Below are 144179 nucleotides of genomic sequence, written 5' to 3' on the forward strand. Positions count from 1 at the left end.
AGGAATATATTTAATAAACAGTTACAATCCTTAATTGTAAAATGACATTAATAATTACCCATATTGAAGATAAAATTATTATATTTTAATGTAAGATTAAAATAATTTAAAGAAATAAGATAAATTATAACCTTTAAATACATAAAAAAAATAAAAAAATAATTGGAAACAAATTGATGTCAAAATTATTAAAATACAATATTAAAATAATAATAAAGTAAATTTACGCTTTTAAATATTTTACCAATTTATTTGTATGTATTATAAATGTCTAATAATTAGAAACAAAAAAAAATAACTAAACACAATAAATACTTAAAAATAGATCACAAATTGGTGTCAAAGATATTAAAATAATAATAAATGTCATATTTATAAAAATTTTAAGTGATTTTTAAAAATATTTTTTAAATATACTTTTGAACAATAATTTGAGATTTTTGTATGAAAATAATTGTCAAAATTGTCTAAAATAATTTAAAGAAAGAAGAGAAAAACAAAAAACAACATTGAAATAAAATAAAAAGAAATTTATGCAAATTTGTCAAAATTATAATGTTTCAATATTAAAATTTGTAAAAATAAATTAATTTTACTTTTATTTTTATTTAAAATATTTATTTATGAAAAGAAATAGTTTTTATGTTTTGAAAAATAGATAATTTTATTTTAAAAAACAGTGCATAACTATTTTATTTTCCAAGTAATTTTGAACGTATACTGAAAAATAATAAAAAACACTCTAAGGATGTTTTATCACAAAAATAATCTAAATAATTGTTGAAAATAATTTTAAAAAATAACGGAACACACAAAAACTTTACAATATACAATAAAAATAAAATAAAATGAATAACCCATTTTATGTAAATTTTTTTTAATATCGTAATATAATTATTAGAAAAAGAAAGAAAATTAAATTTTTTTCAAATATTTGAAATAATTATTCTTTGTTGTATAGTTTCTAACACACCATATTCAATAAACATATTAATGTACAATTATTTAGTATAATATTTTCAAATTTAAATTTAGTATATAAAGATGAATTTTTTAAAGAACAGATAATTTTATTTTAACAACAAGATTTTTATTTATTTATTATAATATAATTAATATATAATAATTGAATAATTGTATATAATTTTCCTCAAAGAGAAATTTTTAACATATTTAAGACTTATTTTGAAATATAATTTTATAAAATATTTAACAATATTTTTATATAGTTTCAAATTATGTTCATATATTGCTTATTTAAGTTTTTTGTTATTAAACAATACAATTCGAATAATTTTAAGTGCAATAAAAATATAAGGTTGCAAAAATTTGTAATAACAATATTTTTATATAGTTTCAAATTATGTTCATATATTGTTTATTTAAGATTTATGTTATTAAACAATACAATTCGAATAATTTTAAGTGCAATAAAAATATAAGGTTTCAAAAATTGCTCAGTTATTATTAGTAAATTTATTATAAATTGTAAGTTCATTTATCATTTTTTAAAGAATGCATCATTTATGTATTTTTTAAAGAATGTATATTTAAATTCAACATTTGGTAATATTTAAAATATGTAATTCTTAAGTTATATTAAGGAACATAAATATTAGCACAACCTTTTAACAGACTTCTAAATATTTTAAAGTTTTCAAAAGTAACATAATTCCCGAGTTAATATTTAATATTGAAATAATAATAATTATAGAAACTCTAATAGATTCAAATACTCATGTGAAATTATTTCACGTGGCATCTTTTTAAAATGGTATAAGTTTGGTATGGCATTAGAGAAACCATCTTTTAAGACAGTATTTATTTTAGATAAGGCCCGAATTTCAAAAGGCGGGTTCGGCAACAAACAATTTACCTATCAATAAACCGATTATTGTTTCCGTGTAGTTTTTTCTAGTCTGTATTTTAAATTTCCAAATATTTGAATAATAAAATTGGGTAAAGGTACGACCTCACGCAATTCAACCCTTTCGTTGGCAGTAAATTTTATTACAGGTGCCATATTCAGTTACCGAAAACGAGACTGGTTATGAATGATGGACGGAATTCAGCAGACCACAAAAAACATCGTAAAAATATTGAAGAACGCTGAAAAATATTGCCCAGTGGCTGTATTTTATATGCGTACTTTTTAACCAGATTGTAAATAAAAATAAAAAACATACAATACGTTTTAACAGGATTGTCCTCAGAGGTAATGGTGCTAATAAAATCCACTTTGTTTTAAGTAATTTATTTATTTTTTATTAAAATATTTTAATAATACATTTAATATATATTGTTTAAAAAAACCTAGCAACGTAAATTTTATCATCCACCCCTTCTCATATGTAACCATTTTATATATATTTTGTTTTATCTAGACTTATATAATCATTTTATTTTATTATTCTTCCTGTAGTAATTTGGTGAAAGCTATTTCTACTTGCAATTAATGTAAAATTATTTTTTTCATTTTATAACTTATCAATTAATTAATTTCTAATAGGATAAAATAAAATATCAATTAGTATTTGTAATATTTTTAATTTACAATTAAACTAGGCCCATAACTTGATCTTAAATGCTTTTTATTGTTGTGTGTAAAAAAATTAAACATGCGCCATTTATAGTTTAGTGGTTAAACGGTGTAAGAAGCCACTTTGAAACAGCAGCAGCCCAAGCAATTCGGATTGTTACGCTGGACTTGTGTACCGTACCAATTATCACATAATACGTAAAGGCTGGCTATGCAATTGCCTTCTCCACGTTTTAAACCGTCTTGTGTGTACTTTTCACATTACACAAAAAATTTGGTGAACTGTAAACCGGTTACTATGTTGATTTTGTAATTTTTTGGTCCAACTTATTAGATTGGTTTTAACTCGGTTCAGATCCGTTATGCTTTACGTCTAATATTTGTCTTTGTGTCTTACGCCCACGTCGGTTATAATAATTTTTTTTGCTGGACAACGAAGGCTTTGTTTCGTAGGATAATTTTTGCAAAAAATTGTTATTTGCCTGTGGGCGACCATAGTACTAAACTAAAACAGCAAAACGTTGTTTGTTCATAAAATGGACAAAGAAACAATTTATGGTGAACGGTGTAACTTAATTTAATTAAAAATGTTTTTGTCTATACATATGTTATTGACTGGTACTAATCTAGACACATTAAGGACTTGAATAAATAAGTTTTTCTATTTAGGATTTTAATATCTCTGCTTTAGACAAAATTAATGGTGTAGTACCTTCGATAAATGTTAAATGTACCACCAATATTGTCCAATTAAAAGCAGATTCCGCAATAAAGTACCATCACTCAGTTTATTATGTTTGATAAATGAACATTTTAATTCGTGGTGGTAAAACATGTCATTAAATCGAATTTATTTAATCGTAAAAGGCACCTAAACTCCCGGGAATGGTACCATTGCCTCGCAACGCAGCAAACTATAAAATATATGTCCAGAAAAGATCAAAAACCCGCCGCCAACACTGTCAATATACCGTCGGTGTTCAAAGGGGTAATAAAGACATTAAAACAAGTGCTTCTGATGTACCTGCCTTTCTTAACAGCGGAGGATTCTTACCGTGCTATAAAAACCATCGCCGACCATTACTAGTATAGGTTATTAATTGTGGTTTTATTTCCATGGTTGTATGCAATTCTTTTCTTTATTTTTTTTAATTTATCTTCATTGTCGTTCCGTGAAATCATGATTTTTAATGCTGACGACAATAAGAAGTATATGAGCTATAAAGCAAAAATGTTCAGAAGCAAATAACTAAATTGTTTCTTAATGCGATTTAATATTATTCAATAAATGACTAAAGCAATGACCTTATACTTCAGTAAATTATTCTAATAAGGTAAATAATAAATTAAAATAATCACATTTTTTTGCCAGTGTTCTGCAAGATCCTTCCTTCAGAATTAAATCATTTAGTAGACAAGGAATTGCCACATGGAGAACTATTTATAAGGACTATATGGTGTAATTTCACCATTTAATATTCTAAAGCTTCCTTTATATATTTGCTGAGACATTTGATCTTGCCTAGTCATGAAAAAACAGCACATCAATTCTACTAACTAAAGAAGTCTTTGAATCATTTTTTATGAATTTTGCCAATTTGGGGACAGTAGAAAGTTAATTGGCCATTTGGCCTCTTGATATAAAATCAATATTTAATATTTGGCAATAAGAGGATGAGCTATAAAGTAAAAATGTTCAAAAGCAAATAACTAAATTGTTTTTTAATGCGATTTAATATTATTCCATAAATAACTAAAACATCCATCAATATAATATTTATTCTATCGATACAAGGTATTTGGTACTTTTAAAACAACATAACTGTTTTTAAAATAATCACAATTTTTTGCCAATGTTCTACAAGCAGTTTATTCCATGACAAAAAATGTTGATCCCTTCTTCAGAATTAAATTGTTTATTAAATAATGAATTGCCACATGAAGAACTATTTGGGTTATACGGTGTAACTTCATCATTTAATATTCTAAAGCTTCCTTTAAATATTTACTGAGACATTTGATTTGCCTAGTCATGAAGAAACAGCATATAACTTCTATTGACTAAAGAAGTCTCTCAGTCATTTTTATGAATTTCGTTAATTAGGTTCAGTAGAAAGTTAATTAATCATTTGACCTCTTGATATATAATTAATATTTAAAATTCGCACTTTTTCTTAATTAAATTTTTATTAGATAAGGAATTATTATATGAAGAACTATTGACCATATGTTGTAACTTCATCATTTAACATCCTAAAGCTTCCTTTAAATATACTAACTGTAAAAAGAACGCAACACCCAGAACGCATTCAGATATTTTCATAAATTTTAGTATACAAGTAGGTACTGAAATAAGAAATAATTAAAATTTGAAGTCAATCGGAATACGAGTGGTCGGTTTTTTGTTCTTTTTTCTTAATATCTTTAAGGTATTTCAAACAAGCGTGTACTTAATTTTTGTCACAATTTATTTTATTTATTAATTTATACTAAATATTTAACATGCCCAGAGTACGAAGAAGAAATAATTTTAGTCAATTGACTAAAATTATTTCGCTTAATTAAACGAGTTTGATAGAGATACGATATTGGCAGTCATGGAGTGAGGTAGAGCAGGAGGTTTCTGGAAGAAACAGACAAAGTCAGAAGACCATCGTCTTAAATTATTGGCCCTAAGGGACAGGATGAGATCAACGCGGACGATTGCTGATGTATTTTTCTACGTCTACGGATTTACCTCCCTTTTTTGGACTTACTCCTACCAGCAAACCATAGCTGCCAACGTAGTGACTGGCGAAGGTTGTAGGACATTGTATGTGTGATGAATCATTCCTTTGCTTGGGCACTATGATCATGTGCTAGTAAGACGGTGATATGGAGAAAGACGTGACCCTCGTGGAGAGACATATTCATAACATTATGGGTTTAATGGTATAGGGTGCTATTGCTTAGTTGCAATATGACGTCCCAGCGATATGTGGATGACGTTTTTGGAGCCTTATTTTCATCCTTACATAAGAAGAGACATTGGAGTAAATTTTCAGCATGATAATGTTCAGAAACAAATAACTAAATTGTTTTTAATGTGATTTTATATTATTTCATAAATGTTTAAAGCATGACTTTATAATTCAATATAATATTATTGATACAATACTATTGAGACAAGATCTTAGATCTTTGAAACAACATAACTGCCTTTAAAATAATTACTAATGATCTACAAGCAAATTTATACCACAAGAAAAAAATTTAACCCCTTCTTCAGAATTAACTCGTTTTTTATGTAAGGAAAATGAAGAACTATTTGGACTACATGGTGTAATTTCACCATTTAACATTCTAAAGCTTCCTTTAAATATTTACCGAGACATTTGATCTTGCCCAGTTGTGAAGAAGGATCACATCTGTTACTATTAACTGAAAAAGTTGTTGTTGAGTAATTTTTGACGAATTTGATCAATTTGGGAGTAGTGCATAGTCAATATTTAAAATTCCACTAGTCTACCATACAGTGATCAAAACCTTTCGAGAGTAAATACCTTTATTTAAATAAAACTAGCTTCAATCCATTGTCCACATCAGCAAGTATTGTCTTTTTCAATTCATTTTTCTTCACAAATTAAAAAACTCATTTGCCTTGTGCGTAACGAGAGTATTGACATCTGCCAAGCATCTAATTTTGTTATTCTCATTAAAATTGCATGAAGCCTCATTCTAATAATTGATTTATCCAACTATAATGATTTGTCCAAACATATTGTATAAAGATTTTGAATGAGATATTGCTTGAGTTTAACGTTCATCTTCTTAGCCACTTTTGTGACTTCATCATTAATAAATACATCACTTTTAATTCAAAATAATTTTAAATACAATTTAAAAACAAAATAAATAGCACAGATCATAAAGAAAGCTTCCATATAACAATAAGTTATAGTCTCTCTTTCAGAAATTAATATACATAATTGTATATGTTTGATAAATTATTAATTGGTAGTGAAATAACTACGTACAAGGAATATAAGTAGTAGTATGAATTTAATTTAAATCACCCCTCGTATAACTTGTAGAATATACAAAAAATTTTTGCACAATAAAAAACAAATGTAACTTATGTTGATTTATCCAGTTCTTGTCAAGTTGTTTATAAAATTGTTAAACTGATAATTATACACAATAATCATCATGTTTTCCATTGTGCCTGATAAACTGTTGGATACAATGACTTGTTCAAAATGTTCAAAATACTTGTCCGTGATGCCAGTGAAAGTTTACGAAGACAAATCAACGTTGTGCGGCAGATGCAGCAAACCCGATGACGATGGAGTCAAATCTATGGTTGGTCCTTTGGCGGAATTTCTTCTTTTTAAATGCATAAATCGGTACGACGGCTGCACACGAATTCTACGATCCTTCGATGTCAAACAGCACGAAAATAGTTGCCTTTCTGTCAACAAATACGACTGTCCTTTGTGCTTTAAAACACTACCATCAGCTTATCTATTTCAGGCGCACTTTACCAATTTGCATGTTAAAAATATCATAAAAGACGCTGTTTTTTCTATAAACCTGAAGACTAATTTGGACAGCTACTACATGTATGTGTGTGGAAATTTAGTTTTTATAATCTATTGCTTCGTGGATGCCATTGAGTTTGACCTAAAACTCGAATGTCAATTCATTGGAACCGAACAGATTGCGAATACCATTGAGGTGAAATTTCACCTTTACTACGGAGAATCAATAAACTATTCCTCTCAGTGGTTGCCTTGTGGTACAAATTTTAATCCAAAAAAGAGATTTATGTTCAAATTCGGTGAATCAAGCAGCGAAACCATGTGCGAAATTATGTTCAATTTGGATAGAGTGAAGCATTTACAGAACATGGTCTTAAAACCCGTCACCAACAAGTTAAATTTATTACCAACCGATATGAAATTACCACAATCACCCGAAAGGTCGCCTGTAACTACACCTGTGTCTACGCCAGTTAAATCGTCCAAATTACCCGTGTGTTCCAAAAGCTCAAGTAAATGTTTGGTATTAAACAGAAATCGAAAAGTTTTAAATCAGACAGTACGGTGTCCCGTGATAAATTGTGAACATGGTGAGTCCGTCAACACGCAAGATTTATTTAAACATTTTAATTTTCTACATCCAGACATGCAATTGATAATAATGGAGGAAGGTAGCATCAAATTTTATAAAGAATTAAGAAAGGATCATATTTACGTATATTTGAAAGAAGTCTTTGTTGTTATGTTTGTGCAAATGATAGATGATACAAAACTATGCCATATAAGTAGTGTTTTTAGTCCGGATAATCGTAGGAGAACAGTTACGGTACGGGTAAATCTAAAGAGGAAAGAAGAAAATCCATTTGAACTTACAAGAAATGATAGCTTTATGTTAGTTGTCGATCCACCATATGAATAATTTTTATTGTACAAAATTTATGGTCTTATGTTTTATAACTCGTTTTTTATTATATTTTGTCGCGTTATGTAATGAGCCTGTTTGTATTATACCTTAAAAATGTTTGTTTCTATTACTGAATAAATAAAATTATAATTGAATGCTACTTTTATTATTTTTGCATGTGAGAACGATTTAAACTAAAAAGATAACCGTAAATAAATATATGCAAATTAACTAAAACGGGAAAATATGAAGTTAATTATAATAAGGGCTGTAAAAAGAAAGTAAATAATAATAATAAGTTACTATACAGTAGGAAAAGCGTTTGACCCGCCTGAATTTAGAGAGCATCATGCATGACAGACACAGTAGTCGTCCCATAGTGGGATACTTCCTGTCTCTATTGCACATGATGTCTCTTTCAGGATTCAGATGGATCAAACTCTTTTTTTACTGTATAAGTTATAGATATTTATTAAATGATAAGGTCAGATAGCACAAGCTACAACTGCAATAAAAGCTTTTTCATATAATTAAGATCATCAAAATAAAACAAGGAATAAATTTACCACTTAATCTTTATTTAAATTTAGCAAATGAATCAGTAGGATATATTATAGATAAAGTTTAATTTAATAAATTATTTTTTCAATTCAAATAAATATAAAAAGTGTATAAAGAATCTATTATTTGTTTGGCCAAAATGGATTCAGAAAACTTAGAGGGTCAATATTTACTTCTTTCACTTCAGCTTCTTGTGAAAGTTTTTCATTCTCTATGACGTCCTTTAAACGTAAGAAAGTAACTAAAATTTATTCTTAAGTAAACTACCTTGCAGAACCAGTTCAAATGTTTTCTGTCACGTAAAATATACTTTTGACAATATGAAAGCTTCATCCGTTAATTGCGACAAATAGGAAATTGATGTAAGATTGTTATTTACAACCAAAACTGTTCCGGTCGATAGTGGAACTAATTCACTTCTTTTGAATCCGGACGAACAATTCACAACTGGATGCATTAACTTCCATTGCTGCTGGTGTAAGCTTATCATTTCTCTGTTGTAGATGAAGAATGGTTCTGCTCTGAAGTGAGAAATAAATTAAAAAAACTCGAGATATAATTAAAAATTATAACTTGTCAACTGCATAGGTTCACATAAAAGTTGTTGGTAGGAATGAAGACCGAAACACATGATACGCCAATATCCCGAAATCATTAACATTCTACGACTTATTGCTTTCATTCAAACCTTTTCCTCCATAACGTGTTGTGGATAATCTGCCTCTGAGGGTTAATATTGGCAAGTGCCGTTCTCATTCAGTGGTACTTCCGAACAGAAAGAGATTCTGGGTGCTGCTCATGACAGCTTCCTTCCGATCATCTGGACCAACATCTTAACACCCTTGGCCCAATAGAGTCTACACGATGGGATATATCCCTCAGTAGTACTGTAGCCTCTCTCTTACCAATAATGCCACCTTTCTCAATTCACTTAATTGATGAAAATACCCACACTAACCAAATTCTTGGCATTTGTAACATGTTGTCAACATCAAACAGTGTTGCATCTTATATTAAAATCAGTAAAGAAATGAGTCAGTCCAATTAAATTTTTATATCAGGCTTTGTAAGGTTATCACCATGTGTGACAAGTCAAATTAACGCTTTTCCTTTTGCCAATGTATATCACTTCCAATCTAAATGAACAGCCAACGTCATTATTGGTTAACTGGTTTTTCGTTTGATTCACCTCATTATCATTTAATTAAGAGAGTCTGTTTGTGTTATAACTTAAAAATGTTTATTTCTATTACCGAATAAATAAAATTATAATTGAATCCTAATTTTATTAAAAGATTTAAATTAAAAAATAACCATAAATATATGAAATTAACTAAATGAGGAAAATTATAAAGTTAATCATAAACAAATAAAGGCTATAAAGAAAATAAATATTAAATTACTTATGGGTTTATGATACGACACAGTTAGATCAGTTAGATAGCAAGGTACATCTACAATAAAGCTTATACACGACTTATATGCAAGCTTTAAATTTTACAAGGAACAAAATAAAACAAGAAATAAATTTGCCATTTAATCTTTATTTGAGATTAACAAATGAATCAGTAGAATAAAATATAGATAAAGTTAAATTTAATAAAATATTTTTACAATTCAAATAAATACAGAGTAACAATATGCTGTATGTATATCTAAAGACAAATATATTATTAAGATCATAATACTTATATGTGTATAAGAAATTTATTTTTTGCTTGCCCAAAAAGGATCCAAAGAACTAAGTGGATCAACATTTACTTCTTTGACTTCAGCTGACGGTGCAACTTCTGAATTTTCATTCACTACGACGTCCTTTAATTTGCTCTTTAACTTATCTGTAATTGAATAATTATGTAAGAAAGTAATTAAGATTGTTTTTAAATAAACAGGTACCTTGCATAACAAGTTGTTTCATGTAACACAAGAACGCCTCATATGCAAATTTCAGATGTTCTCTATCGCGTAAGATATTCTTTTGGCAATTTGAAAGCTTCATCGTTAGTTGAGACAAATCGGGAATGGATGTTGGATTGTTAGTTACGTCCAATATTGCTGCTGTTAATAGTGGAATTAGTCCAGTTCTTCCAATTCCTGATGAACAATGCACAACAACTGGATGCATTAAGTTCCGTTGCTGCTGGTACAAGCTTATCATTTCCTTGTTGTAGGCGACGAATGGTTCAGCAGAAGTGGGGAATAAACTAAACAATCATGACATTAATAAAATATATTGTAAAACGTTCTAATAATTACCTTCCGGGCCATGAGGTGAATTGCAAATGCATCACAACCCACGATTCACGTTTCTCTGGTATAGATATAGAAATCAGTCTTTCAGTCCAATTAGCTTTCGGTATCACGCTTTGTAAAGATATCACCATATTTGACACACTCAAATTCACGCCCTTTTCCTTCGGCCAATATATATCACTTCCAATCTAAAATATCAATCAACGTCATTATTGCTTAATTGGTTACTTGTTTATGACTTACCTCACTATCATTTAAAAGGCAAAATATCAACTCTACTTGTTGCTCACGAATCATTGTCCAAAAATCGACGAAAGTCGAATTCATCGGTGCTTGGGTGGCAATAAACAAAGGAGCATATGGAGAAATGTCCTAAATTCACAAAAATGTTAATTATTTAATTTATTTTAGATGCCTATACTGAAACCAACCTTAATAAAAGAGGCGTTAATATAGTCATCTTTGGAGTCCACCAGTTCAACTCTACAAGCATCGTAAGGAAGAATATCGGGAAACCTGTTCTTCATGGGATAGCATCTGGCAACCGATATGATTTTCCTTTGCCCATCGGTATCTTGTTTATCTTGTATTTCTTTCCACTTCAAGTCTAAATTAGTGGGGCCACTCAACGTCTTGTTCGGCAACACGTCGACGAACTTTTCGAATTTTTCAACCTCTTGACTGAACAGCTTCTTGACCTCTTCGTTGTTCAACGGTTTGCTGGGCAATATTTTAACTTGGGGAGTTTTCGGTTTCTGAACCTCGGGTGTTGATTTTTCTACAACTGTTGTTGTTTTCACGGGAACATCTTGCTTTGGTGGTTCTGGTTGAACGCTGCTGGACGTTGAGACCGAGTTTTGTGGAACAAGTGGGGTCTGATTGATGCTGAAGTCCAAGCCGGTGAGGAGGTCAATATTTGAATCTACCTTGGTAGGGGCTGGAGCCGGAGAAGGTTGTGGGGTTTGTACTGGTTGAGGGGTTTGTGGTGTTGGGGTGGTTTGCCCATAGCCTTGCTGAGTGTTATAATTTTGGGTCTGGTAATAGCTATATGCCGAGTAATTTGGATTCGCCATGTATGCTCCAGGAGTTTGAGTTTGTTCTGAAGTTTGATTGGCATATGGGTACTGTTGATAATTCTGGGGGTAATTGTATTGTTGAACAGTTTCATTGGTTGATGAATTGGAGCTTGACGTCGCCACAGTTGGTGACGAATAAGTGGAACTGTTTACAGCAGAACAGTTTGGTTGAACAGATGTTGCATATTGTTGTGTATGGTAGTTTTGAGTCGAGTAATCCGATGCAGATCCTGTTTGATTAGTATAACCAGGTGCATACCCAGGGGGATAGTATGTATTATACTGATTATACGCACTTGAAGGGTATTGATATGTTTGGGTGGAACTGACAGGAGTTTGGTAATTTGGAGTGTTAGTACTTTGATGTGTACTGCTAACAGGTGGATTTACAGTAGTGGAATAATTGGTGGGATTTTGATAAGAACCCATTGCAGAATTGTTTAAGTTTTGATAACTGTTGTTTGCACTTGATGCGTCAGTACCGTACTGACTTGCATAACCACTTGTACTAGTTGGCAAATAAGAAGCAGAACCACTTGAAGCTGTGTAACTATTAGATGTTGGATAATATGTACTAGCTACACCAGGTGTGTGACTCGAGATAGGTTGATATGAATTGGTGGTTGAAGTGTATGCTTTAGTTGGATCATATTCGTAAGATTGTTGTTGCTGAGAGGGAGTAGTCGTATTTGAAGAATTACTTTGGAAACTGTATGAAGGCGAATAGTTTTGGGGAGTATAACTGCTGTAAGAATATTGTTGAGGGTTATAAGGTGTGTTTGCTGTCGATTGCGAAGAACCTAAGAGCTTCTTCATACGATTTGACAAATCATAGTCGACACTTGCATCTGGGGTGCTGTATCCTGCAGCAGCAGCAGTTAGATCAGTAGGTATCTGAGGGGCTGTAATTCTTTGTTCTTGAGTGTTGTAACCTTGATTCTGAATGCTACTGTCTGTTGTGTTATAACTTGCGGCTTGTGCAGAACTGTATGGTATTTGTCTAGAGTCTGCGGGATTGTAAGCCGTTTGGGAACTATACATGTTAGACGCTGGATAACTGTAACTTGCTGTGGGAGCTTGATTGTAATACTGAGCCGTATTTGAATAATTATAAGCTTCTTGTGTATTAGCGGATGGAAGTGGATCATTAACTTCCGATCCCAGAGGAGCTGGCCTCACTCCTGGTGACCATGTTGGAGCATCAACTGGATAATTAGCTGTAGGGTATTGAGGCATAGCAGAATCGTATGCACTAATAGTATTCTTTTTTCTAGCTTCCAAATAATCTTTCAGTTTGGGAGTTGTTGAAGCAGGAACAGCAGGCGGTATATATTCGCCTTTCGGAGGCTCCGTCTTTGACAACATTTGTTCCCTTTCTTCCTGTTGGACTTTACAAGCTCCCCGTATTCTTTGCAATAGTTTTGTGACGTTCGTTTCAAGTTTGGTGTAAAATTCGATACCCTTGTTTGCTTTAGCAAGAAGATCGTCGTATGCGTCGTAAGATGTGACCAAAGATGTAATAGTGTTTTGTCTCTTCTGGATAATGTCTTGCACGAATCGTCTTGTATTTAAAGAATTAGCATAAGCTTCAACTAGAGCTTTTTTGATATTTTCTTGGGCTGTGGAATTTTGTTTAATTAAGTCCGCCTGTAATTAAATAAAAAGACATCACAAAACCAATTTTAAACCTCTTTGTTCACTTTTGGATGCAACTGTAGGTATTATACTTTACACGTTGTTTACTGTGATTTTTTACAAAAATTTAACCTCTAAATGATCTAATAATGAAATGTAATAACTAAACCTAAATAACTGATAACTTAACCTAATGAAAATATGAAAATAAACGAAATGTCTTCAATCAACTAATAATCACCTACCAGTTTTTGATGTTTCTCTAAATGTTGTTGGAAAAGGTGCTCCAAACTCTCGTCAGGTTGTTTGGTTACCAAAATACTAGTAATGTCATCATTGTGCAGCGCTTCACGATATTCGGCCCAAAGCAAAGACCTTTGAGTTCTCATTTCTTCAACCTTGCTCACCAAACTTTCCAATTCCACTAACACACTTTGATTTATACTTGCTATAAATTACAAATAATAAATATCCTCTAAGTCAACGTATAAATTAATGTACTTACGATCTTTTAAGTCAATGCTTGGTAACTGTTGTTGAAGTTCCTTCAAAGGTTGCGACAGAATTTTCAAATTGGCCACATGAGCAGTCATTGCTCTGTGCAAAGTTTGGTTGGAATCGTTCGCCTTGGCGTGTGCTTCTCTATATTTGGCCGCTTCTCGAGCCAGATCGGTAGCAATTATGCTGGGAGGTCGCTTCCCCATCAATGTTTGATATTCTTTTTCGCTGTTCTCTTCTTCTTTCAAAAGTGCGTCAATCTCATTCAACATTGACTCAACTTCATGGAAAATGTTGGATAGTTTCCCCATGGCGTCAATAAGATCCTGAGTGGCATTTGGTTTGGCGTTGATAGCTGCCGCTCGATCCACGATTTCTTGTGGTATTCCTGATGCAGTGTGTACCTAAATAAAAGTATAATAATTATATTAAATACCATTAATGTTGTTTAATTTACTTTATTCAAAAAATCCAATTGCATAGACGACATAAACTCAGCAACTGCTTGGTCTTTACTTTCTACCAATTCGCCAAGTTGTCTAATAAGTTGGGCTTTCTTTTCACTGTACAAAGAAGCTGCCTCGTGAGCCTCCATTGGTACAAGACGTGCAAATATATCATTGCCAGACACCTGTTAAAATAATTATTTAAATAGATACAACTTTACTGAACAAAATCACTTACATCAGGATCATTAACACTGAATGGAATACCTTTTACCAAAGAGGCGCCTTTAACTTCTTGCAAGGCTTCCTTGGCGGGCACCTGTTCATGGTAAATGAATTCGTTTTCGTTTTTGGCCGCTTTTCTTTTTCCTTCCACAATATCCAACGTGAAACTTAAGGCCTCCGCAATATCCTGTTGGTTTTTGAAGAATGATGACATCTTTCTAGCGTCCTCCAATTGTTCACATGCAGCTTGATAGAAGGCCACCCTCTCACCCATTTTTTGCTGTTCTTCAGCCTGTTGCCCTTGGAAGAGCAGGGCAATGCATTTGTGGTAGGCTACTTTGAATGACAGGTAGTTTGTCCACTCCTTTATAGTTTTGGCAGTCAGTATAAAATGTAAACTGTTTTCTCCTTGGCCTTGTATTATAGTTAGAGCGGATCTATAATAATCACGCACTTGGACTGCCACTTTCGCTAAAGAAAGATTAGAAGTTATTGAATTTCTCCAGATTTCAAACATAAAATGGGAGATATTGTTCTGGGAACCAAAATAATGGTAGTTGCTGGCCGTATCTCTTATTAAATATGAATAGATAATGAAATATTGAAAATATTTACCAAGTGCATTTCTCTCTATAATTTTAACATTATTGGTTATCTGTTGACTGTTCATCTTGAAACCATTTACTACACTATTATCGAATTCTTTTTATAGTGTCTCTTAACACATAATACTTACAACAGCTCAATTTAGTATCTAAATCTAAATATTTACATATTTTTTAATATGAAAATGGCATATACCTTTATTCAAGGTGCTTCTAACTATTAACCTTTTGGTATTATTTAATCGTAAGATATTTCAATATTAATATTTGAAAAAAATTAAAATGAGTTTCAGACAGCAAATCAAATAATTTTGGTTAAGTATAATAAAGTCCTTTAGGGTATTTTTTTATTAATTTAATAAATATAATTTTCATTCACATTTCAAAGAGCTTCCCATTTGAATTAATGCATAGATTTACGAATTGAAGATACCAGTCAGTCTAGTTCTTGTTTTTTACTAAATTCAGTATATGTGTTTTCAAATTTTTCATGTAATTGTTCAATGTTATAAGTAGAACTTGATAGTTTCAAGAAATATTCACTGGCCTTAAAAATAATGCGAGAAAAAGGAGAATTCCTCAAAATCTCTGGTATTGTATCATTATAAAAAAAGTTTATAATATTAAGTTGTATGTATGAATTTTAGAACAACACTTACCAAATTTAAACCCAAGTGAACTAAAGGTTACGGATATATGAAAAAAAAAACAAATCTTTGAAATTTAAATTTGAGTATTTTCTTCATAAAAAATTCTACTTGATCCCAAATTTTGACCACCCCTTTTTGAAATATTTTAAGTATTCTATAATTTCAATTAGAATTTGATAAATGACACTTATCAATGTTATTTATTTTTATATACAGTGCTGGTCAGAGAAATAGCACAAAATTTAAAATACAATATTTTGAAGATATTTCATAAAAGGATATAATTCAAATTTTGTCCAGTCAGTATAAAAAATATATTCCAATATTCTATACCTTTTTCTGTTATTTCGTTACACTTCTTTTAAAGTCGATGTTACTCATAACATATATTAACCTGATTTTGTTGGCCAAAGAAACAGCATATTCAAATATATTTACTTTTTGTGACACTATTTAAAAGAACTCTTAATAATAAAAGTTTATTCTTAGTAGGATTTATGTTATATAATTGAATAAATTCACTTTCAGTGAGAAGGAAACGTTCCACCCAAAGAAGAGAGAAACGGAACTTGCAAGGATATATTTCAGTAAACAAACCATTAGTATCAAAAAAGAATATTTGAAGAAGACTAAAATCGTCCTCTTAATAAAAATATGTATCCCAGACAAAAACTTCTTATGAGTTCTATGGATGTATGGATGATGATATGAAGCATGCATCAAAAGTTAGTTAAAACAAAATAAAGTCTAGATTCTCGATTGGCTAGTATAAAGTCTGGATCCAAATACAATTGAAAACTTGTAAAATAGCATGTAGTCTCAATTAAAACATCAAAAAGCATCAAATATAGATAAATTGTTGTTACTAACTGAATGTCGAATTTAAATTTTAAACGACCATTGCCCATATTTCATTGTTTCACTGTTTAGTACTGTAAATTTAGTATAAATTATTTAGCAAATATACATTTTTCAAATGTGTCCTGTTTATGTAATTAGCTACATTTCACATTGCTTTTGTTTTAAGATTTAATTAAAGTAGAAATTATTTTATGTATAAAATGAATAATGGTAGAAAGAATATAGTATAATAAGCCTTTCTTAATTAATGTTAGTACAGTAATGTGTGCTATTTCTTTTGCATATTTATTGTCCTTAAATAGTATATTTATAGATATTATGTCTCCCCTCATTTGTTGTAAAACAGTATTAAAATTATGAGAATACCTACCAATACTTGTAGCCTTACGATTGTCGAGCATACTTTTCTCAAGAATGCATTCCTGTGCTTGAGCCAAACAAACTTGTTGATAAAATTGAATTACAATGAGAGAAGTAATATATCCCACCATTTGTCCATATGTTTCTTTAATAGTCTAAAACCAAAATTAAATCAGATTTATTAAAAAAATTAGTTAAATAACACCTACTTGAAAAGCCCATGCAGCACATTGAAAATGTGTGCAAGCCATTTTCATGCCCTCTGGAGATGATCTAAGATCAGTTGCACCCAACTGCGTGTGTAAAGCACCTATATTGAATAACACACACATAAGCTCAAATCTAATATCATTCATGGTACATTGTGTAGTTGAACAATTGTCCTTCCTAAAAAATGTGTTATTTATTTGTTTGATCAAAGGTGATGGTATGATTAAAGCAGATTTAGAATGCTTAATAAATTATATTATTTTTTGCTTGTGTTAAATTATTTATAATAACGCAAAATAAAGAGATATATAAATACTACATGAAAATAAATTTGCTAATATTAAAATAATATATTAATAAAGGTATATAAATAGTTAAAAATGTTCGTCTGTGAGCAGTGGGATAAGAATATTTATTTCATAAAAATTTATATTACCATGTGAATGAGACTGAAGCTGCTTGACCCTCTTCCATAGGGAATCGGGATTTAAGAAAGTGTAACTGACAGTAGTACTTTCTTAAAATTTCACATCCCGATACATCCGTAGTAGGTCTTACAGCTGCTGCCCTCAATCCTTCCAATGTGTGAATTTCAGTAGCATAACTCTCAGCATCTTCATTGTAAAATACTTGTATGTACTAAAACACAACATCCATGTAACATAAAAGAACACAAAGTTAGTGTATAACAGTACCTGTTTTAATGCTGATTCAAATGAGGTGGGTTCTGGGCTGACAAACAGGTTAAAACATATCATAGGAAGCCTTGGTGCAGCCTCCATGATTTTGATTTTGTATTGTTTACTTTAAACAAAGCTACACCATTAAATTTGTTGTTCTAGAATAGTTATTGACGTCAATTAATCAATAATATAAAAAGTAAAAAAAGTACGGTTATAAAGGTACCGTAAATCATTAGCCAATTAGTGCCCTTTTATTACCTTTTATTTTAACTATGTAAATTTCTTTAATTAGGCGTAAATCATCTTGGAAAAAATTAAAAACAAATAAGACACTGACGTTTCAAACAACTTGAGTCATCAGTTGTCAAATTAGTTGACAAGTATGTAGTGCGTTCCGCAAACAATTATGACATTATTTCATTTTAAGTAACGATTTATCAAGAGACTATGATTCACCGTAAATAAAATTAAACTAAATTTAGTAAATATTAACAGGTTAAATTAATAAACATAGACAATTTTAAAATTATTAAACAATTTTTTTTCTTTATGTTGGCACTATGAACATTTTCTGGTGTTCTGTGAACATTTTTCCATCAACAGGTCCGGATTCAGAAAATTGTGAGCCAACATGTCCACTTAAATTAATAAAATAAATATAATAAACTTTAGGTCAGACATTTTTATTAAAATTAAGTAATTGATATTATTTGTTACTATGTAACTTTGTTCATAAAATTCAATTTATTTAGGAAGAATTTACCTTCATTGTTGAATATTTTAATCTATTTTTTAAATTATAAATATTATCTTACTAAAAGATGTAATATAAAATAAATTTGCAACAGAAATATATTAATTAAAGATAAATTCTAAGAAACTGACACATTTCGAATTCAAAATATTTTTATAATAGTAACTTATTGTAAGTTCCGATGTTTGTATAATGATAAATGTTGTTATATTATTTTATATAACAATAAAGGCTGTAGAATGTAATACAAATAAAACAATGATCATTTCGTACTCAACTTATTTTTTTTTTCTTCATTTTGTTATAATAATTTTTTAAAAGTAAATGCTATTTTCAGCAATGTTGTTTTTTATTCTAGACGTATTATAAAATTATAAACTGATTTTTTTGGTTCTTATTTTTTTATTATCTGACAGTATATTACGTTAATTAACAGTTATTACGTCATTAATTTGTTCTTTAATCTGAATATTTTTATTCATCAATCTAAATATTTTTAAAATAATTTTCAACGACATTGTAGAATTAGAATATAATATATATATTTATGTATAATATAAATATATGTATTTATATTTTATATTATATATAATTATAAACTATTATTATTTTTTACATATTTTTTAAGACAGTTTATTAATATGTTTTTAAATAAATGTAAATTTTCGTATATTTTATTAGTTGAATACATGTAAATTTTGTATTTCCGACACATTCATTTAGTTTTTATTTTATTTCTTTATTATTTGATAATAAATTATATTTAATTAACCGGTTCTTCAAGAGTGCTTATTAAAATAAATCTTTAAATTTAAGATAATTTTCAATGACGTTATTGGTTTAATATACATAATTTTTTATTCCTAAAGTGTAATATAAAAAAGAATAAACAATGTTTTTTTGGTACTTAATTTTTAAGAGGGCTTATTAAAATAAATATAACTTTTAATTTATGTAATTATTTGGTTTTTATTTTATTTTTTATTTTCTGATATTATATTTTGTTTCATTAAGCTATTTGAAATTAATATTCAATATTAAGTAAATACTTTTTGATAAAATATTATGTTTAATTAACTGTAATTTAAGTGAGCTTTTTAAAAATATTTTTGTTAAATAAATGCTATTTTCAACAACGTTATTGGTTCTATTTCTATTCCTGTTCACTCTACTCAATTCAGTTCACAGTTGCATCTTAAAATTCGTCTTATGTAACCGAAAGTCGGTAAACCGGCGAACATAAAATTTAAACTTACAGCACTGCCGAGCATCAATTCGGCAATTTAAGAGCCGTACCGTGTCCTTAGACTGTGATCGACACCAACTTTCAACCCCACAGTTCGGTCACAATCCGGCGGCGGGTGATCGTGACTCCGGCGCGTCGCAGTGAAATCCCTCGTCGAAAATTCAACGTGCACGCATCAGAACCGCGCGCCATCTAACCACCCCCACTCCTACTACCCCCGTGACTTCCGCGAGGGTTGATAACGCCTGCATTTCTCGTGAGGGTGGTTCGTATCCCGGATGGCCTGGCCTACCGCTGCGCACCCTTCCGCATCAAACAAAAAACATCCATCGCGACCGCGATAAGGTGAATTCTGTCATGCGCCAATAAGGTGCAAGAACGGATGTCGGTGTACAAAACTACAGAACTAAAATTGATTGTTTTAGGCAGAGAAATGCAGCCGAACACTGGCATCGCGTTAATTTCGTTTTAAAATTAAAAATTAGGTAGTACCTTGTTAGTAAATGTTGTGATAATTGTGATATGTTAGGCTAGAATTATTATTTTGTCCGCGAGACAAGTCGCGAACTCTGTACCTGAATAAATTCTCTGTGTATTTTGAATATATGGAGGGCTAAATTGGAGGAAACTCGACGGATTTCTCTACGTTTTTGTCAGGTGAGTCTTTCAATAAATCATTACTGCATCCCCAACTAGTTCATTCATTCATAAAACCGCTCCACTTGGTTTTGTTTTATTTTATTTTAAAGTGCATGTCAACTATTTTCATGAATTCAAGATTTTTTTAATAATTTCATAAACATCTATTTAATATTTTATCATCGTAAAATCATAACGTACATTATGTATATTGTAAAATATCCAATAGGATTTCCCAACCCTCTAACAAAAGGGTTGCATTCTCACCCTACCTATTTCGCATCTCCGATGCGTGTGCTGAGCGCATATGCATGCGTATATATACCGAAGCTATTGATTGACTTCATTGACTACCGTGTAATTTAGATAGCAGCCAAATGAGCTAATCAACGCTCGCCCCCCAACTTCCCCCCTTGAAAAACCATCCCCCTGGCACAGATCTCCCGATGTGGTGATACGTTGCCCGTATCGATACGTGCGACAGCTACGTTGCATGCATGGGTTGTATGTGAAAGGGGTTAATGTGTAGAGAGCCGATAGCAGTTCTGTCTTTGTGCCACTTGATTATGCGAAAACTTGCTGATACGGTAAATTCGGAGTCTCGTTTTATTTTAAAACTGAGGTCTCCCTGACAGCGGTTTTGTGGGGGGATGAAATCTGAGCGTTTTGGACGTTTCAATTTTATCAGTTGCACCGTTTATTTGAGGGGACAGAATAAATCTGGGATTTTGTTGGAACAATATTCTTTGTCAGTATCTGCGAAATATTTTATTTTAATTTGAAAGGAATTATTATTGAGGCTAATTGTGGAATATTGATTTATATTTTGTAATATTGAAAAATTATTATCTAATTTAGATTACATATATTGTGTGTATATTTACTATTTTAAATTGTACCTAAAATAAAATAAAGTTAATATAAAATTTTGACCACTAAAATGTGTGTTTTTAAAATTATGGAACCTCTAAATTTAACAACAATATAACAAACTTATACTTCTGAAAAAATGGAAAATATATTTTTTTTTCATTTTACCAATGTATTTGTTTTAAATTTTCTATAACAAAAATAGAAATATTACAAAAATTTGACTACTAAAATGAATATATTTCATTTTTATATTCAACGACAATTTAATATATGTCTAATTCACTAAAAGAAATAAATAAATGATGAAACATTTTTTTTATTTTATATACATTTTTATTTTAAATTATACCAATATAATAAAATAATTATATTACAAAATTTTTACCACTAAATGGTATATTAATAAAATAATAGAACCCCAAAATTTAACCGCGAAATAATAAACGTATACTTCTGTAAAAAATAGAAAATAGTAAAATATGTATTTTTCCATTTTATTTTTCAGTCTATTTATTTATTTTTTTTTTTTCATTATCAAAATTATTTTAAATTATAAACATTTTACTGCTAAAATGAGAAGTATTTCAATTCTAAATATGACGAATCAAGGCATGTCTAATTTTTAAGAGAAATAAATGATGAAACAGTTTTTTATTTTCATTTTAAATTCTACCTCCGTAACATTACAAAATTTTAACCAGTAAAATATATATTATTACAATTTTAGAGAACCAAAATTTAACAACCATATAATAAATGTATTCTTCAGTAAAAATTAATAAAATGTTTTTATTTTAAATTGTACCTAATAAAAATGTTGAAAAAATAATAATAGTATAATAATGTAATTATTATCATATATAGTAAAAAACAATTTTATCTGGGTATGTATATAAAATTGTACAAAATAAAAATTAAGATATTACACATTATTTCAATTTTAGGACCCTTTAAATTATGTTGAGGTGTTTAAGTATTCTTCATTATCTACAATTAGTTTCATTTTCTTTTTAAATTATATTTTAGAATATAAATGGAAGAGCGAATGCGGAATAATTAAACCTAACCTACTGTTATATAATAAAACAGAGTATATAATTTTAATTAATATTGCTTTCGTATATAAACCTTATTACTGAATTGATGCTGTAATAAAATTTTATGAAATACAACTTTATAAAATTGTCAATAAACTATATAATGGATTTAAAAAAATACTAAATATATTGGAAAAGTTCTATCTAAAACATATAATGTCTTTCAAACTTTTCAGACATACATCTGCCTTACAAACTCACAAGCAATTTTACATATTTTACTTACTTTTGAAAATCATAAAATCTTAAGGTGTTCTAACGCAAATACAGCACAAATGTAGGTAGGCACATATTAATAATTAATTGGAGGAATATGGCGAGAATAACAGAAGCTTTCATTAAAAGCTTAGGGCACATTTACGTTAAAATTATAAAGTTTGAAGTTTGCCAGCTCCTCATCAAACGTAACTTCTCACAACACAAACACATTCTCTATTGACGAAATAGATTATGTTTATTCTATTATTTACCCACATTCCCGGTATTTGATCATCTAAATAATTACGTGTGTTATATGGATACTGTGTTCTGCAAGGGAATTGGTGGCTTTATCTAGAGCCAGAGGTGCATACATTTAGTCCCTAATTGATTTGCCTCAAAGGTACGTTTCGGCTTCACGAACTGAAAGCAAACATTAACCATCCACCATGCGCTAAATGGGCTGATTTAATTACGACGGATCGGGGCTACCGTTCAAAAAATATTTCCTTTGATTTCCGATTCCAGTTTCAGTAATTGTAAATGGATTTTATCGGTACTACCATTTTAATATTAATATGTATCAAGATTAAAAACTTCTGTTATTCTTTTAAATAATTTCTTACTTAATATTAAAAATAATAATAACAAAATAATTATTCCTCCTCAAAATAAAATTAATAAAATCGAGACATAAAAGCTAATAAATTATTTGCTTGTAATATATTTAAGAAGTGAATGAATTCCTAAAAGAAATCAATTAAAATATATATTTAATAAAATATTGTCAGTAGAATGATTGATATAAATAATAATATGAAATGGGAAATTATGCATTTGGAACAATTTGTAATAACTTGCAACATGTTGGAAAATTCTAGAAAACATTATTTAAGCTTTATCGTTTAGCTATGTCAAGATTAGTTATTAAAATTTTAAGTCTTTAAAGACTTTCATTGATTTATTGTTAGTATAATTTACTTTAGATTAATTAAAGTATGGCAAATCAGGAAAAATATGTTTTTTTAACACCTAACGTTTATTATTTAGTTATTTTAATTAAAAGTTACCTAGAACAGTACTTGTATAGAGATTTTTTTATACCCATTATTCTTTAGATACCTTTTAATAGTATTAGACCATGTTCACATTTTTAAAGACCTTCATTGATTTATTGACATTATGATTTATTTTCTATTAGAGTACGTATTCTGGAAAATAAATAAAAGTATATATTATTTAATATTTAAATATTTGAATTAAAGGTTACTTAGAACATACATAGGAGATACATATTTTTAACACTTAATATTTATTATTTGGTGGTAAAGACTACTTATGTTAGAACAGTATTTATACTTTTAAATATGTTCATTGATTTATTATCTATATTTTTTACTTCATATTAAAATAACGTATTCTGAAAATAAAAAAAAAAAATGTATATTTTTTAACATTTAACCGTTATTATTTAGCTAGAATAGTATTTGTATAAAGTTTCTTTCGTGTCCACTATTGTTTATATAGTATTAGAACATTTTCACGTCGTAAAGATCTTCATTGATTTATTGTTTATATGATTTAGTTCCTTTTAAAGTATTTTGTAAAATAAAAATATTTTTAATAATTAATATTTATTATTTAACCATTTCAACTAAAGCTTACTTAGAATAGTACTTGTAAAAAGTTTTTTTTTGTGTCCATTATTGTTCATACACGTTTTAACAATATTAGATAGTATCTACACGTTTAAAGACGTTCGTTGATTTATGTATTGTATTTTGGAAAAAAATAAACTAAAGTTTACTTAGAATAGCATTTTTTGTAAAAAGTTTCTTTTGAGACCATTATTTTTTAGATACGTTTTAATAGTATTAAAAAATTTTCACACCCTTAAAGACGTTTATTGATTTATTGTCAATTTGATTTACTTCCTATTAAATTAAAGTATTCCGGAAAATAAAACAATGTATATCTTTTGTCAACTAATCTTTATTATTTAGCTATTTCAACTAAAGGTTACCTTGAAGATTATTTGTATAAAGAGTCTTTTGTGTCCATTATTATTTCCACACATTTTAGCGATGTAAGAAAATTTGTACACTATTAAAGACGTTCATTGATCAATATGATTTACTTTCTATTTAATGAAAATATCATGGAAAATAACAAACATATACTTTTTATATATTTAAAATTTGTTATTTAAGAGTATCTATTGTTCCACATTTATTTACACGTTTTAATAATATGAAAGAAAATTTTCATCCCCTTAAATTCAATTATTGATTTATTGTCAATATGATTTACTTCCTATTAAATTGTCACATCGAGGGGTTGAATGAATCATAATTGCGTAATTTCTGTTGATATTTTTATGGCATTTCATTAACGTGGTAATTGTATCCACGACAGTTTCGAACCGTTCTTTATTCTGCAATACGTGTTTGGTAAAAATAAAACAAATTAATTAAAGCTCGCGTGATAGAATGAGTTTCCTACTTAATTTATTCCTCTTCAGGAACACTATAACTTTTCACGTCATGTTTTATACACACACTATGCGTTCGATGCCTTAAAATAGTTTTTTTTTTCTGGGGCGGCTAATGTTGATAAATTTCCTAATAAATTTTGCACACTTTTAGCCCCCTAACTGTGTCATGATTAAAGGCCAACTATTACTAGTTATTGCCTTAAAATTTCTTTAGTCCATCATTTTTTAACTTTAACCCTCGTAGATAAGAGCCCCTTTTTTAAAAATCACATTATAATTTGGTTATTCTTTTGGAATTATGAAACGTCGAGGGTGAACATCTTTATTTACTTATGTGCTTTTATCACATCCTTGACTTGAAATGCAATTATGTACAAAGAGAAATTGTCTTTGAAATTTAATACTGCAATTTTATTAATTTTATTGAAATTTTATGCTACACTTATTCATCAATTCTACTATAAGTTTAACAATGTTAATATAATAACGTATTTTTTCAATTTTTATCAAATACACAAAGTAAATTGGTAGATAATGGAAAGGAATAATTTTATGTTAATGAATATTGAACTGAATCTCGTTGAAAAATTAGCCAATTACCATATTTTCCCATCATGTCTTAACTTTTATAATTTCACTTAAACTCAAGTGCTTAATTGTAACACAAAAATGAGAAGCAACTTGTTGACTTAAGTTATTGATTCGTCCTTAACAATATAAAATAAGGTTTGCCACATTTTTCTCCACCTCAGTGTTAAACATCCCGATAATAAAGATATAGTTAAAGCCCCATCGAAACGTTCAAAGCTAAACAATAAAGAGAACATTATGAACGATGATTACTTCTCAAGGCAATATTGATTGATTTATTAAGCATATTAGCAATCGTTTTCCCTCTGCCTTGTTCCTTTGTGGTGTTAGAGAGTATTAATATTCGAACTCGGTCCGACGTCATGTACTTAAAAGGGAAAGTGTTTGTAATAATAGAGCACTGTATCAGTTTAAATTATTGATCCGCCTGTTTAAAGCACTGGCAGTCATGCCATTTTGCATGTCGTACACTATAAACGTTGCGAATTAATGCCGTTTCCTCTATATTCACCACGTGACCACAGCCAAAACATTGCCGATACGCATATCCAGTGACTCAGAAATTAATTAAACGGGGTGTGTGACCGAAAAAATCAAAATTGGATTAATAGACTGGAGGGAATTGTATGGGCAGCAACTCTAAATAATCGTGATGAATGTCTTCGGTTTCCTAAACCAATGAATTTGAAATACATGTAAATTTTTATTTCCATTATTTTTCAATGAAACCAAATATCACGTTTTGGCTACTTTTTTACTAAATATGATATTGTGACAAAGTCCCTTAACATTTATAATAATGAAGCCAGATTACTCTTCTAAATGAAGACGACTATAACTTCTATTCTATTCTTCTCTATTATATGTAATATAATTTTATAAAAATTATGATAACCTTCCTCTAGTCTTTTATATAATGAGAATCATATTCAATTTCCAAAAAAATGTGAACAATTTTTTTTTTAACTTTTTTTAATATGACATAAAACATTTTAAAATACTATTTTTAACAATAAATATCTTTAATTTTCTTATAATATTGATTTTCTTTACGTGATTAGTATCATAATATTCTGTTATATATAAAATAATTTAATATTATAATTTTTATTAAATTATATTTTCAATTAAAAAACCATTTATTATTTTATTAATATTATGGTTTCCTGTTACACTTCTTCATAATTCTATAAAAAATATATATTAATTAATATTTTTATGAAATTAGGTATTTATTCTCAATAATAATTATCGCAATCTATTATAATTTTTAAAATATTTTTTTAAAGAATAAGACTTATCTTAAAATGGTGATTTCTTCTTGATATTATCTATCACAACAATATTATATTGTTATCAACAGAGGAAGAAATAAAAATCACTAATATTGGTTTTTCCTATATACCATAGTTATTTATAATTCTGAACATAATTTTGTAAAATATAATCTTTTAGTACAAGTTGAGAAATCAAATATTTAAAATTACTTATTTTTTAGTTTAATGAAACATATTATTATTTCATTTTTCTTGTGAGTAATCATTTAGATTATTTCTAAAAATTCTGTTTTCTAAATTGAGAAGTCAAATATTTAAAAAACTCATTTTTTATTTTAATGAAATTTTATTAAATAATCATTTTAATTCTTCTCTGAATAATTATTATAACAGTCTTTTATAATTTCTAATATAATTTTTAAAAATATTTTCTTAAATTAAGAAATCAAATATTTAAAGATCATATATATTATCATATTAGTTTTCTTACTGAATGATGATTATTAAATTCTTTTACAATTTCTAAAGTAATTCTATAAAAAGTTTATTTTTTATTTTAGTGAATTTTTATTACATTTTTATTTTATTTCTGTCTTGAATAATGATTATTACACACATTTATACATTCTAAAATAATTATGAAAAAAAATTTCTTACATTGAGAAATAAAATATTTAATTTTTATTTTAATGACGATTTTCATAATCTTTTATAATTTGAACTATAATTGTATAAAAAGATTGAGTAATCAAATATTTAAAAGTGGTTGTTTATTATTTTAATAAATTATTTTATATTATTATATTATTTTTCTTTTTAACAGTGATCCACAATATTTTATAGTTTATAAAATAATTTTATAAAAAGCTTTTGTAAAATTTTCTGAATAATTATGATCATGATCTTTTATAATTTGAATAATAATTTTATAAAAAACTTTTGTTAAATTGAATAATCACATATTTAAATATATTTGTTTTTTATTTTAATAAAATTTTGTTAAAATAAAAAATTGAATATTTAAAAATACTTTCTGTATTAATAATTTTTTTATAATAATATTATATTAGAATTGATATTTTTAATTTCTAAAATAATTCTATAAAAATATTTTCTTGGGTTGAGGAATATTTAAAAATGCATAATTTTTATTTTAAAGAAATTATGTTATATTAAAATTTAAAAGTTGTTATTATTTTATTTTTCGTCTGAACAATCATTATCATAATCTTTAATAATTTCTAAGATAATTCGATAAAAAGTTTTCCATAAATTCAGAAATGAAATATTTAAAAATTTTTATTTATTTTATTCTAATGAAGTTTTATTATAAAAATATTTTATTTTTGCTACGAATAATGATAAATCAAATAATATATAATATATATTTTAAAATATATTGATATAAAGTTTTTATGATTACGTCATAATATTTTATAAATTCTAAAACAGTTTTGAAAAACATATTACTTTTTTAAACTTTTCTAAAGTAAAAAAATAAATTAGTGATTTAAAAATACATATTTTTTAATATAATGTTATAAGTTCAATTGTGTATCATATTCATAATAATAATTTCCGAAATAATTTTTCAAGATGTGAGATATAATTGATAGGAAACTAGATTTCATTTCTTAATAATGAAATTTTAAAACAAATTTATAAACTTTCATAGTTTTTAAAAAAAAATTATTTAAAACAACTTAAAATAATAATTTTAGAAGAATTTCAAGTGTTGAATATTTCAGTCATTCTTAAAAAGGCAAAAATATTCAATTGTTAATTACAACAATGACTAACATAAGTAAATCTTTTAAAATTCAATTAGGATACATTTATTATTATATTTATTGATTACTAGTAATTAATTGTCAGTAAAGAATCAGAAAACATTAGTAGTTGTTTTTTATCCTGTGTCAACTAACCGAAAAATTAATTTGAGACCACTCAAAACCAGCAGAAAATCCAACAGGGAAAAAACGGCATGTTAATGCCGCTTATACGGTAAACAAGACAGTTCAATTAGACTTAACGACTTGTAGCGATTCTTATCGTTTAATTTTCAATTTCCCCTTCAAACCTTGGTCTTTTTTAGTCGGCCAAATACAAAATACAAAAAAAAGCGAACGCAATCATGGAGACCTTTATTTACAACAAATATCGACAACTTTTCTAATTTTGTTTGCACTGTCGTTCCATTCATCATACTTATGTCATGGGTTTATATCCCAGAATCACTGTGTTCATTTTTAAAGGTTTATTAATATTTTTGCGGAAATATGTAGGTGAAATGGAGGGTAAAAATGAAACTTTCTATATAATATTATAGGTCACAGCGTAACACTGATGAAACGTGAATTGTAAGGATCACTTGAAGTTTTATTAGTAATAATGGAAGGATTTGGAAATTTCCATTTCAAAATTCACTTCACCCTCTTAGCTTTTAAAGGCTCTCTTATTAATTTATCAATAAAGTAAAGAGAATTTGTTTAAGAAGGCTTTAATAACATTTATAACTTTTTCATTAAATTAATTAAATAATTCTTATAAATGACAACCAAATCAATACATCCTTGGTGAGAGCATTTGAAAATCGGTAACGTAAAAGCTGCACCATCAATACAAATCAAACATCAGATGTGATAAAACGGCCTCCAGCAGGAAACTAAGAAAAATCCGGAGCGCCGGCAAAAGCGAGAGCATAAAACAAGGATATGGAGAGCGAAAGTGGTCTTCGAGAAAAGGGGTCAAACAGTCTATTTATATGTGCACAAGGACTTGTCCCGTTTTCTTTCCCCGTGTATGCACAATTTCCACCCGGTCTGATCCGCCAACCGTCGCCCAACCACCCCGTCACCCCCGAAACGGCAGCCCCCAGTCTGCACGGGTCTTCCATGTGAAAGTGTGCGATGGAAATAATTGAATATGGGGAAACAGAAAGTGAAAGCCTACTGCGATCGACCCTGAGATGTGGCACGCAGTGCGACGGAGGCGGCATTGGCGGCGGCTGCTGCGTTGCCACGTCGCCAACCCCTCCCCTCACTCTCGCTCTCCGTTCCCAGCTAATTAAATCGGGGTCGGGTTTCGTACGCCTGCACCTAAGTGCAGACCGAAATTGGATCGTTCGGGGCTTAAGTCTTACGTCAAACTGTATAATCTTTATTATTTCCAGTTGGAAGACCTCTAAGATGTATGTTTTATTTGCTACGTAGTGCTTCACGTAACGCTACACGATGATTTATTAAATTCATTTTTTTTTCCTTCTTGCGATATGCTTCTTTTGCTTCTAACAAATGATTGCTTCTATTAAGTAAAACTCTTATTACTTTAATAACGAATTATTACATTTTGTGACGCTTTCGACGTAATTCATTCTTTGATATTTTATTAAAAATCTTAGAATTTGAAAATGAGAACATCTTTAAGTAAACTTTTCAAACAAATCAAATTCAGGTCTCCTATTATTTCAAATTTACCCAATTGTATTTTTTTGTATTTAAACTATAGTAAAAAGGAATTATTAGAACATGTTCTTGTAGTTTCGGTCATATTTTTAAATTAAAAAAAATTGTACGATTTTACAAAAAAGCATAGATGATATTTTAATCAAAGAGTAAAATGGATCATTTATAAATTCTTAAAAAAATTAATATTTTTTATGTTGCATATCAAAACTGTATAAAACCCTCCAAAACTCATTTCTTATACTGTATGACTTTAGTACTATGGAAAAAATATTTTACAATCTTATCAACACTTCTCAGATTCTTCCTTTTTATCTTTATGATTCTGAAGTACAAAGATAAAGTTTTTTTGTAAAAGTTCACATAAATCAAAAGTTAAAAATATTAATATTGCAATTTTATTGAATTATAATATGTAATTTAACAACAAGAGGTAATAAAATTCTCAAATGAGTTTTTACCTTTTATGGGACACATAAAACTGTATGTAATTCCTTAAAATATTTATTATTTAGTAGATTTTATAATTTATAATTATTTTTGAACTTTTTTCAAGGTGGTAAATAAAAAATTACAATGAAACTTTTATATATGAATATAAATTTCTCTTCTAATTTACTTCTAAAAACATTCAAACTAGATCTCTTTATAAATTATAAAAAGATCATGACAAGCAAAGCAGGAAAATCAAAAATTAGTGAAGACTTACTTTTTTAAAACATTGAGACTCCTTTTATCTTTAATATACTGCTTCTAATTTTAAAATTAAAAAATTATAAGATTAACATCTTTTAGTAAGAGACAAAAGATATTAAATGTAGACTTTAAAACTTTAAATATATCCAGTTCAACAAGTTTGCATTCTTAGGTATCAAAATGTTTCTTGATGAAGGTAATTTCATTTTCAATTTTTCCTTTCAATAAATCTTCGTAGTTTTAAAATTTAAATAAAAAGTAAAATGATATTTTATTTTTATTGAATTATAACTGAAGTTCTAATTTATCAATATAAGAAGTCACAAAACACATTGACTATTTAGTAAATTTTATAATTTATAATGTTTTTCTTCCTCAAATTGGGTAGACCAAAGATTTACAATAAAACCCTTATTTATTTACAACATTAACCCCAGCTTTCTCTTCTCACTTACTTCTAAAAGCATTGAAACTGGATCTCCCTTCTTAATAACCTTTTGTAAACTTTGAAATAATTTTATAAAAACATTATTTTTGGAACTGCTGTTCAGAGAGAAAATCAAGAATATAGGAAGATTTAATTTTTTAAGCATTGAGACCATTTTTAATTCACAAATACAATCACCAGCAAAAAAAAAGATTAAACTTGTTTCAAATAAATCAAGTTCAACATGGTTGTTTTTTTGGATTTGGTGAAGACAATTTCTTTCTTAAGATGTCCTTTTCTTATCTTTATGGCAAAGAAGTGCAAATTAAGTAAGTTAAAAAAATAATATAACTTCTCAATAAAATATTGCAAAAATCGTTTTATTGAATTATAACCGAAGTTGTATTTTAAGAATGGAAGAGAGTTTAGAAAATTCTCATCCAATCTTTTATTTACTTACAACATTGAAATAATAAATTATTTTGACTCAAATTTAACCTTTACTTAATTATTCCTTTAGGATATATCATTGAAAATATATTTAATGGATGATTAATAAAGGATAATTCATAAACCATGTTTTAGGACATATTTTATAAATAATAATATCTAGAAGAAAGGAATTCTAAAAACAGTCGTTAATAAATTTGTCAATATTGTTAATACAAGATGTTTCCCTTCTTTACAGTAAGTATTACTCAAATTACAATTACCGTAATTTGAAAGGTCTTTTTATTCAATTTTGCCGTCAATCTTTCAGAGCTCACACATGAAAGTCAAGTAAATTCAATGTTCACATATAAATAGACAATTTGACCTATTTTCCCCAAGATCGCTTTCGCTCTTCATATCCTTGTTTTTCACTCTCGATTTCGCTATCGATCGACATTCGTAAGTCTGCAATTGAAGTTCGTCACAGTGTTCAGTAATTGTCGCCCTATGAACGTTTGCTCGTTTCTTCCTTTAATTGCCATTTAAATTAAAATGATAAAAGCGTATATTTTATGGCATTTAAAATAATTACAAGAAAATCAAATCGATACTTTTATAATTAATTATTTTGTTTTGAAACCCAGAACATCCATGTAATAAATCGTAAAGTTTTCGAAGTCGGACACGACCCCTGTACGTATTTGTTAACCACTCTGCCAGTCAGAAATTCTATTAATTGGCACAATAAACTGAAAAATGTAATTTTATGGCGTCTGTAAAGTTTTAATTAAAACAGGAACCGGTTGTTCCCGCACAATTTCCCAGTGATAATCTGTTTATTCTTGAAAGTATCCACGGCGAATAAAATTAGCGATTATGTGGAGGAACTTTAAATAGGGCGTGAAAAATTCGCTAGCACTTTTAAAGCAGAAAAGACCAAACAAAAAAAGGGAAACTCACGAAACGAGAATACTGAAACTGTTAATGTCGGCCTGTCCGAATGAAATTGTAAACGAATTATCCTTTTTTTTATTGCCGGTGTAATTTTAACAAACAATGCTGCTTTGTGATTCACTTTAAAATAGTGGGACTGAACGTTTTACTGCAGATGTTTGTTCCAGTTTGATTTATAATAGATTTGAAGTAATTTTCGTCAGGTTAATTAAAGGGATTATGGAGTGTAGACTGGTAATTTGCAATTTCGCTGCGGTTTATGTAAGTTTGATACATGATTGAATGGGGGCACCTTAGCAACAGCTAATTTACTGTAAGCTATATTATTCGGCCTCCCCTGAAAGTGTAGGTTTGATAACGTTTTTTAGAAACCTGCTCAAATCACATAAATTTGAATAAAATGTATTATCCTTTTTAAGGGCAAAAAATCGTTGTACATTTTTTATTAGCAAGACTAGACGAGATTTAAATGTACAGCTATATAATATGTATTTGGGGCAGACCCAGTTTTTGTCAATTAAACAGCGTCACTTATTTAAGGGTGCATTACTTAACTCCATTAAAATATATCTACGTTACAAAAACACTCAACAGATTCCATTATTCCCTGGCACTAACTACAATAAAAGTTAGAATATGTTTTTAATTTTTTCCTTGAATTTGACCTGTCGCATTCACTTACGTGCCGCCGGGTCGAGTTTAATTTAAACGTGTTTGTCTCGAATGTTCCCTACAAAATTTCGTCGCATTCCGCCTTTTAATTTCGCATCCGAAATTGCAGCGCAACGCTTCCAATGAAATTTTCCGTCTGCACAAAGGACGCTTATTGAATGTTGATTAATACGAAGTGGAAACAAAGGAGTTTTAGTTCAAAATCAGATGTCAATACGTAATATCCTGCAGCGGCAGGGTTCCAAATCGGCCGTGCGTTCGTTCGGCACACACGCACCGCCACCGCAGCGGCGGCAACGTCGCTTGCCGCCGCACAATGTGACAAAAGGACGACAATTCAGTAAAACACTAATTGGGTTATCCAATATATTCATATTTTTCTTTTTATATTATGTTATTTTCAATTTCTTTTAATGTGGTAATATTAACATATTTCTAATTTTTACCTGAAAAAGCAAATTTAGGAAGTCCATACAAAGTAAGAACAGATGTAAATGGTAAATTTATTCTAGAATATTTTTCTGCATATTGTTTAACAGTAGCACGAGGGCTTCCGTGACATTTGCCCCAAGTTAATAATGTAATAACATATTCAGAAGTTGTGTACATTATTTTAGTGGTATCTCCTTGTTACAAATACAATACAAACAAGATATACAAATACAAACATAAATACAATCTGGGGTTTATCATATCATATCTACTTGATTTTGAATTGTTCTTTGAACATTAAAACTGAAATATCTCAAAAACGGCTGTGATATTCAAAATTAATCAATCAAATCTTAATTTAAAAAAAAAAATTAAAGTTGGCAGTTATAGAGACTGCCGATAGAAGTGAAAACTTAGAACTTTTAGTATCAAAATTTGAAATTTCATAATTACTTAAATTTATCAACATCAATCTGGTTTTCACATCTATTGCCACTCCGAGCAACAATTTTATGCACGTTTATATGGTTTTTTATTATTTAAATAATAATAATAATAATTCACTAAATGCATTCAATACACAGCACTATACGTATAGCTACAGATATACTGGTATAAGCATGTCGGTGACGCGAACGCACGAGACTTTACCACTCAAAAAGTGTCTAAGGCGCACAGCACACTGCGCGTGCGCCTGTCATGAGCATGTCAATGACGCGAACACATAATATTTTCCTACCAAAAAGTGTCCAACGCGGCTAAAGAAGTTTTCACTTCTAAAAATACACTAAATCTATTATTATTTGTTAGGGAAGGCTAATTTTCAGTTTACACACTTTTGTTGACGGTAGAAAAAAAGAAATATGTTTCACTTTTGCTTAATAAACATCCCTCCTTCGATTTTAATTGGAACCAAAATATGTACAACCGGTCACTTTATTTCAATACTGATCTTGAACGATTATTTGGAACATTTACCTTCTAAACTTACCCCTCATGACATTTTTTGATCGATATATACCATATATCAGATCCATTACTTTTCGACGAAATTGAGCACGTTGGTAACAGATGGTAAGAGAATTGGGCGCTGATTTTTTCCTTAAAAATACATCAGAAATAAAGATGATCCTGAAAATTTTGAATATTTCTATACAGACATGCCCTTCAGATGGCATTCTCCTCTATGAACCCTCCACTTTAAAAATAGTAATAGATATTAGCTTCAAACTCATTTCCGGCTTAGCTGGAGGCATTTAACAAAACCACAGCATTAGTAAAATTTTACCTGATTTCAAAATGCTCTCAAATGTACAGCTGTAACTCACCCTCTAGTTCAGGGATTTTATTCTTAAGGTCTAGTTTTCGGGTATCTCTTGAAACACCGGCACATAGTTTGTTGGTCTAGTAACCTATTTTTTTCTTTTGTGTGAATTTAAAAGAAGGACGAGCATATCGGTGACGCGACTCCATAAGATTTTCCCCTACCAAAAAACGCCCAACGCGGCTAAAGAAGTTTTCACTTTTCATATTCACTGGCGTAAAAGATATGGCTGAAAAAAGTGGAGAATCTCTTAGAATCTACACTATTTATCGTATTATTATGGAAAAAGTTTATTATATTGAAATGTAGTTATATATTTTAAGATAATACATATCAAATTAAATACGATTGGACCAAAAGATACAATGAGAAAAATATGAGAAAAAAACAATTCTTGAAAGTTAAAGTGTATTTTCCTCAGGATTATTAAGATTTTCTTCATTATTGAACGTCCCAACTACCAACCAAATTTATATATTATATATTATATATTATATATTAATATAATAAAGTATTAATTTTTTACGAGATTAATAAATATAAATAATAATTAATAATATTTTCATTCACAATTCTAATTTCTGGCATATATTGCTATACTACATAAATTTCCTTTATTCAAACGAACATGTTCGAATTAATAAAAATGGTTTTATATACACTTGTATGAAACAAAATCTAAAAGATTTTGTCAAAACAAGATTTTTATATCCATAATCCATCCCATAAAGGATAGTAAATATCACTCTTAGATTTTTGTGTTAGAAGGAAACATTTTTATTGTGAAACACCTTGAAGTTTCTGACTCGAATAAATCCAGATGTAACCCTACGAAAATGAAAAATAGATGTGCTGTCAACATGTGTTTATAGAGACCTAAAATTTCCCGATTTAGAAATGAATTTTAAATCAAAACTCATTTTTTTTTTAATTACACAATGTGCATTTGTTCAGTTTGTGAATTTGAAGAAAAGTCTAATTAATATTGGTGTAATATACTTTAAAAAGTGAACGATAAATCTAATTATATATTATTAACTAAAATATTAGTGTTGTCCATAAACAATATTTACGGTTAGCAACCGAAAATTATGTTTTGGTTATGATTGTTAATATGTATAATAAATTACAGTTGTTATTAAATCACTAGATTAAAAATATCTTTGATAAAACTTTGTAATTCATCTAATACGAAAATGGTAATTTGAGATATATTTTTATAAAATTTATATATAAAATATTATTAAAATTTTACAAGAAGCTACTTGTATATAAAAAAATTATTTATAATTCAATATGTATAAATAAAACATTTAATTCATTTTTATTACATTTTTAGTAAAATTGTATTCATAATAACTTATTCAAATTTAAACAAATAGGTGGAATATAAAATAAACTAATTTGTTCAAATTCCCTTAAATTGAATATGTATAATCGAAAATATTTTTAAGGGCTTGTTTTATTTATTATTAACATAAACGTAATGTCTTTTTAACAAATTACTCGGTTAAATAATTAAATTTTCTTTATAATTAAAATATATTTCAAGTATGTTGAATTTTTAGTAAAATTTCTGCCTAAACACTTGCTTAAATATTCACAAAGAGAAAAATAAATAGATAAAATGTAAAATTTGAAATAAGGTTAAGTTTCAAGTATTTAATTTTCTTCTTATTCAGTATTATTATATTAAAATATTTTTTAAGTATTCTTTATTAAATTTTAAGTAAAATTTCTTAAAACTGATTTTTGTATTGACAAAGACTAAAACGACGAGGAAATGAAATGTCAAATTTGAAGTAAGATATTTTGTGATATATTTTAATGAATTTAACTTTCTTTTTTCTTTAAAATGCATAAAAAATATTTTAAAAGATATATAATACAATAGTTCTTTAACAAAATGTTTCTAACAATCTAGTCGTAAATCCAATAAATGTCAAGAAAACATATGGATAAAATGTTTTATAATATTTTTAATCTTTAATTTTCTTTATTTATATATAAAATACATATAATATTAAAATATTTTTAAAGACTTTTTGTAATAGTTTTAGTAACATTTTCTTACTAAATTGTTCATGTATTGATAAATATAAAATTAACAAATAGATGAAATATAAAATGTAAAATAAGAAATTTTGTCACAATATTACTTTACAAGTAATTTAAAGAAAATATATGGACACAAAAGGTTTTATAATATTTATAATTCAGTATGTATAATTCAGATATTTCTCATTATTTTATAAAATTTTTAGAATAATGGTTATTAAGAACAATAATTATATGAAATAGAATATTTTTAGAAAAAAATTTTAATTCTCTAATATATATACGGAATATAATAAAACACTTTTTTTAAAAATATTAATTAAAGTTTCAGTCTAACAACAAATAATAGACATACACACCAACAAAAAGTTTCTTGACAAATACATATACATATTAAAATAATATATATTGTTAAATAATGGAAATGTATAAAAATGTTAACAATAAAATGTGATGAATGTATATTTGTATGTTAATTTGAAATAATTAGATTTTTACTAGATAAACTAAGTTCCACAACGCCTGACATTCCAGGAACATACATTAAAACATTATTACTTTTATTTGAATGGCAGCGGTTTTTTTTTACATCCATGTAATATCTGTGGGAACACGATCCTCCCAGCATTATGAATGTTATATCACAGTCCGTGAAAATAAGGTCAGGCAAGCAGGTATATTAAAAACCAGGAGGCGCGAACGAGTGAAAACCGGGAAAACGGGCCCCGCGTGCGTCGGCGGCTGTGGCGGTGGCGGCGGCGGCGGCGGCGACGGCAGCGGAGACCGGAGACGGCATCGTTGTTAGGGACCGGAGAGCGCTGGCGGGCGCGCGGGCCGTGGGGGTGGCGTGCTGCAAAACAGAGTGCAAGGTGTCTGCGCGACGACTCGACGCCATGCCCCCTCGCCCCTGCCGTCCCCGGCATGTCTGCCCACGCTCCGAAAGGGCCAAGGTTGTTCGTTAACATCCAGAACCACCACCGCCGCCCCCCCAAAAACGCCTCCCGCCAGTCTCCCGCGGCCTTGGCCGCCGTACGCGCTCCGTCTCGCTCCCCCCAAATCCGAGGGCCGGCTCTCTCGTCCCGAAAACGAGCCGCGTTTCGGCGGGGAGAACCCCCAACAGGGCCCGGTAATGTCTGAGCTGTGTCACATGTCACCATGGCAGCATGTTACAACATATTTTCCGAAGCATTTGTTATTTAAAGCCGGCAGCCAATGGCGAGGCCCGTGGCCCGGAACTTTTGTTTTTCGAAAGCGAAAGTCGACCCCATTGGCCAAGGTTAATCGTGATCGACGTTTTCGCCCACTCCGTAATTGCACCACTTTCATTCACTCTTTCGTCCTTTTGCAGGCGTTATCGGGATGATTTCGACCGTTATTAATAATTGAAAATAATATTCAGTTTAGATCTTTATTAAAAAACTTATAAGGGTGTTACAGTTTTGCCATCCTTTATTTGGATAATCTTTAAAGGAAAAAGTCATTACTTTTCTTTGCTACAAATTCAACTGGTTACTTTATACGACAGTGATAAAAAATTTTCTTTTCAAGGTTAATTGAGATTGACGTTATCACCCCTTCTACTAATTACCACCACTTAGCATTCTTTATAGGTTAACTTCATTATTTTCGACAAAGAAAAATGTGTCAAAAATACCTACTTGGTCTTAAAATTGCGGATGTTGTAAACTTGTGTATGTATTTTATTTATTTGTTCAGTTTTTTATTGTACTAAGTAAGTAATACTAAATATAAAATTGCATAAAACGCAAATAGAGATTATTTGAAAAGGTCACATAGAACATTTACTTAAATTATTTATTAAAAACGGGATGAATGTCTAAATCAAATTAATTGTTGATTTTGCTTTAAATTTATAGAAATTCTTGACACTAATAATCTAATCTCTTAAATTAAACAAAGAAGGTGTTAGACGATGGTATTATAGATACAAAATTATATAAGTATGGTATTAATTTATTTCATATATTAAAAAATTAAACAATTTTTATTAATTTAAAACGACTTTACTATTATCAACAAATGTTGAAGTCTATGTTTACTGTGTCTTGAGTCTATTGGTTATAAAGTCAACTAGAATTTATTTCTAAGTGACATATATTAAAATTATATATTAAAAAGGCAATGAATCTTTTTTAAATCAAATAATTTAACGACTTTACTACTAAATTTTTTTATTATTCTCACGTTACCTATCTAACCTTATAAAATTAATCAGAAAAGGTGTTGATGGTGTTGTAGTTTTTTAAACTAGAATGCTGAATAATTTTTATTTATTTAAGTCAATCCTTTAACAAATAAAAAAGTATTCAAAATATGTATTTGAAAATTTCAAAGATGAGGTTATTGTGTACTTGAAAGCACTTTTTCTTTGTGTATCATATTTTAGTTAAAAACAAGTAGAATTCATTTCACATATTAAATTTATTAAAATTATGTATTAAAAATTCAATGAATGTCTAAATTAAAAGTATTATAACATTGCTTTAAATTTCTATAAATTCTTGATAAATGATTATTATCTATTTAATCTTTCAAAATTAGACACAAAAAGTATTAAATGATGGTATTATTATTATATTAAGTATTTTAAATACTAGAATGCTGGATAATTTTTATTTACTCAAATCTATTTTAATTCCTTCGAAAAAGAAATTCAAAAAATATATACTTAAAAATTTGAATATTCTGGATATTGATATAAATTGATAAATTTGATATTCTGAATACACTTGAGAGTAGAATTTATTTCTAGGAAAATTATTAAAATTATTTATTAAAAATCGATAAATGTGTAAATCAAATAAATTAATAAATTTCTATAAATACTTGACACATACTTGTATCTAATCTTTTAAAATTAGTGTAAAATTGTATAATAATAACATTGGACAATTTTTATTGTTTAATTTTAAAAATTTTAAAATTGTGGTTATTGTATACTGAATTTAAAAAATTCTAAATGTGAAATATAAATTTTTTTAAAATTATTCATTAAAAACATGATGAATACCAAAATCAAATAAACTAAGGATTTTGTTCTTGACTTTTCACAAACTTATTGTTTATATTTATATATCTTTTACATGTATTTAAAATATTTTAAAGAATGATATGCTTGGAAACCTTAAGATTGCGTTTTTTCATAAATATAAAATAGAGTAAATATGACAAAAAATATTATGTACTAAAAATGTAATGAATGACTAAATGAAATAATGAAGTTGATTTAAATTTCTACAAATTTCTCAGAGAGTTATCTGTAAGTATTTAATAGATATATTTTTTGATATTAAACAGTATAAAATGTTAATAAATTAACATTATCATTTTTAATAAATAAATTATTTAATAATAATAAATTGCGAAAAAACTTCTGAATATCCAGGAATTTTTTTAAGAAACAATTATAAGATTATTAAAAAGAATCTCAGTAAGAGATCAATATAATAATTACAAAATGAAATTTTTAATTTATTTAATGTTATTTTAAATTAATCTAAATTATAAAGAGTATATAAAAATAACAAATGAAATTTTAAATATATTTTGAAGTTGATTTATTATTTCTAACCTCTATCGTTTTTATTTATAGTAAATAAAGTGTAATTATTCGATATAATTATAATTGTTTGATTAACAGTTTAAAAACTAGATACTTATTTAAAAAGCTAATAAAGAAATATGTCAGAATATTTTCTATAACTAAATATATGCAACACTGCTCACAATAAATATATCAATAGCTTAAATAATTAAAAAGAATTTTATATTTTTTTATTTATTCGACTAATTAACCATCCTTAATCGTCACATCTGTTACTATTGATTTTGTTGCTACATGGGACAATATAATCTGGTAATTCATACATTACAAAAGAACCACCATATTGAAACTGACAGTTTAGAACAAAAACTAAGATACAATAAATAAAAAAAAACATCAAAAAAGTTATGAAAAGTTTAACCAAACAAATAAGGATGAATATATAAAAGACAACGAAATAATTTTATAGATATGGGGATAAATCCGCCAAGAGATACAACATTATATATGTTGTAGCCAGATCGTTAACCTTGTCTTGGAATGATATATTAAAGGACAAGTTTGGCATTAAAAAAGTTTTGAGCCGGTATTGGATAATAATTTCACTTTCAGTTAGCACACAAGTAGCAAGCAGTTGATTCGGGGGCTTTAATATTTGATGAGTTCCAGGAGAACTGGAACCCTTCATTACCACTAGCTCATCCATACTTTTTGTTCTAATAATTGCTTTGGGGTTTGACTGTGTTTATTTTTGGAATGCGCGTGTATTTGTACATCGACTTTCGATTGCTGGGCAATTATATGGAAATGTAGTTAGTACAAGGCTTTTTATGTTGACTTTTTCGGTCATAATTTATGACGGGAATGAAGTTCTGTATACCGGCGCATGCACCATTTTTACAACCAATACTAATACGATATTTATTCATTCATCTATGAATTAATAGTAATGATATAATAAAATTGCAACAAGTTTCTTTCTTTCTATAAAAAAGAAACATTTCATTTTAAATTGGTAATTATGATAAAAGCTTCCATATATTGTGTGTAGTATATTAAATTAAAAATTAGACTTTCATCCGAGCTTATTAACTTCCCCTCTTCGCAGCACACATTGCGCTGCCTACACGATCTTTCACTATTGAAGTATTGTTTCCCGGACAGCCAACCAGGTTTCGAGGACGCACCGTTGAAACTCGAAATACCCAAAGTTCCCTTGGCTAATTTGCCCTGTTCGCAGATAACTTGTTTAACTAGAGTTAGACGAACAACAGGCTGAGCTTTTTAATATTGTCAGACGAACAATGAGTGGTTGTTAGTAGATGGTTACCTACATGCATGATTACCGACATTAATAAAGCGAAGTATTGTGCTTGTATGTAATGGTGGAAAATCCCTTTAAAGCACAGAAAAAAATATTTTCTGTAGACTTTTTTGTGACAAATAATAAATTAATAAATTACATAATATTTTATTTATTTTAACTAAAATTGTCTCGTCAATCTATCTAAACTTTTTATTCGTTATCCAAACATTAAAAAAGTTAAAATGAAAATATATATTTAAAGTTTCTGCACGAAATTGATATATATATATATATATATATATATATATATATATATATCAAATCCTATTTAAATTTGAATTTGAATTATTTAATTATATTTTATTTTCAATAATATATAAAACACAATAATATAATAAATTTTAAATTTTATTTTATATAGGATATTCCTTAAAATTAACACTATACACTATACTATATTTATAATACATTACATATTAATAATTTTTGCAATATATATATATATATATATATATATATATATATATATATACAGAAATATTTATGTATGGTTTAAAAATGAAACCAAAAGGTAAACACAGCTTTATGAAAAGTTAATAAAAAAGTCATCATGAAGTTAAGTTACTGTTCAACAGTTTTGATTTCTCTTCTAAATCAGGTTTGAAAGAATATTATATATTAAAAAATTATCAATGTTTATAAAAATAAATAAAATAAAAAAAAAATAATTAAATATATTTTTATTCAGAATTAAGAGATAAATCCGGAATTTTTACGCAATGTTTTATTTAATTTTAATTATTTTAATTTCAAAATTTAAAAAGTTAAAAGTAAAATTTTAAAATATTTATTAATATTATTGTGTAATATTTATAGTAAAATATAATACGAAAAAATGTTATTTGATAAAAATATTTAAGAAATTATTAAATTAAAATTATAAAATAAATTTTAATTAGAATTAAAAATTTATTTTATGAAAATAAATATGAAAACAATATTCTATTTAAAACAATCGAATTTTCAATTCCATATGGGAAATGTCAAATGCAAAAATTTATTTTATAATGACTTTATTATTAAAATATTTATAGTAACTAAATAAATATAATATGATAAAGTCTTATTTGCTAAAAATAATAAAAATATTTATTTAGATTCAATTAAAAATATGACAAAATGATAAAATAATTTATTTATAATTCTAATTTTTTAAATAATACATTAGTAACTATTATTTTTTAAAGATATTAAATCTTATATATCTATATTATTAAACAAAATTCCCAAAAGTAAATAAAATTTAACTTTCTTAAAATCTAAAAAACTATAATTTATATCATCATTTATTAAATATGATATAAAAAAATGTTACTTATTAAAGATATTTAGAAACTATTGAATAAAATTTCCAAAAATAAATAAAATTGAGCTTTATTGTTCAAAATATCTAAAATTTTGTTCAATGGAATAAAATATGACAACCATTTTTATTTGTCTAAAATATTTTCAATTCAAAATTACAGAAGATAAATTTTATGTTAAGCAATTTATTAAAAATAAAATTAAAATGTAAAATATTTCTAATAATCTATTAGATATGATAATAAAAATATTATTTTTAAATAAATTTAAGAATTTTACCAGAAATAAACAAAATTTACTTTAATTTTTTATCTGAAAATAAGAAATAAATTAATTGATAAGTGGTAAAAATTAAAAATAATATTTAAAATAATTATGTTTTTTGTTATTACATTTAATTGAATAAATATAATATAATATGAAATAACATGTGTTAAAAATTTTTAGAAAATTATTATTATTTAAAAAAAAAATAAAATTTTAAATAAAATTTAACTTGTTTAAAACCTAAAAAATTAAATAAATTTATGTTTTATATTAATTTATCAAACGATTTAATAAATATTATTTATTAAGGAAATATAAAAAATGAAACATTCTTTGGTCATTATAAAAAATATAAAAGGCAAAGTAAAATTTTAAATCAGTATATTTATTAATATTATCTTTGTAAATATGAAAAATTATTTATGGCAGATATTAAATAAAATTTCATAAAATAAATAAGTATCTAAAATCTAAAAACACTGATTTTTACTCGGAAATAAAATTTTTAAACACATTTTAAAAACAAAACATATATTGTTAACTAATATATAATTTCAATTCAATTCTTATTATATGGTTAAAAGTTTTAACAAAGAATTTGTGAATTCATCAAAAATATTCTCTAGGAAATATATAAAATCACGGATAAATTTAAATGCTGGCACTTTCGTTTTGAATAAAAATGCAATACGTAAAAAACTATACGTAAACACTTCAAAATGTTTTTTTAATATAATATTCAAAAAAGCACGTGGCTAATGCCTAAATAAATTTATTTCCCTGGACAAGAAAATGTATTTGTAAATTTTTAATAATAGTCCATCTTACGCAGAACATCAAAAGCGAGGTGCTATAGTTTTTATTTTCGGCTTCAAGGAAAAAATACTGCGATAGGTGAAATGCAAATTTTTTTGGCACGGACCGCGATTTTTTTGCCAATTTTATATTTTTACTTCTTTGTTTATTTCTCGATGAAATAATGGGTCTACCTAATGTGCTCCTCGTAAAAATAGACGAGACATAATTTCGCTTGTCACACGGTTCCTGTTCGATTTTTATACATTGCGCACATATGTCTAACTTTTAAAATTAGCAAAAAAATTAATGATATATGAATGCAATAAAACTAAAATAGCGAGACGCACAATTTATATATAAAAATTTATATTTCACAGCCCATTATGTGGTTGAGGTAAACTTTCACGTATTAATCAGACCCATAAAAAGCACAAAAAGTTTGTAATCTAAAATCCATTGGTTCATTGACCATAATGATTAATTATAAAAATATAATCCCTAGCCAGCTGGAAAAACAAATCGATAGAGGTACGTATTTGCATACAATACGCCTAGAACAAAATCAGATGTAATAATATCATGAATATTAAAAAAAAAGTGCGTAACCACCTGCCCGTTCGAAAATTGCCTACGCAACCAGATCGCTACGGGGCATTTCGAAAAAAATCACGGTTTGGCTTTAATGGTTTTTGTTCGTTAGAGTGGATGCCATGTAACAATTAGCCCCGGAGTGAGATTAGCAGAGCATTAAAACAGTGGGCACGTATTCCCTCGGAAAAAAAGGATCAATCGATTTTCGGTTACGTCCGATTGGTCAGGTATTTTGCTGCATGCTAGAACTGACAAAGAGGGATCATCCCCATACGTCCGTCAAACCCGGGCGCTGATAAAAAATTAATATGTTGCAGGATAAATCGTATGCACGCCCATTGTTTGTCAATCGTCATTTTTGTCTGTTTCGAATCAATATGATTTTTGTAAATTAGATAGAAAACTCTTGTTGAAAATGTCAACTTGTATTTCCAGCAATTGAAATAAACATGTATAAAACAAACATGCGTTTGTAGAAACTAATAATTTGTTTATGTTATTTTATAAATTTATATTATACTACAAAATAAATTAAAAATATTATTTTTACGTATTTTTTAAAGTTCTCTATTAATTTACTCTAAAAAACATTAAACAATTTATTTAACTACTTTAAAATGTTTTCTAATAATAAAGAAATAGTTATAACCGAGGTACAAATCTCTTTTGCTAATTCATTTTGTTTTGTTTAATTGCAATTTAAATGTATTAAATAAATTTAAAAAACTACAAAATTAATACATGAGGATATCATCATTTGAACTTATTGATAAAATTAAAGGCCAGATTACATACACCAACACATTTATTTGTATAGAGAAATAAGTTATATTATTGACAATTTAATACTAGAGGAAAAGATGTTGTTAAAACTGCCAAAGTCAATATTTGAACAAAAGTTTTTATAAAAGTTTACGAATGTATAATGAATTACCAAATAACCTAAAGCATTGTGATGAGGGTTAAATAAGAAAATATATTTTATGCAATTTTAGTTTTTGTTTATTAATTTTGACCTTTTTTATGTATATACATTTTATATTTTATTAGAGTATAAACTCTTAAAACTTTTCTTTCATTAACTTGATAAATAATAAACCAAAATAAATAATTTTTTTTATCTTTTGCTCTTCATACTAGAACAAAATGAAAAACAAATATTAAAACTTGGTGCCAGTAGAAATAATTAAATGTGACTAACTGAAACCTTGACGTTTTATCTGTTATTTTAATATTTTCAAATTCGAAATATGTACTACATTTCTTAATTTTTAAAATATCACGCTTAGATTTAACTTAGTTTTTTATTATGAAAACATAATAAATAATTTCTGTCAGATACATTTTTTGACTTACTTTAATTTAACATTGAAACAAATTGCTTTTAAATTCTTGAATGTTTCCTGTAATTTTCAAAATGAAATAAACAAATACTATAATCTGTAAAATATTTTTTATTATGAAAAATAAATAATTTCAAAGTTCCACTGCCAATAATCAATTATAAACATTGTGTGAACATTTCAGAATTAATATTTTTTTTCTGAAATTTTAAACAGAAAATTTGATGTTTTGTGTGTTGTTTTAATATTTTTTTCTATAATAATTTGGTTATAAATTAAATTCTTATGAACAATGGACCAATTTTTTTAACTCTCATATTTTTCATGTAGTTTTCAGATGTATAACAAATACTTTTTGAAGTCCCAGTTGTTGTAAAATATTCTTTATTATGAAAATAATTTCTCCTAAACAATCATTTATTATTCAATTTAATAATTTTCTATTTCAAACTCATTCAATTTAATTAATTAAGATATGTTTCACTTTTTATATAATAATATATAAGAATTGTTTCTATTTTTTTTTTTCAGTTTCCAGTTTGAATTTTAAATGTTTTTTTTGATACCAAAATTTGATTTTAACTTGATTTGCTAATTACTACATATCTGATATTATATTATATACAACGAAGTTATTGAATAAAGTATTTATTTAATATGAATTTTTTTCCTAATTTTTATTTCCTGTAGTTTTCAAAATAACATATAAAGTCACACATATAGATGTTTTCTTTCAAATGCAACTAATATATGCTAATTTGAACCTTCTACATACATAGTGTGTATCGGCATCTTAATTGTAAAATGTAAAAGTTTGTGGTAAAATTTTATATATATTCTAAAAAAAATATTTTATTCTTAAAAAAATATTTAGCTTAAACTTTTATTAATATTTAAAGTTAAAATAATCAATGTTTTAGAAAAAAATAAACAGGACAAGTATTGCATATAAAATTACTTGAAAAACACAAACTGAACCATTAATTCAGATATCAATGCATTTTAAAATTATACATAAAATTTATTATACCAGACAATAGACGCATGTTTGTATAAAACGAATATAAAATATTATTACGGATATGTTTTAAAACTTGACGTTTGTTTGAAAAAAAGAAGATATAAAACACATAAAAAATATGAACCGCATAAAAATGTTCATGTAGAATACACTCAGTTTAATAAGATTATCAAACAGTTTTTTTAACACATTCTATTACTAAAAATATCTTATTTTATGGATAACTCACTTAAAAGAGTTTAATTGTCAAAAAATGAAGAACAGTAATAATTAATTAACAAATTATTTATTATAATTCCTAGTAAATATCATTTAACCTCAAGTACCTATTATATTTTTAATCATTTTGACCGATTATAAATCTTAGCTGTTTTTGGTTGATAACATTTTTTATGCCGTTAATGTTAGAATTGATATCACCAAAATTTTATCATTGTGGATTTATTGCGTTATCTATCAATGAAATTGTTGAATAACGTATGATATCATGCGTTTGCAACGGACAGAAAAATTGAAGGTCAGGCGATTTTTTCGAATATCAAAAATATTTACTTAACGATAACAATTATAATTATTAGCAGACGGCGCAACTATTTTATTTATAGCCGGATTTTACTACGTACAACTGATATTACTAAAATAGCACTTCATTACATTCAAAAACCAAAACAAAAATTAATTTATTAAAAAATTATTAAATAATTAATTAGCAGCAATGAATTTATTGCAGTAGTTTTACCCAAAACATGCGTTCTAAATTCAATATTTTCTTTCGTATTATTATAGGGAAAACCTGATTAATGATGCACGGTGATAAATCATTTAGCATAATTTCCGTTCGATATTATAGAAGACACAAACACATCATTGAGGTGATACATCACACTTTGCTATTCCCTGTGAAGACCCGTCATTCAAAACTTTTCATTCCTGAGTTCGTCAGTTGAAAAAATTACCAGGTTTTGCACGTTATAATTATCCCTGGAAATTAAATTACATACCTGCCGGTTCAATTCAAATCTTAACGTCTTAATGAATTTTACATACTATCTAATATACTTTTACTAATGTAACTAACGCACTATTGCCTCCGGCAATATTTGGTTTTGTGCGTGTGTTCCTAGAATCGCTTTTTTCTCATTTGTCATTTCTAAAATTTGGATGGCAATTAAAATTTTTTTTCACTATATCAGTATCACTTGTGCCTTATCATAAATCTGCTTTTTATGCGGACAATTTACATTTAACGGTGCATTAATAAGTCGATTCGTGATTTTTTAGGAGACGCATAACCAGTTTTCAAACATGCGTAGACGTTGACTCGAATTGATTAGCATGGGTTTAGTTAAATATCAAACAAACCACTTCTGCATAGTAAATTATTTAAATTAGCCAACTAAAATACATATCATTTTTATTACCAGGCATTAGTTTCAATTCGAAAAAAATATTCGTTAGAGACAAATCTGCTATAAAAATTTTATCTCTACTCAATTCCTTGAACTCATTATTAACTACTTCAGTTTCCTTTGTAGATAAATTTTGAAGTTCAATTCTATGGTTAATAGTTTCCTCATTTTAACAATAAAATTTTAATTGTAAGATAAAAGGTGGCAACAATATTTTCAAATACTAGTTTTAAATATAGGTGGTCTTCTAAGAGAATATGATATTTTCCAACTAAATAAAATATATATTTAAAATTGTAAATTTCTTTCATTATTATTATTAGATTTTGCTGGGTTTTAACATTGAATAGCTTTTTTACTTGCAAGAACATTTTTGATTTAGCGATATCTTTGTAATTAGTGTTTTTATATTTAAAGCCATAATAATTTATATACCTGAAACATTGGCACTCAATATTCTTTGTTTTTCTTTTAATTACGAATCATAAAAGTAAGTATTCAATTATCTTTCATTACTAATTACAATTTTGTATAATTTACATTTTGCAAAAGAGTGCAGTGAATTGTCACTTCATATTTCCTTTGAAATATTGGTGTCCAACTATTTTCTTAATAAAAATATTGTTAAATTTACACACAAACGCATGTCTAAAACTAATAGTACTCATACATAGGTGAATATCCCTCTAATGATAGAGTCACTTAACAAAATTTAATTAGTTAATATTTCTTAAACTATGAAATTACAATTTATTGACCTGAAATATTGGCGCCCTACTATCAGTTTAATAAACAATAGTATTAGTTTTTTATTGTACTATTAGAGACCGCCATTACTTCTGTAAAGTATTTTTACTTAGCTACCTTTGTAATTTGGTTAAATTTAAGTTATGAAATTATAATTTGTTTAGATAACTATTCAATGAGGAAGTTTCATAATCGATTGTAATATTATACATATTATGCTTTACAAATGAATGCAATAAGTATTATAAAAGTTCAATCTTACAAAATTGAAGTCGTTTAATCGATTATTTTATCCTTTCATATTATATTTCAATTGAAATATTGGCGCCCAACTATTTTCTTAATAAAAATATTGTTAAATTTTTTAAGTGTTTCTACCACTAGAAAAATTTTCACTTTTGTTTGAGTACTTTTAGCTTTAGACATACGTTTATAAACAATATCTCTTAAACAATAAAATTAAAATTTATTGACCTGAAATATTGGCGCCCAACTATCAGTTTAATAAACAATAGTATTTATTATTTTTTGTGGATTGTGTTATTAGAGGCCTGTTTAGCTTCAGTTCAGTACTATTACTTAGCTATATCTTTGTAATTTGGTTAAATTTCTCAAATTATATATTATAATATGTTTAAATAATTATTCAATGATGAACCTTTCATAATCGATTTATATATTATCTGTTACATATGTTTTACAAATGTATGCAATAAGTATTATAAAAATTCAATCTTACAAAATTCAAGAGTCGTTTCATCTATTATTTTATCCTTTAATATTATTTTACAAATGAAATATTGGCGTCCAACTATTTTCTTAATAAAAATATTGTTAAATTTACAGACAAACACTTGTTTAAAACTAAAAATACTCAAACATAGGTAAAAATCTCCCTAATGATAGAGTCTCTTGACAAAATTTAATTTGTTAATATTTTTTAAACCATGAAATTACAATTTATTGACCTGAAATATTTGCGCCCAACTATCAGTTTAATAAACAATATTATTAGATTTTTTGGAAGGTTCTTTTACTTCAACATACTACTTTTAGCTAACTGTTTGCTTGTAATTTATTTATATTTGTCAAGCTTTGAAATTATAATTTGTTCAAATAAATATTCTGTTATGACACTTTCATAATGAATTTAGTTTATATTTCACTGATGAATGAAATAGTTATTTATTTGCTTGAAATATTGAATATTGGCATCGAACTATCTGGTTAGAAACTTATATTAGATTTATAATCGATTCAAATTTCAGTTTTACTTACACATTTATAATTAGTTTAACATTCTTAAGCAATTAATTATTATTTTAAAGTAAGTATATTAATTAGGGTGAAACTTTTACATTATACTTAAATTTTATGCATACTATATGAAGAAGTAATATGAAAATATCAACGAACTAAATTAAATAATCTATTATTTAAATATTTTGTTTGTTCAATATTATTTTACTCTTGACATACATCATTTTAATACACAATATTATATATCAGACAAATTTACACTTTCAGCGAATGAATCAAGCGACCAGAATAAATCATAAATCTATGAATTATAAATTCAAAAATGTGCGTGCGATTGTAAATTTTAATAATTCAAAATGGTGCGTTAACATTTTTCCCGTATAGGCCTCGTTAGCGAGATAGAATCTAGTGGTTAATAGATTTTTTATGTTAATTTTATGCAAAACTGATTTCACACGCCTTATGTGTCTTCGTGAATGCAAACTAACTTCGGCGAATACAAATTGCTTATGACATTTGATTAACAATTTTATTGCCGGATTGCCCCCTTAAATATTTCTTTTCGCGTTCATGTTTTGTTCTTTAGTTTTTATCGTCGTTGCTCAAAATTGTTGGCGATTAATTTTGCTAATGATAAATTGCGGTCATTTTCCGGCTTATCAGCAAAAATCACAATAGGCCATTTTGTTTTTCACATGCATAAGGTTGCGAGAACTTCATTATTTCCCCCTAATGATTAGGATATAATTATATGTAAATTGAAGACAGCAGTTGTTTTTTTGTAAGATTGCATCTATTTTTGCCGCTATTATAGGCAAGATTTATGTCTTATTGTATTCTCCAATTTATTACAAAAGTCAGTGTGTTTATCGCAACATTTCGATTAACTGCGAACTGTTGAAACTATGTGAAAATTCGTAGATACGTAGACACTTAATCATGTACGAGCTGGAAATTTATTCATCCTTATTTTTATTACAGGTATGTTTAAAATTAAAACTGTAAGTACAACATTTTTCAGCAGCTTAAAATTAGTCCGTCTTAACTTTCTACACTACTTCCGTTATGCGAAACAAAGGCAAGTCAAGGTTCACGCTTCAATTTTTCCATTTAATTGTTATTCTTAATTTTACAGATATTATGCACAGATTCGAAATTCAAATGCTTATTAAAAATTACAAACTCTTTCAATTTTTGGCGTAATTATCCTGCTGTAATATTGCGAGTTTCATGGATAATTATCATTCGTTTACTACATTCTACGCCCATTAATTTCAGTAACGCAGAATAATTAATTTGGTATCGTACACCACGAAATTACAATTGTTAAATTGGGTACTAGTTTTTATTCTATGATAAAATAATATTTTATTATAGAATAAATCAACGAAATCAGTAATTAATAATACTAATAATAATAAATGATGACTTATAAATATTTATAAAATATATTGGTGTTAATTAAATACATACAAAAAAAATTTAGTAGTATTTAATAACTAATTAATCAAATTTAAATATCTAACAGGAATTTTAATATAAACAAATTATTAAATTTACCGTAAAAGAATTAAAATTTACATATTTCAACGAAATTCAAATACGTATTAAATGCAACAATTTCATTAATATTATTTTATTTTATTAAGATTAATTTTTGACACTTTATCTTATTCATGTATAATTCAAACATGATTTTTTTCAAAATTTTGATCACTTAAAATGATGTATGTATTTAATGTATGATTTTTTTATCAACATAATTTTTTTGTATTGATTTATTTCTAATAAAAAATATTAGTAAATTTTTTTGCATTGTACTATTAGAGGGCTCATTTACTTCTGTACAGTACTTTTAGTGATCTAAATCTTTGTAATTTGGTTAAATTTCTCGAACTGCAATTATATTATTTGTTCAAATACAATAATTATTTCATGATGATACTATCATAATCAACTTAAATTATGCACATATTACATTTTACGAACTAATGAATTAATGAATAATATAAAAATTCACTACACTTTTATTTATCTTTTAATATTATTTTTCACTTGACATGTTGGCGCCCAACTAATTAATAAAAATTCTATTAAATTTAGTTAGATTGTACCATTGGAGGCATTTTTATCTAAGTTTTAGTACTTCTAATTGTCTTTGTAATTAGTTTATATTTCTTAAAATAAGAAACTATAACGTATTCACCTGAGAAATTGACGCCCAACTACTAATTAGTTTAATAATATTAGATTTAATTGAAGGGCACTTTTACATCAGCATAGTATTTTTAGTTAGATTGATATTTTATTCTATTTCTCATATTTTGAAATTTATTTTTGTTAAAATAAGTATTCAGTGATCAAAACAAATTAAAATATGTATTAAATGCAACAATTTTATTAATAATATTTTATTGTATTAATTAATTATTTTTTTCAACCCTAATTTATTCATCTAAAACTCAAACATGAAATTTTTTTTAATACAAAATTCATCTTTTTAAAATTAAAATATGAATTAGGATTTATTAATATTTTTTATTTTATTAAAATATTATTCATAAATATAACAAAATTTATTAACATAAATTATATGAAAATTTTATATGAGTTCATTCTAAAAAATGTTTTTTTTATTTGGAGAATATAATTAATTTGTTTATAATTAATGTTCTGGCTGTCAAATAAATAGTAAATATTGTTTTATAACTCTATACTTTTAAAATATATTTAAAAATGATAAAACTGAGTTTAATAAAATTATTTTAATTGGTTTTTATAATAAATAATTTCAAATTCTGTCATCGATTATTTATTCGATATAAATGTTTTAAACTGGCAGATATTTCGGCATTAATATGCAATTTAAATAATTTAAAAATGATATTTATATTCAAGGTTTTTAGATATATTTCAAGGTTATAAACTGAAACTACCGTTTGTGTCACATAAAATTAAAAAAAAAAACGAGTGATTTTTGTTCATCTTTTAGAGAAGAATTTTCAGTTAATTAATTCAAATTAATTTCTACGGGTGCAGAAAAATATGTAAGAATTGTTTCCGAATAAGAACAGCAAACATTAGCCGTTCGAGTTAGATTTATATGCGAACGTTCCGACAGAGCCGAAAGAAGTATGTGTGTGGGCGATAACGATAAAAAACAAAAGAACCATTTGTTTCCGAAATACTCCTCCAATAAACTTCAATGACCTCCATCAGACTGTCGATGGGGCCGTGTCGCTCATATCCATTATCGAACCAGAAATGAACTAAAAGAGTTTCTATGTCAAAAACGGGGCCGTCCGTCTCCGCATTATTGACCTAAATAAAGGCAGCGTCTTGCGGCGACGGCGGTGAAACGGATGGCCAGCCGAAAAGGCATCTAAAAGTTTTATGTTGCCAAGGTCAGCGGAAGGGGTGGCGTGCCACTGAGGGCAACAATTCTTCCCTCTCTCGCCCGCAACGATTCCCCGTCGTCGTCGTTGTCGAAGTCGTCGTCGTCGACGACTGCGATTCGCCCGCTCCTGCGAATTCGGAAATCTCCTGCCGATGCACAATTACCACAAGTTGCGAGAGCTGGTTCCGCGTAATCAATATCAAGGCTACTCCTGCTGCTAGAACAATCTGCATTTAAAGTAGGTCCATGTCCCAATTGCTGGTTCACATCCTGTTTGGAGACTCAAAATGTCGTTACTCAAATTTTCCTTTTATTCCAGGTTTATTGTATAAATCTGAGTTTATTAATTAAGACAAGTTAATTAGTAAATTGAAGTAAAGTTTACTAAAGCTTATTAGATCAAACTTTTAAGTGAGTTTCTTCAATTTTTACTAAATTTAGAAAACAAATGTATGTATAATTATCAAATTCATTTTTTGTTTCATAAAACTCTCATAGATATTGTACCTTTAAATGCATTTATTCCATGTTGTTACAACTATTACAAAACTAAAAAATGAAAGAAAATGTGAATGTTTAAGTTGACCTACGAAACCAACTATGATTCACTAGCAGGAATAGATATCGAGCCTTTAAATGCGTATCTTCGCTGTTCTATTCGTTGAATCACGAGGCCGCAGCAGCATTTTAACTAGCAACGTTGCCACTAGTAACATTTGCACAAAACAACAGGATGTATTTTAGCAGGAATCGATTAGGAACTTATTCATATGCATAGGAACCCTTTATCCGTTATTGTTTGTGGATGTTACACATAAATATTTGGAACGTTGTTGAAATGCGGTTTTGTTTTATCATTTGGATATTTCGTCCACAAAAATAATGGAAAAACATTTTATCAAAATGTTGATTCAAAATATTTGTCAGTGCATAAATATTTAAAATTTTTATTTATTTAATTATTTTTGATAAATTATTTATAATTTATATTAATTAAAGTGATTCTATCTAAAATTTATTTCTTTATTATTTTTTCAATAATTATATAAAACAGATACTTGTAATTTTTATTTATTAGTTAATAATTAGGTTCACCGTTTCAGTGATTAAAGTAAAAATCAATAACCTCACTGTATATTTTAATAATTTTCGCATCAGAGTTAAATTAGAAAATAATAATAACTTTAGAAATAAACGTTTTTATTTTATAGACAAAAATAATTTTATTTGAGAGACTTCATACAATATGTATTTTATAAAAATTATGCTTTTTTATGTTATTGTTATATTAATTGTAAACAACTTCTTCTTATTTTACTTCTAAGGTGTTATCCGCAACAAAAATGGAGCAAAAAATATTTTTTTCCAAATTGTAACTACAAAATAGATTTTACGAGAGCAATAAAAATGAGAAAAAAAATCATTCAAAACCCGTTTCCACATCCTGCAAAGCGGCCGTCAAAAATATCGACTGTGGACCACCGAAATTAATTAACCGACACCGGTTTTACCTGTTCCCGTCTCCTGCAAACCTCCCCGTTGCCGCTGATCGCCGCCAGCAGCGGCAACGCCGCACGCACACAGCAGGCACAGCCGGGCCATGCACATGCCGCTCGCAATCGTCCTTAGCAGCGGCTAATGCTCCCGTAACGCCCGCCCCGCGTCCCCCGGCCCCGTCCCTCGCCGTCGCTTTTCATGGACACCGCCGCCAAACACCGTCGAAGGAGAGAGAGTGTGTGTGTGCGCTCGGTCGGTGTGGCAGCAGGAGCAGCCAGCGACATTTGCAAACCTGCAACGAACGATTCACGCCTGGGCTAACGCAGGAACTGGCCGGCTGCATTGGCGTGCGAAACTCCATTGTTTGGCGGGTCTTTGTTCCTTTGTGTGTACATACAGAATTTTGATTCTCCGTGGGACCCGTTTTCGTTCACTGATTGCAGGAATGCTTATCTGAATGCACATTGAATTCTGGGCGCATGATGTTTTATAGAGCAAATTTCTAGTAATAAATAAAAAATGACTCCTTGCTTTATTTATTAAAATTGAAGGATTATGTTATTAAACTTCTAGAAACCATGCCTGGAAAAGGATCAAAAGAGTTTATTATATTTAATTATTTTACTTCAAAATGTGTTCCCAAGAAAGTTTTGAAATTATGTTAAAACTGGAAAACATAATTATTAATTATAATTTAAAATGTATTAGATAAAAGAAACAAATATTAAATAATATTTTCCCAAAGGTTTAATTAAAATATTTAATTAATACTAAAAATTATGTTTAGTTTATTTTAACCATAAAAAACAAAAAAAAATATGAAATTTGAAATATTGTTTGTAAAACTAACAAAAATAATAAAAAATATTTTTTACATATTTTTTATTAATTTATTTATTAAATATACTGTTTAATTATGATATGATGACAAAACATTATAATAAAAATCCTTAAAACCAAAAAACTAAATATTATTCCGAGCTAAAATAAATATTTGAAAAAACCTAAAAATGAAATAAGTTTATATATTTGAAATTTGAGAAAATTTTAAAAATATGAAAAATTTGTATTGTTTTATAAATTAGTATACTAAAATTAAACATTATTATAAAAATCTTAGTCAATGTTATTTTAAAAGATATGCTGCTTTACAATATTTTTAGTTTAAAAATATAAATTAAAAATCTTTATAATTTAAAAAATTATAGAAACCATAAGAAATGGGTATGAAAATATGTTTTGAATGTGTATTTAAAAATATTGGGAATAATATTAATTTTAGAAATTTATATACTCCAAAATTTTAAATGTTTGATGAAGCGTAAAAAAAAAAACAAAAAATGAAGTAAGAAATTTTAGATATTATTTGTAAAACTATAAAAAATATAAAACATATTAATATATACTTTTATATATTTTTTATTAATTTATTTATTCAATTTAATAAACGCATGTAGTAATATTTATATTTACAGTCTAGAAAAATGTATTAAAAACATTTTTTATGTTTTTATAAATAGGTATTTTTGGAAAATTGTGAATAAAATATTATTAGGATTTGAATATTTTGGAACAGTACAAATTTTTAGTGAAATTCAGTTTTTCGTTTTAAAGTCTGAAATATTGCTGTTTTCTGTCAAACATAAAAAAAATATAAAAAATATATCAAACGTTGTTCATTGGAATTTCTGGTGTTGAAAATATAAAGTAAACAGAAGATAATATTCATAATTTTAATAATTTTATAAATATAAGATAGAATACAAGATAATTTAATGTTTATTCAACAAAATCCGGTTAAATTGAAAATATTTTATTACAATTGATACATTTATTAGAATGTTGATGAATTTTATTTAATAATTTGACACTTTAAAATGAACGCAAAGTTTTGAATTACGCACAATGAATAAAAAACCTTTTATCTTCTATATTCAAGAATAGCATTATAATCAAAACAGTGCAAAACGGATCTAAACTGATTTTGTGGGTTGAAGTTTAGTGATTCTGGGAATCACAATTAATTCACATGTAAATTTACTCAATTAATTAAATGACTATGCGTAATTTTGATTGACGTATACATAATATTAGGCATTATTTAGATTAAAGTACATTCACTTCGGCTCTACCTTCATTTGAACTTGGTTAGTGCACGCCTAAAATAGTTCTGACCGTATCTAATCAAAATGATTTTTATGTGTTTTAATACGAGTAGTAAATTTATAAATTATTAATTAAACTTATAATCCAATTACAGAACATTTGTCATTGACAAACTCGTGAATTAAGTTCAAAGTTTATCGTCTGTTCCAAAGTGTTTTTGGTACATCAATATTTTTTGTGGTGCCAATTTTTTGATTATTTACAATTATCACCAAACTGTTATAAATGATGATGCGTTTTTTACAGTTCCTTATATGTAACTAACTGTTCTTCTGTAATTTTTTGTATAAGTAACTAACTTAAAAGAGTAAGGTTTGAATGGGAAGTAGTGCAGTAACTTCATTATAAAACAATTTTTTGAAAAAATATGTTGTGAAAAAAAATATTATTAATAAAAACACATTTACATGTTGCAATGATAAAGCAATAATAAGTGACAGCGTCAGATTTCATATCTGATGAAATGGAAAGTGCTGAACACCAATAGACACCAGACACCGAAAGACAAAATAGCGAATTTTTCCATAAAATCCATACAATTAGCATTCAATCCGTCGCTTCACCTATATATTGTTCTGCTTTTTGTTATCTTAAGTGGAGCGAACACAAAAGCAATAATAAAAATATAAATGTGCAATAAGCTTTGTTAATTTGGAGTCGGAGGAGGAAGCCTTCTAGGCGAACAAGCCGAGCGAATCTAATAAGCATTCCTGCTGTATGCTATATACGGCTGAATGCGGTGACGCAATCGCCTTTGCAATTTATTATGTGAATGTGTGTCCGAAAGAGTGCTTCTGCGTGTGCCAGTGGCGTATCACTATTTTTATATTGTCTAAATGCAATATAAGAAAATGTGACTTAATTTTATGAACAAATTTCTAAACTATGATCAAAAATTGAGGGTTTCCTTAACGACTTTGTTGTTTTGGAAATGTCTTAAAATAGAATTGAAATAAATTAAAAACTGTAAACTATAATTATAGATTGAAATATGGAATTCTATATGAATTCTATACTAAAAAAACTATTTCCACAGTCCTTTTTTCATTACGTTTTCCATGTTTTGGAAATATATTTCTTAATTAGAATCTGAGAATTACACATTAAAACCTATCATACCAAAGAAATTCCATTTATTTAGAAACTATTCAGTCAACTATTTAAAAGTTAATTAGTTTGTTTTTAACTAGTTTTTCGGCTGGAATAAAATATATTAAACGAATTTGTTTGTTTCAATATGAATTAATTAAAAACTATATTGTAAACTGAAATTTATTATTGTAAAGGAATTCTACTCTAAAACAGTTTGTGCTTCATTTATTTAGTATTAAGAAAATTTATTATCTTGATGAACAAACAAAATTTTTTGCACCAAAATAAAAAATGGCTGGTTCTAAATGATTTCTTTGTTTTGGAAGGTATTATGAAAGTATGTTTTTTATAATTTGTTTGAACGTATAAGTTTTGAGAATACATTTGGAAGTATTAAGTGAAGTTTTGTAATAAAATTTAATGTATTTTATTAAAACCTGATTAAAAGTAATAATACCAACCACTATTTTTGACAATAAATAATAACAATAATTATTCTGAATGTATTAACAATTATTTAATAAACGTATCAAGTAATATTTATATTAGAAAATTAGAAAAATCATTTCATTTTAAATATTCTGTTTACTTCTTTTTTAAATGAAAAAAATTTCAGCTTGATGAATGAGAATCAGGATAAAAAATTAATAGTTATATTATTTCTATGTATAGAAAATGTCATATAATATTAATTAGAAAGTTCCTAACTATGCACTGAATGTATCATTTTAACACTAAGAAATTGTTTTCTTAAATCTCTTTTTATTTAGTAAATAAATAAAAAAAAAAAATTAAAGATGATTAATGAGTTTTGAGACCTGGAGAAAAGATGAAAAGTATTAATAATGTTTTAAAAATATTTCAAAAATATGTTTTTTAATTGAAAACCTGTATAAACTATAATGCTATGAAATTTATCATTTTTAGGAAATTTTAGTCTAAGAATGAGTTTTCAAAACACTTCTTTTTTATATAAAATAAAAGAATTTTCATCATTTTATAAATAAATGATTTATATGTTTTGAAAATGTTTCAAAATATTTCTCTTAATTCAAAAACCGTAATTATGTATTAAAATTTAACATTCTAAAGAAACCATGAAACTGTTTTCTTAAACATAGTTGTATTTAGAAAATAATAAAAAAATTAAATTTTTTAAAAGAAGATTAATTTGATGAATAAGCTTCCAGATCAGGAAAAAAATGGGTGGTTCTAAATGAATTTTATATTTTAGAAATGTCACTAAATATATACCTTAATTAGAAACCCTATAAATATAAAATATGAATTGAAATTTGTCATTTTGAAGTAATTTTATGCTAATAAAAAATTTACAAAAAGCTCCTTTTATTTAGAAAATAAAAGAAATTCAACTTTTTGAAGGTTGATCGATTAACTTGATGAATAAGGTTTTAGATTAGGATCAAAAATGAATGGTTCTAAAAAATTTCTGTGTTTTGAAAATGTCTCATAATATTTCTCTTAATTATACACTTTGTAATTATGCATTAAAATTTAACATTCCAAGGGAATGAGAAAATAACAAAATTTTCAACGTTTTAAAAGATGATTAATTTAATGAATGAGTTTTTAGACCAGAATTAAAAATGTATGACTCAAAATGAATTTTATATTTTAATAATTTCCAAAACATTTATTTTCATTAGAAAATGTTATTATGCAATTTTTAATGTTTTAAAGAATTATTGATGAATTTTAGTTTTTGTAATGTCTCTTAATTAGAAAACCAGTAAAACTAAAATATGCATTGAAATTTTTCATTCATCTATAAGAAATCATCTTTATTTAAAAAATGATACAATTTTTCTAGTTTTTAAAAGTTAATATATTACTCTAATACACTATAAAATTATGAACTGTGAAACTATTTACATATTGATGAATGATATTTTAAAATGTGAATGAATGGATTTCCTCTTATTTATTTAGTATTATCTGTGGCCTTGAATGTAATTGTTATCATTCTTCTCCTTCAACTAAAAATTGTGTAATGGATACACACGTTTTTTTATTATTATTATTTGGACACAATATGGTCCACATAAGCCCGGTTGTCTCGCATCCAGTTCTAAATCTTGAATAGTGAGCAGCAAGTCCGCAATCCTGCTGCCATTATCAAAACGATCCGCCCCGAGGAATTTGGCCGGACAATAAAAATCGGGCCCATGTCCAAGTCGCTGTCGAGCCCGTAAAATAATGGACACTGTATGATAGATACAGGCCTACAAGATTTCGGCGCAGCACGAAGCGAACGGGCGATGGCAGAAAAAAACCTACACGTGTATCCTTCCTGCAAGCAGTGAACTTGAGCAGTGCGATTTTTTCAATCCTGCCAGACTGGTTTTTAAGAACTTCCTACATTCAGTTTTCAGCTGTCACGATCGGCCAACTGTACACATGCATTACGCACATTCGTCGGTTCGTCAGTTCGGTTTCGTTGGTCGTTTATTTTTCTGATGCCGGTCATGGCCTAGTTAATTTTCGCCGGCTAGAGGCCCGCCAACCGCACTCGGTGGAGAATAATAATGAAAAACTGATTAGAATTTTATTGCGGATAATGTGCTTGGGAGCGGATCGTAAATTAAATTTTCATTATGCGTTATCCTTATTCTTGCTTTAATTAAAACTAAAAAATCAAGGACAGTACAATAATTCATATCTACGGGTTGTCTTATTTTTTTATATAACAAATTATTTTATTCAGTAGGCCAAAAACAAAGCACAATGATCCATATGTAATGGTTTCTTGACAATGAAATTTGTGTCAAGATTAAATATTATGTCAGGTCTTCTTACGTTCTTTTAAACAGGTTAATCAAATTTGAGTATTGTTTTTTGCAGACAGAAACAGAAAAACTTTTTTATGAAAATTGTTTTACCTTGAAGTAGGTTTAAACATAAAAAATTAAACAATACTTATAGATTTAAAATAATTTGAATAAAACGTATTATTTAAAAAAAATAATAGAAATTTGTAGTTTATTTAAATAAATGAAATAAAAGAGTTTTTATATATTGTTAAATATAGAAGTTGCTAATGATCATAATTATGATTATGATTACCAAGAAAACACAAATGCTAATAATTAATTGTTTAAAAATTGTCACAAGTTAATTCAATGAATATGAAAAGAAATAATAATTCATAATAATAACATTTTAAGATAAAAAATTATAATATAGTAATATGTAATTAAGAAATTTAAAAAAATAATAATTAAAGCTATGTTGTTATGTAACATATGAAGTGTATCAAAAGAAAAATTTTAATAATCTTTTTTAAATTAAAAAATTCACCATATTTAAAAATAAAAAACTTTGTTTAAATATTTAGTGTTATTTTTTAAATTAGAAAAATGTGTTATATTTAAAAATAGACATTATTAATTTGTTGCTTACATAAACGTTACATTTGTTTTGTAATTTATTTTATCACGAGCGAATCAAATTAATAACTTATTTCCAAAGAAAAAAAAAGTACAGTATTTAGGCATAAAATTTGAAGTGACAGAAGGAGATTTGAAGTAAAAAAATTAAAATATTAAATTATTAAATAAACTAAAAATATTTAAAACATGACGTTTAACTTATTTCCAAAGAAAAAAAATATAAAGTATTTTAGGCAATTTTAGATAAAAATGTTTAACGGTAAAAAAAAATGAAATTGAAAAAATTAGTGTTAAAAATAATAGAAATCTTTTTACATAAGAAGTATGTGCTAAAAATTGATATAATTATAATGTTGTTTACTTAAAAGTTAAATTTGTTGTATAATTTATTTTATCACGTGTGAATCAAATTGATAACTTATTTCCAAAGAAAGAAAAAGTATTTGAGACATTGTTAAATTAATTAACATTATAATAGTAAAAAAATATAATTTGAAGTGTTTTTTTTTCATATATAAAAAACAAAAAAAAAATAGTGCATGTGTTAAAAATTATAGAAATCTTTTTAATTATTAGAATAATGCTTTATATTTTAAATAAATTTTATTATAAATTAATCGAATTGAGTTCATTCATTTTCAAAGAAAAAAAATGTAAAATATTTTAAATATTTTAGACATTTTTAAAACATAAATTGGAATACCAAAAAAGAAAAAATAATGTGAATTTTTTATCTCTTATGTGTATAAAAAAAACAGTATAATGTATTAAGAATAATATAAATAATTTGAAAAATAAAATATTTAATTATTAAATAAACTAGACATTATTAACTTATTTGTAAAAAGAAAAGAGTGCAGTATTTTAGACAATTTTAGATAAAAATTTCTAATAGCGAAATTAAGTGATATTTTTCAAATATTAAGTGATTTTTTTTTTAATAAGAAGAATGTTTTGTATTTAAACATAGATATTATTATAAACGTCGTTTACTTAAAAGTTAAATTTGTTGGTTTATTTTATTTTATTACAATTTAATCGAATTTCATTAATTAATTGATGATTTTTTGATATATAACATATCTCAAAAAATTGCAAGTAATAAATGTAAGAATTGCGAATAATAAAAATCTTTTTAAATTAAAAAAATGTGTAAAAAAGTGTACATAATTATACACTTAATATAATTTATGTATATTACAATTGAATCTTATTGATTCAATTTATTTCCAAAGAAAAAGAGAAGAGTTTTTTTATACATTGTTAGTTGGTTAAAATAATTGATATTATTAATATGTATAATTGTTAAATATTTAAAATAATAAAAATATACAGGTGAAAATTAACACAGAAGTCAGTAAACCTTTTCAAATTAAAATCAGTTACGAAAAAAAGAAAAGTTATTTTAAAATTTCATCTTTAAAATGAGGTAAAATTTGTTTAACAAAAATTTAATAAAGTGATTTCGTTGGGTACGCAATGTGACATTGCTCCTACATTAATCCAACCAAAACTAATAAAAACGGTAATATTAATGATTTATTGTTTGTTTGAACGTGAAATTTGGTGAACTTGTTTATTTCATTACATGTAAATACAATATTGAATCATGCAACTGCTTTTACGGAAAGGCCTTCAACTTTAATTACCAATTCTCTAGCAGGTTAATGATTACCACTATTAATAGTTTAACGTCTACTGTTTAGGAATTAAACATTAGGCAATTTACATTTTGCATTGTATCCCATATACACAAATAAAGTCAACAATTTTTATTAGTCCATTTCATCCTGCGTAAATGATTCGTTGTCACGCATCGAGTGTCGGACAATTTACCAGCGTATAAACTACCACACATTGCTCACACCGACGATTGCAATTTGGTTGTCCAGCTTCATTAAAAAAAATCATCTAGAATCGATTAATTTTTTTTGGCGAGTTCATTGTATTCGACTATCGAAACAACGAGTCCGTGATGAATTTTTACAACGTCCTGGGGCGCAGAATTGTGCGTGTTGCGTGACCTCTGCGTGGAATGCTGTTCTACCATATTGTATATAAAACACACACACACATACACACGAGTTCCCCTTGATAAATGATGATGAGGATGGTATATGCAAATATGGGTCTTATAAGATGTATAATTTGGGTATAAAACGTGCTAATATATTAACCCACACAAACGACCTGGAACCGATTAACCATTTGGTGCACCAAAAACAGAAATTCTAAATATATATTTCTAAATAAAAAATATTGGTTCGTGTTGCTGCAAGTATAAAAATATTTAATCTCTTTATTTACAAAAATTATTATAATAATATTTTTGTTTGTCAAAATTGTCATAACAACAAAATATTGCTGAATTAAATGCAACAAATATTAAGTCAAGTACAGTTTAGTCCATTTAAGGTAAGATAGGAACATTCCAACAATATTTTTAGATTTCATAAATTCATGTGATCATATTTTCTGTTCAAATTTCTATAAATATTTGAAAAGTGGTACAATCTCAATTTTAATATAAAATATAGACAATGATCATGAATAAGATGTCAATAATATCTCAGAATATTAAATACTGACTTAACCCATTTAAAGTAGATTCAGGGAAGAAAATCTCTGTTCAATTTTATTACTAAACTTAATGTGAAAACTTTATTATTAATAGAATTAATACGTTCTATGGAGTGATAAAACATCAAAAATATTTGTTATCATATACTGGCTTAACCCATTAGTTCTCATGAGTAATTTTGAGTCTTAAGAAGATGCAGAAGTTCAATTTTATTTATTAGACCTATCAGGTAAACTCAAATTATTTATACCTTCTATTTAGTTAAAATATCAAAAATGCTTCAGAATATTAGACACTGACTTAACCCATTAGTTCTTATAGGCAGTTTAATTTATAGTGTCGAGAAGATTTACATGTGAAATTTTATTTACTAAACGTAATGCGAAAAATTTCAAGTGATAAAACATCAAAAATATGTCACAATATCAGATGATATTGACTTTACCCATTAGTTCTCATGAGTAAGTTTTAGTTTCAAGAAGATGTAGAAGTCCAATTTTATTTTCTAAAACTTTCACCTTACTTATACCTTCTACTTAAAATATTAAAAACGACTCACAATATTAGACAGTGATTTAACCCACTAGTTTTTATAGGAAGTTTAATTTATAGCATCAAGAAGATTCACAAATTTAATTTTATTTACTAATCCTAATGATTATATTCCTTCTATCGAGTGAACCATTGATAAAATGTCAAAAATATATCAAAATATCATAAACTGACTTAATTAACTTAAACTTAGGTGTAGTAATAAAAATGCATTTTATTACTACACCTAACGTGAAAACTTTCTTTCTTATGATTTTATATGTTTTATCAAGTGATAAAGTGATAAAACATCAAAAATATTTCATATTACAATATCAGATACTAATTTAACTCATTAGTTCTCATAAGTAATTTAATTTTTAGTGTTAAGAAGACCAGTGTATTAACTATTGATAACCTAACCTAACCTAAACTATTTTTTCTCATGTGTAGTATAATTTTTATTGAAGATACGAATTACTATTTTATTTATTAAATTTTCTAATGAATTAATTTTTTCTTCCAAATAAATAATGGATAATATGTCAAAAATATCTCAAAATGTTAAATATTACTAGTTAAAATAAAAAAATTTAATGAGAAGAAAATCTCCAACTTTCTAATTAATTTAATATTTCTATTAAGTAAACCATAGATAAAATGTCAAAAAATATTTCAGAATATTATTACACTCATAAATAGTTTAATTTTTAGTGTCAAAAAGATCAACAAGTTCAATTTTATTCACTAAACCTAATAAGAAAACTTTCTAATGAATCTTCTAGCAAGTAAACCACAGAAAAAACGTCAAAAATATCTCACAATATCAAACACTGACATAATCTATTAGTTTTTATAAGTAATTTAATTTTTAATGTCAGGGAAATGCACAGGTTCAACTTTGTTTACTACACCTGACGTGAAAATTGTCTTAAGACAATATCAAATATTCCCAGATATTGACATTTATTCTATGACATAATGGGCATACCAGAAGACAAAATGTGATTTTTAGTTTTGTCAGAACTAATTTTTTATGAAATTTAGTAGCCTTTTTGAGAGATGCCATTCAATGATTAATTTTTCTCATTTTTTAGGATGAAATATGATATATTGGACGTTTTGTCAGATGATATAGAAAATAATTTTTAGGATAGGCATGAAATTTTTATTATCTAACCTTTATTTTTCATCTTAATTCAGTTCTTAATAAAAAAGTTAATGTAGACTACTGGTTAGTTAGCTATTAAATATTTTATCTATTCGTTAATTTTATATTGAATTTGAAAAAAGTCCTTCTTAAGTGAATTAATAAATGATAACAAAAATTATTTAATATTACAATATTTTTACATATATAGCAAAATATTAATTTTGTTGAGCAGTATATTTTACCTTAACTTAATATCCCATTGTCCAATTCTACTGCATAATTATGTCTGCATCTTGTGCAGCAATAATCTATTTTTAAACCAGTTTTAACTGCAACCTTGCTTTTTCATCAAAACAAAAACGGATTATGCATTTATGAATTTTTGCTGAATGAATAATATTGCCGAAACCGGTAACCGATCCGTTAAATGTCATAATATGCAAAATGCATCGGGAATTGCATAAGTTACTACGTCGTAAAACGTTTTGTTTGTAAACACAAGCACTTTAAAATCAGGTTTGTTGGCGTGGTGAAATTAACAAAAATTTAATTGCCTAAATTGCTGCTAGACGACAGCAACTTCTTGAGTCGCCGAGTAATAGGGGAGAGTTGTCCAAAATCGATAACCGTTTCCACATCAAAAAAAAAAAAAAAAAAATTTGCTGAAATGTACTTTTTCTGTCCGAGATACAGTCGAAATACGACATCAAAGGTTCTAAAAAAACTTTGTTATTTATTAGTCATACGTTTTCTTTTGTGCCCTTTTTTGTATCGGGGGGCTCCATTGTATGCTTTAAAACTTAACCCGCTTTCAGTTGATGTAGGACAAAAGTATCTACATAAGGTTTACTGAGTATATGATTCATTTTTCTTTTTAGCGGAAGTTTATTTTGTTTAAGTAATTTATGTGTGTTACACAAGATTTTTTGTGCGTCAAACTATTAGTTTAAATTTTTTCATAACATGTCTGATATAAATTATTAATTTTTAATGTTTGGAATATTGGTCGTAACCAGTAAATTGGCGTCCAGGGAATCCTAAAAGTATTTAAACTATTTCACTTATACATTGATCTTGAATATACCATTCAGATTTACAATATATATTCGAAATAAATTTTAATGAATACATAATTCATTTTCCTTTTTGGTGGAAGTTTATTTTATTTAAGTAATTTATGTGTTACATAAGATTTTATGTGCGTCAAACTATTGGTTTCAATCAGAAAAACTTTGTAAAACATATCTTTTAAAGGTTGTTTGCTGTTAATAAAGTGGTATCTGGAGAATCCCAAAAGATATTTCAACTATTTCACTTGTTCATTGATCTTGGATCTACCATCCATAAAAATTGGAGTGTTCAAGGAATACTAGTAATGATTTTAAAATTCTGCACATATTATTAATTTTCTTTTATCTATTTATTTTCTGATTTACAGCATATATTCTAAATAAATTTTACTGAATACATGATTTTTTGGTAGTTTATTTGTTTAATTAATTTATGTGTGTTACACAAGAATTTTTTGTGTGTCAAACTATTAGTTTCAATCAGAAAAACTTCAATATTTAAGACACTGGCTGTTGCTAGTATTGTAAAATGATATCTGGGGAATCCCAAAAGATATTTCTACTATTCACTTATACATTGATCTCGAATTTACCATCAGATTAAAAATTGGAGTATTAAAGGAATATTAGTAATGTTCTAAAAGTTCTGCATATATTATTAATTTTCTTTTATATATTTATTTTCAGATTTACAATATATATTCGAAAAAAATTTTACTGAATACGTGATTCATTTTCCTTTTTGGTGGAAGTTTATTTTATTTAAGTAATTTATGTGTTACTTAAGAATTTAAGTGCGTCACACTATTAGTTTCAATCAGAAGATCTTCGTATAAATATTTTTTCCTAACCTTTCTGATAAAAATTATTAAAGCTTTAATGTTTTGAACCTCGCAAACTCCTACTAAATTGGCATCCGGGGAGTCCCAAAAGTTTCTTCTACTTTTTCACTTGTCTTTATCTTTGTGGATTTTAATTCCTCCGTTAGTTTAAAAATTGTGTTCAAGGAATAGTTAAAAGTTACTAAAATATTGCATATATTATTATTTTTCTATATATCTATAGTTGTTCGGGTTTATTGCTTGATGATTGTTGGAATTATTTCCTAACGTTTCTCTAGCACGAGTGGCTGAAATCAAACCTCTGAAGATGCTAGACTCGTGCTAGAGAAAAGTTAGGAAATAATTCCTAATACTTTTTTTAGCTGTTTATTTATATATTTTCGAAATATGTATATGTAACTTGTATCTTAGAATCTTTGCAATTTCTTTATTAATGTAAATATTTAAAATTAATCATAAGATTTTTTTGTATCTTTTTTCCATTTAAAAGTATTTGTGTATGCTTTAAAACTCATCACACTTTCAGTTGATTTAGGATAAAAATACCTATATAAGTTTTACTCACATTACGATTATTTTTTCTTTTTAGAGAAAATTTATTTTATTTAAGTAATTTACATGTTTTACACAAGACTTTATGTGCATCAGACTGAGAGTTTTAATCGGAAATATTTTGGCTAAATATTTTTTTTTTTTCAAGTAACTGATGAGCATTTAGCTGTTTGTTCAATTCTTTGTTTTCGATGATTTTAGTTCTATCCTTATTTTAAAAATTGGAGTGTTCAAAGAATATTAAAATTAAAAAATTTCTGCATATGTCATTAATTTTTTTGTATCCTTTTTCCATTTAAAAGTATTTGTGTATGCTTTAAAACTCATCACACTTTCAGTTGATTTAGGATAAAAATACCTATATAAGTTTTACTCACATTACGATTATTTTTTCTTTTTAGAGAAAATTTATTTTATTTAAGTAATTTACATGTTTTACACAAGACTTTATGTGCATCAGACTGAGAGTTTTAATCGGAAATATTTTGGCTAAATATTTTTTTTTTTCAAGTAACTGATGAGCATTTAGCTGTTTGTTCAATTCTTTGTTTTCGATGATTTTAGTTCTATCCTTATTTTAAAAATTGGAGTGTTCAAAGAATATTAAAATTAAAAAATTTCTGCATATGTCATTAATTTTTTTGTATCCTTTTTCCATTTAAAAGTATTTGTGTATGCTTTAAAACTCATCACACTTTCAGTTGATTTAGGATAAAAATACTTATTTAAGTTTTACTCACATTACGATTATTTTTTCTTTTTAGAGAAAATTTATTTTATTTAAGTAATTTTAGGTTTTACACAAGACTTTATGTGCATCAAACTGAGAGTTTTAATCGGAAATATTTTGGCTAAATATTTTTTTTTTTTTCAAGTAACTGATGAGCATTTAGCTCCTTATTCAATTCTTTGTTTTCGATGATTTTAGTTCCATCCTTATTTTAAAAATTGGAGTGTTCAAAGAATATTAAAAATACAAAATTTCTGCATATGTCATTAATTTTTTTATACTGTTTATTTTCAATTTTACAGTATTTACGAAATATGAAATATTTGTAAAATTATGACTCTTTTAAATTTTATAATTCAAAATTTGTGTTTCGGAATCATTAACTTCTTGATTAATAAAAATGTTTAAAATTATTCATTCAATTTCTTTTGTGACTTTTCAATATCGATGCGCTCCATTGTATGCTTGAAAACTTAACCCACTTTCAATTGATTTAGGCCAAAAGTATCTACATAAGCTTTACAGAGAATATATTTTTTCTTTTTGACCATTTTTTTAATTTTATATAGTTTGTGTCTGTTAAATTATTTGTTTCAAAATAAATATTATTTATTATTAATATTAATTATTAAGTTTTGAACATGGTATTTTAGTATTCCTTAAAATTTTGAACTTCCCATGTTTTAAAAAATTGCCATCCGGAGAACTCTAAAATGTTACTCCTGCATTTTCACATGTTTATTTAGTGAATATTTAAGTCATTAAATTCTGGGAAAATTGTCAAATTTTATTAAAATATTTTAATTTTTAACATATATATTCGAAATATAAGTGTCTTGAATTTTGAAACTATATTATTTAAGTTTTAATTAAAAATCTCATAAATAATAATAATAATTATTGTTGTTACAAAATGAAAATTGAGAAATGTTACGTCAATAAAATCGTTATAAAATTTTAGTTTTGAATTTTGTTCGAACAAAAATTATTAAGTTCAGGCCACGTAGGAAATAATTTATAGGCCAGTGAAATGTCCTCCAAATTTCCGAATATAACCATAAATAATTCTGATATCGTAGAAATCAATGTGATTGAATATTTATGATAATCATTTAGGCTATCATTGAGGCATGGAACTTATAATTACGGACACAATATACGGAATAATAAAACTATGCCTAATAATATACAAATTGTTCTTGGTATTGTTGTTGGAGAATAATATACATACATATGCGAAATATGTACATTTATAATTATTAAATTTTTACTAGGTTTATTTTTATATAACAGTGACATAAGTTACTAAATTAATACAGGAGATCAAATTAAAGATCAGATTTCCAATTGATTTATATTTGCCTTATCCAATCCAAGGTATTAATGCAATTAATACAAAAAAAAAGTTAATTAAAAATGGCTGTTACTTCATAGTTCAATCAAGTATAATAAAAGTTTTCTAGGGCAATCGTCTAAATTGCTTTGCATATGTTAATGTTAACTATATATTTAGGATGTCATAATTAACAGAAACATCTGAGGACAATTTTCAGTCTGGCCATGAGAGTAGTTTTAACGGATTTCGACATATTTTATTTCAGGAAATTAAATATATTTAAATCTCATAGGCGGAGAAATTAAGATTTTTCACTCGTCGCAATTAAATCTTTGTACATATTTAAGCAAAATTAATAAAAGATTTCAAAAACAACACAATATAATATAGACAAATATACGTTATAAGCTAATAAATATGTAAGCACACGTGTCATTGTAGTAAGCGTCTGTAGTCTTTATCCATATGCAATTGTCACCTGATTAGGAATTCTTATCACTGGATTATATTCATTCAATACATAGTATTACAAAAAGAATGTATTATAACAAATTAGTATGTATATAAGAAAGATTTTGTCTTCGAAATAAGTTAATTAAATTAAATATACGAGTTGTTATAAGTAAAATATCGACTTTTATTAATCAATATATTTATTATAATGTTACAGATTTATATCGCATCCACACATTCTACTTTAGACATCTAAATACTGCAATCTAATTTGAGATATTATCTGAGTAAACAGTTTCATAAAAACTTATTATTCTCTGATTAAAGTATAAATAAATATATTTCCATCATTGTGCTTAAAAATGTTTGTTGACTTAATTTTTGTATATTTTTTGTTAAATACAAATATTCTTAATCTAACAAAAAGATGTAGTAAAGCTGTGTCAATTAATGAACTACTAGGTTATTGAAAAAACAATTTCTGTGTCGATTTTCATGATCAAGTTAATGAATTAACTATCGGGGAAACCCCAGCAGTTAGTTTTCTGAGGTAACCAGTGTTTCAGTTGTGAAATGCATCTAATAAATTTAGTAAACCTGTTTGCTTCTTTTAGAGGATTTCCGGGGATTCCCAAAGTATTAAAACATATTTCAATACTGATGTCCAACTTTACAAATATATATTAAAGAAAAGTCCGGTTTTTAATTTTCTTCTAAATCTCATGAAAGGCGAAGATGTAAGACGTCAAAAAACGTCAATTTTACCAATATTAGAAATATAATTCTTATTAATTATCAGAGTCAAATTTATCCAGTATTTCAGTCGGCTTCTAAAAAATTTTTATTCACTGTATTTTTATATATTTTCTTATTTAAATTCAAATTTAGTAGAGCTGTTGGTTTTTTAGAGGACCTCGAGGAATCCCAGGGTATTAAAACAAATTTTAGTGCAGATATCCAACATTGGAAATCAATGTATATTAAAGAGAATAAGTGAAACTTATAGTGTTTCTTCAATTGTGATACTCAAAATTTTTTTTTCTCTGTAGTTTTATATATTTTCTTACATAAATACGTATAATTCAAATTTAACAAAGTTGTTTGTTTCATTTAGTGGACTACCGGGGAATCCCAGCGTATTAAAACAAATTTCAGTGCCGATTTCCAACTTTCTAAATCATCGTAAATTAAAGAAAAATCTGTTTTTTATTTTTTGTGAAAACTCAATCTACACATGTTTTCTTCTAAATCTCGTGGAAAGCGGGAGAAGTCAAAATATTAAGAATTTTAGAAATGACAAAAAAAGGGGGTAAAAATCTTATTTTCAAAATTCACATTACTCCTACAAACAATAAGTACAATGGGCCAAAATTCTTCTTAATTAAATAAAAAGAGATAGAATGGTTGTATTTTTTAATCGACTACAGAGGAATCCCAATTATTATCCTAAATATTAGTATATTCTTATTATATCTTTAATAAACAATGTAAATCAAAGAAGAATGAAATGGCTATCGAGCTAATAGTTTTTTATTATCTTAAAAGAGAACTAAATCATTTTGATTACTTTAAATACATTTTATGTTTAACCTAATTCAAACACTATATCGAAATTCTTTTCACCAAATTTAATTTTTTCTTCTAAATATTATAAAAAATGGACACTTTATGAGTCAAAATGCGGTTACTAATCCTGTTAATACCAAAAGTAGAGGAAATCCCATTAATAACACCACTCACGCATTTTTAAATTTCTTATTGCTACTTCAAACAAAATTCACAATCGCGGAAACGTTGTGTTAATGAATTGGTTGCGGGGGAATCCCAGGGGACAATTCTTGTGCAGTTTTATCACGTGTAGCTTTTCCCTGATTTTAAATGGGCTGATTTGCATAAAGAATATAAGAAATAAAGGAAGTAATCCAGCCCCACTTTTTGTTTTTCGGTTATGTCAGTTCTAAATCTGTACGTAAGTTTCGGACGAATTAGAACTATTTTTTCGTGGCAAACTGCACGGAGACCAAAGCCGAACTGCGTTTCCTCGTGCGCCAGCAGGAAAATACCAAAAAGTTTAATGAAAAAAAAAAAAAAAAATGCGTCGTACGATCAAAAATATCATTTGCAGTAGTTGGCCATCGTTTGCGGATTCGGAATGCGGTGCGAGCGGCCCGATCGATTTTTCTAGGCATGGTGCGAAGAGAGCGACGATCCACAACAATGTGATATGCTTCATAATAATAAATTTGGGACCCACGAAATTGCCGCGCGTGTAACCTTGCTAGCAGATATGCACAGGCTTATGTAATGGTTCCTCTGCGAATATACACTTCCCCCTCCTACTGATTCTAATAATTTTGGCAATACGCAGGTTCGGCAAACAAATTTTTTCCTGGTTGCTAGAAATAGTTCTTTAAACATATCTATTGCAGTTACATTTTTGTGGTGCGTTGTGCGTTTTTTTTTTATTCAACATTTGCGTTTCGATTGTTTTGCATTTTATTCAACGTGGATTAGACGTTCTACGCAATTGGATGATGATGATGATGTTTTAGAGTGCAAGCACCAGTTTCGCCTGTGCAATTTTATAATGGAAATGCGAGGTACGTATAAATACTCACCTCTCACCGGCTTCTGTTGCGAAATTGTTTTCATGGATTTGTTTATATTTTATGACCTCTACGGTACAACAATAGAGATGCACTGAGTTCACGCTCTAAATATTTTTCGAAATTATTTTTTAATGCAATTTTACTTTGACGAATCCTTTTTTGGATTTCAGTATTACTTAATTTAGCTTTATATAAAGATAATTAATTTATTTAATTATATTAATTCATGCATTTTGGTTTTGCTGCTGATTATTTAACGGTGTAAAAAGTTAAATGCATAAATTAATTTTTTGCTTGTCTGCATTTTACAATTAATAATGTTGCATAGTGCAAGGACAACTTTTTAGATGACGATGCTTATTTAATCATTTCATTTACTATAAATTTTATAGTTTGTCCTACCTTCATATTTATTTTTATTGCATCAACAAAACTTGGGGTCAAAAACATGTCATTTCATATTTAAAATATTTATTAATAATAAAACCAAAGTGTAATATTTTATAATATATTTTTAGTTAATAGATAAATATTTTAAACCTACAGTGCTAATTTTTAATTTATTTATTATTTCATTTTACTTTTTAATTATTATTAATTATATAATTACAATATTGTAAGCAATTAATTGTCAGAAAATCCTATAATTTAATTTTTTAAAATTAATCATTAAAAAATAAATATTCGAAAACACGAGTAAATTCTTTTACTTATTAACTTTTTAACTTTATTAAATTATTTACTTATAATGTTTTTATCTACAATGCTCTTTTTTGTTTTGAATATTACTTTGTTTTACATTTTAATTATATTTAATTATTTATTTACAATATTGTAATCAATTAATTGTCAAAAATTCATATAATTTCATTTTATAAATATTTATTAATAATAGAAAGTGAGTGACATTATAGTTACTTTTTTAATTAACTTACCCTATCATTATTTAATTTATTTTGTTGTTAAACTTTAACTTTCAATGTTTGAAAGCAAGTACAATTTTTCATAATTAAATATTGTTTTTTTTTTTAATTTATTTTTAATTATATTAAATTAAATTACAAAATTTCTTAACTATTATTTAATTTATTTTAATTCTTAATTTTATTAAATAATTTACTCATAATGTTTGAAAACATTTTTTTAATTCTCTTATCCAATTATTTTTTAATTTATTTTTGATTTATTTGTCTTTTTAATTTTATTGGATTATTTTATAATGTCTGAAAACATGCGTAATTTTTTACATATCTTTAAAGTTTTATAAATACTTTAGATCTACAATACTATTTTTTGTTTATTTATAATTTTATTTTACTTTTTAATTATATTTAATTATTTATTTTTTTTATAATCAATTAATTGTCAAGAAGCTACATAATTTCATATTACTAAATATTTATTAATAATAAAACAAATATTCGAAAATATGAGTAATTTTAAAATTAAATTTTGAATTTTCTTACCTAATTAATTTGCTTATATAGTCTTTTTAATTTTATTAAATTGTTTACCTAAAATATTTGAAAACATGTAATATTATTTATTTTTAAATTAAATATATTAGACCTATAATGCAATTTTTAGTTTAATTATTACTTTATTTTGTATTGCATATACAATATTGCAATTAATTAATTGTCAATAATTTCATTCTTATAATATTTACTAACAATAGAAAATATAAGCAATTTTTTAATTAATTTACCCACTTATTTCTTAATTTATTTTTTGGTTTATTTGTCATTTTAATATTCATAAATTATTTACTAATGATTAATTACAATAATGTAATTAATTACTTATTAAGTAATTACAGAATTTCATTTTTTAAATATTTATTAAGAATAAAACAAATATTCCAAAATATAAGTAATTATTTAATTAAATTTTTAGTTAACTTATCTAATTATTTTTTAATTTATCTTTTGGTTTATTTGTCTTTTTAATTTTATTAAATTATTTACTTAGAATATTTGAAAATATTTGTAGTTTTTATATATTTTTTAAGTTAATAATTTTAATCATATAATACTATTTTTAGTTTAATTATAACTTTATTTTATTTTTTAATTATATTTAATTATTTACTTACAATATTGAAATGAATTACTTGTCAAGAAAGTATATAATTTATAATGCATTTATCTAGTTTAATTATTACTTTATTTTATTTTTTAATTATATTTTATTATTTACTTACAATATTATAGTCAATTAATTTTCAAGAAACTACATAATTTAATTTTTTAAATATTTATTAATAATAAAACAAATATTCGAAAATATTAATAATTTTTATAATTGAATTTTTTATTATTCATTTGTCTTTTTAATTTTATTACTTTATTTATTTAACGTTATCTTTTGGGTTAAATATTATGGACATACAGTGGTTATTTTTTTATTTATTACTTTATTTTACTTTTTAAATTATTTCTTTTTTAGAATATTGTAAGCAATTAATTGTCAGAAATCTATATAATTTTACTTTTTAATTTTATTCAGTTATTTGTTTACATTATAATTAATTGTTAAAAATATTTCTATTATTCATCATATTTTATTTCTTGAATACTTATTAAAATAAAAATTTGATTGGTTAGGTAATTTATATAAAACCTACCCCACCATTTTTTGGTTTATATTATATTAATACCTAACGTTACTATGATTAACTGTAAAATACAATACTTAAAAGTTAACATAATAATGAATAAATAATTTGGCTGTCCGGAAATTTCGAAGCATATATGAATGCACATTGCACAATTATGTCAACTCTAAATTTATAAATGCGAATACTTATTCCGCCACGTTCGTTAATTTAGTTGGTCGTATGCTAAATTTGCACAAAATATATGGGTTACATACTCGCATTTTAACTAATCAAAATTCAGCTAGACAAGATTCAAGCTTTCGTGCATTCAGCTAAATCCTATCACCAAATAATTTGATGTGAGTCAGGGAATTCGGTGTGTGTCACAACATAACTGCAATTTAGACAATAGTCTGGAATTAGTAATTCGCGAAATAATTTGTGTATGGTTCAATATCTGCATATGAGTCTATCAACAATTATTCGAGATTCGTTGCGAAAGTTTTAAAATGCCATGCATTATCAATACGAAGTTGCCACGTAGGGTATTATGTTAAATGTCTTGCCGGCACAATTTTCACCCGTTTTGCTGTGTGCGGTGGACTCATTTTACATTTCAAATTTAATTCAGGATCGTGTTGGGTGCGCGTGATGTGCCTTTCACGTTGGCTCCGCCTGAATGTTATCCTGCATACCGGCAAACTACACGGCACAACAGAAATGTCGTGTATACCCTGCTGACGTAGCTATTATGTAGATTGAATGCATAAAAACTTGAATGGTCTTGGAAGCAGGTAATAGAGTGCCGGCCAAAAATTTCAACCGCCCTGTGCAGGGTCCCAACGTTGTCAATTTACCTAACTCTAACGCTATTATTTAAAAACGCAAGTTTTTGAAAACTTGCAATGTGAATTACTGTAAAAATGCAGTAACTATTATTATTGTGCTTCAATATTTGTCTGCAATTATTCAGATGTGCCTTGATTTTTTTCGCTTTTTTCACGCAAATGCAGTTGTCAGGTGTAAACATTTTAATTTAGTATAATTTTGCCAGGTTCTTGCAGTTGGTGGGTCTGATTAGTGCCAATGATTCAATCAAACAGAAACAGAAGTTCTGTGGGGGCTAAGAAAAAGAAGTTAATTAGGCAAGGTAGTTGTTTTATTAATATTTTTTTACAGTATTTGTGAGTTTTGGCCTGAGCACACTTTTTAAGGGATGACCCTAAATAACCCTAATAGCGTCTTACAAATATTTACTGGAAGTTTGCTTGGTGAAGCCAGTGTTGGACTTAAAACATAATTACATTTCTTTCATCCAAGCACTCAGCTGATTGAAAAACTTGACCACAATAGTGCTAAAAGTAACAAAACCACAAAATCTTTTGCCATTGTTATGTATTACTGACCTATTGATCCTTTTCTGGATCAAATAATGTATTATCTTCTCCCAATAATGGTTCCAGAGGTTATATATTAATTGCTGGAGTGAGTAAACATTAATCGTGGCTGAAGAGACTTCTTCATGTAATCTAGATTCATAACAAAATGACCTTAGACATAAATTAAAAGAAGTTTGTAAATAAACAAGTAGCATGCAAGGTTAAAATTACGCATACTCATTACCTAGTAAAATTACGTGGATCACCGAATTATAAAGCGTAAAGAATGTTCAAGTTTAGTCATATTGTCACAAATTTTTAAACGACATTTGACAAAAATAATCGGTACTAAAAGTTCGGCGTACAAAACTGGTGATAACTGCTCTTATGCGTTTACGCATATCGCGGTTTCAGCCACACGTGTGTATAAAAATAAATGATAACATCATCAGCTTATCAACGCATGTATTTTTTACATAGCTTAAGGCAATGACTGCCAAAGCAGATAGCAAGCGCAATTAAATGTCAAAAAATGTAAACAATTCGATAGTAAACATTCATCTTGAACGATACAGATCGATAGAGTCGTAGAAACTTTCTGTTGTCATTAACCAACTTGGTTAATTAGGCTAACTGCCGTCATAATTTAAGGCATTACTTGGGGACATTGTGCAATTATTCCACGAACTCGAATTTATCTCAATTGCAAGTAAAAAATAAGTTTATTATTTATTTATTAAGCGCAAATTATCTAAGATAAGGAGGTGAGTAACCTCTAGTGCAATTATTTTGCCGGTGGAAAAAAAATGCGCAAAAATTATATAATTGGTATGACATGTCAGATAATATTCATGCAATTTATTTTGTGGGGCTTTGCTGAAAGAAAAAAGCGACACAGGTATTTAAATAATTAGCGTTGTTTATATTAATTTTAACACCACATAATTTATTCCAAGTCATTGTTATATTTTAAAGCAATAGTCATTTGGGCAATGTTTAACAGTAAATTAACAGTAAGATACCAATAATTGCTTTGTGTGGTGTGATGATAAATGATATCCATTAATAACTTTGTCGTCTATTTATCAAAATGTATTACAATTAATGTTCACAACTACTACTACCATTTGGAGCCTAGATTGGTAGTTCCAATTCCTTGTGCCACCTCCATCAACTCATCATTCTTCCAACTGGTGTAAAATTCTTGCGAATAGAATAACGTCAGTGGCATTACCTAGTACTCAGCAAAAAAATGTTTTTTTGGTTCCTGTCGCCACCTAATCCCAAGCCAATTAGCTCTTGACGACCGTCCGAACGCTCAAAGTGGCCTGATGACAGAACGCCACCGCCACGCATTAAACGCACTTTGCTAATTCAATTGTTTTTAATTATAGCCTCGTGTTGTCGTGAGTGAGGCGAAATGTTCGTGATCAACGAACCACGAATTGCAAATTATATTTTGCAAGCTGCAAAACACGATGTGGAAGGGGGACCGGCCATGGCATTGAAAGTAACATTAACCTCTTAAGTGATTGCATAACATTTTCAGATACAGTCATTAGGAAAGTATTGAATTAATCATTTCCCTGTTGTAAATTTGCCAGTTCTCGAAATCGGCGCGGGAGGTTTTTGATCTTGGACCGGGCACACAATACCCGTGTGGTGATTGGATGCAACGGTCAATCAGGAGATTATGTTTGGTGATAGGTGTGTGGCATGAAGATAAAAACTACAATCAAAATTCATAGTAATGGTACTTGAAATCCTTTGTTGGGAATTTTTTAGAGGCTGTATATTAATTGGATAATTTTGATGTCTGATGAAATAGGATAAGAATCAGAAGTTAGAAAAGTGAGGTTGAGCATTTCGTAAGCTGGCCTATATGAGTTGCCTAACCTATATAATATCATTTTAAATTTTAATGTACTTTAAAAGATTACTGATTGTCAAGGAGAAAAATCTAATACAACTAATTTTTATCACTCCGAAGGATAAAAGTGTTAATTTTAAACTTTGCCATTACATATGTAGTAATGTATGTAATTATTTTCGTCGTGTGTAGTACTACAATTCATAACGTTCTATTAATCATCATTTACCAATTTAAATTAGCCAACAACGCGCTTCATTTTTTTGATGGTGGCGTTTTTTTGCAAAAAGTGCATTGTACTACATTAACATTTAATAATAATGAACATAATGAAGGCGTTTGGTTCAAGAGCGTTTATAGAGTTCGGTTCTATTTTGAGAGAGTTTTTTTAGCCTTGAGCCTTCCATTAGTAATGGTTGAAACTGCGTCACGGTAGCGGACATTTTTGCATTTGTTTTGATCTAAATTTGTTGTTTTGATCATTTTTTAAACAAGACCGCAAGAAGTAAATATGTAAATTACACCAATTGTACCATTCCATTACAAATTTCCTCATATAAAAAAAATCTGAATAATTTTGGGTGCGAGTGCGAAGGATGGTTCTTTCCTGGAAGTCTGCAAACAATGGCTTGGCGAACAAATTCTTATTGCATGTTTGAAATGCCGGTTGCCTTTCATGAACTTGTACGCGAGGATGACATCATCCATCCATCGATCTAGGAACGATGTCGGTATAATAATACGTTGGGTATTCTCGCTAACGAAATTACAAGATGCCCACGTTGTAGTGCGCAGAATAAATCGTGCCAATAAAATAATTAAAACCGATTAAAGACGAAATCCGTTTGTGTGATGCAGGCCGGTACCATTCCGAAGAGAATTTGCATAGCTGACGTACACAACGAGCCAGTTAAAAAACACAATCTATTTCAAATAGTAGATTGACTAGTTCCAGTGTGTTCCTGCAATTTTTTTAACCTTGAACGTCGAGTTCTAAGTGCATTGTCCTGCATTAACATTAACGAAATTAATTTTTTTTCCCGGACGTGATGATCATTCTTATTGCGCGCGAAAAAAACTGGGCATGGGCGGACTAACAATGTTGACAAACTTATTAGATATTTATGGGCTCCGTTTGGGCTTACATGCAAATCAACGTGCGAATGACTTGGTTACCACGTCGTCACGAATGCCTGCCTGGTGCTTTGATCGTTTTGGTCGATGCAAGAAAAATAAATTAAATAACGACTCTTGGTTACACAAGTCACAAATTGTATTTGATAACAATTATCAATATTTATAGAAGCAGTGTTTACAATGATAAAAAAGCGGTTTCTAGATTGCGAATTGTATGTTAACAGATTATTTAAGATACATTGTGAGTACTAACGATTTGAAAAAGTTCATTGTTTCTTAAAAAAGGTGATGGCACACTGAAACCGTTTTATTTAATATTTTCAGTAAAGAATATTTGGGTTCTCAATTTTATGGATTTAAAGAAAAATGATGAATTGATTGATTGATGATTAAAAAAATGGTAGAGGAAACTTTTTTGAACCACATACTGTTTCATAAAATTTTTTCTAACAAGAATCTATCTCTTAATTTTGAAGTTCTTCATTTAAAATATTTCACAAAGAAAATGTATAGGGTGTCCTGAAGTTGGAAGTTTGAAGCAAAATAATGAATTCCTCTTGATAGGCCCTACATTTAACGAAAATGTGGTACATAAAATTTCTTCTTAGGACTTCAAGAGGTGTATATTCATTTGGACAATGAACTTTGGGACACTATTTTTACTTAGTATTTGGAAATAAAAATGTTTTTCTTGCTTCTTATGGAAAACACATAAGATGTTATGTAGTTGCTAAGAGTTCTATTAGATGAAGGTAAAAATTTGGAAAAAATTCATAAACTTCTCTATAAGATGATATTTTCTAACAACAATATAATCTATTAATTTTTGTTTAAATTCTTTATTTAAAATATTTTGAAAGAAAATATACAGGATATTCTAAAGTTCGAGGTCTAAAAGGAAACTATGAATTCTTTTTGACATTTTATTGTCATCTTTTCATTAAAAATGTGGTACATAAAATTTCTTCATTGGATTTCAATAGAAATATTCCTTTGGACCGTCAATTTTGGAATACTATTTACTCTTCAGTATTTAGAAAAGCCATATAAAAAAGTTCTTCTGGACTACTTATGGAATTTAAAAAACACATTGTATAAAATACCTTGTGGCTCCTAAGAATTCTATTAAATAAAAGTACAAGTTTTGTAAAAATTCATAAACTTCTTTATAAGATGATATTATTTTCTAACAACAATCTAATCTAACAATATTTGTCCATGTTTTCATTTAATACATTTTAGAAAAAAGGGTGTCCTAAAGTTGAATGTTTGAAGGAAAATAATGAATTCTTGAAATTTTAAAGTCCTCTTTTCAATAAAAATGTGGTACATAAAATTTTTTCAACGGATTTTAGGAGGAATATTGCTTTGGACCGTCAACTGGGATATTATTTACTCTTCAGTATCTAGAAAAAGCAAATGAAAGAGTTTTTCTGACTACTTATGGAGTTTAAAAAACATATTGTTTAAGACAGCTGTCGTAAGCTGTTAAGAACTCTGTTAAACTGCACTTTTATGAAAAGATGGCAGTTTTAAAATCCGATCATTTTAGTCCAAAATTGCATCATTCCATTAAGCACCAGAAGAAGTACGTTTTAGCAGTTTACGTACGCCAAACAATTTCTTGCTCACCAAGAACATATTGCATTAGTAATAACTAACATTAGGACTTGTTGTTATTCAACATAACTGGTCACATTTAGAACCGTACGATTCACATAAATCAAACCAAACATAAAAGTTTCTTGACACCTATTATTTGCGCAAGAAATTCAAATCAAATATTTGTTCTGCATTACAAAACGACAATTTTTAATGTAATCTCAGTTTAAAAATTGCACCTAGGCAAATAGCATACATATATAGGATAGTACCATTACCTAACAAAGCAAATAAAAATGGTTTGCGTTGGAGATAAAAAAATCATATTCATAAATGTGTGCATTGTCAAAAAACGTGTCAGTGTGAGTGGGTATTATGGTCTATTTGCCAGATGTAAAACAGCATTTAGACTTATCTCAACAAATTATTTTCGTGTGTATGTTTCGAAAAAAATAAGTTTATAATTTAAATTTATTTATGATAAATATTTATTATTTTATCGTCGATTTGCATTTGTATCGCTACCATAAATTTCTAACACTTGCATAATTCCATCTTAAATGACATAAACATATTTTTAATAACAAAATTTCCCAAATAGATAAAGCTAATTCGAGGCTATTAAGTATTTATTTTTATGTTACCTCGGAAATTACCATGCACTTTTAGTTACGAAAAATACGTTACGTTTCAATAATAAAAGCTTGCCACAAATATCATGGGTAAATATTGATTCCATTAGCGTGTCCTTTTTTTCAGTCGCAGACACATTTTGGAAAGAGTTTTGGCGTCACTCGTTTTCTTTTAAAAAATATAAAAGGCGGTTGACAAATATTATAGTTATATGTATTTTACTACACACGGTAGTAACCTTGTTGCCAGCTAAATAAGAGCTGTTAATAGTACCCGTATAGTTTTTGCATACCAAAACAAAAGAACTCCAAATCACATGTATAAAATATTCCCGAATTCTGGCTGTCCTTGACTTTTTATCAACCAAGTTATTAGCGTACCATTGTGTGTTCCTTTGTTTATAGCTTTTTTATTATGGAATTAATTAATTGGAATATCGATTATTTGGTTGTGCAGTTTTTAATTAGTGACTTTTTGGTTACAGGTGAGTTATCCAGATTGTTCAGGTGTCCATTATAAGGTTGGTATAAAAGAGAAATTTTTGATGAATAGATTATTTTTTAACAGATATATTTCGCAATTTAATTGGGTGAACTAATTTTTGGTAAATGCCAGAATAACATGATTAGTTAGAAAGTAGAAAATATTGGATATTTATCAGTTATATAAGTTCCAAACGATTCTTCGGGTCAATTTTTAAAAAATAAAAACAGAAAAATGTGGTTAATAGGTATAGAAAATATATTATTCCAAATTTGGAAAACCAAAATGATTGGTTATTGTGTTACATACGAAAACTTGCCAAGGTTTTATATAATTGCCACTAATTTATAGAAATTTGACAAATAATATTTTAGTAGTTAAACTGACATAATAATTTTGCCAGAATCAATTGAATTGACTTTTCATCTTCATTTCAAGCACAATAAATAATATCAAAAAATAAATTCTTCAGATTTTTATCAATTTTAATGCTTTTTTTAAGTTATTTCATTTGCATAGGCATTTTTATAACACACACACTTTCGGTAAAATTACAATATGCTAATGAAAGTAATATAAAAAATATCAAATTAGAGTGGTTCACTTTTAAAATGTTTCTGAATTAAAAACTCATCTCCCGAAGTTGATAGACAAAAAATATTTAAATCATTTAAATTTATATCATTAAATGAAATCATTTACTCATGTTTAGGGAAAGTGATAATTTACCGGTTGCATAATCATAATCGGTAAATGATTTCCATGCTTTTAACCTAACTAAATTCCAATGCTCATTCAATGACCATTAATTTTGACATTTATACAGTGTCGTTCATTTAACCGACACCGTATTGTATTGCATTGTAGTCATGGGCCTGCTACACATCTAACCTTAAAATAAATTTCATATGTGTGTCACAGTTTATTTAGGTCAAGTGCATTTTATTTCTACGCACTGCTGTACGCAACCGACCACAATAAATTCTTATTTTAATTATCAATTGCAACACAGTTTCGTCACATGCCACTGCCGGATTTTGCTTGTTAATCATTTTATTTATAATAAATGCGCAATGGGCACATGAGTGTGTGATATATGGGATATAATGCGGCCTAAAGTGCGTGCAGAATTGAATAAAAAAAATCAGGAGAATGAAACTGGAACGGTTTTTAACGGTTCTTGAGGTAAACGCAGCATTTCATTGCGTTAGCTGTTACTTTAACCGTAATATTGAAAATTTTAAAAGTTGAAATATAACAAACAATTGTTTTTAAAGCATTTTCATATAAATAAAATGATTAAGTTAAGAATATGTACACTGAATATTCGTATTGTTATTATTATATATGAATTTTGTTCAAATATGAAGTTGAATTCACAAAATAATAATAATAACAATAATATGGGTTATTATTGGGGTATCAATAATTTTAAATAAATCATACAAAAGTAGACAATTTTAGAGAAACTTAAAATATATTACTCTTATAAATCAGAAAGTTGAATTGTAAATAAAAAATTAAACATTAGAAAAAGAAAATATCAAGAATATTTTAAATAATAAAGAAATTTTTAAAAAGGTTTTTTCGCAATGTTTCTGTTAATGTTTGTTAAATAAAAACTGTTAAACAAATAAGCAACTACAATGTTCAAAAAATAAAAATTTAAAATTTTACATATGTAAAATATAAATAAAAGGTGAATTAATAATAAATATCTTTAGATATTTTATTTGTCCAAATTTTAATTGAAAAAAGTTTGTTAAAAACAATACTTTTAACAGTTTTAATAATATTTGATATTTTTTTGTAAAAAATAATAAAATATTATGAATCAATCTCTTACATTTATTTTCATTAATTTGTTAAGTTATTAAAGTCAAAATAATAAAATATAAAATAAATAAAAGATAAGATTATAATTAACTTTTAATAATATTATCACATTCTATTTATTTATTAACATTAAAAATTATTGAAAATAATTTTTGTATAAACAAAAGTTTACAATAAATATATAAATAAAATTTAATATTAAAATAGCTAAAGTTAACCAAAAATAACTATTATAAAAAGTTTATAAATATTGAAAATAAAATAATTACTACAACAAACAAACATCACAAATTTCAGAAATGTAAACTAATTTTTAAACTAAATTGAAATTACTTTAAACAAAACTTAAATCAGTTCTGAATTTTAAATTACATGACAAACATTTTTAAAATTAAGAGTTTTGTTTGTTTAAATTGTTTCCATTCTATTAAAAATTAAATAATTAAACCAAGTTTGTTAATAAAAACAATAAAATTTATAGATTTTGTATACGTAATAATTAATTAATATTGTTTTATATTTTACATGAATTATTATTCATTTTTATAAATTTTTTTAATTTGAAAACTATGGTTGATAATTAATATATTTAACTATAACGTATCAACTATTTGTATAAATTATAACAAAGTGATTGATTTATTTTTGTTCAAGTTTATAAACAAAATTTAAGATTTAAATCGTTATTAATATAAAATTAATTAAAAATGTCTACAAAAAAATCCCAGTGACGTAAATTATAGTATTAATTTTACTTAATAAAAATAAATAAAAATTAACTATACACAAACATAATCCTAAATTATAACAAAATATTTATTTTAATATTGTATAAGTAGCGAAATAAAATTTAAGATGCCAATTGTTATTTATTTAAAATTAACTAAAAATGTTTAAAACAAATGATCAAATTTAAATTAGGAAAAAATAATTTGTTAAAAAAAATTTTAAAATTTCAATTTTATTATACAATTCATTTGTTTAATATATTTATTATTTTATATAAAATTCACAGTTTTATTGTAATATTGAAATTTTTTTTTAATGTTTTATTTATTTCATTTCATTTTTTAAATTAATAAAACAAATTACATTAAAGAAACAACGTAAATAAAAAAAGGAGTCTTGATTTAACTTACATAAAATTAATAAATTTTAAATTAATTACAAATAGTATTAAAACTAAAAAATATCTAGTTAAAATTAATATATAAACATAATATTTTATATAATTGTTATATTAATTGAATGAGAAATTTGGAAAAAAACTAAATGTCTCCAGTTATTTAGCAAACAATCAAATATTATAAATTTTAAAAATTAATTGATAATTTATTTATAATTAATTAAGTTTTTAATTCACTATTTTTCTATGGTATGTCGCCTTATGGAAATACATTTTTTTACATTTAATTAATGTTTTAGGAAAACCATTAAATTAATAAAACAAATTACTTTAATAAAACAATGCAAATTAAAAAGGACATAAAAAATAGTAATTTAGTAGTCAATTAAAACTTCCAAAAATGGTGCTGCAGGACAGAAACTGAATCAATTAGCATCAATTAAAGGAAAGTTCCCAAATCACTTTTCATACACAACAGCGTTTCAGCGTTCGCATAAAACTTTGAAAGTGAATCTGCCACAAGTAAATATTTTAGTTTGTGGGACGGACCAGTTCAGTTCCTAGATGCACGTGGGCCGTAAAAATTGCAAAGTGCGAATGTATTTTTATAAAACTGAACCGAAGCCAACCAGTGCTCCATAAAACTAAAACGCGGTCTCGTGTCTCGTAATTTTTATTATTATTATTGCCCTCTTTTATTTTTAAAACGCTCTTTACGTAACGCGCGAGTTCAACTACTCCCAACACCAAAATAGAAACCGATGTGGCGCTCAAAAAAAAAAAAAAATTCACCCGTGCATTCGCCAATTTTGTGCAACGCGATGTCGCCTTAAAAAACTACGTTGTTTTGCAGTTTCGGTTCGTTTAATGGATGCCAGAATGTTTGTGAAATTAGCATGATTTATAATAATTTGAGAAAAATGGGCTCGTGAATCGTGCCAGATTGTTATACTTCGCTGTTTTTCCATCTGCGTTGTTTACTGAAATTGTCATAGTATTTTGACCACAGTAATTATAAAATAATTCAGTAGTTAATTCTAGGACTTTGTTGTGCTTGGTTTGATGGCAATAGGTTCAAGGCTGTACCAATATAAGTTAAATACCGCACGCATTGATTGAATGTGGTCGAAAAGAAAAAGGAAACATTAAAAAATATTACATGCCAAAAGTCTATTGCGTATTGAATTGTGATGCATCTATTTACATTGATTAAGCGATAATAATTTTTATCACGCTTGGCGCATAAATGATGTATTGAGTGAGAGAAGATTTCAACAAAGCAGATTGATTCATGACCAATATCTAATGCAATAGATTACAAACAGTTTATATTGTGTTTACCACTCCAATAAAAAATTAGGTCATATGGCATTGTTATTTGCATACAACGATAACAATAGATAGACATGGTAAATTTTTTTGGGGTATACGAACAAGATTTTAATTTTGATTCGTTTTAAATGTTTGGAACATTGTGTTCTAAAGATTTTATCTTCTAATTTTGATAACGTTTTTCAAAAGTAAATTATCCAATCTTAATCAACCAGACCTACATTAATTGAAATCACTGAGGTTTTTTTATTATATGACAAACCAAATGTAACAAATTAATTGAAACAGACGAGATAACTAAAATTAATATTTATTATTGCAACATTTTTTATTTTTAAAATACAATTTCCTTATTGTTAAGATCAGACTCAATTTTAAACGAGGTCTATGTCAAATTATATAGAGAAAAACTAATTTAAGTCAACATAACTATGAAAATTTTTTGGACTTGTTGCAAACTAGTTTATTTTGGCTACTTTCAAACTAGAAATAGAAAAAGTGATAAAGTTTCTTAAGCTCATCATTTTAAAACGTTGCTTTCCGTAAATTTTATAACAACTAATAAGCGGATAACAAACATAAACGGAGTAACTTATAATTTATTTTCTTTATTTTAAAAATAAAATATAGTATTATAATATAATATCTTATGGTAAATTTCAAGTTATTTAACTTTCCAGTCTATGAAAATTAAAATTTTACAATATATAATTGCTAATTATCAATATATATATATATATATATATATATATATATATATATATATATATATATATATATAAAAATGACTAAAACACTTTGATAATATTTTTGTCAAATATTATATTTTTTATATTCAATATAACAAAAACACAATAAATATTATAACTAATTTATTGAACCCATCTTTTTCATAAAAAATACTTAACCAATTAAAATTTAGTCTAATAAACTTATATAGGGAGAATTAAGTTTTATATGATGATTTACGTTCAAAAAATTATTCTATTATCTTTATAAAAAACAGTCCTATATGTAAAGTTATTATCAATAAAAAAATAAAATAATAATTACAAAAATCTACAAACATAAAATAATATCAAAATATAAATAAATATTAATAAAATAATAAAAAGAACATAAAAAAATTAGTTATTTGAAAATATTTATGTGTCTATGAATTGGTGTCCATTAATGGTTTATACTTAAAATTTCTAATAGCTATTTCAGATTATTAATTAATTAAAACACCATTTATACATATTGTTCATAATGTTTATCTCACATCCAGCCAATGTGAAAAGTGTATAATTGCCGGTTTCTATTGTAACAGGTCATTCAGACAAATTTTAGCTCGAGGAAATCATCGCAGCCATTTGTGGGCTTTAATTTCACTTCGGAACGCTGCACTGTTTGTCTATCGGTAGTTTCACTCGAGACGCAACGGAAAGAAAGCAGTGAATCCAGTTGCAACAATACTTTGACACAGATACTGCGGAAACCAGCTTGCAGTAAAACGCGTGTACGCGTAAATGTATGCGGTTCGGGTTGGGTCATTAAGTTTCGAATGTAAAAAGTCCAGGAAGTTAATGGTTGAGATTCGATGGTATCGCGCCTATAGATTTCTAAAAATGATTGTGATCGACGTCAGACCGACTTGAATCGTCTCAAGTTAAAACAGACATTTACACAACTTGCAGTTTCGTTGCTTAATCAGTGTCAATGTAAATTGCCAGATTTAGTTTGCTAAATGTGGTTTTTGTTGGTATAAATTCATAAGTGATTAGGAAAATTTTCTGGATCAGCTCCAAAAGACTATATCTTATCTCAGTTTATGATTACTTTTTTGGTACAGACAGTGATAACGTTTCAAAAATTTAGTAAAAATGTGGATACTTCTTTTTCCATTTATATCTATTTTTACATAACCCAAATATTAATATAAATTAAAATAATGTATTACATAAAAATTTATTTAATTTGGGATGAATTATTATATATTTCTTTGCAATTTTTATCTTAATTAGTTACCAAAATATTTAATTATGGTTTATAAAGAAGGTTGCCAAAGATAAAAAATATTTTTAGGTACGGAATTATCATTTACATTATCATAATGTTTATATTTAAATTATATTTTGCTAACACTTGAAAGTGTTATTAAAAAATAGTCAAAAAGATAATAAACAAATAAAAATATGAATTAAAATTGATTAAACATTGAAAACAAAAAATACAACTATAAAATTAAAATTAAATATTAATTACAAATATCGTAATTATAAAAATAGTAAAAATATCAGACGAACAATATTACATTTAGTACATTTGACTGACAAAAAATATTGAATTGAAATACAATTTATTACAAATTTATTGTATTTATATAATGTATTTATGTACACTTTTGATAAGAAAGCCTATTTCACAACCAGTATTTATGGTACTGAAATAAAACTTCCACGTTATAAAATTATGTATAATAATTGTTTATAAATTTTTAAGTTTATTATTTAATATAATCTACTAACTAAAATGGCTTAAACATAATCAGTAGATAAACTTTTGTAGAGAGGAAAGTGGGATAGAATCAATAAAGCATTGATGGGATTAGGTTTATTTACTTAATAAGTAGGTTTCTATGTTTAATTATTTATAAGAAGAAAAACATATTTGATAATAATAATTAATATTATAAGAATGACTCCAAAAATCAAAAACTCAACTTTCATTTATTTATATTTTCTTTAATATGCACTATTGAAAAATCTTTATTCAGTATAAATTACATTATTTTTTATTAATTATTATAAAGAAAGTACATAGAGAATAACAATAGATTACAGGTATTACAATATCATTCATAAATATGAAAAAAAAAAACTCATTATATGGATTTGTTTTTTATTTAAATTAAAATGATTTTAATTTTTTATTTAACAATAATTTTATAATATATTAACAGTGAAACATAAAAAATCTATCCATTTTTCTTAAAAATATAGATTAATTTTTATTCGGTTTGAATTTTAATTAAAATGGATAACAAATATTAGATAATAAAAAAAATTGAAAAGGAAATTTTCCAATACAAAAATAAAACTATTATATCATCATATATAATAAAATTATATGGATTTCTTTTTTATTTAATATAAAATTATTTATATTTTCTCTATTTAACAATAATTTATAATATATTAACATAGGTGACAGTAAAAATATAACAAAAATCTATATATTTTTCTTAAAAATATGGATTAATTTATATTCGGATGACAATTTAATTAAAACCAATAAAGATATTAAATAATAAAAAAATGTATTGTAAGAAAGGAAATAATTTATAACTATATATATAATGTACAAAATGGTTTAGTATTTTATTAAAATGATGTTAAAATATAATGCTAGTATCATACAAAAAATTTGTCTATTTTTTAAAAAATTTGTATAACTTTTATTTGATACGAACAACTAATCACATAATTATTTAACATTAACAAAGTTTGTATATTCATTTATAATATGGAAAATAACAATAGACATGCAAATATACATTATTAAGGTTTTTATTATTTACTAACGTAATGTTTGTTTGTGCCCGAAAAAATATTCCATGACAAGGAAAATTGAAAACATTTCCCATTTGTTTTCATTGTTAAATTTAACGAGATGTATCTCTGAAACAAAGAAACTGCTCTCCGACGATCTACCGTTTTTTAATCAAATTATGTTAATTCTGTGTTCCACGATATGCTGTTAACAAGTTTTCAAACGCTTTAATTAATTACAGTGAAAATTACGGGCGCATAACTACCAAATTATATACTGTGCAACAGTAATAATTACATCCTGCCACGCAGATATTCGTATAAAATCAAACACTGAATGCTCCACTGTTAGACAGAGAATTCCAAATTAAAACCGTAAAGAAAGTCGGTTGCATTAACGTAATTAGTATTTGGTGGAATTAATTATTCTGGCGTGCGTTTAACCTTTTCGTATTACAATAATGCATTGCGCAACCGCATTTTTTTATCAATCGTCCGTTATGAATAGACCGAATATTTTCCCCAATTTAGCAACGCATTATGTCGAATCATGTTTGAGGCTATTTTGGTATGTGGTTGTGAAAGTGACAATAAAGATTTGATACCTTAATTATCGGTATTATGGAACGGTTTCGTATTATGTCTTGATCTGCATCAGTAAGTTCTAACATATATAGAGTGTGCACCATTTTTTTAAATTAATTAATTTTAATTAATTTAAAAAGTTATAATAAGTCAAACATTATTAGAGTTTAAAGTAATAAAAAATAATGAAGAAATTTTGTCACCTTCTCTAAGCTTATTATAGCTTATAATATCGTTAATATCTCATATTTTTGAGATATTTATTTCACACTATAAAAAATTTCTTGGAGAAAATTTCTAAATTTTATCAAAAATAAATTGGATAAAAAAGTTATTACACATTTTCTAAATCTCAGTTTTATACTACGTAAAAAATTTATTAAACTATTTTGATATATGAGAAATATCAGTTTTCGAAGATATTTACAGATATACTTTTTTACTAGAATTTTTACTATTTAAAAAAATATTATTAATTAAAAAAGTTAACGGTGATATTTCAGAAATTTTAAAGATATATTTTCTGAGGTAATTATCTTATACAACAAAAAAAATATAGAAATTTTATTACAAATAAATTAAATAAAAAATTATTTATATTATTATTCATTGAATTATGTGAAATCAGTTTTCGAAGATATTTCACAAATTTTAAAGAGATATTTTTTTTTAATTAATAATAAATAAATCAAAACAAATATTAGTTTCGAAAATATTTTAGAAATTTACTGTTGGTAAAAAATAATAAAAAAAATAAAAAGTATCTTTTTTATCTCTTATCTTTTTTGAAGCCTGTAAAGTGTCAGTTTTCGAAGATATTCAGAAATATTAAGGAGATACTTTTTTAACATAACATAATTATGTTACATTACTTAAAAGGTGTAAAAAGTTTATTAAAAATTAATTAATTCACAACTTCGAATAATGTAAAATATCATTTTTCAAATATATTTCAGATATTTTAATGAGATATTTTATAGAATTAATTATATTGTATTACATAAAAAAATTGTTAAAAACAAATTAAATAAAAAAGTTGTTTTACTACTTCGAAATCTAACAAATATCTGTTTTCCAAAGTAGTTTAGAAATTTTAGAGAGATAATTTTTTAAAGATAATTAAAACATTTTTCAAATATATTTCAGATATTTTAACGAGATATTTTATTGAAGTAATTATGATATATTACTCAAAAAAAGTGTAGAAAGTTTGTCAACAATAAATTAAATAAAAATTTTATTACACTGCTTTTCCAAGATAGAAATTTTGGAGGGATATGTTTTGAGATAATTATATTATACTCTCCAAAATATATCTGTAGAAAGTTTGTCAAAAGTATATTAAATAAAAAATTATTCACTACTTCGAATTATGTCAAATTACCAGTGTTCAAAGATTTTTCAAAAAAAAAAAAAAAGTCAAAAATCAATTAAATAAAAAAGCTATTTCGAAATCTAACAAATTTTAGATTTCGAAGATATTTCAGAAATTTTATTGTGGTTATCTTTTAAAAATCTTTGGTAAAAAAGTGTAGAAAAATTTTTAAAAATAAATTAAATAAATAATTATTCACTGCTTCGAATAATGTCAAATATCAGTTTTCAAAGATATTTCAGAAATTTTAAACAGATATTTCTTTAATTGTTATCTGTTACAGTATTTAAAAAGTGTCAAAAATCAATTAAATTAAAAAGTCATTATGCTATTTCGAAATCTACCAAATATCAGTTTTTGAAAATATTTCAATAATTTGAAACAGATAATTATTTTATACTACGTAAAAAAGTGTTAGTGGAAATTTTCTACTTTTTTACTAAAAATAAATTAAATAAAAAAGTATTTTAAATTCTACCAAAGGACGGTTTTTGAGATTTAAAAAAAAATTAAAAATATATTTTTGTGGTAATTTTGTTATACGATGTAAAAGTGCTTTTAAAAGTTTTTTCTATTTCTCAAAAATAAATTAAATAAAAGTTGATTTCGAAGATATGTCGGAAACGATCAGAGACATCAAAAAAATTGAGCTCACACTTAAATCAGTTCACCTCCATCTCGCCTGGAGACATTCAAAACAGCCAACTCGATCAAAGTTGAGGCCTGTATAATATCATAATAAAATTTTGGTTGGGCCACAACAGCCTTTAACGGATCAATCTGAATAATAAACAAATTTGATTAATGTCCCAGTCCGACGGTTTTGTAATTCTTTGTTTTGCAGCTGCGTTAATTGGTAATAAACAATCCGAAAAGAGCAAGGTTGTATACGAAATTAGACGTAACGCTACGACGCGACGAGAAAAAATACGTACGTACGTTAAGGTCGTGAGAGCCGACCGAAAAAGAAAATCCTTCAGGTCCCATTTAATGGTTGTTTTATTATAATGACACGGGCACGGATTATGCGGCGTTGAGGCGGACACTTCGTTCGCCTTCCTTTTCCATTTGTACCTTGAACCGGGCTCTAATTGTTTGTTTTTTCGGAGGGAGAGCGCCTCAAGTTTGTCGGATCGCGTTCAAATTGTGCGCGAGGATCGAGATTACGACTTTTAATTGGTTGTAATTGTTTATATAATTAATGTTTTAATGGGCATACTTGTATAAATATTTGGTTTCGGTTCTGATTGGATTTGTTTGACTTTCGAAAGTTTACTTGCGCATCCACCAATTTTGTAATATAAAGTCTGGACTTTCCGACTTCTGTTTCATTAAGTTTTGTCGAGTAAGTCCTTCATAATTATTACTTATATCATTAATTATTATATTTATTACACATAATTTTGACAAGATTTTCCATAACTTTTATGTTTTAATATTATAAAAATAAAGCTATTTTAAAAAACTTGCGATAACAAAAGGGAACAATAAACTCTTTTATCTTCACTTTTTCACTTTAAAACTTACACGTTATTTCTTGGCATACAAAACTTCTATTCTCCGGCATTTTGTGTGATAAATACTATAAAGTTTTGATGAAATTAGATTAAATTATTAAAATACAGCCTACTTAAGATATATTATCTCTTTTAGTTAATTACAACTAACTCAAATAATTTTTCTATATATAAAATTTTTGTATCAATAAATTTTCTAAATTATCTCTAACAATTTTATGTTTAAATATATTTCACATAATAAAAGAGAGCAATGATTTTGAGGAAGTCTGAAAAATCTCACTCTGTCCTCCGAAATTTTGTCTAGTAAATTCTTAATGTTTTGTTTATTTTACTAAATATCATATCATACTTTTATATAAAAATTTAATGCAATTCTAAAATTTGTTTCAAACATTTAAATCAATTTTTTCTTTTATTTTTTATTTATTTCAAATAATAAATTTAATACAATTCTCTCGAATGTTCTTGGTACAAATTTACTTTTTAATAATTTTATCACGTATGATAACAAAAGGAAATAACTCCCAATCATTCAGGAACTAAATCTAGATTAAACATTATGACATTTTGCTCTATGAATAATCGAGAAATACTTTTATTTAGAGATATCGAAAAAGTTTTAGTTTTTTTAATAATTTTATCGTATAAATTAATTTATGTGATAACAAAAGGGTTAATTATTAACTCTTATACATTCAATTTTCCAATTTTAACCTTAAACATTGTTTCTTTCTATTTAAAAATCAATTAATTATAATTAGAAGGGTAAAATTCTTTACAGAAATAATGATGAGCTCTTTAGTATGAAATTGGAGTAATTAATAATGCTGTTAATTATCCATTTTCGGAGTATTTAAGAGTTTAAACAGAATAACACTGTGTTGCTTATTTACTAAACAAAATATTCATAATAATTCTTTTCATTCACTCAAGATCCATCATAATAAGTGAATTATTTAATATTTTTTGTTACTATTGATTTTATTCAAATTGTACGATCTCTTGAATAATATATCCATTATTCAGTTAACAATGGACAGGAATAGAATTAACAGTTTAAAAATGTGTCATTACAATATTGATTGAGATCATTATCGTCTTTAAATAAATGATAAATAATAATTTTAATTAAATATTTTGACTTTTACAAAAGTTAAATCATTTTACTTTCGTTTTGAAAAAAAATATATTATCCATTTTTATTAACTTTAAAAACAAGTATTAGCAAGTTTAAACATTTTACAACCTTATAAACAAAAATAATTATAATTGTTCAATATTAAGACATTTATTTGGATAAAAACCAATGATAATAGAATTATTTTCTTACTTTCAAAGTTAATATTATGTAGTAATGGGAAATTAAGTTTTCTACCACAATTTATGGAACTTTTCTTACAAATTGATCATTTTTCAACATCTTACTTCTAAAATAAGTATTTTGTACAAATAAAAAATCATTAAGCTTTTTACTACGATGTATGAAATTTGTATTATGGAAAATGGAATTACTTTTCTTACACACTGATATTTTTAACAACTTACTTTCAAAATTAATATTATGTAGTAATGGGAAGTTATTAAGTTTTTTACCACAATTTATGGAATTTGTACAATAGAAAATTTTGTACTAATAAAAAATCATTCATCACCTTTTTACTACGATGTATAAAACTTGTATTATGGAAGAGGAATTAAGTTTTCTACCCCATTTTATGGAACTTGTACTATGAAAAATGGAATTATCTTCTTACACATTGATATTTCCTAACTATTTATTTTCAAAATTAATATTTTGTAGTTGTAGAATATTATTAAGCTATGCACCACAATGCATGGAAGTCCTATTATGCAAGATTACGAAATAATTACTTTTATTACAAATTGATCATTTTTCAACATTAATAACCACAATGTATGTAATTTATTTTATCGAAGATGGAATTAACTATACTTTTCTTACACTGATTATTTTTCAATTCCTTACTATTGAAATGGATATTTATTTTATAGTGGTAGAAAAATATTAAGCTTGAAGTAGGTAATCTCTTACAAATTGATCATTTTTCAACATCTTACTTTTGAACTGCATATTTCGTAATACTGGGAAATTATTAAACTTTCTGCAACGATTTATGGAACCTGTATTATGGAAGACGGAATTAGCTATACTTTTCTTACAAATAGATCATTTCATCAAGTTACTGTCACAATTTATATTTTGTAATACTGATAAATTATTACTCTTCTTACAACAATGCATAGAACCTATATTAAGAAAGATAGAGTTTGCTTTATTTTTCTTACAAATGGAGCTTTTTACCTCAATGTATGGATTTCGTATTATAGAATATGAAATTAACTATACTTTTCTTATAAATTGATTATTTTACAGTTTATTTTAAAAATGAATATATTATAATATTTTGTAGCAGTGGGAAGTTATTAAACTTCCTGAAGAATGTATAGAACTTGTATTATGAAAGATGAGATTATCATGTGTTACAAATTGATCATTTTTCAACATCTTACTTTTGAAATCATATTTTGAAGTACTGGGATATTATTAAGTTTCCTGTCACGATATATGAACTTGTATTATATAAAATGAAGTTGCCTACACTTTTCTTACAAATTGATCATTAAAACTACTTGTTTTGAAAATGAATTATTTATAGCAATGAGAAATTGTTAAACTTTCTACCACTATGTATAGAACTTGTATTATGGATTATTAAGATAGTGATTGTCATATTTTTCTTACAAATGAATTATAAGCTTTATGATGCAATATGTAGAACTCATTTTATGAAAAATAGAATTGACTATACTTTTCTTACAAATTGATTATTTTTCTTACTTTCAAAATTAATATTTTATAGTAGTGGGAATTAATTATACTTTTCTTACAAACTGATTATTTTTTAAAATCTTTCTGTTGAAATGGATATTTTGTAGTATGGAAGTAGGAAATTATTAAGGTCTGAAGTGGATAACTTGTAAAATGGAAGATGAAATAAGCATTTCTTACAAATTGATAAATTTTCAATATCTTACTTTTTGTGGTAATGAAAAATTAATAAGCTTTCTACCACGATGTATGGAATTTGTATTATGGAATATGAAGTGATAATATTCTTACAAACTGAAATGTTTCCAACAACTCACATTTAAAATTAATATATTTGTAGTAATAGGTAATTATTAAGTTATCTATCACGATGTATATAATTTGTATTATAAAAGATTGTCTTTGCTATTCTTTTCTTACAAATTAATCATTTTCCAAAAGCTACACAAATTTTGTAAAAGCGGAAAATTGTCAACCAGGATGTAACCTGTGCACAAACATCGAAGGAAACGTTCGTACATGTGAATACGGGTTTTCCCTAAATCAGTTCCCCCTCGCGACGCGTCATTGTTTCCTAATGACACCGCACCAATTTCGCAAAACCGGCCCCTTCTTGCACTTGCAACGGCAGTCGTGCCTGACCGACCCATTGTCTACGCCATAGGTCCGAAAATCGCTCGATTACGCACGTGGTGGTTCATACATTCGACGTTCTGGTGGGGTTGGTTTGGTGTATTTTTTCGGGTCGCGATTTGCATCCAAGCAAGATCTTCTGACCCATTTTCCAATTGGGAACGCAACGAGACACTAGCCAAGGCACGTCGCGGCCCCGTCGCATAATCTCTCTCTTGTTACGCGTAAACGGCGGCCCGTTATGCGGACCAATCGACGCATAAAATTCGTAAGGTCGCCGAGATGCAACGGTAACACCGCCACCACCAAAACTTTTTCGGAGCGCGTACACGCGAAATCCAGTATAGATTAGATGCGTGTCGGAATTGTGCGTGTGTGTGCGAGAGTCCGTGCTGCTGCCGCTGGTCCCCCCGTCTGAAAAAACCGCTCTCCAAAACTACATTGCACTCGAACGATTCGGCGATTCGGACGGCCGCGGTTTTTTTTTCCTCATCTGTTTTATTTTGGGAGCCAACACCGTCGGTGACAAAGCGAAAAATGACCGTTCCGCCAGTGACAAAGAGTGACCGATTGGATTAACCCCCATTGCCAGGATTATTAGGTTAGGGCAGCCCGATAAACAAAAATTAATTGTAAGTTGCGCCGTTTTACGTTGGATAAGGTTATTTTCACACACACACGTTGCTACGTTTGCTTATCTGGCCTCCAGGTAGCGCATGGCCTTGATTATTAAGGCCAGCACCGAGTGCGTGAACGCAGCCACGAGTTTATGGTACTCAGCGCGGACCCACTCGGTTTTCTTTTTCACACGCAATTTGCATAACCGCACTTTTATTTTAGTATCGCCGCAGCGTTGCGTTACGCCGCTGCATAAAATCGTCGTCGGTCCCACTCTGTACCGTACTTTCATTCAGACCATCGATAATTATCCCCACTTGGCTAGATTTTCTTTGGGTGACAGGTTTTGCTCTCTAAAATCTTTTCAATGGTCATATTTTCATTTATGCCTATAATAATATTAAGTATTAAATTAAATAAAACATTCATATATTCTAAATACATAGTAAAATGTACTTTTATTGAAAAAGGAGTCAAATTTTGTTCTAGACTTAAAATTGAATTTAAAATTTTAAAATTTAAATTGCCAACCCAATTAATCTAAATATAAAATAATAGAAAAAATATTGTTAACAAAAAACAAACATATTTTTATTTTCAAAAATGTTTCATGACAAACACACTTTTTATGAAAAAAATAAAAAAAAAAATAATTTCTGTTTTTGATCATATTATTTGTTTTTTGAGAATAGGAAAATGTATGATATATATGTGATAAGTACCTTTAAACTGATAAATTAAATAAAAAATTCGTATTTTGACAAATATATTTAGTCTAGTAAATCAAATAAACTATATGCACTACATATAACATATACTAAAAAGTAATAAAACATTTTAAGAAATAAGGACCAGGTTTTGATTTAAACTTAAAATTTAATTTAATTTTAAACTTTATTTGACAAAATAAAATATAATATAATATACATATCAAAAAATATAAAAACATTCTGTTTTCTATGATATACACCCTTTTTAATCAAAATTCAAAAATACTTTCTATTTTTAATCATATTTATGTTTTTGAGAATGGTAATTAACATATTATAAACTGTTAAACTAAACAAATATGCATATAGATACTTGAATTTGACAAATAACTTTAAACTACTGAACTGCAATAAATCGGTTTTTATTTTAAACGTATAATTTAATAAAAACTAAATAATATATACTTTATTTTACACATAGATTTGAAATTAATAAATAGTTTTAAAATATTTATATTTGACAAATAACTGTAATTTGATAAACAAAATAAAATATGTATACTAAAAATAGTGAAATAATTTGCTAATGTAGAAGAATACACATCAGAAGCTAACTTTTATTATGGAAGATGGAATTAATTAAAAAAAATCTAATTCTATACATATTCTTTGTTTCAGATTTGAAAAAAATATGACAAGAAACAGCTAAACTTTATAAAACCCATAAAATTACTTTAAACTATTAAACTAAATAATAATGCACTAAGACATTTTGTTAACAAACAGGAGACCAATTTTTATTTTTATTTACCTTTTTTACATTATTAAGAAAATTAAATTAATTAATAAATAGGAAAAGTAGCTTAAAACTACTTTTAAGCTATTAAACAAAATAATATATACATAGGCACTAAAAGAAAGTAACACATTTTAGTAATAAAGTAATTATTTTATTAAAACTTTTCTATGTCATATATATACATTTAAAATTAAAACAATTAACGTCTATTTTTAGTCATATTCTTTCTTTTGAAAAAAAAAAATAATAACTCTGTTGTTAAATTAGATGACGGCAAACACATTAACATTTTGTTAATAAAGAAGATACCAGATTTTTAATCCTACAAATAGGTTTAAACATATAAATTAAATAAAATGTTAATACATTCTAAAAGAAATAGTAAAACATTTTGTTAATAAAGAAAAAAATAATTTTTGTTTTCAATAAAATGTTTTTTATAACAACACACTTTATTAATAAATATTAAAACTAAATTAATCCTATATTTGGCCACATTCATTGTTTTCAAATTCGAAAAAATGATAAGGTACTTTAAATTGCCAAATAAATGAGAAAACCATATACATACTAAAAAATTAAAAAATATTTAAATAACAAAAATTATTTAGGATTCTTTACTTACTAAAATATTTGATTATTATTTGATTATAAAATGAAATATCTGTGCAAAATAAATATTTATATATATATATATATATATATATATATATATATATATATATATATATATATATATATATATATATATATATATAATAAAAATTATATAAATATAATAAAATATTTTTATTGCAATAAACATTTCAATGAATATTTTTTAAGTTAAAAAATGTCGAAAATACATATAACATCATATTGGATATAAAAGTCACTAAGACATAATATGTAACTTTGTTTTATTTTTTCATATTATAAATGCATTTATATCTTAATTTGGTATGCATTTGTCCAACCTAATTAAAATTATCGCCATAATGTTTTATTGTTTTCATATATTAATATGTATGTAAAATATATTTCTATACTTAGATAAACCATTTTATCTTCAAAATCCAGACATATTTGCGACTTACCAAAATTAAAAACATTTTTTTATTATTGCAAATTTTGATGATTCACAATCATTACGTACTATTTTTTAGACCCAGATAAGGTTATTTAAATTATTAAACTCAACAGATAAAAAAATGTTGACTTTATTATTTTTGGAACTGCATTTTATTGTTAATTAAGTTTAGTGGTGCTGAAACCTACTTAACTGTTATGTGAGTAGCAACCAAATAACTAGTTAAAATCATTTTTTCATTATAATAATATTTTTCATATAATTCTTTGTCATTGTTACATCAAAACTAAAATGTTTTATATTAACAGCAAATATTTACTGCCACTAACTCATTTTCATCACAACTTTAATATTTTCAAAAATGTCTAAAAATATCTTAGGTCCTGAGCCCCAATTACGAACAAATTGCAAACGTCGAGGGGTTTATTGATTTAGGTAAACGTGGATTTATTAAAATTTTCAGTCGGCGTACGGCGATACAAATTAAAGTTTCGGGTAGCGAACGCTAAAAATCAACCCCTTGACGGGAGTGGAACAACGGCGAGCGAAACACCTTGTTTGAAAAGTTGAACGACCTGTTTTGGGCCTCCCTTCCGGGTAGTTCTGGTTGGAGTTATCGCACAAAGGATGTACACGGAAAATGTGTTTCTGATAGCCGGCACGAATCGCCCGAATCAAATTTCATTCGAGCCCCGCACGTATCGATAGTGATAACGTTTTGGGTGACGGACTTTATTGATTATGTGGCGTCCCCTCCAATCAGTGTAACAGAGATTATTAGTAATAAATCCAAATTTCGTTTTGTTTTGTTCTTCTAATATGATTTTATGATTTGGTATAGAAATTTATAAATGAAAGTCGAGATCAATAAATCACATTGTTTTATTTGCAATAAGAAAAAATGAAGTAAAACCAGCAAAGCATCACCCACCATTTATTACCATATTTTTATGTGTTATATAATAACAATTCATCAGTAATAAAATTCAGAAACGCATATTACAAAATGTTATGTAATATGAGTACTGTTAAGAATTTGTTGATCAAAATTTTTTACACTACTTTTAGAACTTTACATTGTTTTAATAACAGTTAACTTTAAAAATATATATTATACCATAGTTATTATGAGCAAACCATATAAAGAAATATGAATCATATGCGAAATACCGAAAGCAATATGTAAAACTTATAACCCATTCGTTTGAAACAACCATAAAAACCTTTGAAATTTTAAGTATAAGGAGAAAATTGATTAATATTGTTTAAGGATGCCTTTCACTTCTCACGCACCTGTCAGCCCAGAAAATTTATAGTTTACAAAATTTTCAGCGATTGGCAAGATATTTCGTATTCGTATCATTACTAATTGCTACCTTTGGCACTTTTGCATAAATATTTATAATATATGCGATATTAATACACTTTTAGAGGGGAAGAATAACCTATTATTATAATTAAAATGAGTAATATTTGCATTCCATATCCATATAAAATATAATAAGGAGAAACATTTGATATTTTTTTTAAATAATAGTGTGCACAAATTATGGTTAATAATGAAATTTATTTTATACGGTTGGCTTAAAATTTTTACATGAAATTGTATATTTCTTACTTTTATTAAGAAGTTTTTTTGATTCTTCTTTAAATTCGAAAATCTAAATATAGTTTTATTACATAAATAGTTTCAGTTTTCTGTTATTTATTGTTATTTATTATTTAAAATAAAAATTTTTTACATTAAAAATATTAAAAATAATTTTTGTATTTCACCTTTTCTAAGAACTTTTTTATATTTTTTTAAGGTGAAAATTGAATAAATTATATTATATATTTTAATTTATAATATAATAAAATTTCTTTCTTCTATTAATAGTCTCCCACAATATAAAACTAACCCTAAACCTAAAAATTTTTATTAAAAATGTTTATAGATTTTTTTGAAAATTGCTCATTTCTATATTCAATAAAAACTTGTGTGGTGACTATATAATATATATTATTTAAAAATAATATTATACTAGCACAATAAGTAAATTATTTTATTTCTAAAATATGTAATTTTTGTATCCAAACATGTTTAGAACAAGTTATCTCTTTTTCTTCAATAATTTACTTTATAGAAATATGTCTAAAAATTTTCTTGTAATTACACAAACATTATAATAATTACTAATTATATTAATTTATTTTTATATTATAATTATTATTATTATTATTAAATTTACCTGCTAAAATATTTCAATTTCTTGTTTTATTTAATTATTAAATTTAATTTAAAAGTCTATATATTTGAATCTAGAAAATTTTCATAAACAACAAACAATTTAATATTTTTTAAAATTTTCTATTTTTATCTTCTTTAAAAAGCCTTTCTTGTTTATATTTTATTGAAAATAATATTTAAACACAATCTGCAAATTGACTTTTTAAATATATAATTTTTATATTCAACCATTTGTAAAACATAATTATGTATATTTTTTAGTAGATAAATATGCAAAATTGTAAAATAATAATTTGCCATAATATGTCCAAAAAACTAATAAATAAATATTGTGAAGAAAAATGATTTAAAAAAGTTGTAATTTTTGGTTTTTATTTTCATTACTTAAATTTTTATTTAAATAAACTACTACTTGTATACTACTACTAAAATTATGTCTATTTTCTGAAAATTTACCATTTATTTATTATAAAATTTACTTGTTAAAATAATATAATTTCTTGCTTATTTGTTAATTATTATTATTTATTTATTTTGTTAAATTCAAGTATAGTTTCCATTCATATAAAATTTGCACAAATATAATTAAGATCGGAAAAATGTATTTTTTTAAAAGTGTATATATTTTAGCCCAATTTAAAAATTAAAACGTAAATTGACTTTCTAAAATATATAATTTTTGAAATCAATATTTCGTAAAACATTTGTATATGTATAATTACTAAAATATAGAAATTTTTATGTATGTAAAATAATAATTTATAATATCGCAAATATTTTCACTGTTAATAATATGACTCAAAATTGAATGTAAAAGAAATATTTTTAAGAAATCTCATTATCAAAAGCTCATTATTTAATTTTTTATTTATATAATATTTATTGATAAATTATTTATTTCAAAATTGGGTCAAGTATAAGATGTAATTTCCTATTAAATTAAAAGCTTATGGTACGTTAAAATTAAATTTATTTATTTATTTATTTTAATTTATTTTTTTATTTATAAGCAATTATTATAATTAGACACCATGAATAAGAATAAGTATAGATTTATCTGTCATTTTCTAAAATAATAAATGTCCTAGTTAAAATTTTGTTCCTTTTTATAAGTTATAATATAACAAATTTATTGTGTATTTATTTTTTATTTAGTTTTTACAAATTTTCAGCCATAATAAATTTTAATTTTTATTAATAATTACAAATATGTATTGAAATGAATTAGAATTTCAATATTCCCAGTTTACATTGAAAACATTAAAACAACTTGAAAATAATTATTATTAATATAATAATAGATTTTCAAAAATTTAGAATATTTTCAAGAAGCAAAACCTCAAAGAAAATGATTAAAAATCACGCACAACGCGTTTGGAGTCCGGTTCTGCGGCCGGCGAAACAAATCGAATCGGCGCGGCGACAAAACACTCCCGAAACGTACGCGAAGGCAACGGCATCGGCAACGGACGCAAGGTTGAGTGAGTGGCGCAAGAGAAACACACTTTGTCCATCTGCATCGCGAGTCGCGACGGCCCTGAGCTGCAGCACGCACAGTGTCGGTTGCGTCATTGCGTGAATTCGGGCCCCGTGTCCATTAGGAAACGTCGCGCGCGAGATTTGTCGGGTCCGCGCCGCGATACGCCGCACAGTGTGCACTGGCTCCGCATCTTTTAAATTTGTTCAATGTTTAAAAAATAAATTATTATTTAGTCCATTCATTATTGAAAGTTGTTTTATTAATTTAATGTAGCATTTTTAAATTCGTTTCAAAATTTTAATAATAATAATTTTTTATTATTATTAATTATTATAATATGGTAATTGATATAAATATAAAATAACATCATATATTTATGTATGTAGCAATTAAATGAAAAAAAATTAAAACATTTAATATTACAAATGTAGATAAATAAAAATTATTGTCTAAACTATTATAAATTATGATTAATACAATTAATTATTAATTATAATGTAAATTTTTTAATACAATATGTATTACATATTGATAAACAAATTATTTAATAGAAACATTACAACATATAATTAGAATATATAATATAAATTATAATAAAATAACAAATGGTATACAAACAAATTTTATAATTTCTCATATTTACTTTTATAATTAAATAAACAAATTTAAAAAATAAAAAATAATATAATTTTAAGGTTAATTTAGTTTTTTTTACTAATTAATACAATGTTAAACAAATAATTTTATATTGTATATCTTGAACAAAAAATATGTGTATATCTACAAGTTTATTAATTAATTTGTAATTTTTGTTTATTTTATTTTTTCAAATGAAAAATTTTAAAAAATTTTATTATACAATTAAATAAAAATTACACCTTTCGTTATTATAAATTATGATTATTATAAATAAAAACATAACTAAAATTAATTTTCATATATATTATTAATTATAATATTAATATCATTATATTTTTTTCTCTAATTTTTCATTTTTATTTTGTAATTAAGTTAATAAATCATTTAATACTGAAACGTAAAAATTATTGTTATTATAAATTGTATTTAAAGTTGTATATTTATAAATAAATTCATATTTAGCTTCGTAATTAAATAAAAAAATTAAATCTTTTAATGATCCAGATTAATACAAATAAACGTCACACTTATTGCCTAGTTCATATTATTAAATATAGATAATGTAAATAAAAACAAAAAATAATAATAAATTTAGTATAATAAAGTATTTAACGTATATAAGACATTTAACTACATGTTAACAAATAAAACAAAATGCATACCTAATGTCTAGTATACATGTATATATACTATTAGTTTTTTACTAATTGACTACTGATTCACTTCTAATCATTCCTTTGGGGATACAATAGGTCATACATTGTTATGAAATATTTATAATAATAAATTATGTTTGATGTAAACAAAAATTTAAACTAAATTTAATTATATATTAATATATAATAAATATATATTATTATTAAATTGAACTGTGTATTTGTACATACGTTGAATATTTTTTAAATATACAATGAGTGACTACAAATCTATCTATACATCATATATCCAATTTATTAGTAATTTTAAATTAAATTATCTAATTTTTAATTAGTAAATTAATTAATTTTAAGTAAGTTGATAAAATTGTTATTTAATATTTATACAGATACAGATAAAAACGTAATATTTTTTTAAATAAAGTGGTTATTAATAATTAAATTATTTTGAATTTTGAGAGGAAATGGACATTGAATCATTAAGTATATAACATAATGATTATTTTTTACTGATTAAATTCTAATAGATTTTATTACTGAAATTAATTGATACAATTAAACCATGTCAATATATTATTATCATTTTCTCTTATCAAATTCCTTAATTTTAAATATATTATATATTATGTATATCTATTTAAGTTGTCAAATGAATATTTGTATGTATAATCCTCCACTCATTAATTAACAATTTATAGTTATATTATAGAAATGTGCACAGTTATTTTAATTAAATGAAGAATTTTGTAATATTTAATATTACAGTCCCTGATCAATATTTGTAATAAATATTGCTTTGGATTTCATCTACGATGAAATACTGATATTCTATTAATATTTACTCCTTCTATTAATATTTATTGCTCAAATCATTTGAAAATCATTATCAAATTTATATTTTGTCAGTTGGTTAACAAATTTTAATTAATATGGTTGATAATATTTTTTGCGTACTCGTATGTCAAAAATGTTAACAATTTAATATTTTAATAACTTAATTTAAAAATATATATGAATTGTCGATTAAAATTAAAGGTAAAATATATAATCTTTGTATTATAATAATTGTAAAAATAAAATTATAAACAAAAACAATATTTATACGCATACATATAAATAATAGTTGAATATAAATATCAAGTTATATTTTCAAGTAGGTATTATTAATGTTATTTCAACAATCAGTTTTTAAATTTATACTAATCACAAAAACAGTTACATTGACCTAGATCAAATATAAAATCATTGGTTAATCTATTTTTGAATTTATCTTTACATTAGAAATTTCCATCTAGACATTAATAAAAATTATATTTATATGCAAAATAAAGATATTTTACCAATAACTAATAAAACTCCAATCTAACTTTAGTCTAGACAATTTCTCAACATTCCAAACGATTTACAAACACCATGTTCCGGCAAGGCTCGGCATTTACACCATCGAATATTATAACACACTTTCTTTATACCGTTTGCTGCGAGTGGTAGACAGTATGCATTTTTCGGTAAAAGTAGGTCGCCAGTTAACTTTCAGATGCAGTGCGTATGTTTTGACGGCGACGAGCCAATGTGCGGCAGTGAATGGCTCGATTTGTGCGTATTGCTGCACTGTATTACTATACAAGGCCTCAATACTGTTAATTGGTTATTTATGATATAATTACTATATATTTGGACCGGAAAGTGACATTGAATCTTTAAGTGTTTAAGATAATGATTTTTTTTCATTAATTAACAAGTCTATTAAATTTTATTATTGAAATTAATTTATAAATTAAATGATGATACAATCAAGGCCATACAACCATATTGTTGTTATTATTTCCTTATTAAATTCCTTTGTGGTCGATACAAATTTACATTTTATAGTACTATTTGTATATGACAATAAAAATATTTAGTCACTTTTACTGAAATTTATAATCCATAAATTTCTGCCTACTAGGAACAATGTGTGAATATATTGAATAATATTAAGTATTTGAAAGAATGTTATTTTGTATCGTGGGTGAAACTGACCTCAACTACCAAAAGTATGGAACAACCAACAAAAGTTTCGTTGATTGTTTTTCCCAAACTCACTTGACCCACTTCCTTTAACATGTCACGTCCATTTAGGTTCAATATTTATTTATGTTAATCGTATTCCTTAATTATGATTTTTTTAATTTGCTGCTTAGGTGTATTTTTCGACATTATCTAATACTGTTCAGGTTTTATTTGTCTAAACGACTCTTTACATATTTACCTTCTATGGATTGTTTCAAGGTTCAAGAGATTTTGGTTATTTGTTTAGAATTATTTAAATGAACCTTGCTGGTAATCAATGTTGTAGATCAATCAAATCCCATAAACAATCTAATCGCATTATGCATTGTTCCAAATGTTTTTGGGAATTGTAATATAATTTCTGTGATACTTTATCTAAGCACGTGTATTGAAATCTAATTTTTGTTTCAGCTCATAATTATTTCCATTCCGGTGTTGAGATGGACTCTCAGCAACAACAGTTCTGCCTGAAATGGAACAGTTTTGGTACAAACCTTGCTACATCTTTTAGCAATCTATTTAAGTCCGAAACTCTTGCCGACGTCACACTTTTTTGTGATGGTAAGTTGATGAATATTATTTCCTAAGGTGACGGAGACGTCACAAGATTTACTGTTAATTAATTAGGATAAGCTATTTTAACATACGTTAAACGAATTTTCTTGTTTACCTAACAATCTTATTGGGAAATGGCAAGTTTTAATTATGTACAAACATAACGTATTGGCATTAAGTTTGGTTTCCCAAATTCAAAATTTCGTAAACTATTTGCTCAGATTGTACTAAAAACGTGCGAAGCAATTAAGAGGTCCCATAAATATTTACCTCTTTCAAACGATCTGTAAATAAACCGAAGCTTGAAAGTGTTTCATTCGTGAATTGCATAATCATATTGTGTCATCGAAAAGATAACTTAAAACCTCAAAACGCGTCGGTGCAATTTCAAATTTTTGACGTACGATAAACATAATATCACGTAAATAAACGCTATGGTTCAGATGCATACGCAATAATATATATTTGGGCACCACGTGAATATTTTTCTTAAGTAGGTCAATTGATCCAATTTTGACATTTGTCCAAGTGGATCAGTAAACAACAGAAAATTAATTATTACATGTCAAAACAGCATTATAAATACCTTTAAAATGAAAATAATGTTTTCCTAATTCCCTTACTGAAACATGAAGTAATAAATCTAGTCTTTGTATACAAAAGAGTATTCTTCACAAAAAACTACCAACAACAATACTAATGGAATAAGATTGTATGAAGTGATTTTCGAACATCCGTAAATTAACTACATCTTTACTTATCAGTGAATAAAATACATAAGAAACACGATACCCATAACATGAAACGACATTCATTATTACCAACGTGTGTGCTGTTGATTCAGATGGGCCCCCTTTAAATTATTTCAGCACGAGTAGCAAATTAGAATCTTAAAGATCCTTGCATGTTGTTTCTAAAGCATAAAAAAATGGAAGTGTGCAGGACGAGTGGCCGGTGAATGCACATTATCATACAGACATCATTCTAAAGCAAATGCTGCGGTGCTGAAACTCGTATGCCTTTCATATGCATTGATACTAATGTTTTTTTGGGACACGTGCAGCTTTATGACTGATAATGATGGCGAGTTACTTTTGAATGAAAGGGTTATAAAAAATGGAAGGAAATGTTATGTTTAAGACAAGGATGGTTTTAAGGAGCTTAAAATCTATTGGATTATTATTTGACAAGTTTTGTTGAGGAGGACTCAAGATATGTCATTGCCCATATTACTTCAATTTTTTATCTAAGGAGCTACTGAAAAAGATTGATTGGAGATTCGTTGAATATTCAAAAAGAGAAAGCGGATGTAATACTACAGACAGCTGATTACTAGGTTGCAAAACATGTTTACCAACGTAGAAATTGCTATCTAAACCTCTAAGTCACTAAATGCACAAAAATACCTTAATGAAAAGTTTTCATTTATTAGGCAACATCATTAGAACATCTATTAATCAAATAAGAATCCTACCTTTGGTTAAGATCAGTGGAAAAAAAAAAACATTTCAAAGGAATGTCAAAGTTTCATAATGACAAATTAAAATTGGATTTCATCAAGTTTAATAGTTGTTCTAGTTCTGATTAATGTCTTATCCTGTCGGTAAAATATTATTTATTTATGTTTAATTATGTAGAATATAACATGCTATATCCAATTGATTCTTGACAATGTATTATATAAAGTAATATGAAAAAGTTACAGTTATAAATTCCAAATTAGAAATATAAAATATGTGCACAATAAAATGTAATTTTCTAAAAAATAATATGTTGGACTTCAACTAAAAATCATTAAACAACTTGCTATGAAATATTGTCATCAATTTTACAATGAATTTAAAACAATAATTCAACAAAGTGCATCACTTAAGTAGTCAAATACACACAAAATATTTTATTCTAAGAGCAATAGGCTTGCCTCTTTGGTAGTATTATAGAAGTAACTAAAAAAACAACTTGATGGGTTTGAACATTTTTATTTAAATATGGTTTATGATATAATTATTAAAATGCACACAAAGGACCTTAATGAAAAATTGAGTAAACAAATGAAGATGTTACTTTTGCTAAGATGAATAGAAAACTAACATAACTTATAAATTAAACAAACTAAATATAATTTAATAGTTTTTTGAAATAAAACAAATTCTTACCTCTCAAGGCACATTATTTTATTGTCTAGTTTGAAACATTTCAAAGGAAAGTCAAAGTTTTAAAATGATAAATTAAAAGCCGAGTTTTTGATTTCGTCAAACTGAATAGTTATTTTAGTCCTAGTTGGTGACTTATCCTGTTCTTGACATTCATTATTCATTTATATTTAATTTTGCAGAATATTACATACTCAAATTTATTATTGGTAAAGTTACATGTGCAATGCAAGAGGTGGTTTTCTCAAAAAATGAACTGTAAAAAGGTGTATAAGTAAATGTAATTTTATTATTCATGACTTTTACTAATGATTTATCGTAAACAACTTGTCATGAAACAACGTCATCATTTTTACTGTGAATTGATAACAATATTCCAGAAATTCTCTATATTATATATGCCGGGTACTCTGAGAATAGAGGTAAGAGTTTAAACAACTTGTTGAGTTTTTTATGATGTAATCGTTTACTCAATTAAAAAAATAAGGATGCTACCTTTGCTTAAGAACGGTTAGAAGGTGGTAACTCATACATTGAACAGTCTAAATATAATTTAATGGTTTCTGGCAATGAGACGAATGTTTTCCTCCCCATATCTGTAATTATCAATTGTCAGGATTGAACATTGGAATTTCTAATGATAAATTAAGTTTATATCTTATTGTCGGCAGTTTTCTCAAAAAGTCAACTACATAAGATGTCTAAGAAAATCTGTTCTATGTAATTTTGTTAATTTATGACTTTAACTAACAATTTAAACATCGTCATCAATTTTATAGTGAATAATAATTCATATAAATTTCCAAAAATTTCTATGCACTTAAGTGCTCTACTTGTCATTTATTTTGATTTATATTACATACACATAAGACAGTTTTTCTAAGAACATGCTTACCATTATATTAGTAGAAGTAAGTATAAAAACAACTTGTTGAGTTTGAACATTTTTATTTGGAAATCGTTTATGATGTACATAAATTTATTTGATGTTAATTTTAAATTTATTACTTGGAAATTTACTAATATGATTTTAACAAAATTTATTTTTTACCCACTAAACATGTAAAGTTTGCAATAATTTATTACCACTACCATTTTAGTACAATGTTACCTTGTATTTAAAACAATGATATTTAAAAATAAAAATGAGGTGTTTTTATTTGATTAATTTATACCGAAAAACCAACTTACAAGTTGATTATTAGTTAGTTGATTGGCTAAATTCTTCTTTAGAATTATGAATCAATAAAATCAGCTGTGTTGGATTACACATAATTCTTCAAAATGAAAAATGTGAACTAAATCATTAATAATATATATTAATTCATATAGAATTTCGAAGGGATTACCCCACATGATTGTATTTATGGCATTTATACATAAGTTAACATCGTTATGGACGGCTGACGAATGACTGTTTTGTTTACAGGGGTGACATTCAAGGCACACAAGCTAATACTGGCGGCATGCAGCAAGCACTTGGCCGACCTGTTCGAAACGGCCCCCCTGCACCAGAACCTGCTCGTCATCCTGGACGGCACGTCCGCCTCGAACATGGCCGCCTTGCTCGAGTTCATGTACAAGGGAGAGGTGCACGTGTCGCAGGACTCTTTGTCGAGCTTCCTCAAGGCCGCGGAATGCCTACAAGTATGCGAACGCCGCGGCGTGCACTTTTGTTCTCGGTCCCGCCGTTCCCCTCCCAACCACTATGCTCCTTGGAAACCGAACATACCTTCCCCTAATAACGTGCCTATCAAATTGTGATTTTCCACCGCAGAGGAGAGCTTTTATTACGTCCCAGATGCATGGGAAATTATCGCGGTCTGCTTTATTCCTTTCAGGATTAGCAATTTATGTGCAGTGACAATTTTATAGGTTATTTATCAGGATTTAATCAATACATTTATTCAAAAAAGCTTATTAATTTTAAAATTACAGTAAAAAAAAATGTAAGACATTGTGGGGACCTTCCTTCCATTTCCAATCATTCCCAAACCTCCACATACTCCAACCCCATGGACAGAACCTATAATAAAGACATCGCTTTTCTAGGTGAAAGGATTGAGCATCGAACACGAGAAGCTGGCAGTGGCCCAGAGCCAAAACCAAAATGCGGCAGCAGCCGCGGCCGCCGCCCTCGACACCTCCCTGGACTCGCCATCTCGCAAGCACCCGCGCACCAAAGACGACATGGACAACAGCGGCTCCAACCATCACCAGTCGAGCCCTTCACCCAGCTATTCGCCCGCCATGTCGCCCTACATGCACCTCCCGTACAGGGGTTACGAACAGAGGCTACCGACATCCGGGGCGGCCTACGAGAACTCCATGAAGCGGCCGTTGCGCAGTCCCAATGAGATACTGCAGGAGTCGGTCCGCGCATCAGTGCTCCGTGACGGTTAGTCGATGTTTTTGTTAGGTTTATTGCAGGAAGACCAGATGATAAACATCATTGTCTCAGATTTAGAAATTTCTATATTTTATACATTAAAATTATTAAATTTTATTTCAATTTATTATGTGTCCGGTCAATAAAATTCAAAATCAAAATAAGAAATACAATATTTAATATTTTTTCAAACTAAATATCTAGTTGAATTTGAAATTAGACAGTCGTCTGGGGGGCTACTGAAAAATGCATGAGCAAATTATTGGATCAATGTCATATCAAATACTTCTACAGAGGGTTTCCAGTGTACAAATTAGATTTTAATATTAGGTTTTTTGCTTAAGTTATACACTAGAGGTTTAGTCTGAATCAAATCTGAAATAACCAAACAGAACACTTTATTAAATTAACTAAAAAAATAGAGACAGGTTATGATTTGGTATAATTTTATTATACCACAGTAGGGAGTCGACATGAGTACAAAATGTGGATACTTTTCGTTCACCTAAAAACAAGTAATTTAATTAGTATGTATTACTTAACATGTGCAGTATTTACAAAGCCAGCCAACAGCCTGAATTTGAAACATCGAAATATTAAACTAGGTACAATTTTATATTTGTAGTATGTTGATGGAATATTTTTCATGAAGTTCCAGAGTAACTTGAAGTTTAGGAGACACCGAAAGCACGAAATTTATCACATTATCATCCATTCAAAGAGTTAAATGTAGTCTGAAAAGTTCTAATGACATAAAATTTAAGTTCTAGAGTAACAATATTATTAAATTCTCTTTAATAAATTAAACTTGCAACCCTAATTCCCGTAATTCGTTTTATTCCAATAGAATATAAATTGCGTGCCACTAAAAGTCATATGAATACATCTGTTTTAATGACGAAACTGAGATGACTGTTTCTGGTGCAGGAAGTAAAGCTTTGGGAAGACCGGGTTCGCCAGGACCATTGTCGTTAGCGTACAGACCGCCATCGAGCAGTTCGTGTTCGTTGCCGACACAACATGAGGCCGACGCACCGCCAGAGAACCGATTCGAGCCAGATCCTGCCACAGCCCTTTGTCCCGAAACAAACAACACCGAACCATGCCAAGACTCCAGCTGTCCAGAAGGTAAGAAATGGATAAACAGATGGAGAATAGATGTAGAAATCGGATTCTAGATGGTGCACCTGAAAATGAAGACCCGTTCTCGTTGATTAACTCAATGTTATCGCCTACCACCTTCATATTACTGTTTAATTTAAATTTTTAATCACAACCAACTTGATGAGGCAAATTAAATATGCCATCCAGTCGCTTGTACATTATAATCAATTCGGAACACGCGCTTCCATCTTAATTACCAACTGAAAATTAATTTTTTTTGTTCATTTTCAACTTCGGTTTTAATTAAAATACAATTAATTTTGTTAGTTAGCCTTCTCTAAGCATCTCAGAGTTTTATATTGGTTTTTTAACAAATGATTTAATAGTGGTGGTCCACAATAAAAACTAGACTGGATTTATATCGTTGTCTAGTTCTGGTTTTTTGGAGTACTTAAGGTAATTGAAATGGAAAAACTTGGCTGGAAACAAGTAAATATTGCACATTTATGTAAATGTGCTTCTTAAATATATTCTGGGTAAATCTAGATTAAACTCTACAAACATCGACAAAAATGCAAATTTAGAACTTAATCCATAAAATCCTTTTATGTATTTTATTGCTCCGTAACAATTGACCGTAAAAGTGTACTTTTAAAAATTGCCTTTTTTCTAGATTTAAGAATGAAAATGGAACCTGACATAAAGATCGATGAACCACCAACGAGTACTGGCAATGGCAATGGCAACGGCAACGGCAACGGCAACGGTAATGGTAACGGCAATGGCGGTGGGACGCAGTCCAACCTGCCGAGCCTCAAGAACAGCCCCTCGTCCAACGGACAACTGGAACCCTCGACGCATCAATTCAAACACGAAATGGACAAATCCGATCTCCTGTCGCCGTCGCTATGGAATTCCGTGGCAGGCAAGCTGAGTCACAAGACTGGGACGGTCAATACACCGGATGGTAAGTTAATATTTGTCAATTTCTTACATCGTAAAACAAGATTTTTAACGTTGAACCTGCATTGTTCCAGGAAAGAAATTGAAGTGTCCTTTCTGCGAGAGATTGTACGGCTACGAGACAAACCTGAGGGCTCACATCCGCCAAAGGCATCAGGGCATTCGAGTCCCTTGTCCATTCTGTTCCCGCACCTTCACCAGGAACAACACGGTGCGCAGACACATAGCACGCGAGCACAAGGCCGAGCTGAGTCTCAAGGCCTTCCAGACTCATCAGCAGCAACAGCAGCAGGTCCACAATCACAATCCGTGAATGGTCGCAAGTACGCTGGACGTGCGCTACAAAGCGCCCACGACCCACGAGATCTGATTGATGTACATATAATTTACTCTCTCTAAAGAACTCGTGGCGAAATTTCATGTCTGTGTTTCGTAACTTAATATATGTCATTTTTATACCCCTGTTGAAAAAGCATGAGGGGTTCAACGACGGAATACACACAAGTCTAGGAACCACACTCTGGACGTAAGCTACGTAATTTTATTGACAACTATGAATTCAGGGACTCATCTAAGAGGTAATACACCAATTATTTTTTTAAATGCGTTCCAACAAAACTGGATTACAACAATCCATCCATATTACGTCGTTGAACAATTCGAAAACGAAAAAGGGATGTGGATAGGAAAGTGAAACAATGAAGCTGGCCTTCTTTGTTATTTTCTACAAAATTAATGTAACTTAACATTTCGTTTTTTTTTTAAACTTGAGTTTCTTGTTTGTATACATACAGATTTGCTTTATGTACTTATGTTGAATACATGAAAACGGGTCACAAACTAAAATATCCTGATTGTACACATTTTAGTCAGGGTTCTAACAAACTACCTCACTGTTAAATCGTTTACCTCATTTTCTAATAGTTAGGACCTCCTAGTCACGTAGTGCAAGAAATAAAAAGAAAGTTAGGGTTAAGTTTTAAACTCAGGTTTAACATATAAGTATTAGTTGGAATTGTGAAATGAAATAAGTTACATACATCTGTTCCTACTTTCGTTGACAATCTCAACTACAACCTGCTTTACATTTATGTTTTACTCACTTTATGAATAAAAGCTTTAATAACTGTAATAGCTCAGGTCCAGTGAATATGATTCACGATAATTCAAAATCAGTAACATTTTGTAAAAATGAAAATTGTGTCAGTTAGGACGTTTTTGCTGTAAATTAAGTTGTAAACAATTTTTTATTGTTTATCGTATATTTTTTAGCTCAAATAGTTATATAGTTTTACGAAGGTAATATTAAATATTACCTAAAAAAACTCTGAATGTGTCATGTTGTTAAGGGTTTTTCGAGTTGCTGATAATAGACGACCGAAGCTGCTGTTTCGGACGCAATTGCAACCACATTTAGATTGAATCTGTTGTGAATCTAGTACGGTTGCATGTTGTGCAAGAATAGAAAATGCAGTTTCACGCGGTCTCATGCCATGTAGTTAATTATTTATACAATCAACCAAATAGATATTAGTTTTAAGCTTTAAAAACTCCCCGTTTTGAAGCTACTAGTCATTGCAATTATTACAACCTACTACCTCTTTTACAGTATTTAAATATTACGGGTTCTTATACAAACTGGAATCAACTACCTCAGACATACATACATGACAAGTACAATAGAATTTATCAGAATCTATAAATATAGAATAATTATAAGGATTTACATTTATACAGATATTTTAATATACTTTAAATGTTAACAATATTGTAAATAATAGGAGAAAGAATTATATCTTTATAATGTTGTTGACATCTTTTTTACACTTCCATTTTTTGTTAATATATTTTTTTTGTATATTTGTAGTTTTAAGCGTTATTCGATGAATATTTTTATAAAGTTTATAATACATTAAAGCCATAATTTATTTATTTCTGTGTGATATGCTTTTCTGTATTATAAACGATTACTTTCGTAAGTTAGTGTATATAAGTGTTTATTAGTCTGCTAACGAAATTCTAAAACGGGTATCTTATAAAATTAAGTTAGCAGAGCTTGATACATTCAGGGTTTTGACGATTTATTATGAACCATAGGTTATAAAAATTAATTTTAGGGTGCCGTAAGTTAGTTCAGTTACATGTAAATATTCTTTAAAAATTAATTTTATTAATTTGTTATTTTAAATTAGTTTTGTAAAATATGTATGTCACATCTAAATGTTTACGATAAAATATTTTGCTACCAGAACGAGAGAAACATGCGACGGTGATAAAAGATAAATATAGTTATTTTGATACGTTTGGATAAGTGATAGTAAGAACATGGTTACACATACAGCCACAAAACTGCTTCAAAATGCGAACATGCATGCAATCGCTTAGTTTGTGGGTGCGTGTGTCGGGAAAGTCACTATTTTATAACTTATTAAAATATATTTAAAACTTAGGTGTTAAATAGTCATCTAACGTTTTGCTCATTACTAATAGCACCGTCATATTACGGCATTTTGATACCTACCACTACTTGTCGGTAATCCATATTTATGTACTCAGAATTATAAAAGGAACTTCAACTTAAAAAATCAATGCTATTTCAGTCTTAACATCTATGTCTAAAACAAAAAATTAAAAAAAATAAGAATGTCTCCATTTAAGATTGATAATTTTTTCTTGACAAGGCGTCATATATGTCGACAAACATTGTTAAATGGTCAGTATGAGATAATTGTTAATCTAGTATGTAACCCAGACGCATTGAATTATTCCCTATGTGATATGTAACATAATTTTCTGCACTCCCCGTATTTTTTGCTCTGGGTAAATACACTCGAACTAGATAAAACGGTGTTTTATGTAAAATTTTGTCTGTAACATTGTTATATAAGTGGCAATGCAATGTTATTGTGAGATAGAGTTTTACCATTCTCGTTGGCATTCACACAAAAGCACACTAGCAATAACTTGTCTTGATGTAACATGAACAGGAAAATTTGAAAGAGTAACGGCACGTTTATAATCGTACGAAACGGGAATGGTGAAAGCATTTTAAGAGTGCATTTTCTTCATACTGCAATAATCTCAGGTATTTCTTTCAGGGAATTATTATTAATAATACATTTAATAAAGGATGTAAGAGATGTGTGTATGTTACATGTTGCTACACATTAACCGACACCAAGAACGACGGTCGCAATCGTCCTTCTTGGTGCACCTGATCCTGTATATAGGGCACTCGAATAATGTTTTAACAATTATATAACTGTTGCCTGTTGCAAACTGTTTAATTCCAATACGTAACAGTACAAATACAAAATCTACCTCATTCGATCAGTGGTGTGTGGTCTCATTCCCCCCATTGGTATTAATTAGTACAAAAATTGTAATTATATAGTTTTTGTATTGTTTATAAATACTTTACCTAGGTGTTTAAATGTATAAAAACTCAGGAACTAAAGTACAAATTCACAAAATTATAAATATTCAGGGAGAATCTCGTTTTTGTATAAAGGTTGTTGAAAATAAATTGCATAATTTTAGACATTCTAGGTAAGGTTAATAGATTAAGAGACACAAGTAGATGGTAGACTTATCATACTGATGGCAAGTTAGTTGTTTAACATCTAGAATGTTTGCCACAATATGGTTCTCATCTACTGTCTGCTTTAACAAGGAAAAACAAATATCCATTAAAAATTGTTGAGAAGCTTGAACATTTTTCATGGAAATTTGCAGAAAGCAAGATATATAGCCAGATTCATGCAGAAATATTTATGTAATACCATATACTATATACTGCCACTCAATGTATATTCTTTAATAATTCCTTTAGTAATGGTTTATGTAGAACATGGCATTTACGTGAAAATGCTCTTCATAAACTTGTTAGCTGTTTATTATACTGTGACATATTATGTAACCATTATTTAAAAATTGTGTTTTCAAACTCGATAACGTTACATTGTCACATGTTAAACTAATACAGAAAATCCACAGTGTATTGTATTATGTGTACAGACACCTCTCCAACTTTGACACTCCTCAGCTGGGAGTATAATATCAACTACTTATTGTATATAAGTAATTTAATCACAAGTATGACTATGTATTCATGTTTCTGTTTTACTTATTAATTTTAATAAACAATTTGTCGTTTATATTGGATCTTTTTTTAAAAAAATTATTCCCCTCCATTACAGCAATTACCCCATGTCTAAATAATTTTTCGTGAAGCTCTGTTGGACAACAAGAGGAAATAATCTAGGTGAGAGGAGCTGCACACCGTACTTCGACAAAACGGTATAACAATTACATGGGAATTTCAGGCCCTTTTTGGATTAATTCCGGCTCAAAAGTAAAAATTTCTTTCTTGCCTAAATAATCTTTACAAATTCCACACACATGATTTTAATATACATGCATAATCACGCGGCGAACAATAATTAATAAATAATGAAAACTACAAGTTTATTGTATTTAACACCGATTAAATATAAACAAAAATATTATACCTTAAATGTGTCCACACATTACACTTTAAAGTATTCTGTCCCAGTAAAGTACTAATATTATTATTAATATTTTTTTATTTGATTAATTTAAACATTTAAAATTTGAATACATATTTTATTTCATGTAGTAAAACTAAATGTAGTTTATATTTATTTTTATTTCTGGGTCCATTGAATAAATATTATGCAATAATTCAACAAACGTGTAAACTGAGTTGCCTATGCTCATAAACACCCACATACGAGCTTAAACCGCTAAATATTGGAACATACATATACATACTGACTGTAAAAAGAAAAACTTTTTCAGATATTTTTTTAAAATTCGATATACAAATAGGTACCTATTGATATAGAAAATGATTAAAATTTGAAATAAATCAGAAAAGGATTGTCGGTTTTTTGTTCTTTTCATCTAGAGAACGAAGTAGAAATAATTTTAGCCAATTAAGCGAGTTTCTAAAAATAATACGGAGTTTGATCAGAAATGTGAGTATTGTAATACGATGCTGGCAGTCATGTAGTGAAAAGGGTAGAAGAGGTAGAACAATTTGTTCCGGAAGACCCAACCAGGACGGATTCACCTTGTCGTGGTCTTGGGGCTCAGTACCGCTCCACAAGCCAGTGGTAGTGGGGAGCTAACGGATCCAACACCTGCAAGTCCAATCCATCCCTAGAAAGATCTCCGATCTTCCTCAGATTGGACTTGTTCTTCTCGAACTAGTTGACAGTGTGCTGGCGTCTTAGTCTTCTGGTTCAGCTCACCTGCATACGTTTACACGTATGCGTTATCCATCTGGGTTGAGATCTTTTGGATCGGTACCCGGGGGGGGGGGGGATTCTGTCTTCTGACTTTCCCCTTATAAAAAAAAAAAAGTTCCGGAAGACCCAGATCTACCACAGAGCCACAAGGGACAGGATGACTTCAACGCTGATCATGTAATGTCTTTTGGTCTACGGATTTAACAATCTTTTGCCATCTAGTGCACAAATTTTCAAACTTAATCAATTGGTTTTTGATTAAAATATCCCGAGATGACTTTTTGGACATCATCAGAGGCATCGGAATAAATGGAAATATAAGTGTGCAATATCGGGTGAGTATTTTCCACTCCGATTCATTAATTCCTTCCAGTGGTAGTCTTGCAAATTGTAAGTGACGTGTCGCAGAAGGACGCCTTCTCTGTTGACAATCGCCGGAAACTTTTCGACGAAAGATTATTATTATTCACAATATAGGTCTGCATTAACTTCCAAGTGAACAATTCCGTAAATACCATCAATCACACAGAAGTTGCTTTTTGTGATGTAAACCCGACTTTACCATACTTCGTGGTGATTCATTTGGAAAGAGCCACTGCCTTCTGCGTTTTGGTTTATTATATAGGACCTATTTTTGAAACAATTCGTTGCATATGATAAGTTCGCTTTGTCCTCTTCGGACAGATGATAGGAGATGCAAACACTTGCTCCGCATATTTTTGCAATCTGCTTGTACATATTTCTGGATGGCTGACCAAGGTTGGTTAAGGGTGGTTCTTCAATTTTTTGATATAGATTTACTTCCATTATTGCCCTTATCATGTCGTCTAATGTTGTTCGTCTTCCTGATCGATAGGAGTCAAAAAGATCAAATTACTGGATCTGAACTTGGAAAACCGTGTTTGGTATTTACGAACGGTAATGCACTTGGATAAACATTGCAAACGTTTTTTTGGTTGTAACTACCTACTACTAAATTCAAAAAGCATACAATGCCGGATGTTGTCTTCTGGTACTTGGCCAGCCATCTCGAATTGAAAAAAAGTTTTATATTGAATTATTTAGAAGTGAACAAGTCACACATCATTAAAATAATAATGAGATGATAAATACTATTTATAGATTTATAGATTAATATTATATAAATAAAATAAATTTGGAAATTTATTTATTTAACATTTACTAGCATAATCATTTTGATTAATAATTTCTCGACATTGCTTGTTCTTCAATTCACAAAATTTCAACACTTTTCCACAATAATCTCTGTTCATTCTTTTTGTATAATTTGCCACTAATTTGTGATGCGTCTTTGTCCAAACGAATTCAGGCAGTAATTATATGTGATATGTCTCCATATTAGGTTTAGGTTTTATTATCCTAAGATAAGCGTTTTAACATTTATCAAATAAAGAACACACATGGGAAGATTTAAATTATGTCATTGGGTTCATAATAGTGAAAGTGGTAACCACTCCAATTGTTTCAATCTTCTCTAAGAAAGTCCCGGACCGCTTGAGCACTAAGCAGTTATTTTTATATATATGATTCCACTTCAGAACATGACATTTTCGTATGCATATGGAACCACATTATTTACAAAAGCTAGTCGTTGCTCCACTTTCTCTCCGAATTTAACTATTATTACTTACCAATCCTGTGATATTCTCTAGCAAAAAAAGAATATTTAACAATTAATTATGATGAACATGGAACCATGCCATCCTCAATATTCTGTATCTAACTAATACACTCTTAATGGTCTCATAGATAGTAACAATCTGTCTTCTGATACATGCATTTGAAATAAGTCTGCTAACAGTTGTCCTCCTATTTCTCTCGTCTGGCAGTTATCACCTTTAATGCCTGCTTTATGGTCTGGTTTCTATGCAACCCGCTTCATTGCAGTGCTAAATGATCCTGGTAACCATATGACCACATGACCATATGATAAATGTACAATCTTTGATCAATTTATTATGTATCAAACCCATCTAGTGAAGAAAGGTTATTTATAAATTCATGTCATTAGTTAACGGATATTAACATTTTTAAATTTTAATAAACGTTTCCTATAATTAATGGATCCTCTGATTGTTGATTAAATAGAAAGATCATAAAGTAATTTTTTCCTTTATTACAATTAATAATTTTACAAAAAAATGTACTCAGCCACTAAATTATTATGGTTACAATGAGTTATATACATTTTATAAAGATATATAAGTGGTAGCCATTATTTTTGAAATTTTTTTTAATATTTAATAAGTTACAAAAATAAATAAAATAGTTTAAATCCTTCAAAATGAATTATCTAAAAACACTATATATGAGCTTTATGGTTTTTGATTGGCCATAAAAACGGAAATAAATTATGGCTTATTATTATATGCAAAACACGAACTATTTGCACGTTTAAGACTGTTGAAGCCTAATTCAATAAATTTTTGTACTTAAAAACTGTACGTCAAAAATGGGTGTATTTATCCTTACTGCTGTTAAAAAAACCATTAATTAAAAAAAAATAGTTCAATATTTTTGTAAAAAATATTAAATAGTCAGTAAAGTAAACCATGGAGGCGATGGTATAATGGTTTGATGCTGTTTTTCCACGCCAGCAGCCTTCATAGAGACCGATTTTAATGCTACACGTTATCGATATTATTTAGATAGACAAATATGAAAAGAAAATATATTAAATAAGATTAAACTTTGGAGAGCACTTCAGTCGAAATAGAAGACGATTTCCGTGAAAGTCTATAACAATTTATTATGATCCAGGAGTCGTAGACGTGCTGATATAATCAAAGCAAAATAAATAGAACTAAATTCTAATAAAAATATTGTTATTACAAAATAATTAAAATAAAAATTTTCCAAATTAGTGACCAATGTAAAAATCTGTATTTGTGTTTTGAAAAGCTTTAATTTGTGCTGTCAAAAACATAAAAATTTCAAAAATTTAAGGGCACCACTGTACATAATATATATATATATATACACATTTTATATGATATAACTTTAGATAAATTGTGTGTGAAAAATAATTTTGAATTTTTATAATTGGCTTTTCTCTTTATTAGATATATTTCGCAATTTTGTTTTAAGAATATTGTCAAACTTTATATATTTAAATTTGACATTATCTGGAAATAAATGATCGACGTTATTTATATCGCACATTAAAGTTAACTCAGAATCTTGAATTTGCTTTTTAGTAAAAACATAAGGTTTGTCCAATCTATTACTAAAAGATTTCCACCAATTATTTAATTTGTCGTCAAATATTTCATTTGTAAATGTATATTTAAAAATTTTAGTGAACGTTTTTATACTCTTTTGAAATAGTTTATTACGATGAAACTTTTCAGACAGTTCAATAAATTTTAATGTGTTTTTGTTTGCCACGAATCTATAATCCTGCGTGATTTTTTCAACGTTTGCCATTTCAATAAATACGGCTATAATAAAATTTGTTAAAACTATCGTTACACTGATTACAAATGTAATAAAGAATAACTTTTCCCAAAAATTATCTATTCTTTGTATCGTATTTTCGGAATTTAATTCCCCAGTCATCATAATTAATGTGCTAAATGTAGCATTACTGATGCTACCGAATTCTTTTTTGTCTTTAAATATTATTCTAAATCCATATATATAAGAAAAAAGAAATGTTGATGCGAAAAATATAAATAACATAAAAAATGAACTATACACTTTCATTAACATCGTAGCAATTTTTGATACTCTTGGATGGTAACCTAACGACAAAATCAAAGATAACGAAATGAACACATATGAGAATGACGCAGCAGTAAAATCCCAAAAAAATAAATGACACACAAAACTCACACATGTTAAAAATTCAAAAAGAATATGTATATTATTTAACTTGACAATTAACACAATAATATAAATAAAATAAAATATATTAAAAATTATAAATATCAAAACAGATATAACACGCTTTAATATTCCTAAAATAGTTGCGTGCCGGACATGAACCTCACGTATGTCCGATTCTTTATGTTCACTTCCATTATGTTGTGTAAATAAATTAATAAAATACAATTTTCGAAAATTCGGCCAGTTCATTACCCATATAAAACAAGTCAAATCGAGAATGGATAGTATACCACATAATGCGCCAATAATTTTAGACTGAATTGTTCTTGAATTATTTGTAGATCCAACTTCAAATAAAAAATAATACGAAAATAAAATATAAACTAAAACTTTAAAAAGAATTAAAATTATAAAGAATGGTTGAACCATACTCCACTTCATATTAATAAATGCATCAATTAGTGGATGTTCAAAAAGTTCTGATAATTTTTTATTTGAACTCATCTTATGAAGCACTTTTGTTTCGTTGTTACCTTTACATGAAATAAACGAAAAATCTAAATAAAGCTTGTGTGTATCGTGTAATTTCTCTTCTTTTTCATTTTCAATATTAACGCATGTATCCATATAGGCTTCTAAAATTTGTACATTTCCATAATCTAAAATATTTTTTTTCTGAATATCTAAATCTAGAAGTGATGCACCACGTTTTAACAAAAATTTCAATCCAAGAGCATCATTTAATTGAATACATCTCCGAAGAATCCAAGAATATACACTTGGATCTATTTTTAACATAGATAATTTATTAAAATTTTCAAGTGAAATTGTACCTTGATTTCTGTAATACTGCATATCTATAAATGCAAAAGGAAATAGGACGTAATTTTTCTTCTTACAATATTTTAATACTTTAATGAAAATGTTTTTTTTGGATCTATCAGTTATTGACACAGTGTGTTCAGTTTGTTGACAGCTACATTTTAACAATCTGTCATTTTTATTTGCATTTTTCTTATCATTTATGGCTGATAAAATTATAGCGGGAAATCTCATTATGAATTTAGTACGATTTGGATGGAGATTTGGAATAATTGTGTTTACCTCAGGAGATGCGCCCATGTTAATTAAGGCATCAACGAATTCTTCACGTCCTTCTATATAACAGCTGCATTGTAACAAATTGAATTCTCCGTCATTTGCATCTTTATTTTCATCATTTAAATTATTTTTAAATTCGTTTATTTCGTTTAGAATAATACACTCGAATAATAAAATATTTTTATCTGGCTCTTGTATTAGGTTTTTCTCTAAAAATATTTTAATTATAGCTAGTACATTCTGAACAATAGTGGTGTGACTTTTATTTTTACAATAATTTTGAAGTTCTTTACACATTCTGTCATGTCGTTTACGTTTACTTTCATGGTCATGCTCGACTGTTTTAACAAAGTCAGCGAACTCTTCATGTGTTTTAAGACGAAAAATTAATATATCAATAGGCATTCTTTGTTCATAATTGACTCGTAATATGTTTGATTCTGTAGATATGCTACCTATTCGTTTTGGGAAATCTTCGTGATTGTAATCTCCATATTTCAAAGCGAATGATAAAACTGTATCTCCATCTACTACACTTGAGTGGAAATTCCTAGAAGATACTTCGCAAGCACATTTAAAGAATACTTTACAGAATGCGTTAAATTCTTCACATGCACTTCCATAACCAACTTCGAGAATTGCATTGAACAGCTCCGTTTTATATTTGAAATCGCCTTCTTGATTTAGAACTTCATCAAAGAGGTAAGGAAGTACACGCCTAAGTTTCCTATCCAAAGTATTACGTACTATAAATAATTTGTTATTATTTACTAACAATTTCACGATTTCATTCTTTAAGTGGTCTAATTTTTTTTTATCATCCTCGAAGTCGAAGTCGAAGTCGGTCTCTTGTAACTCACGTATATATTTCCATAAATTTTCCTTCCCTAAAATAATAAATATTATTATAATTTGTTCAAAAATATGCACAAATATTAATAAACAGCTTGAAAAACAACCTTATACCTTCGAATGAGTTAGCGAAAGTCAAAGATTACATCAAATAGTATTTTCACTTAAAGAAAAAACTAGTGGATGGCGTTTTAAAATGGAAATGAAATTTATGTTTATTAATAAAAAGATAGAGTAAATGTTTTTTTTTTCTTTCATTCTTAAATTATCGAAACCATCAGAAGTACCTTTAGTTTCCAAACTGTATAAAAGGCTTAAAGCTTTAAAAATATTCACTGGCGTAAAAAATAGGTCGAGAAAAAAGTTGGACTCCCCAAAATATGCACTTCTGTATCATCGAAAAACATTTTTACATTGAACTGTAAGTATATATTTTCAAATATAATAATAACATATTACCAAATTTTAACAGGATTGGACTAAATATTCAGGGAATATAAAAAAAAAAGAAAATTTTGAAATAAGAAAAAATTTAAATTAAATATAGGGACAATATTTACTTCAGGAAGTTCTTCAGAAAAAAGATTTGTTTAGATTTCTAACATTATTGGACGTGTTCAATTTACTTCAACTTACTAAATCGCAAGCGGGAGTTGTTTTTGGCTTTCTTTAAGAACGTGTAATATTTGTTAGTTAATTACATTGCGGAAAGACCCAACTTAGAACCCTTTTTATGAAATTTAGTTTTTAAATATTTCTTCAATTAAGATTTCTATATTTAAATCAAACAACGGTAGAATAATTACAATATAATAAAATAATTAAGTACCTTACCTACAAAGTATCCAAGAGGTACCACTGGCTTATCCATATTAATAAAAATTGAATTTATCTTATACTGATCAATATTATACTAAAAAAATATTTAAAGTGTTCACTCCATGACAGTTTGAAATGACTAAATTTATCCGAGATAATAATTATTTACTCATCGTCATACCTCATTTTTTATAACAGATTACACGAAATTTATTTTTTATTTGTTGATCTTTTATCAAAAGATTTTATTGGATGATTGATCTAACTTATTCATTGAAAGTTGGAGGGCAGAAAGGTATTCATATGAAATTTTTGTCGCAATTATGACTTGACTTGAATTACTTTTCTTATTTATTTTAAACAAAATCTATTTTTCCAGTTTCGTTGGAAGTGGCATCAACTAAGTTATTTTTGTATTTTTAAATTTTATGTGTAACAGCAAATAAAATTGCTATATTATACTCAAAACTCAAAGGAAATTTTATGACTCTAAAGTAGTAATTTCAGTTAATTAATAAAATGCGAAAATTAGATATGATTTTAAGAAAAAGTATATTTAGTTAGGTGTAACCGACACATAATATTTCTGAGGAACATTTTGAAATATAATCTTATCTATCTATCTGAAAAAATACATGCAACAAATATAGCAATAAAATAATTGTAAAATAATTTTAATTTTTTTCAAGATAAGAATATTAATTACAATATTATTTATTTAATTTTGTCACTTTAGTAATAATAATAATTAGAAAGTGATAATAAATAATTTCTCATATCCACCCAAATGTAAAAAAAAATAAAATGATGAATTTATTTAAGATTAGGAGAGGTTCTCAACTCATATATCTGATATTTATCATCCGTTTGAACTTAGATAAACACAATTTCAAAAGTCTTGCGCCACCCTGTATATAATAAACTTACTTGTTTAGTAACAGTATTGGTATGTACCTTTGTGTCAAAAGAATTAAAGTAAAAATTGCAAACAATTTTATTCTTATCATAATTTTAATCAAAAAGAAGCATTTAGTTGATTACAGGAAAACATTGAATAAAGATCAAACATTGAAAAATTGCCATAATTTTGAATATATTTATATATTTTCTCATGTTGTTCATGTTTTTAGTTTTAAAGTTTAAGGAAAGATATGATTTGTTTTCACAAATTCCGCAAATTATTCATGACGAAAAATTAAAATATCTACAAGCAACCTTTGTTCATAATTAAACTTTAAAAATAATTTGTGAATATCGAAATTTTGAAGTGACGCTCCAAAGAGTTTATAAACGCCGAGAAGAACGATATATATAGGATCTATAATGGCATGGGACATCGTATCGGGCAGTACCGCTCCACAAGCCAGTGGTGGTGGGAAGCCAACGGATCAACTGCAAGTCCAATCCTTACCCAGGAAGGTCCTTGAACCTTCCTCAGATTGGACTTGTTCTTCCGGAACCAGTTGACAGGGGGCTGGCATCTTTGTCAGTCCCGTCTTCTGGTTTAATTCACCCGTATATGTTATATATACGCCCTTTTCCCCCGTATGTGCAATCACATATGTTAAACATTTGGTCATGATCTCCGGATCGGTTCCCTGATGGCCAGGCGATACACTGACGACATTCTGCAACCTATCGCGTAACCTTTCATGAATCAGTATGGATCAAATTTCACTTTACAACAAGACTGCCAGAGTTGTTCAAAATTTCTTTAAAGAGCATAGTTGGGGGGTTATGAGGTAGTCCGCGAATGGTTCCGATAAAAATCCGGTAGAACATCTTTGCGATATTCTAGGGCGACGCATGTACCCCGAGACTTAATCCACCGGTTAGTACAATTAATGCCTCAAAGCTGCGCCGTACTTCGAAGAAGTAGAGGAGGACACACTAACTATTAAATATATAATAATTTGAATATTAGCGCATATTTTCATTTTTGTTACGTCCATCCCTTCTATGATTAAATTCTGTATAATTTATTATTCAGTTATTATTTATATAAATGATCAAAATTTCAACATATTTATTGAATATAAAGTTACAAACACTTTTTTAAGTGATTGTTTATATTTAATATAGATAATTTTTCCAGCGAAATTGTCTTGATTTATGTAATATTGTATGTCTATATATACAGAAGAACGTTTTACACAATTTAAACAGTTTGTGCGGTTGGTTGACGGCTACATTTTAACAATTTGTCATTTTTATTTTAATTTTTATTATCATTTTTGGCCGATAAAATAATAGCGGGAAATCTTATTATGAATTTAGTGCTATTTAGACCGAATGCTTGTATTTATCTTAGGAGATACGCCAATGTTAACAGCTGCATTGTAACTAATTGAATTCTCCATTATTTGCATCCTTATTTTCATCGTTTAAATTATCTTTAAATTCGTTTATCTCATTTAGAACAATACACTCGAATAATAAAATGTTTTTTTCTGGCTGTTATTGTATTAAGTTTTTCTCTACAAATATTTTAATTATAGCTATTACATTATAAACAATAATGGAGTGATTTTTATTTTTACAATTATTTTGAATTTCCTTATACTGTTTTTCTGCTGTTTTGTCTGTTTTTAGAAACTCTGCAAACTTTTTAAGACGAAAAATTAAGATATTTATAAGCATACTTTGTTCACAATTAACTCATAATTTACACTCATCTCAAAAAGTATTGCATAATTTTTTAAATAGGAAAAAATATTAAAATTAAACTCCATTTTATATTTGTGTATGATTTCCTTTAGATGAATATAAACCACAATTTTAAATTTTAGCGTATAAAGAAACTAAAAAAAAAATAAAACAAAAAAGACTCTGAAAAATTTTATTTTCATTTTAAAATTGTTTGTGTACGATTTATTTATTTGATTTATTTGCCAATTTATGTTTATAACGGCATTTTAATGAAATAATGAGCAATTTAACATCTGAACAAGCAGCCCAAACAGGAGCCCTAATCGAAGATGACAGATCGCAGATATTTATGGCAGATTTGATGGGAATCAAGCAATTTAGTGTTTCAAGGGTTCTAAAACGAGTTAAAGAAACAGGAGATTACACTAGAAGGCCAGTTCTCGGTCGTCCAAGGTGTATTATGCCAGTAGATGACCTTTATTTACAGCGGCGGACTAAGGCCTAGGCAACCTGGGCACGTGCCTAGGGTCCTTAATTTTTGGGGCCCGAAAATTAGGTTTTTAATTTTTATAATTAATTTTTATTTAACAGAAAAACGTTATATTCATAATTATTGCCGAAACTTATCGAAATTATGCGAATCCTTGATTGACAAAGTCGACAAGCGTGGGAGAGCGTTCGTAAGTGCCAAATCGGCACTGCTGATGTGTGTAAATACGATCGATTTACGTTAGATATAGTTTGTATATTAGTTAGGCACTAATCTTATCTCTAAGTGATTCAGGCAAGGAAATATTTTTGTTTACTAATTAAGAGTACCTCGAGTATCCTTTAATGTGATTTATATAAACATTTCCTATTTTAAATAGGCTCTTTTAAATGGACGGAGGGTAGTTTGACAGAAATTTTTGTACATATATTACATCTAAACTTAACGGTGTAAGTTGTGAAAAATAAAAAGACATATTTAACTCGCGCCAATCGAGTCTTTACTATGCACGTGTTTAAAAGTCAAATGTAGCTATTTAAAATCAGTGTCTCCTGAACGTATTGCATCTTATGTGAGTTGTGACTGAATTCATAGTTCCGAAATTCCTAAAATAAAAATGTAAGTTTTTATAAAAGTTTTACATTATTTAATTAAAATAATATATAATTGCCACAATGTTGCCATTGTTATACTGAGTAAAAATAAATTTAATTGAAGATCATTTTCTTCTTTCTTTTTAGTACGTGGTCTCTAAAATGAGTTCCTATAATCATTTAAGTGGAAGTGAAAAAAGAAAACGAAAAGCAAGTCGAAATAGAGTGGCAAAACAAATGAAGAGATCGTTGGACAAATTTTAATCTGTAGATCTAAAACAATTACAACAATCGTCATCATTTTCATGTGGTAGCGACAATTAAATATATTTCTTCATACTTTTTAGCGTTTCGTGGTAAAAGTGAAAATAATGGTAATTATATAGGTGCTTTGGAATATTTATCCGAGTTCGATCCATTTTTGCCGTAACACATGAAAAAATATGAAAACTGCGGCACTGGTACTATAAACTATTTGTCGTCTACAATATGTGATGTGATATTTCTATTATATCGAAAGACTTACAACTTACAATAGTGAACGAAATAAAGGAAGCCAAATTTTGATTAAACACCTGGTATATCTCGTGTAGATCAACTGACCGTCATTATTCGCTATGTTGTTCCAAGTGGTATAAAAGAAAGATTTTTGGGATTTCTACTTATATTTTCTCATACTGGTGAAAACTTGGAGAAAGTTATTTTAGAATTTTTAAATAATATAGATTTAGACATCACTAATTGTCGGGGCCAGAGTTATGATAATGCGTTTAATATATCAGGTAAATATAAGGGACTCCAATCCAGAATAAAACAACATATTTTTTCTGTCCATTTTATACCATGCGCAAATAATTCATTAAATTTAATTGGAAATGCTTCTGCCGAAAGTTGTATGAAAATGACAACTTTTTTCAATATCATTCAGGAATTGTACGTATTTGTTTCAAGATCTACACATAGGTGTAATGTATTACAACAATTTTGTAAAGTGTAAACACTTAAATATTAAACCTATTTGTGACACCAGGTGGTCTGCTCGTTCCGATGCTGTGAAATCCTTAAAGGAAAATTATGAAGAAATTAAACATTGTTTACGTCATTTTTCCTCAAAACCATTAACAAGGTCTGAAGCTGCCTATTTACATAAAACACTTGATAAATTTGAGATGTACTGTTACTTACTATATGGGAAAATATTTTAGAGAGAATAGATGCTTCAAACAAGACTCTTCAACAAAAAGACGAATCCCTAAATAAAGCAGTTTTAATATATGATTGATTGATAGATTTCATACAATCTGTTAGAGATGATTTTGACAATTTAGAAAAAGAAGCACAAAAAGTTAAAGATATTGTGTATAGTAATGATAAAAAATGGCAGAAAATACAAAAACTATTTCATGATGAAATTCCAGAACATGAAATAAGATTCAGTGGCAAAGAACATTTTAAAGTTAATATTTTTTTTTGTTGTATGCGATTTTTTAATTAGCAACATTAAAAAAATATCTGAGGGATATAAAATTTTTCATGATACTGTTGTTAGTGACTCTTCAATAGAGGAACTAAAATGTTATGAACAAGATTTAAATCTAGCAGAACTGAAAAATGAAATATTACAATTTAAGACTTTTATAAGTAAAGAAAATATTAATTCGCCTGTTTCCGTGTGGTTATTTATTCAGGAAAATAATATTTGTAAAACCAAAATACCAAACGCAAAGTATATGTCATGACTGAAAAATATTGCCTAAGGCCCGCTTTAGTCTTAGTCCGCCACTGTTTATTTACATATACAAACATTGCGTCTACGGTAACATCAAAACGATTTGTCCAGGGTTAGTAATGTTCAAATATCTGTTAAAAGATAACACAATAATTGGGATATTCAGGACTTGACTAATATCCTTTTCACAGATGAGTCCAGATTTTTACTTTCTGGATCTAATAGACGCATTCCAGTGTACAGACGCGAAGGTGAATAATATGCTCAATGGAGTATTATAAAAACCCGAAATTGTGAAAGTGGCTCTATTATGATATGGGGTGGTACATTTTTTGAAGCACATACGGAGTTAATATTGGATATATGTTTCCACGTGGATCTCTGACGGCTGATATAAGAGAGGTTCTTGAAGAAAATGTAGTACCAATTGTTTTTTATTTCCGGAATGTTTCCTTCTCTAAAATCATAAATATGAAAATATAATTACGTTACGACAACTTCATAAAATTTTACACACGTCTGACAGTGGGTTACAGTTAAAATTCAGATTACAATGTATGAAACTAATTATCTTAAAACTAGGTTGCAATCGAATTATTAAAATTATTACAAAAATATTTCTCTATTCATTTAAAACACTTATTCAACAAATAATCCTTAACAACACTAGCAAATTTCTCGACAGTCAGACATTTAACTGAAGAAGGTTATATATTATAAAATTTTATTCCAAAAAAAATTGTGACATGGTCGTGACCGAGACAGTCTTAGTCTCGGTAAGTCAAGATTCTCAGTTGACCTAATGTCATGGTCATGAATCGAACCACATGTCTGAAAACTTTACCTGGGTTCGTATACAAATCGAAGACACCTAAAAATATATAGGCTTGGCAAAGTAAGATACTCAAGCCAACAAAACAATGTTTGTAACATTCCCCATAAGCAAGCCCACCCAACAGTCTCACATCAAGCATCGCAGGAGTACCAAACAAACAGGACGTTGCCGATGAGTGTCCCCAAGAAATAATCGCGTAGGAGAGATGAGAATTGAGCAGCGCATAATAGACAGACATCAAAATCGACTTCGACAGCGAGAGGTCCAAATAACACAGCAGAGTTTACCAGCAAACGATTCCACATGCTTATCCCAAAGCAGTAGGGAGTTCAAAGTAACACCCAGAAATGTGTTATGTGCAGAGACTTGGGACAGTTTCTCAGTGTTAAGAGTAAACAGCATGTTGACCGATTTACTATCGTTCAAATACAGTTTTTTCATATTAAACCAATGCTTCGCGTGATTTAAATGTTGCTGGCTAGAACTTACCACATATCTATGTGATGATGATTCTAACCCAAAGAGGTATCATCCGCGACCAGAGTAACGTTCAACTCATTTAAGGACGTAAGGACGTCGTTATTAAAATTCATAAATAGTAGCGGTCAAAGGACCGATCCCTGATGAACTCCGTTGGATATCCTTATTTTATTAGACGTCTTATTGTTGCAACGAACTCTTTGAACACGATTGCTCAGGTAAGATACTAAAAGCTTAGTGCTTTTGTGATCAAAACTATAGTAAAATAATTTACGCAATAAAATCTCATGTGATACGCGATACGCAATTAAACGCCTTACTTAAATCCAAAAATGAAGCATAGTAATAGCCTCAATAACATTAGCAACAACATTAGTTATTGCATCAGATGTTGACAATCCCTTACGAAATCCGAACTGATTTGAGAAAAAAACATTATTTCTATCAAGGAAATTCAAAATTTGTCCCAACAAAAGTTTTTCGAAAATTACCAACGCTGATTTTAGAAAGTCGGGAAATATACTTAACTTACTTAACATGGTAAGAGGAGCAACTATCTCTTTTTTAATAGATTTAATGATTTTAATATTTAGTCCATAAATATCCTGTGCACTGTTATTTTTTAACGTACCTATTATATCTCTTACCTCAACTTCTCTAAATTTGAAAACTTTGTGAAATTTTTGGTACCCATTGCATATATGGGATCCGCTTCATCAGCCGGGATTTTATCGTATATAGTGGATTTATAAAAGAATTTAACAAAATAATAAATACATATTAAATAGATGAGATATGTTTTCTGGCATTTATTAAGTAAAACACCAATGAACAACTAATACACACTAAAGTAAAATGCATAATGTAATGATTTATTCAGCCGTTGAACATCTCCAGTATTACACGTCACACATTCTTTCTATATCACGTAACTCTAACATTAATAACATTTAAAAAATTATATTTTGTGTTAAGGTTCTACCATTTTACACATTATGTATTTATAAAAATGAAACAAAACAATTGTTGGTGTGTCTCATAAATTTAAAATAGTTGAATAGCTCAATCTTCAAACCTCTAACTGTTTATCAGTACTCCAGTTATTTTTGATTAAGCATTTAAGATTTACAGTGTTTTCCCATTTCATTTTGTTGTCAAGAACAACTTCAAGGAATTTGATGTTGTCAACTAAATTTATGTGTGACCCATTAAGTGTTAGATTTAATTGGTGTTGGGTATTTTTTCTACTGAAAAAGCAGTTTGTCTTGACCATTGTTCGAAGTGGCGGTTGGATGAATATAGGTACCTAAGGAATGGATGTTGACGCCTTTTGCATATATAACTAGGTCATCTGCAAATAGTCTGAGTTGAGTTAGAAATTCTATATCTTTGATTAGATGTGTGTGCTTCTGACCATTGTTTAGGAAAATTCATTTTTGTCTGCACATAATTATTTGTGTCAAGCAAATATAATAATGCTGTCAATGGTAAGTTTGGTATTTTTTGAGTTTTTAGGGCATCTTAAAGTTCTGTTACCGAATATTTTGTTTATGGGGTCACTGATGATAGTAATTATGGTTTCTTTTTCATCTTTAATATTGAGAAAATCTGCAGAATAGTTGTCGTGATCAGAGTTTTTCTTGTAAATATAGTCTAGTCTCTACTATTTATTGTTTTGGTCCTTTCTGATTATATGCGATATTATGTTTTTATTATTAACACCTTTCATTTTCTTGATATTTTTCCATATTAATGGGGTTGGAGTTGCACTATTTATGATGCCGATAAATTTGTTCCAGGTTTCTGTCTTAGATTTTTTAATTATCTGTCTTGCTTGAGCCCTAAGTTTTTTAAACTCTGTACAATTTAACTCCGTATTATTTCTTTTAACTCTTGATATTTTTGAATTTTATTGATTTGACACATGGTACTGTTTTTTTATTTACAAATTTAGAGAAACCTAGTACTTTTTCTGTTGTTGATGTGATATAGTAAGATTGGTAAAAATGTCAACTGATTTATCTACACCTGGGAGTAAATTGGTCGGTAGATTTTCTTCGATGATCGATTTAAATTGTAACCAATTTATATTATTGAGATTCCATTTTGGGGAACGCGTTGTTGGTTCTGATTGTTCTATAAATCTTATTAAGATTGAGTGTCGTTGTGATAGAGGGGAGGCAAAACATCCCATTGAAGCTGATCTATAACATTTGCTTCACTGATGGTAAGATCAAAAGTAGAGGAATTTCCGGTGTAGACATTGTAGAGTATAGGTTTTCCACTGTTTAATAGAGTGAGGTTTTCTTGGTAGATTCTATTAACGTTCCTCTGGCATTTGTTTCTTCTGATCCCCATATAGTATTGTGTCTATTTAGGTCTCCTAAAATAAGTCGGAGTTTCGGCACTTGTTTGAATAAGTTCTGTTGTTCACGTTTAGTTAATTCATAATTGGGAGGAATGTACAAGTTTAGTATATTGATATTGCGAAGAAATTTAATATTTATTGCTATTGCTTCTAAGTTTGTTTGTAGGGGGATTTCTGACGATTTAATATTTTTGGTTATATAGGTTGACACTCCACCACTTGCTTTTCTGTAGTTTGTTCTTCTTTTACCGTATATGTTAAAATATTATAGTATATTTTCTTTAGATTCATGAAAATGAGTTTCTTCGTGGCATATAATGATTGGTTGGTGTTCCTTTATTAATATTTGGATACCGTATATGTTAAAATATTTTAGTATATATTCTTTAGATTCATGAAAATGAGTTTCTTGGAGGCATATAATGTTTGGTAGGTGTTTCTTTATTACTATTTGGAATGATTCTAGATGATTAACCACTCCGTTTACATTGCATTACAATATTTGTAATGTCATCTTAATTAACGCTGTTTTGAGAGTAGTCGCTATTTTTTAGTTTTATAAGGTTTAGTTTTTATTTTTCTGTCAGTTAGAGTGAGTATATTTGGTTTAACATGTCTAGTAGGTCTTCAGTGCTACTTGTATGTTTGGAATAGCTTGAAGGATCCGTTGAATCTTTAACATTTTCAAGAAAGTCTGGAATTTGTTTGTAATTGTATTGAGTCAATTGACCGTTTTGATTTTGGTGCTCCTCTAGACATGTCTGTATTGGGTGAATTAGTTGCAGCTATTGGGGTTTCTTCAGCTTCGCTACCTCTGGAGTTATTTGGGGTGGTTATTGATTGAATGTTTGATGTTTGTTAATTTTCTGTTTCTGGTTCTATAGTTCCCATTTGTGTGTTTGCATTGGGAATTGTTTAAGGGATATTTTTGATCCATTGAATTGAGGTGTGTCCAGGTTCTTTGCAACTGAGACACGTTTTTGTATCAGTTGACAAGAATACTTTGTATGGTGCGTAATCAAAAGTAATTAGAATTGATTCTGGTAGATTGTAATGTTCTTCTGGTGCGATGAATACTTGCCTACGGAAGCTGAGTATGTGGTTGTATCCGGTATTAGAGCTACCGGCTCTTAAGAAGCTAAATGATAAAGTAGTTTGATTCTCATATTTTTTATTCTCTTTCTAGTATGTTATGTGGTATTATTGGGCATATATTGTAAAGGACTAGCCTTTCGGAGGGCGTTGTTAGTCTTCTTCCTTGTAGAGTTGTATTATTGATGATAATAGTAAGTATTTCGTTTGAATAGATGAATGATAGATGAATAGATCTACGATCGCCATGCTAGCAAATATAAATACATATTCTGTTTTTTGACATACGAGATGCTAATAGGATATTTTTTGGTTAAATTTTGAAGCCCTATCCAATCATATAATCTAGTTTAGAATTTTTCTGTGTATTGAATACAATTGCCTGATGTTGGAATGAATAATTCAGTTTATTTTGTTGCGCAACGGTTGAATAAGGTGTAGTGGTGAGTGGATTGTTGTTTGTAGTGTTCATTTTGTTGATGTTAAATATTTTAAGTACGTGACTGGTCTAGGATTTGTGAGCGGTTGTATTTTTTGTTAATAAAGTTTTCACTCACTCCTCGATTGAATGTCTGAATATATCACGATATGTATGTGACAAAATTTATTTCACGAGTATTTTAAAGAATATTTCAAAATTATCTGTAAAGCAAAACAAAGCTAAAACAGATTATCAGGATTAAATGTGTTTTACCTTTCTCTTCCATCGAAGAGCAAAATTTTAAATTTTGCTCTTCGATGAGTTGCGGAATCAATCCCCACCTTTTTTTTCGAAACGCACCTCTATGCTGTGATCTCTCATTGAAAAGGTGATAAGTTTTGCGGTTTGGATATGCGAAATAAAAACTAAGGGCTGATGATAATTATCTTAGTAGACAACCACCGCGATACATGCGATATTTGAATTCGAAACTCCCCTGCTTAAGATTATTAAAAAAATTATCTATTAATTATTTAATATTCATTATACTATTATTTAATGTTAAAATTTATAAATAAAAATATATTTTTTATAGAATAAACTTTATTCATAAAATAAACTTACTTGTATTAAAAAATAACAAATATTTATAATACTGTAAACTTGTAAAAAGTCCACAACACTTTGATAACTTTTCACTGTCCAGTAAAATATATTTAATCTAAATAAGTTTAAGTTGACATACCAAGTATAATATTGATTTTTATTAATGAAACGTGTGGCCTTTTGACAACCGCAAATACAATAATAAAAACTTAAAACTATCAAAATACTGATACAGTTCTATCAATATATATATATATATATATATATATATATATATATATATATATATATATATATATATATATAAATATACACACTTGTATAACTAATTAATTAATTTTAATCGTTGACGTTGTCCTAATATGCATTGTTTATTAAATCGAAATATTTATCATATAATCTTTATTTCTTTCATAGAGCCATCATAGTTTTTATCTCTAATCAAATCAATTAAATCATGAAAATTAATTTTATTTATACGATTATGATCCGTAAGTTTTTTCCAAAGATAATAATCAAACTGTACATACTTATATTTTTCATTATTTTCAAATAGATTATCTAATTGTACCTTATTAATTTGGCAAGTTATGATGCGATTCTTATCACTTTTGTCAAAAATATACGGATGCTTTAATCTTGTACAAAATGAATGAGGCCAATTTTTCATCGACCCAACAAATAATTTGTTTATTAATATGTGTTTCAAAATACGTGCAATAAATTGTATCAACCAACGTGTATAGATACAATTATGATATCTTTCACAGAGTATCATAAACTGAAGCGGGTTTTTATTTGCGATTAATCTATAATTTTCTTTAACTTTCTCAATGTTTGCCATTTCGACAAAAACTGCTATTATAAAATTAGTTAAAACAATTGTTATACCAATTATAAAGGTAATGCCAAATAATTTTTGCCAGATACCATCAGATTTTTGAATTGTATTATCAGCATTTATTTCTCCTGACATCATAATTAAGGTAGAGATTGTAGCATTTGATAAACTACCAAATAATTCGTTCTTTTTAAATATTACTCTGAAACCAAATATATATGAAAGAAGGAACGTTGATGTAAAAAACAAAAACATTAAAAAGAACGAACTGTACACTTCCCTTAACATTGCTGTAACTTTAGACACTTTTGGATGGTAACCCACTGATAAAATTAATGACAACGACATAAATACATAAGAAAACGAAGCAAATGTCAAATCCTGGGTAAAATAATGGAATATAAAACATACGCAACCTAAAATTTCAAAAACTAAATGCATATTATTTAACTTAATCGTTTCAATAACCTTATAAATTATTCCATAAATAAATGAAAACAACATTGTGAGTACTGATATTATAAATTTGAATGGATTAACAAACCAAATCCACTGGATGATATTTATATTTTCCAAACTTGGTATATTTATTATAGGGAAACTGATCAAACAAGATAAAATACATGATACAACAAGTGCTATATACCAAGTTTTTTTTTCATTTGTACTATTTGTTGATTCAACGACTTCATATAGAAAATAGTACGATATCCAAATATGAATAAGAATTTTGACAAGGATGAAGACAGAAAAGGATGGTTGAATCATGCTCCACTTAATATTAATAAACGAATCAATTAATGGATGATCGAAAAGTAGCTCAGATACTTTATTATTTAATGCCATTTTATGTAGTATCTGCGTTTCATGGTAATTATTGTCATCATCATCAGAAATAAAGGAAAAATCTAAATATAGTTTGTGAGTGTAAGGTAACTTCCTTTCCTCTTTATCTTCAATAAAAATGCAGGAGTCCATGTAATCTTTCAAAACTGGTGCAACTGCGTGATCTAAAACCGTTTTGCCGTCGCAATCTTTATTCAGAAATGACCAACCCTTATTCAATAAAATTTTCAAACCTATAGCGTCATTTTGACGAATACTTCTTTGAGTTAATAGAGGAAATACTTCTTCATTGATTTTTAAAACAGTTAATTTATAGAAGTTTTCTAGTGAAACTGTGCCTTGACATTTATAAAATTGCATATCTACAAAATCTATAGGATTTAATTCGTAATTATTTACCTTGCAGTGTTTGAGCACTTTGTCAAAAATTCCTTTGTTACAATTTTCTTCTTCATTTCTATCCTTTAAATCGGCTATTGCGGCTAAAATTATACAAGGATACCTCAGGCCTCTTGCAGTATTTGTAAAGGGTGATGCACCTTTATCAATTAACACATCAACAAATTTCTCACGGTGTGGTATATAACAGCTGAATTGCAACAAGTTGTATTGACCATCATTAAAATTTATTTCATCTGTTTCATATTTATTTAAATTATTTTTAAATTTTTCTAATCTGTTATGAATAATACATTCAAACAATAATATCTTATGCTCTAGTCGCTGTTGATCTAATTCATCGCAATCTTGTTCATTTTCAAAATGTTCGATTATTTGTAGAACATTTTTAATAATAGGAGTTTTATCTTCTATCTTTTGGAAATAAGTTTTAATTATTTTACATATTGTCTTATGTCGTACGATCTTATTTTTCTTCTTAATTCTTCTTAATTTTCTTTCCACTTTTAAACAACATTCTTTAAACACTTTATGCGTTTTGATGCGAAAAATTAAAACATCTAAAGGAAGTCTATTATCATAATTAACCCGTAACCTATTTGATTTTGTCAATAGATTTTTTATTCGTTCTGGAAATTCACTGTCGGTATAATCTCCATACTTCAAAGCAAACGATAAAACGGTATCTCCATTTAAAGTTTCAATGTTGATTTCTCCAGAAGTCTTTTCACAAGCACTTGTGATAAATTTATGGTAACTAGCATCAAATTCTTTAGTTCTGTCTTCATCATATCCAATTTCAAGTATTTCTTTAAAAAGCTGTGTCTTATAGTCAAAATCACCTTCTCTATTTAAAACTTCATCGAAGAGGTATTGAAATATATAACGTAATTTTCGATCTAAAGGAGCCATACATAAAAATAAATTTTTATTCTCTCTTAGTAAATCTACAATTTTCTTTTTTAAATCATTGAATGTGTCTCTATTGTGTTTAAGGGAATCGAATTTTTTTAACTTGCGTGCCGCTTCAAACAGATCTTCTTTTCCTGAAATGAATACAAAGGATAATTATAATTCTATATAATTATATTTTTATAATATTATATTCATAGCTTATAAAGAAAAAAATATCAATTTGGTATGGCAATTAAATATTGGAACAAGGTACGACATTTTATATTTAATATCAATCAAATCACTAGGAACTTGCACTTTTTCGGAATAAATTCATATCAAAACTCCTTTTTTTGGACTGGAAGTTGTTAATATCCGTTGTTGGTTTTGTCTTATTGTTTGCTTCATTTTATGGCATACAGTTTCAATGACATTCAGATTAGGACTGCTGGAAGGCCAACAAAGAATATTGATATTGTTGTAGCCAAACCATTTTTTGTAGTAGGCTGCTTCATACTGTTGAAAAATGTAATTTTTGCCAAATTCTCTAAAAACTGAAATTGATAATTGAAGAAACTACTTCAATTTTGATTGAATTGTCAGCCAGTTTCTGATAAAAATAACATATATTTTAATTGTTTATTAACATATAAAAAGTAAGCTAAGAAACATTTTACAAAAGAATAATTTAGATTAAATCAAATTGTAATCCAACGGATTAACAAAGTATAAAAAATAAATTAATTATTTACATGCGCATTTTACTGTACAAATATAAATTAATAGAATGTTATCTATTTATTTTAATTCAAACATGTTATGTTCAAAAGATAGGCATATTGAAAAAAATAAGTAGATATCGAGTTTGTTGAAATCAAATTATCGAAATCATTACTTTCTACTAAGAATGATTTCGATTTGCTCAAGATAATGTCCACGTTTAGTAATGAGTCTAATTAATTTATTTAAAAATAGCGGTTTAGCTTATATTAGATGACCAAAACGAATAAGTGCAAGCTTCTTATATTCACTAAATTTTTTGAGTACAATATAAAGCAACTTTTATAAAATTTTTTTCTTACCGAAATATTTAACTTTATAGATATGATTAAATTTACAGTCGACAATATATTTGAAAGACGCATAGAGAGAAGTAGGTAGTGCATGATAATAACGTAGAGAATGTGACCGTGTTGATGGTTATTAATTAAATAAAATAATTAAAAAATAATTATTCCTATGATGTATATGATTATAATGTTCAAATGGAAAAATATTTTTTATATTTACCTCGAAAGTAGCCCACAGGAAAAATTTCGTCGTCTTCCATATTTCATATACTTAAATGGTACGCATTTTCAAAAAGAACTTTGTCTATTGCTATTA

At 27.3% G+C, this 144179-nt stretch overlaps 2 protein-coding genes across 5 annotated transcripts; one reads left to right on the top strand and one right to left on the bottom strand.

The window, feature by feature from the left end:
* Positions 1-10048: 10048 nt before the first annotated feature.
* On the bottom strand, positions 10049-18372 carry LOC109600580 (tyrosine-protein phosphatase non-receptor type 23). Its single transcript, XM_049966646.1, has 14 exons — positions 18285-18372; positions 18039-18181; positions 17780-17982; positions 17343-17520; positions 17144-17288; positions 14671-15128; positions 14444-14617; positions 13994-14390; positions 13734-13936; positions 11209-13500; positions 11021-11149; positions 10781-10965; positions 10421-10728; positions 10049-10362 (listed from the first exon to the last, which is right to left on the bottom strand). The coding sequence occupies exons 2-14, from the start codon at positions 18123-18125 to the stop codon at positions 10232-10234; spliced, it is 4890 nt and encodes a 1629-aa protein (XP_049822603.1). The 5' UTR covers positions 18126-18181; positions 18285-18372; the 3' UTR covers positions 10049-10231.
* Positions 18373-20574: 2202 nt separating this feature from the next.
* On the top strand, positions 20575-120813 carry LOC109596043 (zinc finger protein chinmo). 4 transcript variants are annotated; one of them, XM_049966661.1, is made up of 7 exons: positions 20575-20683; positions 109904-110053; positions 113630-113847; positions 114253-114598; positions 115517-115717; positions 116367-116660; positions 116731-120813. In XM_049966661.1, exons 2-7 carry the CDS (start codon positions 109933-109935, stop codon positions 116967-116969), a joined length of 1419 nt encoding a protein of 472 aa, XP_049822618.1. In that variant the 5' UTR covers positions 20575-20683; positions 109904-109932; the 3' UTR covers positions 116970-120813. The 4 variants fall into 4 exon arrangements, with proteins under 4 accessions (XP_049822618.1, XP_049822616.1, XP_049822619.1 ...); XM_049966659.1 differs by lacking the exon at positions 20575-20683 and adding an exon at positions 78424-78494; XM_049966660.1 differs by lacking the exon at positions 20575-20683 and adding an exon at positions 99656-99871.
* Positions 120814-144179: the final 23366 nt, after the last annotated feature.

The sequence above is a fragment of the Aethina tumida genome, chromosome 4, assembly GCF_024364675.1.
Source record: "Aethina tumida isolate Nest 87 chromosome 4, icAetTumi1.1, whole genome shotgun sequence".
Classification (NCBI taxonomy): domain Eukaryota; kingdom Metazoa; phylum Arthropoda; class Insecta; order Coleoptera; family Nitidulidae; genus Aethina; species Aethina tumida.

Bases quoted from the DNA above. Each gene is read 5' to 3' on its own strand.
- LOC109600580 (XM_049966646.1), bottom strand. From the start codon at position 18,125: ATGGAGGCTGCACCAAGGCTTCCTATGATATGTTTTAACCTGTTTGTC. The intron at 14,618-14,670 runs GTAAGTGATTTT...TTATTTTAACAG, and splicing joins TCAGTGTTAATGATCCTGAT to GTGTCTGGCAATGATATATT. The intron at 10,729-10,780 runs GTAATTATTAGA...ATGATTGTTTAG, and splicing joins TTCACCTCATGGCCCGGAAG to TTTATTCCCCACTTCTGCTG.
- LOC109596043 (XM_049966659.1), top strand. From the start codon at position 78,431: ATGATTCAATCAAACAGAAACAGAAGTTCTGTGGGGGCTAAGAAAAAG. The intron at 78,495-109,903 runs GTAGTTGTTTTA...TTTTTGTTTCAG, and splicing joins AAAGAAGTTAATTAGGCAAG to CTCATAATTATTTCCATTCC. The intron at 116,661-116,730 runs GTAAGTTAATAT...GCATTGTTCCAG, and splicing joins GACGGTCAATACACCGGATG to GAAAGAAATTGAAGTGTCCT.